Source organism: Rosa chinensis, chromosome 2 (genome assembly GCF_002994745.2).
Source record: "Rosa chinensis cultivar Old Blush chromosome 2, RchiOBHm-V2, whole genome shotgun sequence".
NCBI classification, from domain to species: domain Eukaryota; kingdom Viridiplantae; phylum Streptophyta; class Magnoliopsida; order Rosales; family Rosaceae; genus Rosa; species Rosa chinensis.
In genome coordinates, this window is record NC_037089.1 from 72,104,341 (window position 1) to 72,206,922 (window position 102,582).

The 102,582-nt window shown below is 39.3% G+C and overlaps 9 protein-coding genes across 12 annotated transcripts; 4 read left to right on the forward strand and 5 right to left on the reverse strand.

Annotated features, from left to right (window-relative positions):
- Positions 1–11,272: 11,272 nt before the first annotated feature.
- On the forward strand, positions 11,273–13,873 carry LOC121051331. Its single transcript, XM_040513571.1, has 3 exons — positions 11,273–11,708; positions 11,910–13,465; positions 13,541–13,873. The coding sequence occupies exons 1-3, from the start codon at positions 11,273–11,275 to the stop codon at positions 13,871–13,873; spliced, it is 2,325 nt and encodes a 774-aa protein (XP_040369505.1).
- A 242-nt stretch (positions 13,874–14,115) lies between these two features.
- Positions 14,116–14,646, reverse strand: LOC112184942 (protein WUSCHEL). Its single transcript, XM_024323165.1, has 2 exons — positions 14,323–14,646; positions 14,116–14,220 (listed from the first exon to the last, which is right to left on the reverse strand). Exons 1-2 carry the CDS (start codon positions 14,644–14,646, stop codon positions 14,116–14,118), a joined length of 429 nt encoding a protein of 142 aa, XP_024178933.1.
- Positions 14,647–27,710: 13,064 nt separating this feature from the next.
- Positions 27,711–31,571, reverse strand: LOC112189513 (DEAD-box ATP-dependent RNA helicase 53, mitochondrial). 3 transcript variants are annotated; one of them, XM_024328855.2, is made up of 8 exons: positions 31,074–31,570; positions 30,809–30,936; positions 30,315–30,726; positions 30,109–30,207; positions 29,746–29,970; positions 29,325–29,486; positions 28,349–28,828; positions 27,711–27,894 (listed from the first exon to the last, which is right to left on the reverse strand). In XM_024328855.2, the coding sequence occupies exons 1-7, from the start codon at positions 31,446–31,448 to the stop codon at positions 28,388–28,390; spliced, it is 1,842 nt and encodes a 613-aa protein (XP_024184623.1). In that variant the 5' UTR covers positions 31,449–31,570; the 3' UTR covers positions 27,711–27,894; positions 28,349–28,387. The 3 variants fall into 3 exon arrangements, with proteins under 3 accessions (XP_024184623.1, XP_024184624.1, XP_024184622.1); XM_024328856.2 differs by lacking the exon at positions 27,711–27,894 and adding an exon at positions 27,908–28,202 and having other exon boundaries at positions 30,109–30,189; positions 31,074–31,571; XM_024328854.2 differs by lacking the exon at positions 27,711–27,894 and adding an exon at positions 27,908–28,202.
- Positions 31,572–49,468: 17,897 nt separating this feature from the next.
- Positions 49,469–51,147, forward strand: LOC112190434 (chlorophyll a-b binding protein 8, chloroplastic). Its single transcript, XM_024329865.2, has 3 exons — positions 49,469–49,710; positions 49,810–49,871; positions 50,355–51,147. The coding sequence occupies exons 1-3, from the start codon at positions 49,558–49,560 to the stop codon at positions 50,968–50,970; spliced, it is 831 nt and encodes a 276-aa protein (XP_024185633.1). The 5' UTR covers positions 49,469–49,557; the 3' UTR covers positions 50,971–51,147.
- Positions 51,148–55,268: 4,121 nt separating this feature from the next.
- On the forward strand, positions 55,269–58,231 carry LOC112186554 (transmembrane 9 superfamily member 12). The gene is made up of 2 exons (XM_024325004.2): positions 55,269–55,505; positions 55,848–58,231. Exon 2 carries the CDS (start codon positions 55,921–55,923, stop codon positions 57,892–57,894), a length of 1,974 nt encoding a protein of 657 aa, XP_024180772.1. The 5' UTR covers positions 55,269–55,505; positions 55,848–55,920; the 3' UTR covers positions 57,895–58,231.
- A 322-nt stretch (positions 58,232–58,553) lies between these two features.
- On the reverse strand, positions 58,554–60,078 carry LOC112184943 (myb family transcription factor APL). The gene is made up of 5 exons (XM_024323166.1): positions 59,874–60,078; positions 59,696–59,772; positions 59,521–59,581; positions 59,141–59,232; positions 58,554–59,021 (listed from the first exon to the last, which is right to left on the reverse strand). Exons 1-5 carry the CDS (start codon positions 60,076–60,078, stop codon positions 58,554–58,556), a joined length of 903 nt encoding a protein of 300 aa, XP_024178934.1.
- Positions 60,079–74,217: 14,139 nt separating this feature from the next.
- On the forward strand, positions 74,218–81,783 carry LOC112186163. The gene is made up of 22 exons (XM_024324517.2): positions 74,218–74,485; positions 74,575–75,108; positions 75,288–75,535; positions 75,619–75,702; positions 75,856–75,990; positions 76,088–76,209; positions 76,497–76,661; positions 76,915–77,020; positions 77,240–77,345; positions 77,449–77,559; positions 77,752–77,915; positions 78,066–78,183; positions 78,492–78,716; positions 79,199–79,389; positions 79,529–79,696; positions 79,835–79,940; positions 80,112–80,249; positions 80,348–80,506; positions 80,659–80,868; positions 80,967–81,161; positions 81,245–81,316; positions 81,429–81,783. Exons 1-22 carry the CDS (start codon positions 74,438–74,440, stop codon positions 81,585–81,587), a joined length of 3,564 nt encoding a protein of 1,187 aa, XP_024180285.1. The 5' UTR covers positions 74,218–74,437; the 3' UTR covers positions 81,588–81,783.
- Positions 81,784–82,019: 236 nt separating this feature from the next.
- LOC112186164 (flowering time control protein FPA) lies at positions 82,020–90,508 on the reverse strand. Its single transcript, XM_024324518.2, has 4 exons — positions 90,303–90,508; positions 89,906–90,208; positions 84,175–85,391; positions 82,020–83,448 (listed from the first exon to the last, which is right to left on the reverse strand). Exons 1-4 carry the CDS (start codon positions 90,303–90,305, stop codon positions 82,236–82,238), a joined length of 2,736 nt encoding a protein of 911 aa, XP_024180286.1. The 5' UTR covers positions 90,306–90,508; the 3' UTR covers positions 82,020–82,235.
- Positions 90,509–96,065: 5,557 nt separating this feature from the next.
- Positions 96,066–101,510, reverse strand: LOC112185546 (vacuolar cation/proton exchanger 3). 2 transcript variants are annotated; one of them, XM_040515707.1, is made up of 14 exons: positions 101,096–101,510; positions 100,941–101,012; positions 100,553–100,673; positions 100,218–100,469; positions 100,071–100,138; positions 99,766–99,794; positions 98,967–99,163; positions 98,615–98,827; positions 97,980–98,117; positions 97,713–97,829; positions 97,569–97,622; positions 97,369–97,485; positions 96,946–97,042; positions 96,066–96,543 (listed from the first exon to the last, which is right to left on the reverse strand). In XM_040515707.1, exons 3-14 carry the CDS (start codon positions 100,607–100,609, stop codon positions 96,515–96,517), a joined length of 1,368 nt encoding a protein of 455 aa, XP_040371641.1. In that variant the 5' UTR covers positions 100,610–100,673; positions 100,941–101,012; positions 101,096–101,510; the 3' UTR covers positions 96,066–96,514. The 2 variants fall into 2 exon arrangements, with proteins under 2 accessions (XP_040371641.1, XP_024179572.1); XM_024323804.2 differs by having other exon boundaries at positions 97,980–98,120; positions 101,096–101,508.
- Positions 101,511–102,582: the final 1,072 nt, after the last annotated feature.

Here is a 102,582-nt window from a genome sequence, read left to right on the forward strand (position 1 = left end):
TTCAATAAGCCTTACCTCATATGATAAGGTTAGAAATAATCTCATATGCTCAAATTCATGCACAAAGTAATAGCTAAACAATATAAAGAAATTGACACATTTAACTTTGTATAGTTTAAAACATTGAAAAAATAATCATGGCATACCTAGCCATACACATCAATATCTTTATGTATTGATATGTCTCATATAAGCTTCTTCAAGAGCTTTAAGTTATTCATAACTTTGTGAAAGTTAGAATATGTTGCAACATTATATTCATAATTCGAATTCAATAGTAGTCTCTTCATAGTACTCATTAAGGCAATTTAGATCTCGTTGACTAGAACGAAATGAGTACATATGAGCTAGCTTTAGATTCTTTGATTCCATGAGTGAGCTTCAGGCTCTTTCAACCTTTCATGGACTTGCATTTGAATCATTCATGTATTTGAATCCCTTAAGGATTTGATAAGCAATGCGCTTATAATGACACTTTGTTTTTAGCAATGTGTCTTTAAGATATTCATAATATATGATAACAAGGTGCCATAAATCTCTCGTCAATATAACAACTATATGTAACACTGTACTTATAGAAAATTATCATTCATATAAGGGAAGATATTCATAATCTCATGTCTCTATAAATAGACATTGTGTCATAGTGATTTATCTTCACTTTTGATAAATACCCTTTTGTACCATGTAGGGTTAAAGGTCCAAATATTTCATCACATTTCAAATATTCAATTTCATTGGAATTGCCTCTTTCCAATTTGGCCAATAATATACTTTGTCGACATTCATGGTGAAACGTGGTATAGCATCAATACAGCCCTTAATGATTTTTCTTTGGTAGCTACCATTTGTAAATTATCATTGATGATCGTTAATCATAGATCCCACACATTCTTATGTGCATGCATTAGCTGTTATAAGCTTATGGATTAATTTCAATTTACCCCCCTGAGGTTTGGGGGTGTCATCATTTCACCCCCTCTACTTTTAATTTTGAATTTTTACCCCCTAAACTTTCCAATTTCAATCAACCGTGTCCAATTTCTCCTATTCCGTCCAAAGTCAACGCTAACTTTGACTTTTGAGGGGTAAAATGGTCTTTTCAAGATAAAAAAATATATAAAAAAATAAAAAAATAAATTTTTTCTGTTTTTTTTTTCTTCTGTTTCTTCGTTTTTTTTTTCTTTTTTCTTTCTATTTCTTCATTTTTTTTTGTCTTCAACCTATACACCAAAAGTTATAATAGGTTTATAAAAACAAAGAAAATACTCTAGGTGGTTGAAAGCTGCTTGCTGGTCTACGATATTTGTGATATATCTCCGATAAAGTGAAGAATTTTAGAATATATCCCAAATAAAGTGAAGAAATATCTGTAAAAAATAATTTTACACTTTATCTAGAAATAAATATCTATAAAAAATGATTTTACACACTCGCTGGTCTACGATATTTGTGATATATCTCTGATAAAGTGAAGAAATATCTGTAAAAAATAATTTTACACTATCTGTAAATAAATATCTGTAAAAAATGATTTTACACAGATATTTCTTCACTTTATTGGGGATATACAGATATTTACAGATAAATTCTAAAATCATTTTTACAGATATTGGTTCACTTTATTGGGGATATATCCTAAATTTTTTCACTTTATTGGAGATATATCACAAATATCGTAGACCAAAAATGATTTTACACAGATATTTCTTCACTTTATTGGGAATATACTGATATTTATTTACAGATAAAGTGTAAAATAATTTTTTACAGATATTTCTTCACTTTATTAGGGAATCCTAAAATTCTTCACTTTATCAGAGATATATCAAAAATATCGTAGACCAGCGAGTGTGTAAAATTATTTTTTTACAGATATTTATTTCTAGATAAAGTGTAAAATTATTTTTTACAGATATTTCTTTACTTTATTGGGGATATATCCTAAAATTCTTCACTTTATCGGAGATATATCACAAATATCGTAGACCAGCAAGCGGCTTTCAACACCTAGAATATTTTTTTGTTTTTATAAACCTATTATAACTTTTGGTGTATAGGTTGAAGACAAAAAAAAAAAAAAAAAAAAAAAAAAAAAAAAAAACAGAAAAAAAAAAAAATGAAAAAAAAAATATTTTTTATCTTGAAAATACCATTTTACCCCTCAAAAGTCAAAGTTAACGTTGACTTTGGACGGAATAGGAGAAATTGGACACGGTTGATTGAAATTGGAAAGTTTAGGGGGTAAAAATTCAAAATTGAAAGTAGAGGGGGTGAAATGATGACACCCTCAAACCTCAGGGGGGTAAACTGAAATTAATCCTAAGCTTATTGATATTGGGTACTCATGCCACTTCTGGGGCATATATTGTCACTTCTAGGACAATCATCTCTCATAGATGAGTCATGTAGCGAATGTGGATCTTTTTACTTATAATCTCACATATGAGCATTATAGGGCTTGTATAATCTTTCCTGTTTTGGGAGCTTAAAACTTTAGACCTGGTGGATACATTCCACACAAATTCACGCCATTATTCAAATGACAGTATTCTTTCCTCCTCCTAACGGCGGGAAGACTGTCTTATTATGACCATGAGCAAAAGATGCGTTTAAATATCTATCACTTTCTTTGAAGTGAAGATCTTCATTGGTTGGTGGCAAACCCAAACCAAATTTTAGGTCAAAACATGTTTTGTCCATTAGCATCAACCATATTGATTTATTATTGTATCACTAAAACATCATTTCCTAATGGCGTACCTACACCCTTTGTATGTGTAGCCATATTAGGAGCTGTGATATTGTTTAATGATATTCTCTTCAAGAGAACCATGTCAATTGGATACATTTGCATCCCACAAATCAAATGGAGTTTACATTGTTTGTATTAATATGGTTGGTCTCAAGGACTTTAACCGAAGCAGATGACTTTGCATTTAGCATATAATTTTTGTCACTTTCTTTTATCAATTCACTAGTTTTGATATTTCTCGAAGTCAAAATGAGACGGTGGATAAATATCTCACACTAATTCATATCGTTCTTCAGGAACAATCTTTCTCCCCCTCATGGCAGGAGGATTGTCTCATTAAAGTGACAACTCGCAAATATTTGGTAAATAAATAATTTACTTGTGTGTAAGGTTAACAGTCATCAAAACTTGTAAGTGATTCCACGCAACATGGTAGACAAAACATGATGTAACCAGTCAATCCAAATAGTGTATTTAGTTCAAGGAACTTCAGGTTCATGACATCATATGCCTTAGTTTACTGTAGAAAATTCGATACAGTATATATCTGATGGCATAAAGTCTTCTCCAACCATACAGGAGGTAATTAATGCAATAATACTTCAAATTCGGTAACATGATAGTAGCTCATTTGGAGCCATAGATCAAGATCTACAACTCTTGATATGGTTGTTACCTTAGCTTCAGTAAACATTAATTGTGAAATACTGATAATTGGAATGGACCAACTTCATTTTGAACTGCTGGCCAAAATGATATACTCGAAAATTTCGAGTTAAAGACTACAATCCATAAGAACAAGTAATTTTATCATGTGGAGAACCTCAAGTTCTGTGTCACATATAAATGTGTAGTCATAAAGAGGATGGACTTCAGGCCCTCATATAATTGGAGATCCAAGAAACTTTAGGTTTCGATTTTTTTAATTTATAACAACCTCTTAAGGAACATCAGGTTCCTACATAATCAGATTAAGAAATATTTAGTTTCAATGAGAACTCAAGAGGTTACAATAAATTTGAGGAATAACACAATAGTGCTTTCAACTTTGCTTATTGTAAGCAAAAGACATCAGGCATGTGAGATGAATCTCAATATTTTTACTAGTCAATGCAATTTAATTTGACCAGTGCTCTTTCGAAAGTGGCTTGATAATCATCCACCATATACTGTACCATAGGCGACACACACCTAATTTACAATTTCCTCACATATGTGGATGTTAGGACAATATTTACATTGACTCCTGATTTTTCTCTTGCCATGATCCACTTCTGGTGGCATTTCATGGTATAGCCATGTCAATCGGCTTTCTTACTATACAATGAGATCTATGAGACGGGGAGATTATACATCTCTAGTAATATTGGAGGCACAGAATGCAAAGAGACAATAATGTGTGCTCTTCTAGAGCCATCAATCAGATATGTAAGATCTGATATGATTGTTATATTAGTCTCATAAGCATAAGCTTTAATAATGTTTTCTGGACACCATGCATAAAATTGCATTGCCTGAAAGTCACTCAAAACATAAGTGTTTGGACCCAAAATGAGCATTTTAGCCTGACAAGGCACGTCTTGGAGAAATTGAGCCAATGTTAGTGGCTCAATCTATATATATTGTCGAAAAGTTCGAAATATATATTTAGAGGCTAAATAAAGCCTACTATGGAAACATGAAAAGTCAACTTTAGCACATTTTCCTACTTCGGCTAGGAGAAACCGAGCTAAACAAGGAAGGAGGAGTGGCAGACTAACCAAATTAAATCGAAATGAGCTAAAACTTTCCAGATCAAATCTAGACATCCCAAGGATCATTTCTTATGAAGAGTGCCAGAGATATTTTTGAGTGGAAGGCCTTCAAACAATCAGCCCAATATTTTGCAGAAGCAAAACTGGAAAACTGGACCTGTAAGAGGTCCAGCAGCGTTTCCGGCCCAACCACTATATGAAAAATTCTGAAATTTTACCAGAGTGATCTACACTCATAATGGAACATTTTTTATGAAGAGGTCACGGTCAAAATATGAATGCTTGATGGAGATAAAATTCAAGGAATAAAGGAGCCGAAATTCAACATTCCTTATCTCCTTATCTCCAAAAGTCATCACTCCTTATCTCCTTATCTCCGAAATTCAACATTCTTTACCTCCAATTATGCTTCCTTATCTCCAAAATTCATCATTTCTGATCTCCAATTAATGCCCCACTATCATTTGTTTAATGCTAAATGCTTTGGCATGGTAGCCTATAAATAGAGGTTACAAATTCATCACAAAACACACATTCACAACAACAACATCTCTAAGATGATCTAAGTTCTCTCTAGAGCAACCTCTCTAAGAGCAACTCCTCTCCTTCTCTTTCTCTTACCGGTGATCACACTCCTAGTCCTAGTCTTCCCAGAAGCCGACTTTCAGTGCCACCAAATCCTCTGTCAACGTACTTTGGTCCTAGTCTCCTCGGGGAGCCGACGATAGTGCCGCGACCACAACGGTTACAGAACCAGCCAAGCAAGGGTAACGCCCTAGCAACCCAGCCAAGCTAAAGTCACGCTTTAGCAAGTTCTCCTCACTTCCTAGTGGTTCTCGCTCTGCTCGATCTACAACATCGAGTATCGATTGTGATTTTCAAGAAGCTCAGCAAAAGTCCTCGCCACGAGGCACAAAGAATTCCACGACGAGGTTGGTGCTCTCCTCGTCCACAATCTCTTGAAAGAAGTCAGGTCAAGGGACACCCCCGACGACCGCACCCGATGGTGCTGGCACGCCAGCGCAAGAAAAGAGACTGTTGACCAGCTGCAACAAAATTGGAGCCAAACATTTTGGCACGCCCAGTGGGACTTCTTGTGAGCTGTAAATCACACCACTATTAAGAAATTAAGGTTAGTAAGGGGTTGTGAATCATAACGGAATAGGTGAAGTCTCTTTTGTTAATATTGACCTAAACTCCTTATTGGTGCCTAGTTTAGGTCCCTTAAGGTTAAGGGTGGTTTTTATTAACACTTGTTGAACTGTCTTCACACTTATGATCTTTCTCATCTTAGTAAGCTATAGCCTATGTGAAATGGTGTCTAGAAATGGGACAACGTTCATAACAGGTTATTGAATCCAGAAGTGCGTGCAAATGGGCCTAAACCACTATGTGGGAGTAGTTCATGCCAAAATGGATTCTGCCTCTTTTGTTCGCCCTCCCCCACCTGGCCATTTCAGTAAGGTTGACCAAAGGATTTGAAAGAAAGTTTGTGTCTAGGCGACTATACTTGGGCCGCAAGTCTAAACCTTGATTCACAAAGTCTTATTGAATTTAGCTACTTATACAGTACAGCATACTGCCAGATATTCACCATTGGGAAGTCAGACGATAACCCTTACCAAAAGGTTTACGTCAACTGCCTGAAACATAAGACCCCCAGTTACAGACCGCACACGCGTGCAGACTATCGTGGTCTTTCAGAAGAATTAGTAATTCAAAGATTTTCTCTCCACACGCCATCAACAGAGATGACGACCGAATGAGGAGAAGGTCAACAGCCCGATACTGAGGGCGAGGCAGTTCTCACCGTCCAGTCTAATGAGGCCGGAAGAGCGTTTGATACCACCAGGGTGGCTGAGGACGAGGTGAGAGCGGATATTTTTGTACCCATCCCTATCCCAGAAAACGCCAGCCTGGAAGCACAACTTAACATCATGCGAAAAAACAATAGTACATTCTGGGCAAAGACGGCTAAAAGATTCGAGGAGCAGCGACGGATGTCCAATAATCTGATAACGAAATTCAGGCTGGAGATGGAGCGCAATACAGAGTTGTTGCAAGGGCATATAGACCACATGTCACGACAAGCCCAGGAGCAACATGAACAGCTCGTGACCTTGATAAATGCCCAAGCTGCCCAGACTAAGGTCGTTCTCACAGAAGTCGCGGCTATTCGCAGTGAGGGATCCAATACCGCGATCCAAGTTGCCATGCAAAAAACTGAGATGGATCAAGCAAGAGATGTCCTGAATAAGGTGTTAGGGGACCCCAATGCTATCCTAGGATCCCTCGGCCAGCCTACAGGGTCAGGTAAGTACATACGACCAAATGCTCGAGAAAAAGCAAGCGGCGGCAGTACAGCCACATCCGCTACTGTTGTATCAGTCAGAGGTAAAGAGACTACGCTGGCAACGGATGGGAAGAACAATGCCACGTCATCAGTCACGCAAGGGACCAGGACTTTGAAAATCAATGAAGGGGCCTCTGTTGGTCATAGCCTGTTTCCCCAATATGACAGCGACAGAGTTGAATACGTGCACCACGATCCACCTCCAGCAAGTCATTATGGTATCGACCGGGTTGAAAGTCCTGCGAAGGTCACCGCAGCCACAAAGGGTCAGTCAGCAGTGGGTTTTACGTCGCAGACGTCAACCAGACACAAAACGACCCATGGAGGTGGCATATCTTTGGTTAATCAGGCTTCACAGGCGCCACCGCCGATCTGGCCAGTTGATGATACAGTGGTTCACCCACCTCCTCCTGATCCAAGATATATAAGAAGAGAGGAGGTAGAAGCAATGATCAGGGCCGCAAACCAGAGGCCTAACCTGGAGGAGGCTTACCAAGGGCCCTTCCCACCGCATATTACACAGACACCTTATCCTAGGGGATACAAGAACATTACATTCTCTACTTTCTCGGGAGAGGAAGTCGAAAATGCCGCGGCCCATTTGGTTAGGTTTCGAGTACAGTGTGGCCAGTACCAGAACGACGACAATCTGAAGTGTAACATCTTCGCTACTTCTTTATCGGGGTCTGCCTTCACCTGGTTCACTAAGCTGCAACCAGGATCAGTTGCGAGTTGGCCCGCGATGGAGAAGCTGTTCAAAGAAACCTTCGGGACTATCGAGCCGGAAGTAGATCTAGCTTCACTCACTCAGATGGCTCAGCAGCCAACTGAATCCGCTGTCATGTACCTTCAGCGCTTTCAGATCCAGAAGGGAAAGTTGAACGTGATTCTGCCGGAGAAAGAACTGGTGAAGTTGGCAATCAAAGGCTTAGAGCCCCGCCAACGCAAAAAACAGCATGGAAGCATGTTCAATTCCATGGGGGAACTGATCACAGAAGTAGGAAGTTTCGAGCACTAGCTCAGGGAGATGGACGCTATGAAAAACGCCTCAAAGGGGACATACATCCCAGGGAAACGCCGAATAGTGGCTGCACTCAGCCATCAATCCAGTTCCTTTGATCCTTACTACAAGAGTGAGGAATCTAGTACAGCAGAGGCTGATGAGTCTGAAGAAGATGAAATAGCTGCCTTGGAACTCACCGGGAAAAAGGCTTCAACGTTAAAGCAACTGAAGTTGTGCAAAGAGCCAGTGAAGCTGAAGTCGATGGTTTTCACCAAACCAGAGTTCGCAAGTTATACTTATGACGCAAACAAAGCACATGAAATCTTGGATGAAATGATCGCCGCGAAGATGGTGAAAACCGACTTCGGCCCATTTCCCAAACCAGAGCAGCTAAGGGGGAAGAAATACTGCAAATTCCATAATATGTGGAATCATAATACAACCGATTGTGTTAAGCTGAAGGATCAAATCCAAATCTGGTTAAATAACGGTAGTTTGCAAGTAGAGGCACCGACAACAGCAGCAGCGTTAGTGGACCTAGATCCCTTCCCAGATACCGGCATCAACATGGTGGATGTGGCATGGGGTGAAAAAGATCAGCAGAATCAAAGTTCAGACCATGCGGCTAAGGATTTGAAAAGGGTTGGAGACAAAGTCATGAAGCGGGAATCCAAGACTCGTTTACCCATCATCCTATGCTCGCGGTGCAAGGAAGAATGTGACACTCAAGCCCTAGATGAGGAAACATACCAGACTGTTCGCTTTGGATCTCTACCGCCAATACGGTTAGCATCATCCTCTAGAAACTTCCAACCATGCAGCCCAAGGGTATACAGTGGTTCAGAAACTATTTCTCCAAGGGACTCAAACTTATTCAAAAAGTTGAAAACCGCGAGGGAAGAAGAGCAAGTAGATAAGCAACAAGGGGTTTTGACTAGACCTTACATTCCGCCAGTGTCAACATCCTCCATCAAAGAAGGGAGATGGTATACACAGAAGAAGGGCAAGGCGGTGGAGATGAGCTCTTCAAGGAAGAGAAAACTCCAGCGGAGGTTTGGAGAAGCAAAGCGAACCTTGGAAGTACTAGATCAAGGACTGATCAAACCATCGCAATTACTGAAACCTCCAGAAGAGTATCAGAGACAATTGGAGGCACTGGCCTCCAAGAAATTCGTTTCCCCGCAACTTCAGAAACAACAGCCTAAAGTATGGCACAAAGAGCAAAAGCCACGTGCCCCCAAGAGCAGCGCTCAGGAGAAGTCCCTAGTTCCCGCGAGGCAAGAACCGCCGCCAGCTCGTAAAGTCAATGTTTGGCGGAGAGTATCTCGTGAAGAAAGAAATAGCGAGCCTTCCATCTTTGACAGGCTGGGGGGCAAAAACAATCGGTCCGCAATTGTGAAGAAAGTTCAAAGCTTGGTGGTCGATCTCCCAGAGGAAATGCCAGCAGCAAAACAAATTTTTGAATCACTGAACCAGGTTTCCATGGTACAGGAGCACGAACAAGCCAAGGTGGTGATCCCTGCAGAGGAATCATTGGTTGCTTTCACGGTTAAACGATTCAACGCTGATATCCCAGCAGATGAACCCAAGCTCAATCTTGATGATGACATGGACGAAACAGAAATGGTGGATACCTCTTGCAATCTGGTTTATGTGCTCCCTGCTAAGTATGCCTTACCAGTCGCTGCGCAGGAATGTGTAGAAACTGATGCGATTGGAGAACAGCAGTTGCAGATCACTTCAGCCGCAACAACGCAGGTGAAAGAAGCAGTGTTCCTTGAGACTAAAGATGCTAACAATAAGGGTTTCCTCATGAGTTTCACAAGACCCACACCCGCCATGGTGCAACACATGCGACCTTTGTATATCACAGCAGAAATGAATGGGACTAAGGTCAGCAAGATAATGGTTGATACCGGCGCGGCTGTGAATGTCATTACTACCAGAACCATGCATCTACTAGGGATCAAGAAAGAAAAGATCCAATCCACTTCCCTTATGCTAAAGAACTTCGCAGGGACTGTGACCAAAACATTGGGGTTGATTTTCCTACAAGTCAAGGTGGGTCCAGCAGAAGGGGTTTACACTTTCTTTGTTACAGATTGCTATGTGGCATATAGCGCAATTATGGGCCGCGACTGGATCCACAGGAGTTATTGTGTCCCATCCACCCTTCATCAGGAGCTGATCATATGGGACAAAGTCGCAGACAAGGCAGAAATTGTTAAAGCAGACCCGCGACCTTTTTCGGTGTCCGCCAACTACTTGGACGCAAGGTATTACCTAGAACCAATCTCTCCTTTACAAGTCGTTGGTATTGATGATAAGGGCCGCCCCACAGGGGTGACGACCTCAGAATTGGCACAATGGGGGCTCGCGGTCGCAAAAAACGACCTCGAAAGGCCTGGATATGCGGTGCCATCTCCAAGTGCTAATTAATGGAACATGAACTCATGGAGGAAGAGGTAGAGGCCTTCCATTCTTTGTATGAGAGGCTATCCTCATACTTGGTGGAAACAGAGGCCTATGATCGAGTTGCGACCTTAGAAATTGTTAATGAAGAGTTCACGGATCAAGAAGAGGAGGAAGAAGAGATTCAACTTGCTCCAGCGGCATTGGATGACACACCTCCGAAGGTTAGGGACCCTACTGAAAAGGTCAATCTGGGAACAACTGATGAGCCTATAGAAGTGGCTATCAGCACTTACTTAGAGCCTAGCGAGAAACAGAGGCTCGTTGAATTATTGCTGGAATTCAAGGACTGCTTCGAGGAAAAATACGAGGACATGCCAGGCCTATCACCAGACTTGGTATGCCACCAACTTCCAACGCTGCCTGATAAGAGGCCTGTGAAGCAAGAGCCGCGAAGAATGAACTAGGAGACCCAAGTTCTGGTCAAAGAAGAAGTCGAAAAGATGTACAAGTCAGGCATTATCAGGGTAGCCAAGTACAATAAGTGGTTGTCCAATATAGTGCCTGTTCGCAAAAAGAATGGCAAGATAAGGATCTGTGTAGATTACAGGGACCTTAATTTGGCTACACCTAAAGACGTCTACCCCATGCCGGTAGCGGACATGTTGGTAGACGCAGTTGCAGGGCACGAACTGTTGTCTTTCATAGATGGTACAGCGGGATATCACCAGATTCCTGTCACAGAAGAAGATAGACACAAGACCGCATTCCGCTGCCCTGGGTTTGCAGGAGTTTTTGAATATGTGGTCATGCCTTTTGGACTGAAGAATGCGGGAGCAACATATTAGAGAGCCATGAACCTGATCTTCCACGACATACTTGGGAAGATCTTAGAGGTTTACATTGATGACGTCGTCGTGAAGTCTAAGAAGAGTGGAGATCACTTCACGGATCTCAGAAAAGTTTTCGAGCGCATGCAGCTACACAAACTCAAGATGAATCCCGCCAAGTGCGTTTTTGGAGTTCAGGCAGGAGATTTCCTGGGATTCATGGTCCATCAAAGAGGCATTGAGGTCCCTGAGGATAAAGCAAACGCGGTCATCAATGCATCTCCCCCGCGAACGAAGAAAGAGTTACAGCGACTACTGGGTAGGATCAACTTTTTGCGACGATTCATTTCTAACTCTTCAGGCAAAATCCATCCGTTTTCCCCACTGTTGAAGTTGCAAGGACAGAATGAGTTTGTGTGGGAACCTAAACATCAAGAGGCTTTCGACAAAATCAAGGCCTATCTGGCGAGCCCGCCAGTGCTTGTTCCTTCTAGAGCGGGATTTCCATTAAAGTTGTATGTTTCAGCAGCTGAGGCTTCCATTGGTAGCCTCCTCGCTCAGGATGATGCAAATGGTGTTGAACATTCCATCTTTTACCTCAGTAGGACACTCACAGATTGCGAAACAAGGTACACTCCAATGGAAAAGCTGTGTCTTACATTATACTTCTCAGCATGCAAGTTGCGGCATTACATGTTGTCCTTTACTACTTGCATCATTGCTCAAACCGATCTAGTCAAATATATGCTGTCGCGACCTATCTTGAGAGGCCGTATTGGTAAGTGGGTGCTCGCATTATCAGAATTCTCGCTACAGTATGTGCCACAAAGAGGAGTAAAGGGGCAAGCCATAGCAGACTTTCTGGCACATCACCCTATGCTGGATGTCCCCGCGGTTAGAGAATTAGAGGTCGCTGCCACAACTTTAGATCGCCCAGATTTAGCGTGCTTGCCAGAGTACGCCGCGCTTTATCAAGCCACAGTCTCACTCCAGCCTTGGGTGTTATATTTTGACGGGTCAAGAACAGATACGCTAGCAGGAGCAGGGGTTGTCTTGGAAAACCCGGCCGGCGATCGATTTTCCTACTCTTTCCAGTTGGAGTTCCAGTGTACCAATAACCAAGCAGAGTATGAGGCCCTCATTATAGGCCTAGAAGTACTATTGGAAATGGGAATCGGAGATGTACAAATACTTGGTGACTCTCTCTTGGTTATCAATCAGTTGTGCAACGAGTTCAGATGCAATAGCTTCACGTTGGTTCCTTATTGGAACAGGGCATTAGACCTGTTGGACCAGTTTGATAACATACATCTAGAGTACATTCCTCGCGAGCGAAATTTTGCAGCGAACGAGTTGGCCCAACTGGCAACAAGGGTAACATTGAGATATGGCGTGCGGGAGAGAATCCTTAAAGTCGAGCATCGCACGCTTCCTTCATGGATGGCGAGAAGAGATCCTCCAGATGATACCTCAGTCGCGACCCTGGAACCTATTGACTTAGATTGGCGCATCCCTTTGATCGCTTATCTCAAGCAGCCAGATCCCACTGCCAACAGGAAGATTCGTTTTCTTGCACTAAATTACTTTCTTAGAGGTGACGAGCTGCGACGACGAGGTGAAGATGGCATAGACTTCAGATGTGTTTATGGCTGCGAAGCGAAACAACTCATGCGTGAAGTTCATTCTGGCATTTGCGGTGCTCATCAAGCAGGTCCAAAGATGCGATGGTTGCTCAGACGACATGGATATTTTTTGCCCAGTATCTTGAAGGATTGCATCGCATTCGCAAAAGGTTGTTTGGACTGCCAAGCTCATGGGCCGGTCCAGCATATCCCTAATGTTCCAATGCAACCCATTATTAAGCCTTGGCCCGCAAGAGGATGGGCGCTAGATTTAATTGGGATGATTCACCCACACTCATCACTTCAGCACAAGTTCATCATCGTCGCGACCGATTTCTTTACAAAATGGGTTGAAGCAGAACCTTTGAAAGAAGCATCTGGTGGTACGTTGCGACAATTCCTATTTAGGAACATCATATGCAGATTTGGTATCCCAGAAGTTTTTGTTTCTGACCGGGGGGCAGCTTTCATGGGTGGTGAAGTTGATAAACTGGCAAAGGAATGGGGAATACAGTTCGTCCATTCCAGTCCTTATTATGCTCAGTCTAACGGTCAAGCGGAGGCCAGCAATAAAATCATCATCACTTTGCTGAAGAAAATGTTGGAAGCTAATCCGCGACAATGGCATGAGACCCTTTATGAGACTCTTTGGGCCTACCGCACATCGAAGCGAAATCTCACCGCGACTACACCTTATGCTTTGATGTTTGGCCATGACGCAATCCTGCCTTTGGAAGTCAACGTCCAATCATTACGAGTCCAAGAGCAACATCATCTCATTGGAGAAGACTGCGTTCAGGCTATGTGGCAGGAACATGAAGACCTTAGCGAAAAGCGCTTGGAGGCTTTAGATAGTTTGGTCATGGAAAAGCAACGAGTCGCTCGAGCCTATGACAAGCGAACAAGGGGAAGGAATTACAGCGAAGGAGAGTTGGTTTGGAAAGCAGTCCTCCCGCTTGGCGAAAAATTAGATGGTCGCGGCAAATGGACTCCAAGATGGGAAGGCCCGTACATCATTTATAAAATCTTAGGGAAAGGAGCTTTTCATCTCAAAGACCGGGATGGAGATGTCCATCATAACCCTATCAATGGGAGATATTTGAAGAAATACTTTCTCAATGTCTGGGACTCAGAGGAGTCGTAGATATTTTATTCGCATAAGACATGGGGGACAATTCTAGTGTTCCTACTCTTGCAAAGCCCATTCATGAAGGCCTGTTTTTGAGGCCCATAATCATTTCTTCGCTATGCCTAGAAACACTAGGGGGCAACACTATACAATACTAAGCCCATTTAACATATATAAAAAAAATGATAAAAGGCATAAATACAACTCTTTGGGGGCAATTCTAAGTGTCCCTACACTCGCGAAGCTACTAAGCCGAGTCAGCGGCTCCGGAAACTTTTTCCAGCTTTGCCCTCGCAGGAAAGACTGAGCTCAAGAGAAATGTAAGAGCCACCACCGTGATCACCACCTCCGTCGGAAGTAGTCTTCATGTTGCCAAAGATGTCCTCACCGTGCATGGGAAACAGTGGAAGGGTTTTAATCTCCTGGTGATCTTCTCCTCGTTGTTCCATGATGGATCCACCAACAAGCTCTGATCTTTGCATGGGCACATGAACATCCGAAGTGGATGTCTTCTTCTGCTTCTCCCGAGCCCTTTGGTTCACGAACCAAAAATAGACGTTCTTGAACTCGATCTTGCCGTACCATTTCAGCTGGAGACAGATCCTCTGAATCTGCTCTATAGTTAGGGACCTAACTCCCTTGTTGTAGAAAAGCTCCTTGAGGATTCTTATATGATCTGTAGTGGGAACCCACCTAGTACGGTTCTCCCTGCGAAGCATGTTAGCACTACTCCCGGCTGCTTTGTTACTTCCACCATTCTCGGTTGGATGCCGGTTTTGTGGTTCCATTGGTGATGGATTGAGAGAATGCGAGAATTGAAGAGTGATGATGATGAGTATTTAAGAAAGATTGCTGCTAGAAATATTCGAGTTGATGAAATGATTTTGGGATTGGAAATTTGGGTTTATAATGTGGAGGAAGATATGGGCATGCAAATATCCACCCTTGGATGAAGCTCAATTTCAAAACCGATGTCAGTAAATCGAGATTAGTGATTCCAAATCTGGGGAAAAAAGGGACTAGCAGCATGTGAGGAACAGTTTTCGAGGAGACCGAACGGTTTTCGAGGAGGTAACTGTTCTTTTCACGAGATTATTTTTCACGACTGTTGTTTTTCAACGAGTGATTAATGCCTTAAATCTCGGAAAAGAAGGAGTTATTGGCACTAAGAGTTTTGAGTTGGGAGCCAGCAAGTGGATCCAAAAGATACATATTTTCTCAAAACCCTCGCCGCGAGGCTCTTTTTGATGAGGAGCATATTTTAAAAGTTCATATTATTTTTAATATGCAACTAGGGGGCCTATATTTGGGGCCTTGCGAGACACAATTATTGGCTTCTCACGGATATTTTCAATATCAGGATAAGAAAATATTATTGTATTCATAAAGTGGCTGTGCGGCCAAAAGCAGTACATTCATTACAAAGCCAAAAGTGGCTAGAATACAAAACAGGAATCTTCGGATATCTTTTGAATCTTTTCTCAAGTGGAAGCAGCTATGGAATCCAACGTCGGGTTAAGCCGCGCCATTATCTCAAGGAGGACAGACTTCAGGGTAGGGAAAAGAGGAGTATCGGAGCCCCCTTTACATGGAAACGACAGAGGAATACAACATTGATTTGGCCAACGCCAGTATCCATGAGAAGGGGAGACACCTGTAAAAGAAAATGGAGCCTCCAAGCCCCCTAAATTGGAAGCAGCTATGGAATCCAACATCGGGTTGAGCCGCGCCATTATCTCAAGGAGGGGCAGAGAGTGAAGGAACCAAATATCAGCTTAAGTCTATGCATCCCCTCTAGCCTTGGTAACCACCATTAGCTGGACGTGAAGTACAGGAACAGCCATTTTGTAGCTTGAACCCATTCCTTCAAAGAGTCCATCCCTTCTCATCCCTCCAAGATTCTATCAAGAAGAGAAAGGGGGAGAAGGAGGTGAGAACCAAAGCCCTTTCCATCTGGAGGGCACAATACGGGCCTGGTCCAGAAAGAAGGAAACAGAGGAGGAAAGACGAACCTCAATTTGGCTTCCCTCCCTTCCCCGATTTGCTCCAAGTGGGGGATCCTAATAAACATGATCTCGCATGATCTTGGATCTCACACTCGGAGCCCCCTCGCGTTTCTAAACCAATCTGAAGCCTGGCATTGTTGTTGCAGAACTCCAGAAGGACGAAATAAGGGGTTGCCTAAGATTACTCCATGAGGCCTAACCCAGGCTTAAGATTACGCCATAAAGCCTAAAATTTAGAGGCTAAAGGTCATTTTATGAGGGGAAGATTTGTGAAGAAGGAGAAAAAAAAGCAATGACTGAAAGGCCATTTCTTGAATATTTCAGAAAAGTTGTTGTGAGTATTCCCTTTCCGAAATACAACTATTTATAGGGACTTCAGGCAAATCCCCACCCTTGGATGAAGCTCAATTTCAAAACCGATGTCAGTAAATTGAGATTAGTGATTCCAAATCTCGGGATTAAAGGGACTAATAGCATGTGAGGAGACCGAACGGTTTTCGAGGATGTAACTGTTCTATTCACGAGATTACTTTTTCACGACCGTTGTTTTTCAACGACTGATTAATGCCTTAAATCTCGGAAAAGAAGGGATTAACAGCATGTGAGGAGACCGAACGGTTTTCGAGGGGGCCTACAGAGATTGGCCCGCAAAACTCAATTTCAAACAAAGTTCCTCCACGTTGCGTTTCGCCGCAATGGCACCAGCTTCGGCCTGAGTGGCCCGATCTCTGATATGGGCCAAGTTGAGGCCCATTTCTTCAGAAGCAGCCAAAGGTTCATCGAGTTGAGCTTCTTCTGCAACAATTGCATTCTCAACAAAGGCTAAACGGGCTTGGAGATCCTCGATCTGAAGTTTGAAGTCGGACCTTTGAATTTGTAGTTCCCGCAGGCGGATGGCTCGCTCATTTAAAATATCGCGGGGGATGTCTATTTCTTGGGAAAGGTTATTCAAAGCCTCTCGAGCATTGTGAGCCTGGGCGTTCACGGCTGATTGATGGCGGCGAGCCTTACCGAGTTCATTCAGCAGATCGTCAATAGCACTAAATTGTTGCAGGGTCAATACCTTCTCCTGGCGAAGATACCTTAGAGCTTCTAAGACTCGCGGGAGAATGTCAGTCTCCAATACCTAAGGACCCAGATGTTCGCGAAGCACCATTTTAGCCTCATCCACAGCAGAAGGAGGAGTTACCTCCAACGCCCTCATCAATCTCTCGAATCTGGTAGGAGGGGGAGGTGGCAGAGGTGCCACAGGATCACGAACCACCAATGCAAAAGGGTGGACAGCTTCCTCAGTTTCTTCATCTTCAACAGGTTGGTCTGTCCCTTCAGCCTCAGGGGAATCTGGAAACTCAACTATCGGTTCACCATGGGCATGTGGAGCAGATTCAAGCACAGGGCCCTCGGCTTTGACGGTTGTCTCATTTATTTGCGAGACTTGGGGGGAACCACCACTGTCAGTATCATTTTCCATCTCTGGGGCGACTGTCCCGCCGATAGGACCCTCAGTGTTTGTTACCACCTCCTTGATACAAACAGAATCCTGATCAGGTTCAGAAATGTCAGAAAGCAGGGTTGGATCTAAAGGGAAATGGAAAGTATTGGCCAAACAGTGGCTTACCTCTCGAGCTGTCGGGTCAATATCTGGTACGTGGTCACCAAGGGGAAGAGGCCCCGCCTCATTCACCTCTTGAACCTCTAGTACCGCGAGAATCTCTGTCGTCATCAGTTCCTCATAAATGGCAGAAGTCTCAGAGTGGCTTTCCACGCTTTCATCCTCCGAGGAGTCGTCATCAGATATCGTTATTAGAATGGTAGGACCTTGCAGATGCTCTGTAGTGGGAGATGGGAGAGGTGCCACAGGGTTAGTTGATGCTTAAACTAGCGATAGAATTGGCTCTTCTGCAGTGGCTGAGGGTCTAGCCTCGCTCAGGCGAGAGGGATCAGTGGTCCTTTGACGGACCTGTCAAAAGATACATAGTGAAAATCCTGCCCAGATTTTAAAATTTAAATAGGATAAGACGAGGTCGGAGTTTACCAGTCGCATTTCCAGAGGTTTATCATCTTCAAAACTCTCTTCGATGAATTGAGCTCGATCGCGTTTGCAAGCAAGGACAGCAGTGGCCTGTACGAGAAAAGAGTCATAACTCAAAAGGGAGGGAAGCACCAAATATACAGGTTTGGGATCGTTCTTAACCAAATTACCTCAGCAGGATCTTCATCATGCGAAGACTCTCCCTCAGAAGTCTCCTCTGCTATTGCCTTTTGTTTCCCTGCCTGAACAGAGGCTGTCCTGCTCCGGGTAGTTTGCTGCAAAACACACTCAGGAATAAGAGCGGGAAAATCAACACAAGGAAATGGAATAGTGAAGAAAGACAAAAACTTACTGTTGCCCTAGGCTCGTGGATTTGTATCTCTGGATGCAATGAGCGAGCAGGTAGAATAGGTCGAGGGGGTTGTTCCACAGGTTTGGAGAAGCGCTCAAGAATCTCGCGGTCCTCCGGACCAGGGCTACTCATGCCACAAAAGATTAGGGCGAAGAGTTCGTCATGCGGCAGGTCCCAACAGTTCACTGACACTTCTTTCCACCAATCAACATAATCATTGTCGACATCGTTGAGGGGGTACAACGCTCTGACCCAAGGGGGAATCACTATCAAAGTAAACTGACTCTGAAAGGGGGCAGACCCAGGTGGGGCTAATCTCCGCCAAGAGGTGTAGTAATTGGCAGAATCAACCAGAGGCCAGGGTACCAACTGGGCCAACCCAAATTGGCGAGCAAAGTGGTTAGGGGCGTAGAGCTCGTAACTTACGCGATCAGTGGCAAGACGAATATCCAAGCAGGAGATGGCGCGACGAAAGGCCACGAGGGCTCTTTCACTATGATCCCGTCCACTGGGCAGAAATCCATCATCAAGGGGAGGAGGGAATCGCCTAGAAAGGACTATTTTTGGGTCCGGCATTTCTCCCAGCAAGTACAAGTAAATAAAACACTCGGAGTAGGGTGGAGCTCGATACCTTACGTTGCGGCAAAGCCAGTTCCCCAAAAGGGAATCAACTGGAGGTTCCTTTGGAATATCCCCGCGACGAAAGAGAGTGAAATAAATCTGCAGCCAAAAGGCAAGAATCCAGAAGGGGCCATTAATGTCGGTATCAAATGGGCGCATTACAGCCCTATAAAGGGAGCGATATAACGCACCCAATACAGGTTGCCCAAGGCCAACGCAAATACCATTGTGGAGAGCAGTGGCCAGAGAATTCCAGGGCCCAGTAGGTTTGTTGGAAGAAGTGCAAAAGATAAATTTGCAAAGCCAGAATTCCAGGAATGCGATACCTCCTGTATGGTCATGCTGGGTGCAGTAATAGTCGCGCCAGAATGGGTAGGATTTGCTGTGATGCCCTCGACCAGCCATATCCATTCTCAAAGAAAACTGAATGCCATCAAACTGACCATGCACATAGGGGTCAAAGTCAATGGGCAACCCCGTGATGGTAAGAACATCCAGCAAAGTTATGCTCATCTGCCCAAACCGGAAATCGAATGTATTGCTGGAGGTGTTCCAGAAACAAAGAGCTGCGGCTAGCGGTGCAGGGCTAGTATTATGGGGAAGACAGAAGCATAGATCGATGGTTTGGGTGATACCCACCGCGTCCCATCGGGCCAAATCTCTCGCTCGAACCTCCTGATACCAAACCTTTTCCTCGGGAGTGACGGTAGGCCAGAAGCCCACTTTCCTCCTTGGTCCCCAACTGCTAAAATCACCAGGCACCTGCCGAAGAGCCGCTATGGGACGGCGGATGGGAAGCCCATAATAGGCCATAACATCATCTTGCAAACAATCGCGAGGTGTGGGACCCAGACTCGCTTGACTATCACCGCCACCAAAGCCCATCAGTCGGCTTCTCTCCTCTCCGGTCTGGCATCTACATTGAATACTCATGTTAGTCCGCCAGTTGAATGCGGCTTTCTCAGTGATTTCATCTGCCTGATCGATAACGAATGGTTTCTTGGATGCCATTTCTAGGTCGCAAGGATTACTTCTCCATTACACCTCGATTTATAGCTCAGATATTTTGGAGATTAATTATTAGTTGGGCCAGTGAGTGGCCCTGGTTGATAATTAATGAATCATTATTCCATCTTGAGAATCGCATCTAAGGCGACAGTGAAGATACTTCTCCATTACACCTCGATTTATAGCTCAGATATTCTGGTGATTAATTTATTAGTTGGGCCAGTGAGTGGCCCTGGTTGATAATTAATGAGTCATTATTCCATCTTGAGGATCGCATCTAAGGCGACAGTGAAGATATTCCACCTTTTCTTACCACCGCAGGGCCAGTATAGTGGCCTGATGTTTTTTTTAATTAAAACATGATTAAAACCGGTGCGGTTTTAGATGCTAAAGTTGCAGCAAGTGTGGTGGTTTCACTTGGTCACACGTCATGATGTCGATAGCCATGATCCAATCATCCTCTTCGGCATAAGACTCACGAAGGATTAAATGACAGCAACCAGTTTGCTATTTTGCATCTTATGTCGCCACGTACTATAGGCCTTGATCAAGCAAGGAAAGCGGCTCCAACCCCTACATTTGAGAAAATCAACAGAGAGCCAGCGAACAAGGCAAATACTTGTTGCTATACACATGGCGAAGCAACCACCACGGAAGAGAAGGATCCTCATTCGGGATCAAAAGCAGTCTCCTTCGCATGAGGGGCACGCTAAAGTTCTGATCTCCTACAACTTGTCTAACTTTCATCAATTCACTGCATACCAGACATCAGATCCATGGGGGGGGGGCAATAAAATTGGCAAAGGAAGCATCAATTCATGACAAAGGCAATTCAGTAGTGGCATTCAAGCTTTATGGCCTATTTAGAGGCCTATATGGAAACAGTCAAGCCAATACAAATGGCTTTGGAACGACAACATTATAAGCGTAGTGCTGATTCAAGACCTCTTCAGTCAAGACAAAGACCTTTGACTTTGAGGTCTGGGGGGCAATGTTTGGACCCAAAATGAGCATTTTAGCCTGACAAGGCACGTCTTGGAGAAATTGAGCCAATGTTAGTGGCTCAAGCTATATATATTGTCGAAAAGTTCGAAATATATATTCAGAGGCTAAATAAAGCCTACTATGGAAACATGAAAAGTCAACTTTAGCACATTTTCCTACTTCGGCTAGGAGAAACCGAGCTAAACAAGGAAGGAGGAGTGGCAGACTAACCAAATTAAATCGAAATGAGCTAAAACTTTCCAGATCAAATCTAGACATCCCAAGGATCATTTCTTATGAAGAGTGCCAGAGATATTTTTGAGTGGAAGGCCTTCAAACAATCAGCCCAATATTTTGCAGAAGCAAAACTGGAAAACTGGACCTGTAAGAGGTCCAGCAGCGTTTCCGGCCCAACCACTATATGAAAAATTCTGAAATTTTACCAGAGTGATCTACACTCATAATGGAACATTTTTTATGAAGAGGTCACGGTCAAAATATGAATGCTTGATGGAGATAAAATTCAAGGAATAAAGGAGCCGAAATTCAACATTCCTTATCTCCTTATCTCCAAAAGTCATCACTCATTATCTCCTTATCTCCGAAATTCAACATTCTTTACCTCCAATTATGCTTCCTTATCTCCAAAATTCATCATTTCTGATCTCCAATTAATGCCCCACTATCATTTGTTTAATGCTAAATGCTTTGGCATGGTAGCCTATAAATAGAGGTTACAAATTCATCACAAAACACACATTCACAACAACATCTCTAAGATGATCTAAGTTCTCTCTAGAGCAACCTCTCTAAGAGCAACTCCTCTCCTTCTCTTTCTCTTACCGGTGATCACACTCCTAGTCCTAGTCTTCCCAGAAGCCGACTTTCAGTGCCACCAAATCCTCTGTCAACGTACTTTGGTCCTAGTCTCCTCGGGGAGCCGACGATAGTGCCGCGACCACAACTGTTACAGAACCAGCCAAGCAAGGGTAACGCCCTAGCAACCCAGCCAAGCTAAAGTCACGCTTTAGCAAGTTCTCCTCACTTCCTAGTGGTTCTCGCTCTGCTCGATCTACAACATCAAGTATCGATTGTGATTTTCAAGAAGCTCAGCAAAAGTCCTCGCCACGAGGCACAAAGAATTCCACAACGAGGTTGGTGCTCTCCTCGTCCACAATCTCTTGAAAGAAGTCAGGTCAAGGGACACCCCCGACGACCGCACCCGATGGTGCTGGCACGCCTGCGCAAGAAAAGAGACTGTTGACCAGCTGCAACAAAATTGGAGCCAAACAATAAGTTTGAAGGTGACAGAAATCAAATTTGTAAGAATTGAACGGATTGCATTCCATTCCGGTAATTTATATTTATGGAATTATAGTGGAGCCCACGTAACGTTTTCACACGGACAACATAATCCGTGTGAGATGAGTATTACCCCCCTCCAAACCACATGGTAACTCAATTTGTGCGTGTACCGTGGGTAAAAGCTATCACACACTGAAATCCGTGTGAGAAAGTCTTATTACCCACGGATTAAAATATGTGGGTAATTGTTGTTTTGCTAGTAGTGAACAGTGGATCTCATAGGATATACACGAAGGTTCTGGTCCGTGTTATACAGGTAAAATATGACGTTTAATTATTATATTGTTGTTTGATGTAGATTAACATCAAATGCATTTTGAACTTCTAGCCAAAATAATATACTCGAAATGTCGAGTTCAAACTTCATGACCATAACTTATGAGTGAAGGACTTTAGATGGTCATCTAGTTAGTTTGATCATTGAGAAACTTCAAGTCCTCATGTAATTAAGGATCAAGGAACTACAGGTTCTGATCTCTTTTAATTACAAAATCCACGATCACAAATTTGGGGTATACTCATACTCATTCGTCATAAACCAACAGTTAAATATCTGCTTACTTTTAAATTGGTGTCAATATAATTCCCTCAAAACTTCAGGTTTGAGGTTGACCGAGATTAAAACTCTTCGATAAATTGTCCATATATCCACTCGAAACTTAAGGTTCGAGTTTGCACAATTAGAACTTCTGGTTCTAAGGTGGAATGCTTTAAGCAGACATAAAGAAGAATGTATCAATCGACATATGAAAATTACTTGAAACTTCTAGTTCGAGTTGACATAAAGTCAAATAAACTATGAATGAATTATATGTGTAATCGAAGCTTCAGGTTCGAATATTTTTTCTATGAACTGCAAGTTTTAAGATTTCGTAATTTGAACTTCGGGTTCAAATAAATTTGGTGCTCGAAACTTCAGGCTCGAGGTGACTAAAGTGAATCTTCAAGTTCACTTTTATACTCAAAGCTTCGGGTTTGAGTTTTACTGTTAGAACTTTAGGTTCTACTATGAAATTTTGAACTTCTGGTTCAAAAATATTACATTTGAAATTCATATGTTCGAGGTATAGGACTGCTGGTCCGTATGAGTAACAAAAAAAAAATTTAAGATAAGTACTGTAACGAAAGTACATAACAAAATAGAAAAATTGCAAGGAAGAAAAATAAATTAATTAATTAATTAACAATGGAAACTTCTGGTTCCATGGATGAAGAAAACACAGAACTTTTGGCCTGGTTAACTTTATGTGATACTCTTTTTTCTTACAAACTCACAAGAACAAAAGTATATCTTGTGGTGAACCTCAAATTCTCTTTATACAGAGATGTAGTCACAAGCTTCTGGCTTTGATTAAATTTCCAACTTCGAACTACAGCTTTTGGAGGTGGTTTGAACCCCATTATCGAAAAAAAAATTAGCGGAACTTCAGGCCCTCTTATAATTGGGGATTAAGATGAGTTTATATATTCGATTGTACAGCTCTGAGGATCATCTGGCCCTCGTAATTGTATAAACTCTGGGAAACTTCATATCGCAATATTCACAATATATTCCTTAAGGAGCTTCAGATCCTCTTGTAATCAGATCAAGAGACTTTAGGTCTCGATCAATTTTGATTACCAGAATAAGGTGGTCAGGTCAAACAATAAATCAATAAAATAGAGGCCAAAATAAAAATTACCTTGTTCGATCAGTTAAGTTCACCCATACGGTTTGTAGACTAAAAGAAATCAATTGCTTTGATACAGACCAAACAAATTTATTTCCTCACTGCAAGTCTTGCATATGTGAACGGTGGTCTGGCCGTAACAAAGCATATATCTATGATACAGAAAAAAAAAAAATCAAATCTGTTTCGAATCGGTATCCATATGTATCCATATATATATATATATATATATATATATATATTATCTATAAACAATCAGATCTGTAAAACATGAGCCATGAAATTTCATTAAAAAAATTGGTAAAGCAAGCAACGTAAGTGCTAATACCAGCATCAATATACATTTAAACTATAATTGAATTTGACTGCATATGAAGATCATATTTTATATGATAACGACTCCTGGAGTCAAATAAATAATAAAAGCATTTATTTGATGAAGGTTGCATGGACAGAATCATCGGGTTGATTATACCATGATCCTTTAAATCTGGAGCAATCTGAAATACCTGCGTGTTAATCAATAGATAACAACAAATAAGAGAACCAAATAGCTGATGAAGCTATATAGGTACAAGCAAACGATAATCGTTCGATTGTATTGAAAATCATTTTACTTCAAAAAAATATCATAGTAATGATGATAAATATCAATCAAACAAAACTCATAGATCAAGAGTTATAGTCAAGCAACAACGTTGCACCATAAACTCGTAGATCATCATAGAGTTTTTAACAAAATAGCAGAGCGTGCTGATAACGTGTTATAAAGTAGGGAGAAGATAGAGAGAGAATAGTAGGGAGAAAGTAGAAGTATCTCATTCAGTCTCATTAGCCTCCTTTATATAGAGGTAGGGTTTACATCAAAGTACACAACTAATTGTTTGGCTCCAATTTTGTTTAAGCTGGTCAACAGTCTCTTTTCTGCGCGTGGGAGTGCCAGCACCGTTCGGGTGCGGTCGTCGGGGGTTTCCCTTGACCTGACTTCTTTCAAGAGATTGTGGACGAGGAGAGCACCAACCTCGTCGATCGTGGGATTCTTTGTGCCTCGTGGCGAGGACTTTTGCTGAGCTTCTTGAAAATCACAATCGATACTCAATGTTGTAGATCGAGCAGAGCGAGAACCACCAGGAAGTGAGGAGAACTTGCTAAAGCGTAACTTTAGCTTGGCTGGGTTGCTAGGGCGTTACCCTTGCTTAGCTGGTTCTGTAACCGTTGTGATCGCGGCACTACCGTCGGCTCCCGAGGAGACTAGGATCGAAGTACGTTGACAGAGGGTTTGGTGGCACTAATAGTCGGCTCCTGAGGAGACTAGGACTTAGAGTGTGATCACCGATAAGAGAAAGAGAAGGAGAGGAGTTGCTCTTGGAGAGAACTTAGATCATCTTAGAGATGTTTGTTGTGAATGTATTGATTTTTGGTCGTGGTACTACAATCGGCTCCTGAGGAGACTAGGACCAAAGTACGTTGACAGAGGGTTTGGTGACACTGAAAGTCAGCTTCTGAGAAGACTAGGACTAGGAGTGTGATCACCGATAAGAGAAAGAGAAGGAAAGGAGTTGCTCTTAGAGAGGTTGCTCTAGAGAGAACTTAGATCATCTTAGAGATGTTGTTGTTGAATGAATTGGTTTGTTTGATTGTTGTGGTCGCGGCACTACCGTCGGCTCCCGAGGAGACTAGGACCGAAGTACGTTGACAGAGGGTTTGATGGCACTGAAAGTCGGCTTCTGAGAAGACTAGGACTAGGAGTGTGATCACCGATAAGAGAAAGAGAAGGAAAGGAGTTGCTCTTAGAGAGGTTGCTCTAGAGAAAACTTAGATCATCTTAGAGATGTTGTTGTTGAATGAATTGGTGTCTCTCTTTGTTCTCTTAGCCTCTATATATAGGCTAACAAGCCATAGTGGTTGGCCTTAAACAAATCATGATGGGCTAGGTTTGAGCACTTAAAACACTAATGGAATGTTAGGTTTAAGCACTTAAACACTAATGGATTTGTTAGGTGAGAGCACTTTCTGCTCCTTTTTTGCTGCAGCTATATTTCCATCAAGAACTCAAAATGGGCTTTCGACTTCTTCATATCAAATGATCCAAAATGAGTGTAGATCATTGTGACAAATTTTCAGAGCTTTCTTCCATTTGGTTGGGCCGGAAATGCTGCTGGACCTCTTACAGGTCCAGTTTTTCAGTTTTGCTTCTGCAGAAAATTGGACTGATTGTTTGAAGGCCTTCCACTAAAAACTAGCTTTGGAACTCTTCATAAGAAATGATTCTTAGGCTGTCTAGAATGAATCTGGAAAGTTTCAGCTCATTTCGATTTCATTTGGTTAGTCTGCCGCCCCTCCTTCCTTGTTTAGCTCGGTTTCTCCTAGCCGAAGTAGGAAAATGTGCTAAAGTTGACTTTTCATGCTTCCATAGTAGGCTTTATTTAGCCTCTAAATATATATTTCGAGCTTGTCGAAAATATATTGCTTGAGCCACTGATATTGGCTCAATTTCTCCAAAACGTGCCTTCTCAGGCCAAAATGCTCATTTTGGGCCCAAACACTAATGAGTATTTACGTGGACAACCATATAGATAATAATATTTACAACAGAATATGTATTATAATTCTCAGTTGGCTCTTTTTCAGACCTAATTTACCAAAAAAAAAAAAACACAAATTTTTTATGCGACTATGCCTCTTAAAGCATAATACAAAATCAACTCAAATCAAATACTTCAAGCAAATAAATAACATATCTATCTATACTATTATTAAGAGAAGAGACATTGTAAAATTGAAAATTAACAGATTTAACCCTGAAAGATTAAAAAACTTTGAGAATAAATTAAATCAGAAGGATAAATAAGACAATTATAAAATAGATTTTTATTAAGAAAATTAAAAAGAAATGATTCTACAACCCCCACTTTTCTTTCCCACTATTTTCTCTCTGCAATAACTATCAGTGAATCTACTTCTTCTGCAATAACTACCCACCTTTAAAAAAAAAAACAAACAAACAAACAAAATTCGTACACATGCAGAGCATGTGATTGCAGACTAGTGTATGACTAAAACAAGAAAAGAAATAACATATGGGCTAAGTTTAGAAATTTGAGGTGGGCTAATTTTTAATATTTAATCTGTTAAACCATAATCAAGCTACAAATTTATGTTTTTTTTTTTAATCTAGGGTGGGATGTAGCCCAACGGAGCCCGTGTGTAACTACGCATTTGATCATCAGGGAACTTGACTTCTCTTGAGTCCTTGGATCTCTCCCAAAACCAGCTCACAGGAAATATCTCCAGCAATTTAGCACAACTCAATTTCCTTGCATACTTTAATGTGCCCCATAACCATCTTCAGGGGCCTATACCACATGGCCAACAATTAGACAATTCCAAATGAAGGAAACTCAGGTTTGTCTGGAGGGCCTTTGTCAAAGAAATGTGAAGACACCAAAAGTTCAGTGCCCCTGCGACCTTCAACAATCGAAGAACATCAAGATTCTGAGATATCATGTAATTTAGCTTTTTTAGGTTTTGATCTGGCCTTCCGTTAAGGCCCGATATCATATTCTCCATTCAGAATGGGGTTACTTGAGTTCATAAATTAAGTTCAGTAAATTAACACAAGCTTAGCGATTTATATTGCTAAAATTTGTATAAAGTGCAAACGCTTTCTACAATATATGTACCTTGAATTCTACAGTAGTTGGCTTTAATATTTGAAACTAATCACTCATTTGGAGTCCTGACATTGATTTCAAATACGGTTTCATTTTTCGCTCTTAGTGAAGCAAGCATGAACTCACTTCATCATTGTGACCTAAAAAATTAAATGGGCAAATAGCTGTAATTGATAAAGCATTTAAACGATTATGATCTGTAAGACGGCCAAACAATTTCGGATCTAACTTGCTGCCAAAGAAATTCAGGTGCTTACTGCACATTAATTCTGTAGTCTGAACAATGCAAATCATAGCCCATTCCAGACTCTGAACATCTTTACACTGCAAAAGCACCAAGTAAACTACTATACTCGAGCATTATCTAAGACTTCAAATAAAAGATCAATCGTTAATGTAAACAAATAAGATAAATTACATGAGAGAGCCCTCTTATCCATATGTAGTTCGTTTCATACTGGAATTTATAGATTTAATATCAACAGCAAAATATCAGACTTCTTCAGAATAATTAGAAACTTGCAGAAGCTTGTGCACCACTTTGCGACATGCCCCTCTTATCATTCACTTTGAAATATGAAATGAATTGTTCCTAGCTAATCTTTTTCTTCCTGCCTCCCGTAGCCTCCCAACTGATATTCAAGGCAGACGTGAGAATCTCCAACATCATACAATCGCACGGTGGAACATTTCAACTAAAAGAAACTAAACGACCCAGTAACAAAAGGAACAAAGGTAAAGGACAGAAAGGCAAAAACTAATTAAATTTCAGATTTACCATTCAGTAAAATCAGAAGGCTCTTCTCCCTCGTTTTGATCAAAAATCAGAACTACCAAACCCTCCCGAACCACTTGAACGGTCAGAATTTCCAAACCCTGTGAAACCACCGTCTTTCCCAAAGCTCCCAAACCGGCTAGAATTATTCCCACCAAAGCCCCTAGAACCACCGGAACGATCTCCAAAACCACCTGAACGGCCACTTGAACGATCAGAACTACCAAACCCTCCAAAACCGCTTGAACGGTCTGAACCACCAAAACCGCTTGAACGGTCTGAACCACCAAACCCTCCAAAACCACTGGAGCGGTCAGAGCCACCAAAACCACCAGAACGGCCAAAACCTGAATTACCAAAGTTTCCACCTCGGTTTGCGGGACGACCATATCCAGATCCCCCGGAACCACCAAAATGACCACCGCTACTACCTCTGTCAGAGAACATGCTTGCACTGCTGCTATCAACAGCAATCCGGGGGAGCTGATGAACAGAAAGTAACCAATGCAGTTAGTCTAAGTTGCGACATATATAAAAAAAGTTTATGCTAAGAAAAAACACCAGTCAGACAGCTGTGTACGCATTCAAAACGTTAGGAATCTCCCATACAATACCTAAAGAGGACCATATCAGACCTGCTGCACACTTTGACTCAAACTAAGGGAAAGGCACATAGGCAGAGTGCATGTTCATGAGCGCTCAATTAGTAATTTAGTAGATACAGCTCTTAAATGAGATAATTTTTTTTTTTTTGAAAGTTAAATGTGATCGTGTATTACTTTGGTCAAAGTGCATTAGTAACTATTAATCAAGAAAATTTTAGTACATAAATCCTGATTTTATTAACTTACCATGCCACTTTTTAACCTATTAGTTTTCCCAAAAACACTTGATATCCAAGTCATACTTTTGTTATCTTGACAGACCATTTTCACAACCTTATAGATAAAGGTATAATGTAAATGACATTGATCTTTACCTCTGTGAATCTGCATCCTACATCGCGTTGAATCATTTGGACATTCCTGGCCTGATTTTGTGAGTAAATCAGGATAGCACTTCCTTTCTTCCCAGCACGACCTGTTCGCCCCGACCGATGAACAAATATCTCTGAATTGTTTGGAAGCTCATAGTGTATCACCTAAGCATACAAATAGAAAGCACAATTGATGTTAGTAGAAGTCTTTGTCCCTGATTTAATCCTATAACAACATCGCATCAATAACCATATATGGGCCTATTTAGGTAGCATTTCAAAGCTTTAATCACATCATTACCAATAAAATGGAGGCAATGGACCAAGATGCTCATACACAAAACTAGATTATTTAAGGATGAATTGAACATCTATTGAATAAACATTAAACGCAACGAAAGGAGAACAGCTAAAGAAAGCTCACCAAATCAACATTGGGTACATCAAGCCCACGAGCAGCAACATCTGTTGCAACTAAAACATCGAAACGCCCATCTCGGAAACCTGAAAGTGCCCTTTCCCTCTGCTGTTGTGAAATATCCCCGTGCAAAGCCTCACATTTATGGCTTCTTGACAGGGCATATGCCAAATTATCTGCATCACGTTTTCTCTGAGTAAAAATAATGCACTTCCCTCCTTTTGCATGTTCCTAACAATCAAATATCTTATGGTGAGGATCAACCATATGTTGAAAGACCAAGACCAAGATTCTCAAACCTATGCAAATAAATAAAATAAAAAATCTAGGTTTACAAAAAAACCCAAAACAAGAAAATTATATACTTACTGTTATAAGTGGTCCAAGGATCGATGCTTTTCCATATGATTCTGCAACAATAGAATACAGGGAAATTCCGTCGGCTAATTTCTGATCATTGTCCCCAACCTACAGTACATGCAAGCTGTTAATTTTCTTGCACCATAATCAAACAAAATTGTTTCCTACTAATGACGGCTGAAGTAGAAAAGACCAAAATGAAAATGTATACTTACAAGATCAATAACTGCTGGATTATTTAGGTACTTCTGCGTAAGACTTCTAATGAAAGGCGGCATTGTTGCAGAGAACATCAGGGTCTGACGTTTCTTTGGCAAGCTCTTTAAGATTGTCTCAACAGCCTCCTGAAATCCCACTTTAAGCATCTCATCAGCTTCATCAAGAACAATGAACTGAACTTCGGATAAATTCAACGCACCCCTATCGATTAGATCAATAATACGCCCCGGTGTGCCCACAGCCACATCAGTACCATCGGCAAGCTGCCTGATTTGATTTCCAATGGGCGTACCACCATACACACAAATAGTATCCAAGCTAGGTGCTGCCTCGTGGAACTCCTTGTCAACCTGCTTCGCGAGCTCTCTTGTCGGAGCCATAACCAAGGCCAAAGGATTCCTCCCACGCCTATACAACCAAACATAAATTAAACCAGAAAAAAACTTGCAAGAAATTGGTGACAAATGAGGGTCTAATTGAAGAAACTAACCCGTGTTTGGCATTGAATCTAATAATTTTATCCAAAATGGGAATCCCAAATGCAAGAGTTTTCCCGGTTCCAGTTCTAGCACGACCAATCATATCACGCCCTTGCATTGCTGGTTCCAACACAGCTCTCTACACAACACAAAATCCCCAATACAACACATCAATATTCCGAAAAAAAGTTTCGAAATTTAAACACTTTGTTACTTCCCAATCAATCTTTCATAAACGAAACAGAGCACATAAAATTGGGGAAATGATAAAATTACCTGAATGGGGAAGAGTTTGGTGATCCCCTTCTTGGCCAAAGCAGACACAATCTCCTTATCAATCCCTAGCCTCGAAATCTCAAGCCCATCTTCCGCGCTCGATTTAGACGACTCGTCGTAGTCGTCGTCCAAAGCCACCTGGGCGCCGAACAAAGTCGTCGGCGATGCCCGGAAATTCAACGGCCCAGATTTAACGTGAAAGTCCCGAACTTGAAACCCTGGATTAGCCTCACCGCCGCCGAGATCACCATTTCCCGGAAGTGCGGGTGATGACGTGGCGGGAAATGAGAGGCGGTTGAGCAGTAGGGTTTCGATGGCGGCGACGGCCCGCGTCGCGGATATTGTGGGTGACCTCCGGAGCACGATGCTCATCATTTTGTGTGTAATTTGGGGTTTAGGGTTTAAGGGAGTGGAATCGATAAACCCCGAGAGAGAGGGTTTCGGGTTTAGGGTTTAAGAGAGGCGGAGGAAGAGAGTGACAAAAATCGCAGAGAGGGTTTAAGGCTTTATGGGACAAAAATGAAAGATATTTACGGGTTATGATCAGCTGTGCTCGAGACTATACTCATGGATTTGATTTTTTTTTTTTTTTTTAATGAGTTGGGTTTGATTTTGGGTTTTCAGAATTGTGTTGACTGGGCTCGAGTTGCTAGGCCCAGTTGTTTCTAGTTTGGCATACCAACACTTGGGAGAGAACCTCTCAAAAAAAAAAAAAAAAAACAGTCTTACCATCTATTTTGGTCGAGAGGAAATGGACTTGGAGGTGTCATACTATTTTTCGAAACTCATGTGACTAATTTCTTTTAGGTAATTAGGTCTATACATCTCCACGTTCATTTCCTTTTGCTACATCTTCCTCTCTTTTGGTTGAGCTACTTGGTTCCTAAGTTTTTGAAATGATACATTTTCCTTTCTTTTGGTCGAGTCACTTGGTTCCTAAGTTTTTGAAACGATACATAATAGAATGAAGTTCTTTCGGTCTTAATTAGAAACTAGTAATGCTAAATTACTAAGGCCTTACTTCATTGGTTTTGCCATTTTGGAACCATCAATATATCACTTCTGAAGAGAGAGATCTAAATAATTGTTTGAGTGAATTTTGGGTCATATTGTTAAAAACGTTAAATTGTTTTTCTAGCAAGTTGTGGTGGTAGAAGCGGCATCCTGCCTCACAAGAGTGACCATGTTGCTCATGTCATAACATGTTATGGTCTCATAGAGTGCAAAACTTCTTATATTCCTACTGTATATGATTTGGAGCCTTGGTGGGTATTCTTTGGTATGAATTGTACTGCATCATTTGTTAAGTCCTTCGGGTCAACCTAAATAGTGATAAAGTATGAAATTGAGTTAGGATTCAGTTAAGTTAGAGATAAAAATAGTGAGAAAGTATGAAATTGAGTTAGGATTCAGTTAAGTTAGAGATAAAAATAGTGAGAAAGTATGAAATTGAGTTAGGATTCGGTTAAGTTATAGATAAATTATATTGTAAGATGTTAAAGGAAAAACATATTGTGTGCCTTCGTCAAAGCAACTGACGGATAGGGAATCAAGGAATCAGTGATTACCATCAATCAGTGCAATTACGGATCAATCAGCATTTAGTATCATTAATGTAATCGATATTTCCGTTGTAATTCTATCCCTATATAAAGGGACTATGAAATGAAATGAGTAGATCAATTCCATCTCAATTTTACTTTAACATAAGAGTAATTATATGATTATTTTAGGGAAACGAAATTGAGAGTAAATTGTTGTGTATTCTCATTGATAATAGGGGTCTCTTTATATAGAGGTTTACAATACATGTATCTAGATTCTTCTAATTAAACCCTATTACCACTAGGTCAAGTAACCTAGAGTTTTTGCCAAACACAAATTAGGGTTTTACTTGAACACTCCCCCTTGTGTTGCCCAAACGTAGTGCTTCTCTCATTGCCTCGTAAAAAACCTTGCCGAGTAACAAAAACCCAGTGAGACAAAAATAACCTCGGTCGAAGGGCAAAAAGAGCACAACACATCCTTCACGTTTCGAGGTGAACATGTAGACATCTCCCCTTGATGTTTGCGTCTCCCCTGATGACTACGATCATGGGAGTTCAGATAATTTCCGCAAGCCAATTCTTGCCACATATTTCTCGAACATGAATTTGGGAAATGACTTAGTAAATAAGTTTGCCATATTGTTCTCAGATCGAACCTAGTTCACTGTAGTATTTGAGGAGAGTCTGTTGTTGCTAATTATGCTTGGTGTTGTCGCTTTTGATGTAGCCTTGTTTCATTTGTTCAAAACGAACAGCATTATCCTAAATGCTCGTAGGCTCATCTTGTGGTAAACTTCAAACCACAATTGTTCGAACATGCGTAATTATGGATCTAATCCATAAACATTCACGAACCACTTCATAAAGAACAATAATCTCTGCATGGTTCAAAGATATAGTGACTAAGATCTATTTTGTAGACCTCCAAGATATCACTGTTTTTCCCATGGTGAACACTTCACCAGTTTGGGAATGACCTTTGTATGGGTCAGATGGGTCAGAGAGATACCCAACATCAGCAAAACTTTCCAAAACACTTATGCCATTTTAGGATGGGGATAGAGAACGCAGGCCAGCGTTGGCGGCATTTCTGGTGTGTGATGGGTCTGAATGCATCCTCTGTAGGGATAGAACAAGGCTATATCAATCATACATCTCAAGTACTGAAAGATGTCTTTTACACCAATCAAAATGGCGTCGCGTTGGCGCAGAGCTATACCTTAGCTAACAAGTTCACTGCAAATGAGATGTCTGGTCCTGTGCATTGAGCTAAGTACAATAATGCTCCTATTGTACTCAAGTAAGGCACTTCTGCCTCTAGCACATCTTCATCATCATCCTTCAGACGAAGAGGATCCTTTTCAGGATCAAGACTAAGGACGATCATGGGGGTGCTTGAAGGTTTGACCTTGTCAAAATTCCTAAGCATCTATCAACACGATACTCAAATTCCAAACCGAGACATAATCGTGTTCTCCCAAAATCCTCCATCTCAAACTCGGATTTGAAGTGTTCAACAGTTTCCCTTAACTCTTTAAGGGCTTCTAATGAAGATTATGTCCAACATGATCCGCGATGGAATCCGAAACTTGTTCTGGAAACGCGTGGGCATATCCCTTCCCAATCAAGTAGTCATTTTAGAGAGCGTTTCAACCTCTTTGTAAACGCGCTCCGTGGTCTAGAGCCTTGACTTTGGTAAATGAAGTTCACCATGAACCTTCATGTATACTCCGTATCTAGTTCCCATAGAGATACGTAGTGACCACATTTGTAAGCTGCATGTTCAGTTATTCGGAAACTACCAAACTGACAGGGTAGTGGAGTGCAATGACATCCATTACGAGAGAATATGTCTCATCGTATTCGATTCCAGGGCGTTTTATGAGAAACCTTGCGCCATAAGGCGAGATTACCATATCTTTTTCTCACTACACTTTCTAACTAAGACCCATTAGTCAACAAGTTTTATGTTAGGAGGTGTTGGCATCACTAGCTCGAAAACCTTCCTCTTCGTTAGGGAATCCATCTTAACCTGGATCTCATCTTTCCATTTAAGCAAATTCTCTCTACGTTGGCATTCATTTATCAACAGAGTGTGGTTCGATATCATCGGACTCAACAAACTCATGCGCAACGAAATGCGCAACTACATCAACAATTATGATGAAGTTTCTATCCCACGTCTCATGTACACTAGTGTAATTTTCATAGAGCTCTATATTCTTAGGAATAGGTTCTGATGTTAAGGCGTCCCCCAACGATAACCATAACCCGGAAGATACTCATGAGACGGATTTTGAGTCAAAGTGATGATCAAAGGATTGGAATGTGCCAAAGTATCCTTCTAACCCACGGGCCTCCCAAGCATCCTAGCTGGGGCCATGACCTATAACGCCAGAGTGCCAATTTCTTTGGCGTTGGCTCCATGCCTACCTCCGTTTAGGGTGGCCCTACGTCCTCTCTTAGGGACGTACTTCCTTGCAGGCATATTTGCAAAAGATGTGTGATCTCGTCACTTTAGTAGGGATCGAGATGAGACATAGTGGGGACAGGCCACGACAATTCCTGTCATTCCTGCTGAACATTTGTGTTCTTATCTCCCTCTAACGACTGGAAGACTGTCTCATCCAAGTGACATCTGCAAATCTAACGGTAAGGAGATTGCCTTGCAAGGGCATTAAGTGGCGGACGATTGTTGGAGTCTCAAATCCAACGTAGTTGCTCATTCGTCTGTAAGGACCCATCATAATACGTTGTGGCGGCGCAATTAGCACATAAATGTCTCACTCAAATGTGCGTAAGTACGATACTTGCACCTAGTCACTAGCTATTATGCAGAGGTAGATTGAGTAGCGGTGGGTCGTAGACGAATTAGCATAGCTGCATGCTATATTGCATCACCCTAAGCGGATATAAGGAGGTTGGTGCACATTACCAATGTCCGGACCACCATTGTAGTCGTTTCCGCGAGACCATTTGGGTGTGTTCATGGGAATATGATGTCTAACATCAATCCCATTGCAATAACTATCGAAAGTCTTCGATGTAAACTCTCTAGCATAGTCAAATCCAATTGACTGAATAGGATGATTCGGGAAGTGAGCCTGTGATGACCTGGATTTCTGTTATTTAATTTTGGTAATTAATAATGGACCAGTTATACGAATAATTGTTATTGTGCTTTATTCGTAGGTTGTATGTGAAGTGTAATAGTTTTCGTACATGTAATTATTCAAATTTCATAGTTTAGGGGGTCGTGTGAAGTTTGACTTTTTATATGTTGGGATTCTTGGAAAACTTCTTTCATGAAAGTTGTAGAGCGCGTCAATACGAGTTCGTAGACATGTGGTTCGCGTCAATCGGAGTTCTTATGAGAAAGTTATGACTATCGGAAGAAGTTTTCATTTTAGTATAAATAGAGAAAATCTGAAAATTCATTCATAATTTCATATTTCCATTTCCGGAAATATCTTTTCTCTCTCGGTCGACACCTTCATAATCAAAGTTTTCCGCCTGACCCGACTTTTCTGGCAGTTTTCGGCGATCTCTGGCCGTGAAACTTGGTCAGCTGGTTCGTCTCCTCAGTCTGGTCGTCTCTGTGGCATCCTCTAGCAGCGATATCCACCGTGTATGGCGCAGCAAGGCGGCGCAGTTGGTGTTTTCAGACCCGGCAGGAAAACGCAGCTCCGGCTACTTCGTGGCTTCATGCTTCCATGGTTGAGTTCAGAGAAGGCTCCCTGATCGATCTATGGTGTTTGTTTGGATTGATTTACGTGGAAGTCGGTTCAACTTAGTTTGAGAAATCCAAAGCTTGTGAGGTAGTTTTCGACCCATTATGCTTGTTTTCTGACTTCGAGCTAGTTATGAAAATTCACAAGCATGCTTAGATGAACAACTTTGATGTTGGGAGTTTTGTAATATATTGAGTTTTGGCCGGCGGCGGTGCACCACCTCCTGTGGAGGCGTTCTGGTGGTTTTCCGGCCATGTAGGGAACTATTTTTGGTATTATATATGTTTTACTCGTTGATACGAGCATTTCGATAAATAATATGCAAATTTTGGAATTCGTATGGAATTGTTATGATTTTTACAGTTTCACACCGGTCGATTTATTCGATCCGTGAGGATTCGAGCTTCCGATCGACTTGTGGTTTGGACATATCGATCGTGAAAGTTTTCCGGAGACTTTGGGAGGTCTCGGATGTGGTTTTGCCTCGATTGGCGCCACTTTTGGGATTTTAGTTCAAAACAAGGGTTTCGAACTTAAATCAAATGTGAATCATTACTAAGTTGGAACCGTATGTGATTAGGTACTTGACGAAGTACATTGGACGATTATTTTTGGATTGGCGGCTTTGTGCTATATTGAAGACGCAACGGGAGTTTCAAGGTGAGTAATCTCACAAGGTTCATTATGAACGGAATTACCATTATTGTTTTGGCGTTAATTATTTAATTGCAAACTATAGTTGGTATTAGTAGGCATTCCTGAGTAAATGGCTACGTATATATATATTTTTGTGAAATATATATATATATATATATATATATATATCCTTGTGGATGATTGTGATGAATAATATGCATGATGGTGTTCATATTATTGTTGAATGTGACTTTTCAGGAAACAATATTGTGGAAAAAGATGTTTTCTATTGTTTGAAAAGTATTGAGCTCGATGTTACATTTTGAGTCAAGCGTGACTCATTTTAGATGTATTGGTCTTTGTACCAAGGGTCACAGATGGTGAGCAGGGATTGAGAAAGCCAAAACTAGATGTTTGTAACGTTTTTAGGACGGGTGCGACTTCCTTAACGTTTGACTTTAAGACCAGACATGGTCTAAAAAGATTATATGTCACAGATGGTGACAGGTCGCAGATGGTGACCTTGATGTTTGATTTTGTGACCAAACGGGGTTTGAAGATCAGAGGTTGCAGATGGTGACGTTAATGTTGATTCTAAGACCAGACGAGGTTTGAAGATCACAGGTCGCAGATGGTGACCTTAATGTTGATTCTAAGACCAGACGGGGTTTGAAGATCACAGGTCCCAGATGGTGACCAAGGTAAGAAATAGGTAATCACGTTCGTGGCCAGACGAGTGGTTACGATTTCAATAGAGCTATAGTTTGTCTGCCATTATAGATTATGAGAGTAACGGTCGAGGTTGCTGGAGACTCATAAGTATGTAGTTTAAAGAAGAGTTCCAAGAGTATTCTTCTTTTATTGTCTAGATGAGACTTGAATTGTTTCTTGATGGTTAAGTTAGCAAATAGAACATTGTCATAGCAGTGATTTATGTTGTCCTTTCGATGGAAAGGTTATGGAGTGTTAAAAGGAATCATGGTTGCATGGTTTCCTTAAGCTGATATGTGTGAGTTGTTAATTAATGTTCATGAGTTACTCATACGAGCTTTCATAAGCTTACCGGGTTTTGTTGTGTGGAAACCCGGTGCACCATTCTATGGTGTAGGGGTTAATCCTGCAGGTCAGGGTAATCATGGCTGAAGCTGAGGTAGCTTCTTGGCAGCTGAACGGGTATGAAGAAAATTTTGTTGGCTTTGCCATTGTTATACTTCCGCTATGTAGTAAGCTCTGAGGAGCATTTACGTTTTATTTTGTGATGACAATTTAATTCGTAAGTTTTGTAATATATGACTCTGTAGGGCGGGTCAATATTTGAAATTATGGGTTCAGGGCATCAATATGTACTTGCCGTAAAGGAAAGATGTCTCCATGTATTTTGTATTAATGGCTGAACGATCGCGCATGTATAATTATGGGATTATATATCGATTTTTATTTGTGTTAAAAATCAGGGGCGTGACAAAGCTCGTTGTCATATGATATGTGCTAGGAGTATAGCATAAGCAGCATTATAAGTGGACAATTGCACAACACGTGACTAGCGTGTTTGCTTGTCAACCAACATCATGAGATATTTAAACACCTGCAAGTTGGTTGAACTAGTCCACAGAATCCCTATGGATTCTATGTAAGAACAGAATGAGTATTTTCATATCCTTTGCATAGGACGGTCTCAGTCCTAATGTCCTTAAGGAACGGGCTTTGTAAATCGAGCGATAGACCTTAGAAGTAACCAATGAAGATTGTGGTTGGACCTTTGCGTCTGAAACGCTATTTGAAGCAAGTTGGTGATTGCAGCATCACCTAGGGTGCCATCACCATGATGGACGCCATCCATAGCATTATGGATAGGGACTGCGTCAGCCCTAAGCTGGTGGTGGACGGAGGTGGTGCCCTAGGCAGTTGTGTCGGTCAAACTTAGTCCAGAAATCAACTTTTGATTCATGCTTCGTTTTGCTCGGAATAAATGATGTCCATGTGAAGTCTTTAGTAGACAGATCATCATATCATGACTAGGATGATCTATCCTGTCGTGACAAAGTCAATATGTGTCTAAATCCAAAAGATCTTCTCTCATAACTTTATTAGATTTTATAGCTCGAATAGTGACATAGAGTCTACTAGAGAGACACATAAACTTCTCTAAGATGCGCATTTGTTCACAATCATTAGAGGTATTGCAAAGGAACTCATTTCCGTTCTCTACATGTGTTTTCGCATGGAATCCGTTGGCTATTCCATGTCCTTGAATTAATACTGATGGCCCAGCCATCGTAGTCACAAAAGTCATATGCTCAGAATCAAAATGGAGTCATAAAGAACTCAAAATTTTATTCATAAGCCAACAGAGTTACATCATTGTCTCTTTAACCAAAGAAAATCTAATCCAAAATGCTAGCTAATGCCAAACAATGGTAGTCGTCTAACTTCTTTCGATAATTCCAAAATAAATGTGACCAAGTGAGTAGAGAGATATCGGTGGAGCAAGGCTCGCTTAAGTACCACTATTCTCAGAACCTTCTTAGACATCACACTTATTTTGGGTGAGCCTACTTTGAAGAAAGAATTAAACCATTGGCATTTACTACAAAGTATATGGCAATTGCCTATTACATCTCTTGGAAAAATAAAGACTTAAACAGAATTGGCGATCTATTGATCCCATCTAGATTTGTAGTCTTCAACCCTTCACTCTAGATCATCTTCTTGATCTTCTTATTCCACATAGTGAGCTTCTCTTGCTTCACAATATGCTTTGTAAGTGGTGACAAGTTCTTCACGAGCTCTACAAATATGTGCCCAATGATCAGACACTCCACATCGAGAACATACATCTCTTTGCTCAAACTCCATTGATTGAGGCGTTTTGAAAGAATCATTTAGATGGCTCTTAGTGTTAGTGGCGCCACCAACATGGCTAGAGGCGTTGCCTCCCTCTCTCTTTCTACATTGACCTCTTCGGTTCTGTGTTCACCTATATTGGCGGTTACCTTCCCAAGTAGAGAGATTATATGGACCAGAACGTCCAGAAGTATCCCTAAGGTTAGGGTTTCGCTCTTGGGGCCTTCTCTTAGGGGCTCGACTATAATTGGATTCTGGAATATGGTCTATTTCCACGGATCTCGAATTATAGTTCTTCAAAAGGATGTTGTCATGCTTTTCAGTGACATTCATAGCTCCAATGAGCTCATGTAACCTTGTGATCCTTCCTGCAGCAACATTGATTCAATAGTTCTTAGCAACCATCAATGCAGAGACGGGGAAGGTAGAGAGAGTCTTCTCAATCAACATCGCATCTGTGATCTCTTTACCACAGAATTCCATTAAGGATTTAATGCGAAGTGCTTCCGAGTTGTAGTTAAGAACTGACTTGAAATCATAGAAGCGGAGGCTATGCCATCTCACTTCTAGGGAAGTAGTGAGTCACGGACGTTGCCAAATCTTTCTTCGAGTGAGACCCACAGCTTTCTGGGGTCTTCTTCATTCATACACTCGTGCTGGAGCGAATCATCCATATGACGAGTCATTAGGATGATGGCTTTCGCCTTATTTGCTTCCAAAGATTGAGCTTGCTCAACAGTTAGCACGTCTTGGCTAGGCTCGAGAATCATATATAGGGTTCCCTTGGCCTTGAGATGCTGGTGGACATCACGAACCCACCTGTGATATCCAGAGCCAGTTGTTCCCAATTGAGCAAAGTCCAATTTGTTCAGGTTACTCATCCTGAAAGAGAACAAGAAAAAGGGTTAGTTTCGGAGCATAAAAGGCTACGACGAAAACATATAAAATTTCTGAGCGTAGTCGCTTCCAAGAAATTAGGGATTTCTGAGCGTTGTCGCTTCCAAGAAAATCTGATTCCAAGAGATATTGGATTAGATTGAAACAACGATGTATGTGGTCGATCATTTTCTTCTCAACAAACTCTAAGTTTGGAGGACTCTACAAGCTCCAAGCTTGGAGTGAGCACGAACCCCCACAGTTCGGCTATTAGTCTCCCCTATGAAGAAGAAAAGGGGGATAGAAGAAGGGAGGTTGCAAGTCCCCGAGAAAAAGAAGAGAAATTGAAATAAAAACTTCAAAAACCGGGAACTAAAAATGCCTTGAAAACATACCTAAAAAAAATGTCAAAATTTTGCCGGAAAAATTCCCCAGAAAAGTCACCTGAATTTGGCCACCAGAGGTGGCCGGAAAACTGTGGTCGCTGGCTGGAGCTGCTGTAGGGCTGCTGCGCTGGTACTGTAGAGAGGTGCTGCTGAGGGCCTGTGCTGGTGCTTCCAAGAGGTGCTGTCGAGGGCCTACACTAGATCTGCCAAGTGCTATCAACAAATGTGCGCGAGGGCTGCCGAGAAGCTGTCGACAGATGCGCACGCGGGGCTGCAAAGGCTCTGTTGAGGTCCTGCCGAGGATCTGCGGAGGGTCTGCGCGCAGGTACTATCGAGGGAGCTGGATAAGGCGGTTCAGGGGTCTGCTGCAGTTCCGGTGGCCGATTCAGTTACTTTCCGGCCGGTTCTAGAGGTGAAATTTCTGGTGAAGGATTCCGGAGCTTTGATGCATGTATTGCCCAACTATGAAGGTGGAAGGTGACCTAGAACTATGCGAACCTGTCAGAGATTGTTTTTATTTTCTGGAGACCGGTTCGGAACTTTTCCACCTGTTCCGGTGAATCCACCGTCGGTTCCGGGCTCCTGGGATTGATTTCTTCAAGGTTTGAGGTGGAGGCAGAAAATGCTTCAAGGTTTTGTATTCGGATTCAAGATTTTTAGCTTCTTGAAATAGGGTTTGGCTATTTGTTTCAGGGTTAGGGTTTCGTGCTGATAACGTGTTTTAGGGAAACGGAATTGAGAGTAAATTGCTGTGTATTCTCATTAATAATAGGGGCCTCTTTATATAGAGGTTTACAATACATAAAGTCTAAATCATACAAGGAAATATAATCTCTAGATTCTTTTAATTAAACCATATTACCACTAGGTCAAGTAACCTAGAGTTTAGGTCAAATACAAATTAGGGTTTTACTTGAACAATGATGTAATTATTGAGATTTATGTTGCCTATGTTTTTAGGGTGGTTGTGATAACCTTTTATTAGTAGATAGCGGTTTAATCAAATGGCAGTTTTTGACATTTCATCTTTTGAAATTCAGTTACTTTATCACAAAAACATACAAGTAATTATTAACGTTTAGTTGGGTAACTTTAACAAAAGTAGTAGCAGTAATATTTAGCTTTTCATTTATATTTGTTCACCAAAAAAATATTTAGCTTTTCATTATTTGCTTGTCCAATCGACCTTTTTTACCTAGTAAACTCTGACTTTGAATTGTTAAATGTATTTGCAATATCTTAAACATATTCCATTCCAACCTATACGAATAAAACATACTCTAAATAACAACACATATATATTTTACCTTCATTATTTCTTGTCCAGTTATTAAAAGAGGCTAAAGATCGAAGAAAATTCAATGTTGAACTACGCAAGTTGGATGTGCTCTATACTGTAATATCAGCAACAACATGTAAGAACTAGTTTTATATATTGTGTGTTTTAAGCACTGGTAGCAAGCTTTTCAGAACTCAAGTTTTTGGTACAATGCAGTTAACTTACATTTGTGTGTATATATATATATGTGTGTGTGTGTGTGTGTGTGTGTGTGTGTGTGTGTGTGTGTGTGTGTGTGTGTGTGTGTGTGTATTAATTGATCGAGTTAATACATATATATTTGTGTGTAGGTGTTTATCTGTTAGAAATTAATTCAACAGTATGATGATTAAGACAGATTGGATTAGGACAAGTGGTTAGATTGACAGTTCCTTGATGGAAGGAACTGTCATGTAACTGCACAAGTCAGTTTATAAAACTGAGATGTCCAATGTTTTGATCCCTGCTAGAACACAGCAACCTTCTTATTCATTTTTGTCCCATCAAGCAAATCTGAGAAGATATAGTGTGCATCTAGGAGAAGACAAAATGGATTCCAACTCAAATCAACCAAGTTAGTTTCCAAAACTGCATGTTCATTAATCTACATTTGATCTATTATCTGTGCTAGTTTTCTTTAATTATAAGTTTATGTACTCTATTAATTTTAATAATTGGTATCAGAGCAACTATGCTCAGATTTAGATCAATGTATGTTTATTATGATTAGTAGTATTCTGGGACTCGATATGCATACAAGCATCGATATTATGTCAAGTTATTATTGAATATTACATGCTTACAAATAATTGTTTGTTTTGATAATATCTGGATGTTTATGTTGATAATGCTTAATACAATATCTACTGCATATTTCATTAAAACACATAATGCTACCACAGTAGCCATGTTTGTATTGATGTATGCCATAGATCAAACAATATTCTTTCAAATGTATTCTGCACATATATATTCGATACTAACAAATTAGTTGACGTATATGCATAGACATACATCTCAGAAAGAATTATCAAGAAAACCTGAAAATTTAGAATGAGATTTAACTTCCAAAAGCAGTTAAACGCTTTGAACTAAGTTTTCTGGTTTGACATATATCAGATAATAAACCTTTATGCATTTCATTAGAGATAAGTGTATCACAGATGATACCAACATCTTGAAAATGATATATGCACATTTATCTGCTTATATGACATTCATTAAATGTTTTTCATATGAATTAACATTGGGATATGCATATATATAAATTTTCTGGTATAAAGTGAAACTGGAACTATATGTCTATATGCAAATAAAGATATGAATGACTGACTTAAGTTGAAAACTACATTCCAGCAATTCATTTTCCCATGAGCATCAACCAAATTGAATTGCTCAATGGACTGAATTTCAAGAAGTGGAAAGGAGAAATAGAGCTCAACCTAGGCATTCTGGATTTTGATCATGTGCTTAAGGAAGATCCACCTGCTGAGTTACCTGCAGCAGCATCCAAAGAAGCCAAGGACAGGTATCAACAATGGCATAGGCACAACATAATGGCACTGATTTGTATCAAGAAAAGTATGACTGATGCAGTCAAGGGAGGAATACCAGATTCTGAGTTTGCCAAAGTTTACTTCAAATCAATAGCTGAGAAGTACAAGGTATCTGACAAGGCTGAGATTAGCACACTGATGAATGCACTCACTGGGATGATATACAATGGACATGGAAGCATAAGAGAGTACATTATGAAAGGGATTGACATTGCAGGAAAGCTGAAAGGCCTGAATATGAATATTGATGATCCTTTTCTGGTGCATATGTTGCTGAATTCATTCCCTGATCAATATAGCCATCTGAAAAGCCTCTATAACACACATAAAGAAAAATGGAGTTTTAATGAACTGATTTCCATTTGTGTGCAGGAAGAAAATGAAATGATCAAAAGGGGAAAAGCAGTGAGCATCAACTATATTGCTAAGCCAAAGAATAAGAAAAGCTTTGGCAACAAGAACTTCAAGGCTAGTTCTTCAAAATCTGGTGTGAAGACTGATCTGAATAAAAACAAGTCTCTCAACAAAAATGGTCCAATGAAATGTTTATTTTGCAAGAAAACATGTCATTTCAAGAAGGACTGTGAGGGTTTCAAAAATTGGCTGAACAAGAAAGGTAATTTTTTGTTAAAATCAATTTTCACTTTAGAGTCTCTTGCATCTGTTAGTAAAAATTCATGGTGGTTTGACACTAGTTCACCCATACATATTGTTAATTCTTTGCAGGGATTATCAAGCCAAACAATCCCAAAGAAGAATGAAACAAGGGTATGCACTGCAAGTGGCCAAAGGGTGGCAGTTCAAGCTGTAGGAAATGTCAAATTAATATTTAGGAATAAGTATGTTCTGGTATTAGATAATATGTATTGTATTCCCTCAATAAAGAGAAACCTAATATATGGTTCTCAATTTGTAATGGATGATGCTTTCAGCTTTTCAAGTAATAATAGGGCTATGTATGTCTTTGAAAGTTCATCTTGTTTTGGTGATGCTACTTTGATAGATGGTTACTGGCATGTAAATTGCATAAATGCAGCTATTCAAAATCATCAAGTCTTCAATATTTCAAAAACTGTTGGTGTTAAAAGAAAGCACAAACAGCGTATATCTTCATTTCTTTGGCACAAAAGACTAGGACATATTTCAAAACAAAGGCTGCATGAATTAGTAAAACAAGAAATTTTACCTGCATTAGATTTTAGTAATTTTGAAATCTGTGTGAACTGTTTGAAGGGAAAAATGACAAATCAAAGAAATTTGAGTTCCAAAAAGGCTACAAATTTACTTGAATTAATTCACACAGATGTTTGTGGTCTATTTCCTGTCAATACCATTTGTGGAAATTCATATTTTGTGACCTTCATTGATGATTTTTCAAGATATTGTTTTGTGTATTTAATTTCTGAAAAATCACAAGTGGTTGGTGTTTTCAAAATCTTCAAAACTGAAGTAGAGAGACAAACAGAAAGACTTATTAAAGTCATAAGGTCAGATCGAGGAGGTGAGTACTATGGAAAATATTCAGAAAAATGGCAACATAAATGACCTTTTGCTGCATATCTAGAACAATGCGGCATTGTTGCTCAATATACCACCCCATATACACCACACCAGAATGGTGTATCTGAAAGAAGGAACAAAACACTAATGAACATGGTTAGAAGCATGTTATGCAGATCAGGATTACCAAGGTTCTTATGGGGATAGTCTTTGAAAATAGCAAACTACATTTGCAATAGAATACCTAGCAAGGCAGTCAACAATACCCCATTTGAAAATTGGTGTGGATACAAACCGAGCCTCAATCACTTTCATGTGTGGGGCTGCAAGGCAGAAGCAAGAATTTACAATGGAGAAAATGACAAGCTTGAATCAAAATCAATAAGTGCATACTTTATTGGTTATTCAGAAAAGTCTAAGAGATTCAAGTTTTACGGTCATTCAAGGCACAACAGAATTTTTGAAACACATAGAGCAACATTCTTTGATGAAGTCTTTGATGAAAATGAAGCTGTGGTTGCTGTAGAAAATGAGGATCAGCAATATCATAACATGGAAGAATGGTTTGTATTTCCAGAAATAATGCAGACATAAAATAATTCAAGTGCAGCAGCTATTTTCAAGAGCCAATCATTGAAAATCAAACTCAAGCAGTCAATGTTGCAGATCCAATCATTGAAGATAATCAGCCTCAACAGAATATGGATGTGCAAGAACCAGTTATTCAAGAACAACAAGTCTTGAGGAGATCAGAAAGAGCAAGGAAGTCTGCAATACCAAGTGATTATCACCTATTTTTTTACTGCAGTTGGCTTTGATTTGGGGGAAGAAAATGATCCAACCTCATTAAAAGAGGCTATGCAATCTGATAATAGTCATAAATGGAAGCTTGCTATAGAGGATGAACTCAAAAGCATGTCACAAAATGGGGTTTGGACACTAGTTGACAAAACTGCAGATTTAAAGCCAATTGGATGCAAATGGGTTTACAAGACTAAAAGAGATGCAAATGGCAGAATAGAAAGGTACAAGGCTAGACTAGTGGCAAAAGGGTATAATCAGAAAGAAGGGATAGATTATAATGAGACCTTTTCCCAGTCTCAACAAAGGATGCTTTTAGAGTCATAATGGCATTGGTTGCACATTTTAATCTGGAACTGCATTAAATGGATGTCAAAACTGCCTTTTTGAATGGAGATTTGGAAGAAGACATTTACATGCTTCAACCAGAAGGCTTCATAGAAGATGAGAACAAAATCTGCAAACTTAACAAGTCAATTTATGGACTGAAACAAGCATCTAGGCAATGGTATTTAAAATTTGATGCTATAATTTCAGATTTTGGCTTTGAAGAAAACAAGTTGGATGAGTGTGTATACAACAAGGTTAGTGGGAGTCATTTCATATTTTTAGTTCTATATGTGGATGACATCCTGTTAGCTAGCAATAATATTGCGTTGCTGAAATTAACAAAAGAATTTTTGATGAAGAATTTTGACATGAAAGATATGGGGGAAGCTCATTATGTTCTTGGAATAGAAATCAGCAGAAACAGAAGCCAATGCATGCTGGGATTGTCACAAAAGAATTACATAGACAAAATATTACAAAGGTTTGGTCTAGAGAAATGCAGGTCAGGAAATGCACCTATTTCCAAAGGTGATAAGTTGCATAAAGGGCAATGTCCTCAAAATGTGTTAGAAAGAAAAAGTATGGAGAAGGTACCATATGCTAGATTGGTTGGAAGCCTAATGTATGCATAAGTTTGCACTAGCTTTGCAGTGAATATGTTGTCTTGATATCAATCAAATGCTGGCCATGAGCACTGGGTTGCAGGGAAGAAGGTGTTAAGGTACTTGAAAAATACCAGAGATCACATGATGGTGTACAGAAGGTTGGAAGATCAAGAATTAAAAGTAGAGTGTTATACAAATGCTTCATACAAACAAGATTTGGATGATTTAAAATCAACATCAAGCTACATTTTCATGCTTGCAGGAGGAGCAGTTTCATGGAAAACCAGTAAGCAATCACTGACTGCTACTTCCACATTTCAAACAGAATATATTGCCATATCTGAGGCAACTGCCCATGCTTTGTGGTTAAGGAATTTCATTTCCAGAATGAAAGTAGTAGACTAAATTGAAAGGCCATTGGTGATATACTGTGACAATGCAGTAGCTGTATTTTTCTCCAAGAACAATAGGAGGACTTCTGGCTCAAGGAACATTGATGTGAAATATTTCTCAGTAAGAGAAAGTGTGAGAGACAATGAGATAGAAGTGACTAAAATTGGCACAAGAGATCAACTTGCAGATCCACTAACAAAGGCACTGTCAGTCTCAGTATTTATTGATCATGTAGGAAACATGGGAGTTTTAAGTAGTTTTGGTAATTAAGTATGCAATATGATATGAAACTGTTATGAATTGCAGTAATTTATCAATGCAATTGTTGTTTATATCAGTCATCGTGAAATATATTCATTTAATTTTAAATGAATTGTTTTGCTTAAGAAAGTTACTGCATAATTCATTGTGAATGTACATTTATATGCTGCTGATTTCATATCAGTAAATATGCAGTTTCATTAATTCCATTAGGATCATTTAGGCTTGTAAAAGTCGATTAATACATATAGCAAACATAATCATACTAGTGGTAATCCATGTAATTCAGTTTCCTATATTGTGATTATAAAAGACTAATGATTTATTAATTAATTCATTATACTCTTTTATGATTCAATGTAGAGGAACTTAAGTGACAGGATTTTGAAGACAGATAGTACATTGAGTTCAAGTGCACATTGAAGGAAAAGAATTGCTACAGTTTGCACATTATATATAATCCTAGTTCAGTGGGAGATTGTAATATCAGCAACAACATGTAAGAACTAGTTTTATATATTGTGTGTATTAAGCACTGGTAGCAAGCTTTTCAGAACTCAAGTTTTTGGTACAATGCAGTTAACTTACATTTGTGTATATATATATATATGTGTGTGTGTGTGTGTGTATATATTAATTGATCGAGTTAATACATATATATTTGTGTGTAGGTGTTTATCTGTTAGAAATTAATTCAACAGTATGATGATTAAGAAAGATTGGATTAGGACAAGTGGTTAGATTGACAGTTCCTTCCATCAAGGAACTGTCATGTAACCGCACAAGTCAGTTTATAAAACTGAGATATCCAATGTTTTGATCCCTGCTAGAACACAGCAACCTTCTTATTCATTTTTGTCCCAACAAGCAAATCTAAGAAGATATAGTGTGCATCTAGGAGAAGACAAAATGGATTCCAACTCAAATCAACCAAGTTAGTTTCCAAAACTGCATGTTCATTAATCTACATTTGATCTATTATCTGTGCTAGTTTTCTTTAATTATAAGTTTCTATACTCTATTAATTTTAACATATACTACTTCAGTTACAACTTACAAGTTCCCACTTTGGTTAGATGTATTCACATTCCACTCCAACCATACCGGGTGCCACATACTCTAAACAGTACGTACTGTAAATACATATATCAATCAAGAACTATAAGGGTATGTAACCTTATACTTCTAGGGTTAAGGCACTCACCCTCTAAGTCTTAAGTCATAACTATGACATCAAATTGCTCTCATATCAATGTACCAACTCGGATGAGTTGCTAAGTGCTTCTGTTTGACTTGATCACAGAAACTAGAATACTAGATATTTCCTTCTACTTAGATTGTGGAATCCATTCAAAGTCTGTATTCCTAATTCGTAAATCATGAGTATCCATTGGAAATTCTGCAATATCCCTTATCCAGGTCAAGAGCGCCACGTGTACACCCATTGTTGGGCAGTGAGATCCTAACCTAATCTGAAACCCGGGGCAGCTCCAATGTCCACCAGGAGTTCAATCCCAACAGTGCCCAAAAATCTTGGTGCCCCCTGCCCCACGCTTTCTGTCCTCACCCTCGCTTATCACATTACTTGTACGAGTTTGGGGTACCTGTGGTTCATAAGCTCTCAGACTTTGATACTGATAAAACGTATACGAGTTTCACAGAAGAAGAAGAAGAAGAAGAGAGAGGCATAGAGAAAGAAAATGGCAGCACAAGCCCTAGTGTCGTCTTCGTCGTTAACCGCCTCGAAGGAGGTTGCGAGGAACCTGCTAGGAGGAAGATCAGCTCAGTCTCCATTTGGGGTGAGGAAATCAGCTTCCTTTGTTGTAAAGGCAGCCTCTACTCCCCCTGTTAAGGTACATCTATGCTTTGGCTATAAGCTTAATCATGTATATGGTGAGGTTATTGAGGAACTACTAAGCACTGAATGGTGTGTGGGGTTCTGAATGTTTCAGCAAGGAGCAGACAGACAGTTGTGGTTTGCATCAAAGCAGAGCCTTTCTTACTTGGATGGCAGGTGATTTACTAATCTGTGCTTCTGCTTTTCTATTCCATGATGCTACTGAAGAAACCCTAAACAGAACGAAGAACATGATAGCTAGAAATCAACTTTTGCAATGTTATGGTGGCCAAGAGTCCGATATACAAACTTGTTCTACCTATAAGCATCGACTACATGAATCATATATTCTCATATGCTAGTGTTTTCATCTTGTTATATGTTAAGTTGTCCGTTTATATTTAATAATCCGATATCACGAGGAAAGGAAAAAAAATCTTAAGTGTACAACGCATTACAGTCTCAATTAGTTAATAACTTGCAACTAATTGCAATTGATTAATTTGATTGTCCAGTTGCGAGTTATAAAATTGTCAATTTATAGTGTATGACGCATATAAATAACGTAACAACATAATATGTCATACTTTAGTAATGAAATTTTCTCTGAAATATTTCACTATTGTGAATTCACCGGCTAATAATTATGTGTAATTGTAGTCTTCCAGGTGACTATGGATTCGACCCATTGGGCCTCTCAGACCCAGAAGGCACCGGAGGGTTCATCGAACCAAGATGGTTAGCTTATGGTGAGGTCATCAATGGACGTTATGCCATGTTGGGTGCAATCGGTGCCATTGCACCCGAGATCTTGGGGAAACTTGGCCTGATTCCAGCTGAAACAGCTCTCCCTTGGTTCCAAACCGGTGTGATTCCCCCGGCCGGAACCTACAGCTATTGGGCCGACCCTTACACCCTATTCGTCTTCGAGCTTGCCTTAATGGGCTTTGCCGAGCACAGACGTTTCCAGGATTGGTACAACCCCGGATCCATGAGCAAGCAATACTTCTTGGGCCTTGAGAAGTACTTGGGAGGATCCGATAACCCAGCCTACCCTGGTGGGCCGTTATTTAACCCATTGGGCTTTGGAAAAGATGAGAAGTCACTGAACGAGTTGAAGCTCAAGGAGGTGAAGAACGGGAGGTTGGCTATGTTGGCAATCTTGGGCTACTTTATCCAAGCCCTTGTGACTGGAGTTGGGCCGTACCAAAACCTGTTGGACCATTTGGCTGACCCAGTGAACAACAACATCTTGACCAGCCTCAAGTTCCATTAATGAACAGAGTTGTACAATATTTGAGTGCTGCCCCTTTTGTTGTTTGGAAATTGAAATCTCTCTTCTCAAAACTCTTCTCCTCATTGTAAGATTATGTGAGAAACTTTGATGTTATATTATGTGAATCTGTAAGAAATGACATGTTAAAATAGTTAATTTAAGATTTTAGTTAAGCTACATCTTTTGCCAAACAAAATATAATTGGCATCATGAAATAGGTACGTAGAAGTAGAAAGCATAACATTAGCTACTTTTAACCCACTGATGACATATCCAATTTGGTGTAAATTTTCCAACCTTCATACTCCCCGAAAGTCCTTTCGATGTAGGAAACCACACTGTTGCAAACTAGTTAAACTACTTTAGACCACGATATCGTTGTTGACCACATTTTTTTTTAAGTGAAGAATGTTAGTAATTTTTTTTCACCAACCTTTCTCAAGTTTTAGCTTGAATAGTAAAGTAAGTTTTTGATGTGAAACTATACCAATAAAGAACCATATATGCAAGATTGCAAGAGATAAACTAAATTAGAAGTATAAATGTATCAAATAAACCTACAATTTACGGTAACAATATTTTTTGTTTGAACCGTGCATTGATTAACATATTCCGATGACCAGAAAAGGTCATCAAATAGCTAATTATTTTCATAGATCTTCAATGATAATACAGAGCATGAACTTACTTTCTGATTTGAGCTAAAACATAGGAAAGAGAAAATTGCTATATATATTTTTTTGTAACAATTTATTTATTTATTTGTATAACACATGCAATAAGATCCTCATCAAAACGATTAGCCTTGTATGTATAAATGTTCAAAAATAAAATATATTTTTCCTAACTTGTATGTTGTGGGGGGATGTACACATAACTCTTTCATCGCACCGACATCTTAACTACAATTATCTGAATGGATGACTAAGACCATCTCCAACAGATGGGTCTTTTGCCATCTGGACACCCAACGGGTATTTTTGACCGACCAAACCATTCTCCAACAGATGTGTTATTTACACGTGGATTTGACATCCACCTCTCCTCTGTCAAAAATGACAGAAACCATTGAAGCTGTCTTTTAATTTTTTATTGTTTCTTTCTCTCACTCTCTTTCCCTTTCACGGCTTTCTTCCTCTCCTCTCACCCAGAACTTCAAGCTTCCACTAAAAGATTACCCAGAACTTCAAGCTTCAATCTTCCTCTTCTCAAGATTCTTTTCTCTTCTTAGGATCATGGATCAAAAGAATTCAGCTTCATCTTCAGATGGTGCAGATGAGGAATTTTGGGATCTTGCCAATTCATCATCAGACGAAGACTTGATGAATCTGCAGATTGAAGCTCTACAAGAGAAGGGGAGAAGAAGACGCCGGGCTCAATTCCTGGTCACAAGCTGAATCTGACGGTGGGGATCATCCCGTCCTTGAATGTGGCAGCCGATCTGCTCGGGTTCTTCTTCGTCAAGTCTTGGATCGGGTTCTTGGCCCAATTTGGGTTTCAGGTGAAGCCCTTCACCAGGCAAGAGAACACTGTCATCCAAACTTGCGTCGTCACTTGCTATAGCCTCGCCTTTAGCTGTATAACCCTCAAATCATTAGCTCTTTTAAACTGTGTGTAATTAAATTTGGTTGCATCTTTTTAATACCGGAAAAAATTAAACTTGGGAAATTTTGATGACAGGGGGATTCGGTTCGTATTTGGTTGCAATGGATGAGAGAACATATAAACTCATCGGGGAGGATTACCCTGGTAACAGGGCAGAAGATGTTATTAATCCGAGCTTGTGGTGGATGACTGGTTTCCTCGCAAGGTAACTACTTCCGCTGTGGTTTGTTCAATCTTCCAACAATGTTTTGGGTGTTTCGTTCTTCTATGTTGTAGTTGTTGTGTTCCTATTAATTGCTTGTTAGCTTCCATGGTTTTACTTTTTGCAATGTCTTGTTAGCTTCCATGGTTCTACTTTTTGCAATGTCTTGTTAGCTTCCACTGAATATATATGTACTCTTTTTATTGCAGGAAGCAAGTGCAATGTCTTGGAAAGTATCTAAGCATGAGTTTAATTTGGAGCTGCTTTAAGTGGTTCTTCAGTGGTATTGGAGATTCATGTGGGTTTGACAACTTTCCTAGCCTTGAATTGACACTTTTTAAGAACACTTTTATGGTGAAGTTTGGTTCCTTCATTTTGTTGTGAGCAGCTGTTTGGTTGTTAACAGTCCGATTAGGTGAGAAATTACTCAAATTGCTTTCACTTCCAGCTGTTTGGTTGTGAGAAATTGAGTTGTTAGAATGTGAAATAAGATTTGTGTTCTGGCTTTCCATCCCATATATTACGGCAGGAATTATGCATATGAGTTAAATGCATTTTTTTGTTTTGATTTTTTAGATTTTGTGTTGTTTTCTGTTGTGCAGACTGATAAATGCTACTTGTGTTAATAAATGCAAAAGAGTTAATAGAGTTAGCTACCAAATGTAAATGAAATGTACTTAAGAGATATGGAAGCCTTTTGAGTGCTTTCTCTGTTCATAAAATGGAATAGTTTGTTGTTGTGCATTAAATAGGTTTCAGCTTTCTCTGTTAGCAAAATGGAAAATAAAGCTGTTTGGTTGTGCATTAAATCAGTTTCTATTGCTTTGTCTGTTAGCAAAATGGAAACGACAGTCCGATGTGATTTAAAGCATGTTTCTTTTACTTTCTCTGTGTGCAAAATGGATTCAATAGTTGTTGTGCATTAAATAGGTTTATATTGCTTAAGCTGTATGCAAAATGAAACAGAAAGTTGATGAAATGCAGTTTATTAACTTGATGGTAATAAAAGAATACATGTGTGTTCTGAAACTGCAGGTTGTGTTCTGAAACTGCAGATTGTGTTGCTTTCTCTGTGGCTATTTACTTTCAGTACAAGTTTGATGTCATTAGTAGATGCTGCTGGTTGCTATATGATTTTTTAGTTTGTATGAACAGGCTCCTTGAGTCTTGTAGTTGAGACTGCTTTTTAGTTCTCTAGCACATTTTGGATAGAGTGTGATATTTGGGAGATTGTTGTTTGGGTATTTCTTTCTGATTCTTTCAATTGTGTTGTATATGAAGATTTTGTTGGGTAGATTTGCCCAACTATTTGTGTAAGAATTTGACAGTAAAAGGAAACACAAGTCATGGATTCCAAATCCTTGATTTGTAATTTACAGTGCAAAATATATTTTTGATGTATCATCATTTTTTAGATTTATGAACAGGCTCCTTGAGCCCAAAATATATATAGCCTTGGTGTGACTTTCAGCTTGATATGCAGTATGGATTCATTTGTGACCATGTTTGATGATTGCTTGCTGGGTATTTGAATTTGTCTGGGATATTTTGTCTTTGATGAATTTGATGCTACTAATATGAAGAACGAATCATATGAAATAGTTTCCTACTTTCTGAAGCTCTACTGTTGTTTGAGTCTTTTTGCTCGTCTTTTCCTGTCTTCTGTGCTGCCAAGTTTGTGATGCTTCCTTCGCTTTGGTGTTTGATGGTGGCTTGCCATCGTATATTTGTATTGCTTGTATTTTTGGGATAATTGGGTGATATTTATGATGAAGAAGAAGAGCAGCAGAAACTAGCATTGGAACCATTTGCCTTGTATGGTCTTTGATTTACAAGATACAAAAAGAAAGAAAGGAAAACAACTCTTAAAATAGAATTTTATATGTTAAATAATATTCAAATTTGACATCTCCATTGGAGTTAAAACAAGTCTTCATGTTGCTATGTCAAATTTGCCACCTCATATGTCAAATTCAAATTTGACCAAAGCCAAATAACAAACCCATTGGAGATGCTCTAACAACTTAAGTTTTTGCCATAATGGTCATACAATATTCGTTGAAAACAATGGTTAGTATTGTGTCATAAAGCAAAAGAATAAAATTTCATGATGGACTATTTCTATCAATATTGCCAATTATATCAAGCACATTATGATAGTCAATTTTTAGATCTAATACCATAATCTCCTTCTCATAAATCATGATTTTGATGATAGAACTAATAAACACATTCCTAACAATTACTACAAGCACATCACAACAATGATATCAAAACAAACGTTAAGCACATAATAATATGGTAAAGCATCTCAATCCATTTACCATATATAAGCTCATTACTTTGATGATACGACTAATCCTAATCCCTAACCACCACAACTACATCATCACTTAACTCCCATCAAATCATAATCAATCCCTACTCTCACATCTCAAATTCTCAATCTCATTCACACACACACACACAAAAATAAAAAAATAAAAATGGTCCAAGTTCCAATCTCATGGGCTGCGGCCCAAACCCAAGGTCTGAGAATCAATTCATTTCGCGTGAGAACCCGAATAGAATAATCCCATCCTCCATTTCCACCATCCCTTATATTTTCACTACCACGATTCTACGAAGAAGAAGAAAGCAAGAAGAGTCGGTTCCTTCCTAAACCACAAGGCTTCTTTTCCAAGCAAACCCTCCTCCACCTCCGCTTCACCTTCTCAGATCCATCACGGTTCGTTTCCTCAATCCTTCACATCCTTCACGTCTTTGTTATTACTGCTTATTACTGTTTTATATGTTCGTTTCGATTTTCGTAGATCTGGAATTGAAATTCTTGGATCTGTGCGTGTGTTAGTTTTTGGTTTCGTTGCTAGCTGGATCTTATTGTGTGTGTGTGTGCTTGTTTCTGCTGTGTTGATTAGTGGATCTGGTGTGGTTGAGGAGCAGGATGTTAACCCTAAATTAGCTCAGTGTTGTAATTTGTTTAAAGAAAGTGGTTGTTTTGGTGTATTCCAGCTTAAATTATTGTTTCTTTTTTTTTGGCTGATGTTAGTTTGTTTGGATTTTGATGTAGACATATTGCTGGATGCGTTTTTAAGAGTAGGTGGTTAGATACAGTGGTGGGTGTTCTTTTTGTTTCGATTCAGATGGCTGTGTCGAAATCGAGAATGCCCGCGATCCGATTGCTGGGTTTGGTTCTGTTTGTGCATGTCTGTAATGGGTTTTATCTTCCTGGAAGCTACATGCATACGTATTCCCAAGGGGAACCAATCTTTACCAAAGTGAATTCCTTGACTTCTATTGAGACTGAGCTTCCCTTCAGCTACTATAGTCTGCCGTATTGCAAACCCAAAGATGGTATCAAGAAAATGGCGGAGAATCTTGGGGAACTTCTTATGGGAGATGAGATCGAGAGCTCTGCTTACCGATTCAGAATGAATGTTAACGAGACTGTTTACCTGTGTACTACACACGCTTTGAATGAGCATGAGGTGAAGCTGTTGAAGCAGAGGACCAGGGATCTGTATCAGGTCAATATGATCCTTGATAATTTGCCCGCCATGAGATATGCTTATCAAAATGGGGTGAAGATTCAGTGGACTGGGTTTCCTGTTGGTTACACACCAACCAACAGTAAAGATGATTACATCATCAACCACCTCAAGTTCAGGGTTTTGATTCATGAGTATGGAGGAAGTGGTGTGCAGATAATTGGTACTGGGGAAGAAGGCATGGGTGTCATTTCAGAAGCTGATAAGAAGAAGGCATCTGGGTATGAGATTGTTGGCTTTGAGGTTTACCCTTGTAGTGTTAAATACGACCCTGATACCATGAGTAAAAATGAGATGTATAAACCTATCTCACCTGTGAATTGTCCCTCAGACCTTGACAAGTCTCAAATCATAAGGGAGCAAGAGAGAGTATCATTCACTTATGAGGTTGAATTTGTGAAAAGTGATATAAGATGGCCATCAAGGTGGGATGCTTATTTGAAGATGGAGGGTGCCCGTGTGCACTGGTTCTCTATCCTCAATTCGTTAATGGTGATATTCTTCCTTGCTGGTATCGTTTTTGTCATATTCCTAAGGACCGTGAGGAGGGATTTAACAAGATATGAAGAACTGGACAAAGAAGCTCAAGCTCAGATGAATGAGGAGCTTTCTGGGTGGAAGCTTGTTGTGGGAGATGTGTTCAGAGAGCCAGATCACCCAAAGCTTCTTTGCGTGATGGTTGGTGATGGGGTTCAGATTACAGGAATGTCAGTTGTTACTATCGTTTTTGCAGCATTTGGCTTCATGTCACCTGCTTCACGAGGAATGCTACTGACAGGCATGATCATTCTATATCTTTTCCTTGGAATTATTGCTGGTTATGTTGCTGTCCGAATGTGGAGTACCATAAAGGGAACTTCAGAAGGGTGGAGATCCGTTTCCTGGTTTACAGCATGCTTCTTTCCTGGAATCGTCTTTGTTATTCTTACAATTCTGAATTTCATCCTATGGGGAAGCAATAGTACTGGTGCTATTCCTATTTCCTTGTATTTTGTTCTCTTTTCCCTCTGGTTCTGCATTTCAGTGCCACTCACTCTTCTTGGAGGATTCTTGGGGACACGAGCGGAGGCTATTCAATTTCCTGTTCGAACCAACCAGATTCCTAGAGAAATTCCTGCCCGCAAATATCCATCATGGCTTCTTGTTCTCGGTGCCGGGACACTTCCCTTTGGAACTCTCTTCATTGAACTATTCTTCATCCTTTCAAGCATCTGGCTAGGAAGGTTCTATTATGTCTTTGGTTTCCTGCTTATAGTGCTTCTATTGCTGGTGGTTGTTTGCGCTGAAGTTTCAGTGGTTCTCACATACATGCATCTCTGTGTGGAGGATTGGCGGTGGTGGTGGAAGGCTTTCTTTGCTTCGGGGTCAGTTGCCCTTTATGTGTTCCTGTACTCCATCAACTACCTGGTATTTGATCTGCAGAGTTTGAGTGGCCCTGTGTCGGCTACCCTTTACCTTGGTTATTCATTAATCATGGCAACTGCAATCATGTTGTCAACTGGCACCATCGGATTTCTCACGTCTTTCTACTTTGTTCATTACCTATTTTCATCTGTCAAGATCGATTAGAAGTGTTGGCTGGTATTTTTTATCACACAGTTGGAAATGAGTCTGCTATGTCGGAAGGAGTATTTTTGGTCAAGGTGATTGTGTTGCAGCATATCAAGAGTCATGAAGACTATATTTTCTGTATACTGCCTCGTGTGTAACAAGCCCAGCAGCAGCTTCTCCTTTTGCCTCACATATCACATTTTATTTCTTACCACACCCAGTGTTGCGCATCAATTTGAATTACGTACTTTAGTTTGTTCACGTTCTGCTAGAAAGTTGTAATATCACGGACCTTCAGTCCCTGTACTCTCCAATTTCATATCTGAAATGAAAGTAAATTTGATAATTCTTTGGATTCTCAACAGATTGATTTGTGATGATTAATTGTTTTATTTTTTATTTTTTGTTTTATCTTTGGTTGTTTAAATATGATGCACCTCACTCTCGTGATATTCAAATCAGTTGCGCTGCAATTTTGTTTTAATTAGAAAGCACCCCTTTGTTAATTATATCCATGTCTGCCAGAACAGCAGGGTTGCAATTTGACCAAGTCTATCTTCATTGAAAAATTGAAATTGCTGGCAACAAACAGTATTGTTACAATCCTACCCCAACAAGAAATCTGAAACTAGAAACTGAATAGCAAACAACAATAGGTCGGTTGACAAAATTGGGTTTCAAGACTCGTCACTTCCATTTTCAGCAGTATCCAGAATCAAATAAGTTTCTGCAGGGTCATCATCCAAAATCTCAACCTCGTTATTCCCATCTGTATCGAAAGTTGGGAAATCTTGCACGGATGAATTTCCTGAATGCCCAGCTGAGATCGGGTGGTCTCCGGTTGCAAAATAGGCTTCACACTCAGGCTGAAAGCTACCAAGTTGGTTTCCAAAACTACCAAGTTGGTTGTCAAAACTAGGCTGCATAATCTGAGTCATATGATATGCAGGGTATAGATCTAGATCCTTCTGATGTGGTATTGACCCCATACTTTCTAAACCAGCAGCATTTTGTCCAAACACACCTGCATAATCTGCTGCACAGCCTCCAAGAAATTGATGGGCAAGCTTTTCACATGCATTCTCTACTGCACGACTTAAATATCTGCTTTGGGCTTCTTTACGCAATTGCAAATGCTTCTTAACCTGCAAAATCATAAGCAAACTTGAAAGCTAGCCAATAAAAATTTGATTCTGGACATTAAAATTCTGAAGCCAATTCCATTCTCATCAACAAATGTTTCTTAATACTACTAACAACTTGCCTCATTTCGCAGACGAAGTTTCTCTTGAGCTTCCTTCCGGGCTTTCAGATCCTGACTCAGTTCACAAATCCTATATGTCGAATAGTCGTCAGCTGAGAGAATGTAAATGAAAATGCGAATGAAAACATTTAGATGAAATTAAGGGACAAATGATCATACTCATTCTCATGGGGTTGCAGCAAGCTCAAGGAAGGAGTACTAGTAGTACCACCGTTTTGCCCTTTCAAGACCTCTGAAACTGTGTTCTCTTTCATTTAGAGGCATTGAAAAATCTAGGGTTAGCTCAAACACAAAACTTTACTAACAAGTCACTGACAAGTTAGTTCAACCTTTATATTTATACCCATATGTCATTGTTCAGTAAGATCGATCGGTCATACCTGTTCTGGAACTACTCCCATCTCGCCACTCCTTCACTCCATACTTTCCAAGTCTGTACTTCTGCAATATATTTACACATCAAACACTATTATCAGTGACATTTCTGTTGCACAACTGAGATTTTTTTTCCTCTCTTTGTACATAAGATCAAGTAACGGATCAAAGTTAACAGACCTGGAGGTGGCTCTTCACGTGGAAAAGCGATAGTCCCTTAACATCCATTATTTGCATAATCGACTTTGGAGTTGCCTCTGCAAATTATGTAATGTGTGACATTAGATGACTGAAAAACAAGAGATATATATATCATATACATAACATATAGATATAGTGATGGACGAGTTATACTGACTATGAGGGCCACCAAGCTGATAGACAGCATCAACAAAACTGGCATGAAGGTCAGCACTCCACCTAAGCCGAGATTTGAGCTTATAACTAGAAGGAACGTAAGGAAGAGCTACTGGTTCAATCTGAGAACTACTGTGATCACTTGAGTTCTCTTCCTGTTCTTCTTCCTCCTCCTCTTCTTCACCCTCAACAACACCGCGATCCATATTCGGGGTCAGGGGTCCTTGAAATCCTTGTTCTTCCCCAAAACCAAACATCCTTGCTCCCTCCTGAGAGACCCAGAGAGAAGACACAAAGAAGAAAGCTAAGTGAATGAAAATGTGAAATGCACATGTACTATATACTCCCAACTACCAGATAAAGCCTGGCTGCTTTCTCTCCTCTCTCTGTCATATAGCACTAGTTTTTGAATACAGCCAAGTGAAGAAACCGAGGTCCTCTGTATTAGCTAAGCATGTAGTGCGTTGTAACTCAGAATTGGAGGTTTAATTTCTGTAATTTTGCGAGAGAAGAGATAGAAAGCACCAGCTAGCTTAGTTGTTCTAACTAGTGCATGAAGGGAAACGTGGAAGACTGGAAGCTTTTCTACTGGGTTAGTTGCTGGAAATTGTCTTTATCCTTCTCATAACTCCCAAGAAGTTAATATCACACTGCACTAAAACTCTATCTATTAATCACAGTCTGTTCTTAGCTAGGTTGACCTTCACGTTAGAGTAGCTCTAGCTAGCTTGGTTTTCAATTTGAAATCAGTATTATTCCTAACTGTCCCTAGTTGGTACACACATCAATGGACTCATTTCAACTTGTTGAATAGTATTTATTAACTCCTGTACGTGGTACATCTTCAATTCATTCATGCTAGAGTGATGGTAAAAGGGTTACCGAAGTCTTCAAGTTGGGATCAATAGTTGATCTTAGAGAGAGAAGTGTTTACTTGATCTTGATGAAGCTTCCATTCAGGGTACAATTTGTATATAGACATCTTAATTCACAAGAAAATTTAGAAAATTGCAAATTCTGTAATTTATATTAACCTTCATTCCGATATTTTCTTGTCCAACTCGTGTAAAATGTGGTGTGTGTGTGTGTGTAATAATTTGGTACGGTTTTGGAATGTAGATATTTTGAATGAAATGATTGGCCAAAACAGATGTCTGCTTAATTCAAAGAAATTTATGCAAAAGCGACAACAACAAAATTAGAAAATTGCAACTTTTGTAACTTATATTAACCTTCTTTCCGATCTTTTCTTGTTCAACTCGTGTAAAACGTGGTATGTGTGTGTGTATCATTCTGGTATGGTTTTGGAATGGAGATACTCTGAATCAAATGATTGGCCAAAACGGATGTCTGTTTAATCCAAATAAATTTAAGTGGAAGCGACAACAAGAAAATTTAGAAAGTTGCAACTTCTGTAACTTATATTAACCATCTTTCCGATCTTTTCTTGTCCAACTCATGTACAGTTTTGAAATAGAGATATTCTGAATCAAATGATTGGCCAAAACGGATGTCTGCTTAATCCAAAGAAGTTTATGCGAAAGCGACAACAACGTTATAAACTTTCATCAAAGAATGTACCAAACGTAATGGTAAATGACAAGTATATAACAAAGACAACAACGTTATAGAACTCGATGAGAGATTGAATCGGAACTTATGTAGCACGTACAATACATGTACACAGCAACAACAACACTCAATGAGAGAATGCCTTGAATTTATGTGGCACATGACATTTATATAATAATGACTACAACGTTATGCAACTCAATTGGAGAATAAACTGAATTTATGTGGCACATGGTAGATATTTGAACTAAAAATAGGACATTAAAATGAAGACTAATTGAGAACTTTTTTGTGAGGCTCACTTTTCGTTCAGATTTTCGCAAATCAATCGTTAGATGTTTAGATATTTATGTGTAGATAATTTATGCAATTCTTCAACCAAATTAAAAATCGTTAAGGCATTCATAATCGCGAGTCGTGATTTATCAGTTACGAACATGAACTGTTCATGTTTGACAGATTTGGTTTGTCTATTGATTTGATCTAGGTCAGTACTTTTACGATAGCAATTTGAAAGAAAATTTTCAAAAGTGTTCTACTCATGCATACATAAATATTTAACAGAATATAATCTAAAAGTGGGTCTCCAAAACTATTAATTGGAAAGTCGTTAGTTAGGCCTTAATGGAAGGCTTCCTGGTACGAACATAGTTACAACAAAGTGATCATTTTCCGCATATTGATATTTCTAATATATATATATATATATATATATATATATATAATTTTTTTGTGGCACATGGCACATACATAGTGACAAATGAACTGAATTTATAATGTTATTATATATATACATAATAATGACAAATGGACTGAATTTATGTGGCACATGGCACATACATAGTAACAACAACAAGATGATCATTATTTGCAAATTGCTGTTTCTAAATTACTTTTATGTGTGTGTGAGTGTGTCTATATATATATATATATATATATATTAATTGGGGAAATGATCATTTACCCGATTTTAGGCTAAAAATTATCCACTTGCTCCACCAACTGTTTTTTAACCTCATTTACCCAAAACACTCTAAGGGATTATTTCCCCTTTACCCAATTAATTCTTTTTTCTTTTTTTTTTGAGACTTTTTTTCCATCTCCTTCTTTCTCACTTAGAGAGAGAAGTCACCTTCCACCTTGCTGTGCTCCGGTGACCAGTGGCTGGCGCGGTCTCCGGCAAGTGGCAACCGGACTCCGGCGAACGGTGACCGGATTCCGGCGACCAATTACCGGATTCCGGAAACCGGTAACTGAAATCCGGTGACCGATGACTGGAATCCGGAATCCGGCTATTATTGCCCCCCAGTAATCATATTACTGCCTCCCAGTAATCATATTATTGCCTCCCAAAAATCATATTATTGTCGTCCAGTAAATTGTATGAACTCCCAAAACCAAAATGAATACACTACAGGCACAATTGATCAATTTATAATCATATTATTGGCTCCCAATAATTATATTAGTGCCTTCCAATAATCATATTATTGCCCCCCAATACAAAGTCCAATGTCTCTACTGCCTCCCAATAGACCACCAAAAATGCACCATTTTGTAGGATTCACAGATAATTTGACTTTAATACACTGAAAACAACATGTAACTTATCAAAGCACCACACTATAGTGATCCATATCCCTCGTATCAAAGTCTACTGGGGGCCAATAATGTGTCTACTGCCCCCCAGTAGACCATTAAACAAACCCCACAGTTACATTGCAATCTCAGGATACCGGAAAAAAAAAAAAAAAACCATAACCACAACATAGGCCCAAAGCCAGAGTCCAAAGCTCAAAGGTAGGAGACCCAAACTCTAAACTCTAGATGCAGTCCCACCAAGCCTGCTCGACTCCTGTAGCCCTAAGACCATCCACGCCGGAAAACCGTCGCTGCCAGAATCCTCCATCAACAGAATCGTAGCTTGGCTGCCAGCGCTCAAATCAGCACCCTTAATAGCCGTCCTTGTGAAATCCAAAGCCTTCTTCACCGCGGCTCTTAGCTTGAAGCCGCGCACAGCTTCAACGCTCAACCCATTAGACCCATGGTAGTCCGCTCCTGGCCCGTCGCCGAGTTCCCAACCAGCATCTGCTCCACTGTGGCAAACCCCCCTTCAAGAAGAGGAAGGAAAGGAGGAGGAGGCCGAGTCTAACCCATGACCCCAGAAGGGGATGATGTCAGAACTGGGATTATTCATATTATTGCCACAACGGTGTCAAAGCCCCGACCGGACCAGAACTGTGACTGCCGCGTGGAGCTTCGGATGACGACCGCGGCGGAACATCAAATGTTTTCTTCTCGTGGCAGCGGTGCTTGCAATCGGAGATGTAGTCGAACAGGGGAGGGAAGAGAGAGAGAGTCTGAGAGAGAGAGACATATCAGTGTCATTTATAAATTAAAATGAGGGCAATACTGTTAAATACTGTTTGATTGGGTAAATGGGGTTAAAAAAACTCTTGGTGGAGTAAGTGGGCAATTTTTGGGCTAAAATTGGGTAAGTGGTCACGGCCCCTATAAATATATGGTTTTCATTACAGAACTCAATGATAGAATAAGAATACAATCCTCTCCAGAAGAAGAGGGAATGGAAGAACACAATGGTTCTGTCTCAATGGTGAATATATGGCGCTAGATATAAAGAGGATAAGAAGGATTAATGCGTAATAATTTCCGACAATGAGGGAAGGGATGGTGATCTAGACTCTACATAACTCAGATATCAACAACACATTTCTAGAGAAAGGATCATCAAGAATATGAACCTGAATAAGTCTTACAAATTTACTTATATTACTAGATACAAGGTCACCTTTCAGGGTTTCTGCAATTTCTCCTTCGATGCTCTGTCCTTATCCTTTGGGTTGCTTGGGTGAGTGTTTGGAGAGCAAATTGGCCAGGTTTTGACAAACCTCTGACTAATAGGTGTCTCTTATCTAAATGGAATGCGCCTCACTCGCCTTCCCAATTTGGGGGTTAGGGTTTCTGTAATTTCTCCTTTGATGCTCTGCCCTTATCCTCTGGGTTGCCTGGGTGAGTGTTTGGAGAGAATATTGGCCAGGTTTTGACAAACCTCTGACCGATAGGTGTCTCCTATCTTTCGACTTCCGTTCGATGACTCCCCATGTTGGTGTTCGTCATTTGGGAACTGATCTTTTCGGCGATTTCCATCATTTTGCCCCTACAATCCTCTGTTATGAGAAGTTGATCATTCCCAAGATAAAGCTTTCTTCTTGGTTGCCGCATAGCCGTTTGATTACTTTGCTTTCTCACCACGTTCATAATCGTGCGATTCACTCTGCCCTGTGGGTTCTAGCCTCTCCAATTTTCAAGTTAACAGATTTACAGGGAGATCTCTTTAACCTTTCGAATGCCTTCCTTGTTTTTCCCAGTTGGGCGTCTATTGATTATACTTGCATTGTTATTGGTTTATCTGTTGCATGCTCGTTTCATTCCAACTTCTGGAGCAATTTTCTTTTGCGTGATTTTGTGATAGATTTATATCTCCAAGATGTTTTGCTTCATGATTTCTTTTCTCAGGGCTATAGCTGGGGAACCAAGAAACCTAAGATTATCTTGCGTGATTTTATTGTTTATGACTTTTTGTATGCCCCAAGCACTTCGACTAGTATTTATACTAGATCTTTTAAGGACTTCACTCACACAACTTATTTTCTCTCACGAACAATCTCTACTTCAAGCACCATGGCTTACAGTCCCAATTCCCAGGCTCATGTTTCTAGCCCTAGAAGACTTCCCCAAAATAGGACATACCCTCCCCTTCCCCGAAACACTGATTTCGATCCTATCTAGGTTAACATTGGGGATGAGTCCTATGATGTTGATCGTTTTGCTGCCCAGATAGATTTCCCCCCCCCCCCCAGAGGGTGTCTTCTCTCGTTTCTCTAAGTTTTGCCTGGTTGGTAAAATTTTTGGGAAACAACTTTCTCCAGAGACTATTTTTGATAGGTGTTCTGAACTCTGGGCTAATCTGCAAGGTTCAATAACCATGAACCGGTTGGCCAATAACTAGTTTAGCTTTGAGTTCTCTATTGAGGAGGATGTAGAGTTCATTCTTTTTAGGAGGCCTTGGTTCATCCGTAGTCAGCTATTTTGCCTCCAAAGATGGACTCCAACTTTTGATCCTACCCTAGCTTGCATTGGTAATTAAGATCATAGTCTGGACACGCCTTCCTAATCTGCCAAGGCACCAAGAGCCTGGAATGACAAGTTCACAGGTTATCTCCCTGCCTTGAACTTTAAGCCATCACATTCTGATCCTAGTTTATTTGTCAAGCAAGAGGGGGATGATGTTGTTATTCTACTACTTTATGTAGATGACATTATCATCACAGGGTCTAATGCTGATTTGATTCAAGCTGTTATCTTGGATCTCAGTGAGGTTTTTGATATGAAGGATATGGGAGGATTGACATATTTCTTGGGACTACAGATATCTTACCAATCTAATGGCATTTTCATTAGTAAAAAAAAGTATGCTTCAGACCTCATCTCTAAAGCTGGTATGACATCGTGTAATGCTTCTCCTACACCGCAATTACCTCACTCTCAATTGCTTGAAAATGAAGGTGAGTTACTTCCAGATCCTTCACTATATAGGAGTCTTGTTAGTGTTTTACAATATTTAACCTTTACAAGACCAGATATATCATTTGCTGTTAATCATGCATGTCAATTTCTGCATGCTCCTACCGAGTTACATTTGGCCTCTGTTAAAAGAATAATCAGATATCTGCAAGGAACTTTGGATGTTGGTTTGTCATACACTAGAGGAAACACTGAGATTACTGCATATAGTGATTCAGATTGGGGAGGTGATCCAAATACAAAAAGGTCCACTACTGGATTCATAGTTTTCCTTGGTAAAAACCCAGTTTCTTGGTGTGCAAAGAAGCAAACTGCTGTATCAAGAAGTTCTACGGAGGCAGAATACCGGGCCCTTGCTAATACAGCAGCTGAGATTAGTTGGATACAACAGGTTATGTGTGATTTACATGCTTTTATTCCATCTCCTCCACTGATCCATTGTGATAACATGTCTTCCATTGCCTTGGGATCTAATGCTGTTTTTCATTCAAAAATCAAAAGCCTGGAAACTGATTATCACTTTGTTAGAGAAAGGGTTCAGAAAGGTGGACTTGAGTTACGATACATCCCAACCAAGGAACAAACTGCAGATATTATGACAAAGGGACTTCATGGTCCTCAGTTCAACTCTCACTTTGGCAAACTCAGACTGGGAAAACCCAGCTGCGTTTGAGGGGAGATGTTGAGAGTCAATACTATAACTTAGCAAGGTTCGTTTACCAAGTTTTCTCATCAGATTGCAATGCCACGTGTCACAAATCTGGAGGTTCAGTTAGCAAGGTTGTTAGAAGAAATGTGTAGCTAATCTGGCTTGAGAGATATATAAGGCTCTCTCAAATTCCTGGTCAGGCATCTTGGTCAATTTGTGATGGCAGATGACAATACCATCAAAGGTAAGAAGACCATGTTCGCTAGGATTCTTGTTGAGCTAGATCTGCGCTATCCTCTGAAGCGGACTGTCCTAGTAAATAATGGGAATGAACCTCCCTCTACAGTGCTAGTGTCGTATGAGGTGATATTTGAAGTGTGCTTTCGGTGTGGACAACATTGTACCAGATTCCATTCTTGTCCAAACAGGGTGGTGAATGACAACTTCTTCATGGTGGAGCGGTTCGATAAGGAGCATGTTGTTTACCCTCCTGAAATGGCAGATAATGAGTACATTAAACCTCTCGCTGATGATATCTCTATTATTTTCCCTTAGCCTCTAGTGTCAAACCAATTCCCCATGCCTTATGAAATCCCCTCTGAGAATCAAGATGATGGCTCTTGGAAAATTGTTTCCAGAAAAGGAAAGGGAAAGGATGCTAGGTTCTTAAAGATGGGTTCACTTCCCCACAAGTCGGCAAGTTTCAGCATCTGAAACAATGCTCTTGTTATCTCAGGTCGTTCTTTTAAGGATGCAGCTGCTAGGAGTGATGGACGCCTTGCTATCCCGACAAAAAAGAAGGAAATAATTGTGCTCTCTGATTCATCGCAGGAGGTGGATCAATACTTGGATGCTGAGGAAGCACCTAAGCAGAGAGAGATTAAAGCCATGTTAGCTGTTAAGGATTCAACTATGAATCCCATTACTAATGTTCCTAGCCCTAGTACTTCTTTGTTTCCTGGCCCTAAGAAAAGAAGTAGGCAATTTTGGTAGAAATGATGGAAATGAGTGACAGTAAGAGCCTAGGTTCTATGATCCCTACCGACAAAGTTGTTAATGAGATTGCTAAGCTGGAATAGACAGGGTAGTTCCTGGTCGGGTTTTCTAACCCAAGTTCAACACCTTGTTGTTGGCTTGCGGTTAGATGTTTTGTTTATCCTAGATACTAGGATGCCTGATAGTAATCAGGCTAATAAAATCGTTTCTTTTCTTTCTGGTTATTTTTCTGACTATGCTTTTGTTCCTTTTGCTGGGCAATCTAGTGGTCTTCTTTTACTTTGGAATACTGCTACTGTTCATTTAAATGTTATCCATTCTCACCCCAGATTTTTACACTGCAAAATCACTGACCCTATTTCTGATATTTCTTGGATTACTACTTTCTTGTATGCTTATCCTCATAAGCCCCTACAAGCAAGTCTCTGGAATGAAATAAAGAACTTGAATATTGATGATAATACTCCCTGGAATTTGATTGGTGATTTTAACAACATTGTCTCCCTGGCTGAAAAAATTGGGGGTTGTTCCCCTTTTAACTTGTATATGCATAATTTTATTACTTTCTTAAATGACATTCATATGACTACCATCCCTGCGGAAGGAATTCCTTTTACTTGGACTAATAAGCATAAGGACCACACGGTGATTTTTGAGAGATTGGATAGAGTTGTTGCTAACTCGTTTTGGTTGAATTTGTTCCCTAATTCCACTGTTGAGAATTTACCTATTGTTGGGTCTGATCATAGCCCCATTCTGTTAACTACTTTGCCTTCAAGAAGAATTCAAAAAGCTTCTTTCAAGCTAGAAGCCATTTGGATGAATCATCCTGATTTTTCTCATATTGTTAGAAATTTTTGGACCCAAATCCATGACTCTAACCCTAAAAAAAAAACTTTTTTTTTTTGACTATTTCTGGAGCTTTTGCTCACCACCTTTCTTTATGGAAAAGAGAGGTTTTTGGAAATATTTTTGCTAAACTCAATACCCTTCAAAAGGATCTTCTTTTCTATCAAAATCAGCTTCCCCAGTCTTTGTTCCTACATGATTAAGTTTTGGAACCGTCAGAGAACATCCTTGAGATCCAAAGAAAGGAGGAGCTTTTTTGGGCTCAACGGGCCAAGGCTAATTGGCTTACTCTTGGGGATAAAAACACTAGGATTTTTCAGACTCAAGCTACGATTAGAAAGAAAAATAATAGAATTAGTAAAATAAAAATGATATTCGCTTTTGGTTGTTTGATCAAGCTGACATCAGGGACTATTTTTTGCAGGACTTTATGAATAGGTTCAGGAGCCGTGGACTTCCTGATGGAAACGCGTTGTCAGATTTTATTGGCATTATAGACCCTATAATTCTAAGGCTGATAACAATCTATTACTTCAAACGGTTACTATTGATGAGATTCATTGTGCTGTTCACTCAATTGGTGGCCTAAAAGCTCCTGGACCTGATGGTTTAAATGCTTTATTTTTTTCAGAAACATTGGGAAGTCATAAAGGGAAGTCTCTCAAATTTAGTTTTCAATTTTTTTACAAATGTTTCTTCCTTAAGGTATTTCAATCATACTAATATAGCTTTAATCCCTAAAGTAGATTCTCCTGAACTTGTTTCTCATTTTAGACCTATCAGTCTTTGCAATGTAGCCTATAAGGTTATTTCGAAAATCCTTGTTTCTAGAATTAAACCTCTTTTGAAAAAATGTATCTCTTAGAACCAAGGTGCTTTTGCTCCTGGGAGATCAATTGTTGACAACATCCTTATAGGTCATGAACTCTTTTCCAGTTTTAATAAGTCTAAGGCTAGACAAGGTGCTATGGCCTTAAAGCTGGTTCTTGAAAAAGCATACGACTATCTGGACTGGAATTATGTCCAAAAAGTTCTGTCCAAATTTGGTTTTAGCCCTCGTTGGATTTCCCTAATCATGGAATGCATTTCGTCAGTTTCATTTTCTCTTTTAATTAATGGCAATCAGGAAGGTAATTTTTCCCCTTCTAGGAGAATTCATCAAGGGGATCCTTTATCCCCCTACTTGTTCATTTTATGTATGGAACCTTTGAGCAGACATTTGAATCAGTCTACTATTCATTCTAAAAATCATGTTGGCCTGTTATCTTCCCCTAAAGGGATCAGAGTTTCAAATCTTATGTTTGCTGACGATTGTTTAATTTTTGGCAGGGCTTCTCCTACAGAAGCTAGGAATATAGCGGCTATCCTTCGCAATTTTGCAAATGTGTCAGGCCAAAAGATTAATTTTGTTAAATCCTCTATTTATTTTTCTACTAAAACCCCTTCCAATGTCAAAGTGAATATTTATGCTATTCTTGGGATAAACCATAGATGTTCTATTGGCAGATACTTAGGAATTCAAAATATAGTTTTTTGGAAGGACCCAATGAATGCTAAAGAGCTTCTTATTAGAATTTTCAAGAAGCTTAGTGGCTGGCAAAACAACACTTTGTCTAGAGCTGGAAAACTTACTTTGATTAAATCAAATTTATCCAGTATACCTAACCATATTATGTCTTGTTTCAGGTGTCCTCCCAAGGTGACTAAATCCATTGACAAAGAAATGAGGAACTCTTTTTGGGGAAATGACTCGAGCAGTCCCCCTGTTACTTGGAATCAAGTTTGTTTACCTAAGAATCAGGGTGGTCTCGGTGTTAGGCCCTCTGTTTTTTTTAATAATGTAGCTTTAGCTAAACTTGGTTGGAAGCTCTTAACTGATGAAGATAACTGGTGGGTTCAGGTGGTGAGGAATAAATATTTAAGAAAGCATTCTTCTTCTTTTTTTATCTTAAGAAATAGGCTAATCATTCGATGGCCTAGAAGGACATTCTTGATTCCCGTGAGCTTATCCTCCAGGGAATGAGATGGATAATTGGTTCTGGTAAGGATGTTAAGTTTTGGACCTTTAACTGGGTTTTTGACTTTCCTTTATTTAATCTTTTGGATGATGTTGCTAAGGCTGTTATTGATTTAAATGAATCTGTTAGTGACTATATCACTTTTGGGAACTAGAATGTTCAAAAATTGGCTTTTGTTTTGGATCAGCATATTATTGACCATATTGTTGGCATTCCTATTCCGGTTTCAGAGTTGAAAGACCCCTTTGTTTGGGGTCCTGCAACAAATGGATCTTTCTCCATTAAATCAGCTACTTGTCTCCAATGCAATTCTAATTCTCATAGTCAGAGTTCTATTCTGAACAAAATGTGGAAGCTTAACCTTCCCCCGAAAGTTAAAATTTTTGCTTGGTTGTTTTTTAGGGGAAGACTAAAAACCAGGGCTTACATTGCTCATTATAATCATGCTGTGGAATCTTCTTGTGCTTTTTGTGGAACAGGTTTGGAAGACTGCAACCATCTTTTCCATTCTTGTTCTTTTGCTAGTCAAATCTGGAGTTTGGTGCCCAAGTTACCTTCTCCTACAAGATTTTCCAATCTCTCAGACTGGATTTTACATTTGTTCGATAAAGAGTCTTGTACCACTATTAAAGATTGTATTTTGTTGTGCTGGCAAATTTGAGGGGCAAGGAACAACTTCATTTTCAACAATTCTCTTGCTTCCCCAAATAGCATCACTCTTTCAGCTGCCTCAGTTGGCTACAACTACAGAAGAAACAATTAGCCTGCTTCAAAGACGGCTTCTTCTTCAGCCATTCCTATTATGTGGAAGCCTCCTCCTGTTAGTTTCTTTAAACTAAACTTTGATGGTTCCGTTAAAGCTCATGGCTGGGCTGCTGCGGGATTCATTATCAGGGACTCTAATGGTAGGCCTATCCTGGCGGGTGCCCGTACGCTTGGTGCCACGTCAGTTCTTATTGCAGAAGGTTCTTCTCTCAAATATGGCCTTTTCCAGGCCTTCGTCATAACATCACAAAAATTCAGGTGGAAGGTGACTCGCTTCTTATTATCAACTGCGTTAATAAAGTTTGTGCCACTCCTTGGAGAATCAGATCCTTGATCGCCGACATTACCTGCCTTGCTGCAAAATTTGAGGCTGTTTCCTTCTCTCATGTTTTTCGTCAGGCCAATTTCGTTGCGGATCTTATCACCTCAATGGGTCATGATCTTTCCAATCCCAAGATTTGGTTCAATTCCATTCCGATTGTGGCCTCGACAGCATTGCTTCTGGATTCTGCTAGCCTTGGGAGTCCAAGGGGTTTCATGTTATAGTTCCTTTTCTTCTCAAAAAAAAAATTGATAGAATAAGCTAAACTTATGTGGCACATTACACATATATAATAACAACGATAACATGCATTTTAGAAGTCAATAATATTGAGATTGAGTTGAACTTATGTTGCACATGACACATACATAAGAGCAACAATATTGTTATGGAACTTGATGCAAAAAAAGAAATTTGAACTTCTTCGTTTAATTTCCCACTCCAATACCCTATTATTTTTAGGGAAAATGCTCATTTACCCAATTTTAGGGTTAATTAACCCCACTTACCCAAACACTCTAAGAGATTTGCGGAAAATGATGACTTTGACTGCTAGGTAAAATGAACTTTTTGAAAAAAAGGAACGATCTCCTTAGTGAAAATGGGAAAGTAAGATTTGGCATGTAGGTAAATTAGAATCTTCCTAAAAGTAGGATCCGTTTCGGGCAAAAAGGGCAAGGTAAGAAATCACGTGTAGCGGTGTAGGTAAAACGGAATTCTTGCAGATCGAGCAGGTTTTTATTAGCTAAAACGGTAAAGTGAGATTTCACACTTAGGTGTGGTAGAACTTGTGAAAAATTTCACTCTTTCAGAGCCTTCGCTTCTCACCTCACTACGGTCGAGCACTTCACTGCCACCTTGCCGTCCTCTTCATTTCGTTCCTTGGGTGGAAGACTATTTGAAAAGTGGGATTCTTCGGGGAAGATCCTTTTTTTTATTCGTTTTCAGCCAGACACAATATTTTATATATATATTTTGCCATAATACCCAATTAAGTATTTTTTTATTGCTTTTTTTTTAGGACAATTTTTCCTTCTTCTTCTTTATCACTTAGAGAGAGAAGTCATCGGAGACCTCGCCAGACTCCAGTGACGGGTGGCCAGCCGTAGACTCCAATGACCGAAATCAGCCAATCGGTGACCGGAATCCAGCAACTGGAATCCCAAATCCACCTACTGAATTCCGGCGTTCAATTTTATTGCCCCCTAATCATACCCAGTAATCATATTATTGCTAATCATATTATTGCCTCTCAATAATCATATTATTGACCCCCACTAATCGTATTATTGCCCCCAAATAATCAACGTGCCTTCCCGACGAGGCAATCATTGAGATCTTCCGGCGACTCGACTAGCCAAAACAGCAATGTTAACCTAGACAAACCATGGGCTAGCCAAAGGAGTACCAAGATGTGATGAAATAGTAGACCAATCAATCCCAAAAGAACCGATTCCAAGGCCATCCAAGGCATATGATGTAGTACTAGCTCGTCCACATCGTCCTGACCCACAATGGCATCTCAACGACACCGTTTTTGACTTCCACGCTCAGAAAAGGACAGAGTACGTACTTGACTTCTTTGACTCACACTTCTTCTCTTCCTCTACAACATTTTTCTCATCATTTTTTACTACACCGCCGTCGATTTTATTTATAATTTTCTAACCTTGATCAGTAACAGCCTTCGAATTGAAAGCATAAATCGATACATATCTCCCGTACACTTCATCGAAGAGGTTCAGGAAATCCCAAGCAGAGCTTATCAGAGACGGCGGCGGCGGCAGCAAAATGGGAGGTCAAAACGACGCCACTTGAACTCAAATCGCAGTAGCGGCAAATAGAGCCATCGAGGATGACGCTGCACCGCTTCGACAACGCGTCGAGTAGCTCGATCTGTCACACACAGAGGCCAAGGCAGGGTTGGGCGGGGCGATCAGATCTAGCACGATGGAGCATGTGGGGATTTGGCGAGAAGGGTAAGAAGAAGAAGTGGGCTTCGTCCTCTAGTTCCGGATCTACTATGGCAGAGAGAGAGAGAGAGAGAGAGAGAGAGAGAGATGAGTTTCAGTTTAATGGATAGGGCAAACCGTCAATAAATGTTAAATTGGGTAAATGGGAATAAAAAACTCTTAGTGGAGCAAGTAGATATTTTTTAGGCTCAAATTGTGTAAATGATCATTATCCCTTATTTTTATTTTATAATTTACCCATATTATGGTGCATATTTATTAAGAAACTATTAAATAAAAGGGATATGCATTGTTTATCAACTAAAACCTCTTAGATTCAAAAAAGAAATATCAAACATAAGACCTCAAAATTTTCTTTTGATTAAAAATAAACTAAAATTGAGCTCTTATATTTCATAATAACAAGAAATGAACGGTTAAATTTTGTTTAGATTTGAGAGAGAAAAAAAAAAGGGTAGAAAACAAGGAAAGCCTCCATCTCCAAATGAAAAGGTCCCTTTTAAATTATTATTAAAAGAAATAAAATAAAAGTGTCCCTTTTACGTTTTGCAAAAAGAAATCCAATAAAGGTCAAACTAGCCGTTGCAGACGACATCACCACCACCACTACCTTACAGCTACACACACCACCGACCTACGCTCTCTTCTTCTTCTTCTTCTTCTTCCTCTTCCTCACCTATCTCTCTTTCTCTCTCTCACCTCCATTATCACTTTTTCTCTTCACTCTTCAAATCTTTCAGACCAAATTAACCAAAACCCTTCTTCAATCTCAAACCCTCCAAAACCCAAAACCCCATTCTCTCCTCAAATCCCAAAATGTTCACAGAAGGCCTCGACGAAAACGCAATCAAGTGGATCAAACAGGTACCCAATTCAATTCAACTCTCCCTTTTTGCAAAAACCACACAAAGTTTCCATCTTTGACTCAAATTTCTGCTTTTGATTTCTTGCAGGGATCAGACCTAGACCTACCGGAACAACCACCGCCGCCGCCGCCGCCTCAGATTCGGTCACCGCTCGCCGAGAAGCTCACCTCCGACCGTTTTCCCAAGTCCCCATTACTCTTCAGCTCCAATACCTCCGGCCATGCTCTGCCCCCACTCAAGTTCCACGCCGGTCTGCTCGCGCCTCACAGCTTGGTGGCTCCGTCGTGCCTGAGCAGCGACATGGACGTCGAAGACGACGACGACGAGAGCGTCGATTCGGTCTCCGATGACTATTCCGGTGCTAATTTCTCTGATGAAGAATCGAAAGCGCAGACGGAGTGGTATCAGGAAGAAGAGGAGAGTGTTGGGTATAGTAATAAGGGTAGGTCTGGATTGAATATGGGGTTTTTGAAGGAGGGTTTAAGGGTTGAAGTTCCTGGGAATAATTTCAGAAGGTTTACTGAGAGTGAGGTGGGGTTTAAGCAGAGATTTCCACCCAAAACTTATACACCTTCAACTGCCAATCAGCTTCTGAAAAGGGTTCATCTTCGAAATGTCAATGTAAGAGTTGGTGCTCTCGTTTCATTTGAGAATTGGTTTTATAGATTGGGAAAGTTTTGTTTGTTATTTCGAATATTGTGTTGGTTTGTAGGAGACTAATTGAATGTTGAGTTGATGCTTTTCTTTCATTAAGTTCATTATTTGTGGTTTTGAATTTTGTGTTGGTGGGATTGGTGTAGGCGACTACTCCAAGTGGTGATGAATGTGGGATGGTTAGAGATTCTTCAGACTTGGGAACTCCAAGTGCGCCTCCCATTTTTGAGATTGCAAGTGATGAGAAGGGCTTTGAGGTTGAGAGTGAATCAAGGGAATGTGGAAGTGAAAATTGGACTTGCCCACTAAGGGAAGAAGTGGGACATGGTGAGAGTGTAGAAGGTTTAGCGGATGTCTGTACTAGTACTTTGAAAGCTTCTGAACTTGATGACAGGTATGGAAGCAGTGAATTATCTTCTTTGTTCTGTTTTTGATAGATATAGGGTTATAGAATTGTCTGACATTTATGTTCTGCAGAGTCAACGAAAGCATAGCTGGAGAAACAAAAATCCCTTCTGTGCAAGCCAGCCGATTGGACCACTCATCTTATTATAGTACCAGGTATGCCCAATGTTTAATTTCATATGAAGTCAGATTAGATTAAGGGGCATGTACAATGTAGTAGCACAGAAAAGTAATATTAGTTTTGTTATTATTGAATTTGGTAGATATTCATTTTCATTTTTTTATGGCATCTTAATACAATCATTGCAGTGGTCAATATGCCTGGCAAACGTTGGTTGCACATGAGGCATGTATACGCTTATGCCTGCAAGCATGGGCAAGAGGCTGCACCGAGGCACCCGACTTTCTCCGTGATGAGTGCCTAGCTCTTCGAAATGCCTTTGGGTTAGCTATCTCCTCTTGATGATGGCTATATTTTTAGTTACATGTCTGGTTCTCTGCTTTGAATTGACATTTTGGCTTTACACTCTTACTTTTACAGACTAAACACCTTTTTGCTGCAACCCCGAGGTATGCAACCACTAGAGGCAAAGACTAGTAGGAATGGAGAACAAATTTCCCATCCGAGGGCAAAGAAGGTGGTTGGAAAGATAAGAGTAGAAGGTATGATCTAACTAACTCAATTTATTAGTTAGTTATTACGAATGGACTAAGATATACTGTTCATTTCAAAAGATACATTGCCCCTGTATTTGAACTTCAACATGCCTTTTCTGCTAAATACAATTAACTGATTTAATTGTGACTGTTTTGGAACGCAAAAACTATAACAGAGATTTGTAACTATTTCTTAAAACTAATAGAGGGCTTCTATGTTAGCATTCAGACATTTAAATGTTATAAACCATATATAGTGCATCTGTAATTTAATAGTCTTGGAATGATGGCAGCGAAGAAACTTCGGGTAATACCAAGAAGGAAACTGAAGAGCACGTTTTCACAGCGAGGTTCAATGTACATACACGCAGGGGCTGAATATGTCCGACATGTTTCATCACTAGTAAAAACCAGCATAAGTTCTTTAAAGTCCTCCTCCTTAGCAGTTACAACAGAAGGTGTGTGCTATCATCAAAACTCTCATGTTCTACTTAATTAAAATTGCTCTTACGGCTTAATCTGAAACTTCCATTAGAGTCCTGCAGCTTTATTGTTTTTAATTAAGATAAGTGCAAATGCATATCTTTGTGCTGGGTCTCTTGGTGGATCTTTTCGATCCCTGTCCCTAAATTTTATAATGCGATTAATAAAAAGGTGATACAACCTTCCATGTGTCGATGGAGGTTAACAATTACTGAATTGGGCTTGCAGAGTCACTTTCATGCATATTCCAACTCAATAGCACCACTGAGGACTCTGTAGTGGAGCCAAGTTCAGCAATTTGCTTGCGCCCCGGAAGCGGTGATTACCATGTCTTGTAAGTTTCCTGTGTACATAATGGGAAACGATCTATTTCTATGCCTTTGTTCACTTCATGTTTAAAGAATTTGAAATAGAATGATTGCAATTCTCATATCTCTTCTGGATTAGTACTGGAAGTTCTGTTGCTACCCTAAAATGTAGGTCAGCCCCTTCAGGTTGACAGATCATATTATGTTAAAAGTGGATAATATTGTATATATTCATGTACTTTCAGTTTCCCAGAGAGTCAAATGGACACTCTTCTGGTGGAAGTTCAAGACACGAAAAAATCAGTCCAAGGTCGAACCAGAATTCCTATTTCCTCCTTGATAGATAACACTGTATGCATTCCTCTCCTATCAGCCAATGTCAAATTTCTTGAAAAGAAAACAATATTTTTCTACCATCAACATGTTCTTTGATATGATATTCTTGAATATGCAGAGTGATAAAGTCCGGTGGTGGCCTTTACACCATGATGATCAAGAATGTATTGGGAAGATTCAGCTTTCCGTTGGTAGTACAATAACAAATGATGAAGCTAATCATATAAAGGTTTCATTTCTTCCAACTCAGCTCCATCGAAGCAATCTTTGGTCGCCCATTTCATTTCTTACTGTTTCAGTCCAAGAATATTGATTGGTATTTTAATTTCATCATTAGTGGAATGCATGAAAAAGTGTAGGTAGCCATACCTGTGTGTAAGTTTACCTAGGTTCTCATATGTACTCTTTTGACATATTATAGAGCGGACCAGTTGCAGAGACTCTAGCCTATGATCTATTGTTGGAGGCTGCTATGCGAGCACAAAATTTTCATTCCCGAAACTTGCGGTTGCATGGACCATGGAAGTGGTTGTTGGAGGAATTTGCAGACTATTACGAAGTTTCCAAGTCATACACAAAGCTGAGGTACTAATGTACCTTTTGTCAAAATTTAGTAAATAGCATTATTGATGTGAAAACATTATGGTGCTTCTGACCAGAAACAAAGAAACGGAAAAATTATTCTCCTCTTCAAAGATTGCATAACACATTCACTGCCCTCTATTTTCTTTGTAGATATCTTTCACATGTCATGGATGTGGCAACTCCAACAAAAGATTGCTTAGAGCTTGTGAATGAATTGCTTGTACCTATAATAAAGGCCAGGAGTGAAAAATGTTTGACGAGGCAGGAGGTATGGCTCTACAGCTAACAGGAAACATTTCCATTATTCCTATTTACACCTATTTCTTATTGGGTTATATTGGGTATGTGCTTTTCTTTGTATATCTGCAAGTTGTTATATTGGGTTATGAATGGAAGTCCATTCATAACCCAATCTAATCTTGTTACTTTAAACTGGGACATCTACTTGTTTTCTGTTGCAATAATTTGTTTACTGTGTCCCACACACTATCATTCATTGCTATTCATTTTATGTGAGAACGGATCTTAATCTTTTTTTTTTTTTTTTTTTTGGGATTTGATCTTGGTTTCTTGCAGAAAAGTTTACTGTTGGATTGTGAAACCCAAATTGAAAGTCTTTTGGCAAGTGTTTTTGAAAACTATAAGTCACTAGATGAAGGCTCTCCTTCTGGGTTAGCAGACATGTTTGGTCCAACTCCAGAGTCTGCAGCGCCAGCTCTGGCTCCTGCAGTACAAGTTTACACTCTCCTTCATGATATCCTTACTCTGGATGCCCAGACTATGCTGCGAAACTATTTGCAGGTACATGAAAAATCTATATGATATGTATTATGTACTCATGTTTCTGTAAGGGGGATTGTAAATGTATGAATAGTCAGGATGAATTTGGAAGTCTTAGTTTCCTATCCTCAATATCTATAACATAAACTAGAGAATAATCAGAATATGCACCAACCACGTGAACATTTCAAAATTACTTCATCATGCCTTATAAATTTGGTAAAACTTGGTAGTTTCCCTGATCTTATTTTTGGTGAAATTTGAAATAGAGAAAGGAAACAAGGTTTATTTTTCCACACACAGTGACTTGTTATTACTGAATTCTGTGCATACTCAAATATTTTAGAAGCAACAGTTGAAAACAGGCTTTAGCTTCTTTTCTTCTAGAGTCTAGAATGTAGATGTGACTTTCTGCCAAAACAGGCCTCTTGGGTTACTTTACACTGCATTTTGATTGCCTTCTTGGGGCAAATTGAAGTCTTAACAAATGTATATTTTAACAGATGGCAGCCAAAAAACGATACCGGAAACACATGCTTGAGACTGATGAGTTTGTGTCAAGTAACTCTGAAGGTTTCCTTATGGATTCCATATCCATCTCAACTGCATATTTGAAAATGAAGAATTTGTGTACAAATATACAAAAGGAAATTCAGGCAGACATCAAGATCCACAACGAGAATGTACTCCCCAGGTGCTGACCTTTCTTTTTTGCATCTAATGCAACTCATTCTTCAACATTATAGTTCAATGCGATACTATGAACTTTTTCCCCATCAACTTTTAACTCTAATTATTTCATATATATTCTAACAAAGTTTACCTTTTTCCAGTTCAATTGATCTCTCGAACATCACCGCTGCCATTTACAGCACAGAATTGTGCAACAGGCTTCGAGCATTCCTTGCTGCCTGGCCCCCTTCTGGTCCACAGCCACATGTAAATGAGCTTTTAGTTGTAGTTGCTGATTTTGAAAGGAACCTTGAATCATGGGATATCAGGTCTGTGAATGAAATATGGGTTAGCATACAGTTAAAAACAAATTGCAGCCAGAAAATTATGTTCTTTCCTAGAATGTAAATTGCTTTCTGATTTAGTGGTTTTTTATTTTTTTATTTTTTTTATTTTTTTTACTTCAGTCCAGTGCACGGTGGTGTAGACTCAAAGAATCTGTTTGACAATTATATAATGCTCTGGGTAGAAGATATGCAACTTAACTTACTTGATCTTTGCAAGGCAGAAAAGGTACCCTTTGATTGACATGCATATGATATCCATTTCTTTTGCCACTCATTCCCCATTTTCCCTCTAATCTCACTTGCCTTCATGACCTCAATCAAAGTTGTGGGGAAGGCAAATGCTCTATTCTGGAACTGTGCTAGCGTTAACCAACTAGATGTCTGGATAATGTTGCAGGTGCCATGGTCTGGGGTGTCAACAAATCATTCCACCTCACCATTTGCTGAGGAAATGTATGAAAAAATCAGGGAGAATCTCATTCAGTATGAAGTGGTAATCAATCGATGGCCTCAGTACTCTTTGATTTTGGAACATGTGAGTTCTTATCTCATCCCTACAGAGTTATACTCCTCGAGTTTGGAACGCATTCATCGATGGTAATACTCATGTCTACTTGTATTGGATTGTTTAAGGCTGTTGCAAATGTGGAAAGAGCAATCATTAAAGCACTGGAGAAGCAATACAATGACATCTTGACTCCATTAAAAGATACTATCCAAAAGAGGCTTAATATACAGGTCCAGAAGCTGACAAGAAGACAATCAGTTACGATCTATTCTGTCCCTAATCAGGTAAGTGAAAATATTCCTACAGGAACTAAACATGGTATCAGAATACAATTGGCATGTGATGTAGAATCTACTCCATCCAGTTACACGCACACACAGATACATGTGTCACAATTCCATATCAGTAATATCTTACCCATATACCTATTCACCAGCTTGGGAAATTTTTGAACACGATGAAGAGAATTCTTGATGTCCTACACTGTAAAGTAGAAGATATCTTAAAGTCTTGGGCCTCCTATCTGCCTGTCATGGGAGATAACAAGAAGGCACAGTTCGGTGAGCAGATGAATGGAATCACAGTTCTATTGAGGACAAAATATAAAACCTACCTGCAGGCAACAGTTGGGAAGCTCATTAGCAATGTAAGTGCCACAAACTAGCATCCTTGTTCTTCTTTTGAAGTACTCAAACTTTTGAACAAACTAGTAAACATTCATGACACTCAAAAATATTGTTTCAGCTGCAAGCTAACCGTAATACAAGGCTCCAAAGGATTCTAGAAGAAACAAAGGAAGAAGATGGAGAAGCTGAGGTCCGTGAAAGAATGCATGCACTGAATTCCCAGCTTGTTGACTCCATTTCCAACTTGCATGAGGTCTTTACAAGTCAAATATTTATTGCAATCAGTCGTGGATTCTGGGATAGAATGGGACAGGTTCGTAAGGAGAAGTGATTTACACACAACACTTACTATGTTTAATCTCTTGATCCTGACACGATTCAATTCCTTTATATCAGATTGTTTTGAAATTCCTCGAAGGCAGGAAGGAAAACCGAGTGTGGTACAATGGATCTTATTATGCTCTTGGGGTAAGCATCTTCAGATATTGGGATTCCTATCAGAGCTAAATCCAACCACTACTTTTTTGTACCGCCAGAATGAGTACTGCATTTTTTTCACTTCACTCTGTTTTGTTTGTAGATATTGGACGATACCTTTGCTTCCCAAATGCAGAGATTACAAGGAAATGCTCTGCAAGAAAAAGACATCGAGCCCCCTCGTTCAGTAATTGAAGCTCGATCAATTCTTTGTAGGGATACACCAAATGCTGCAGACGCATCTACCTACTTCTACGTCTAGCAGGATTGGATCATCTGATTTTTCATGCTGATCGTGGACTTAACCAGTATAGAATTTTCATGAAGATATGATAGTATATGTGTATAGTGCACAATTAGTTCTATTCATTCATTCATTCATATTGGTTGTGTAATAAAAAGCAATAAGATAACTTGTAATAATTTCTTCATATATAAAAAGCAAAATTATTTCTCCATTAATTCTTCAGTCGTACGATTAGTTCATTGAATGATTTGCTCAATAAGATACCACATATTTTTTGAAGACTCGTTAAGATACCACATGTTTCTTGAAAACTAATAAAATACCACATGGATTTTGAAGAAAAATAGTGGAATTTTTGAAAATTTTGGACTCTTTGCCTGAGTGCTAACGCTAACCAGGAATCTTGGGGACAACAGTGCAAAAGGGGACAGCAGAAACCAAGTAATCTACGTGCTGGAAGCCAACAAGAAAAAAAGAAAAATATTAATAATATTCACATCTAATTACAAAGTTTATCAGGGAAAAAGAAAATCTATGTGCAAAGAGTACTCTGATTTTAAACCTGAAATTTCCATTGCATTAGCACTACTACTGGACTGTCAAAATCTAATCAGTCACAATCTCCCACAAGATGAGACTCAACACACTAATATCTGGCGCTTGTCAACTTCCTTTCCCTTGTTGGATTTTCTGAAGTAGAGCTGCTGCAAGCTGTAATGTCGCTTGCATGCGATCTGTTTCTCCACCTTCATTTGTATTGATATTTTGCAGATGTTGATTCCCCCGACCCCCTGCTTGAACATCTCTTTGAACCATTTGAGGCACATGTGATATCTGCTGTTGCGGCTGCTGCAACTCTTGAGCTTGACCAAACTGAGATGTCGTGGGCTCAGAAGTCACCTGATTATTCTGCTGCGCAAATTTCTGGTATGTCCTTGGCAGGTTCTCAGTTTCATGTACTGCATTTCTGAGCCTAAAATCTTCTCTGGTGGATGGATTTGGAATGCTCCCAGACTGACTCTGCTGTCCAAGAAGAGATGCCAATTGGGCAAGTTGCTCCGGTTGCAGGGCTGCAAGAGGCGTAGGTAAAGAAACCGAAGGCTGGGTGTCCTGGAAATTGCTGTTTTGAACACGAGGCATTCCACCAGTAGGGATTGCCTCTTGCAGGGGCCTTTGAATGACCGAGGGATGCTCCTGAAGAACTGGATCAACAGTATTATTGGACACTTGGTTGGGTCTATTTCTAGCAACAGAAACTGAATTCTGTGGGTGGTGAGAAGACCAGTTTGGTCCCAACATAGGGCTTTCCTTATGAAGTGGATACTCATGCCTGTTCTCATTGTAAGGTTCATATCCATTTCCAACACCATGAGCTGAACCAGAAAATGAAGCTGGTCGAATTGATGAAAAGTTCCCCAAGGAAGATAGATTGCTAACTCCTGATTTACTTGAATCAGGCAAAGATGTAAACGGAGGAATGGATACTGAAGGTGTTGGCAATTTCGAATATGGTGGGTCGCCAGCAAATGACAATAATCTAGTATCATTTCTTTCATGTTGCTGGTGATAAGATCCAAAGTTGGAACTAGGCTGGTCTAACCTCAAAACAACACCAGAGATGCTGACTTTCCCAGGTACCTTCAGCACTTTCTCTGAGAACTCTGATGGGGGTACAAGAAACAAGGTGGTCCTGTCATCCAATTTAGCAACGGCTGCTCGCTGCTTCTCCCCAAGATAATGCATAAATTCATTGTAGTATCCAATATCAGCATCACTTCCAGGGGAAAAGAACACAACCCAAGCACTGGTTGCTTGATCGTAATGCTTAGAAAGCATATCTAGACCAGTCCTTGCAGTACAATCTAAAAACTCAGGCCTGCAGCATAGCACCAGTGATAACAATGATTTAGATCCAATATCGATCCAATATCAAAACATCTGAACAAATTTACTCTATTTAGAAGAATTGAAGATTGCGCAACTAAGTTTCCACATCAGACAGACTCAAGAACATCAAGAAAAGTTCAAACATGAAGCGAAAACACATATGATTTTGGACCAAGCCAATCAAACAAAATTAGGAAAAGCCTTCTAATTATATAAACATACATACAATTAGAAGCTTTTAAATCAGTTAAGACCAGAGATGATTGTGAAATTTTAATAAATTTGGGTCACCTAATTAACAATGATCCCTCTAGGCTAGAGCATCAGCAACCTACTAGAATACCATTACATGATTAATTAACACTCGGATGCATGGAAAACAGATTAGAATTATTCCATTTGTCGTACTCCTAAATGCACTGTGACATGGAGTAACCAGCTAAACATAAAAAAAATAATGACATACATAGTGGCTAATGCACATTTACTGATGTAAAAGCAAAATAAATAAATAAACAGCATATTACTGAAAATAGTCGAGGCAACAAGGAACAGGTTAACAAAGTGCTCTTTAGACATCCGTGGATCTGTATAGTCTAATCATATCAAGCAGCCATATATGAGGAATACGTGCTTAAACAAGTCACACAAAAAAAAAATTTAATTAATTAATTGAAAGCATCCATATCTGAGGAAAGGAAATTATAGTACTTACAAGTTAATGTCAAGGACCTTCCCCACAGGAAAGCAACGGGCACGACAGACAGGAGTTCCTCCCTTTGCTATAGTCCCTTCCCATTTCCATAGTTCCAAAGACTTCTTTGGTTCAGGAGTGAATCTTTTCCTATCAACAGAACTTAGTAGCTGAGAACCCGCCTGCAAATTACCATAAGATTCTTTCCAAGGGTCACCCCTCTCAACTGGAGGTCGAGATAGATTCATTGGTCGTTCAGGGATTTGTTTGTAACCAAATGGATCAGCCTCAAAGTTTCTATTGGAATTGTCAGCTTGGTGAAAATCAGTGAATAATCTAGGGAAACCATGTTTTTCTTGTTCGTATACAGACATTGGATACTCTGGAAGCTCTTTCTCAGGAATGTAAGACTCTGTCTTCAATTTCTTGGCTCCATGAAAGAAATTAACGTCATCTGGTAAGTCCCATGGTTCTTCATACGGGGGATTTGTTTCAGGAAATCTTTGAGGATAATCATGTAAACGAGCATATTTCTCTCTCGTAGGACTACCCCGATAACCATACATGTCTTGTGAGAGTTCTAGATCAGATACTTCACCGGGCCTCCTCTGTTCAAATGTATTGTTCTCACCTGTCCATAAATTTCCTTTCCTCTTTATACTATAGGGCTCATAACCACCAGAATCCAAAGTTGAGAAATACTGAGGAGATCTGATGCTAAAATCCTCTGTTAAGCTCCCAAAGTTCCTATCTTGTCGAAAGTTCTCAGATGATCCAGAACGACCATTCAACTTCAAATGTGGGGATGGAGTGTCAGTGATTGAATTCCTTCCGCTGTTTGATGAGCTGGTGTCGCTCCTTGCAAAACAAATATGTACACGGGGGTTTCCAAATAATTTTCCTTGAAGAGCCGCTTTCGCTCTGCTAGCTGACATTACACTCCTAAATCGCACAAACGCATAACTACGACCAGGAAAGGCAGTTATCTTCTCAATTTCACCAAATGGTGCAAAAGACTTCCTTAATATAAATTCATCCACCTTCAATAAAGCTGGAAAACCTATCCATAATACTTCACTAGGCTCTGTGTTTTTATCACCCATACTGGATTTTTCTTGATAAAATTGTTCAGGAGTATCTTGGCGTGCTCTAAACTCCCTTTGCAACAAAGGAGATCCTCTTACTGCTGAACGTTGTTGGGAGTAGTCTTCTTCACGTGATGGCACTGATGATTTATCCTGTGATTCAAGATCTCATTAACTTTCTTTTTTGGCTAAAAATATCTCATCAACTTAAGCATATAACAACACGCATATCTTAGGGATATTTAAAATGAGAAAAACAACTGAGCCTAGCTTATGTATTATGCGCAATTAAATCCTGTTTGTCACATGTTCGCGTAAGTTCATATTGAAAGACAAATACAAGTTTAATACAAAGTTACAAACTCTATGACAGGAATCTTCAGAACCCTGAAGTTTTCTCCTACCACTTATTTCAACCGTCTCATGCAACATTAAATCTAAAAGCAGAAACGATCATAGAAGCAGAAATTTTAAACATCCCAAAATATTACTGAAACATTATAATATTCAAGAATAACCAACAGTGAACAATGACCTTAAAATTCTCATACACTACCACTGATCCCCTGGCAGGAAACAAGTCCAACAAGAGTCACAAACCAAGGAAAAGACTCGACAGATAATCTAAACCACTGAATTAAATTGAAAAGAGAAATCAGACATGGGAACAGATAGTGAGGATATCCAAAAAAAAAATTATAGCTTTGCATTGAAATACATCTGATGAATCTATTTTACAGGAAACAAAAGATCAAGTCTTATCAATCCAAACAAAAAATATTTGAACAATGCTCGCCAGATCACGCATATACTTGGTCAATAATTAGCCTCAAGTTAAAAATACAGCACAGTCGTCGAAATGTATGGACAAGACCCCATGCTGCAATCATGTCAAATTGGCAAACTGGAAAACTAACAAGCCCTTTGTGTCAAAATGAGCTAGTGCTGTTTGATGCCAAATCATCCAGATATTCCACAAATTGGACACTTGACTACTATGGCCACATACTTGGTCTACGATTCAATATGCACAATAATAGACAATCACATTTACAGTACAAACAATTAAGCAGAATCTGCCTTCTGTTCAAATTTTTGAAACACTAGTCTTCCCTCCATCAAGTGAAATTATCTAGATGACTCATTAGTCGAAAAGTAACGCTCAAGATACAACAAAACCAGCACACATAATACATATGTATGCCGGACCCATTAAAGTGAAAGCCTGGAGATGCAATTAAGCAGACTGAAAACCAGTAGGGAAAGTCAACAGGCCATGATAATGTAATTAAGATGGCTTCCTTCAAGTACATAAAGTTTGGTTGTAGTGGCAAGAATACCACGTACATAACATGGCAGTTTCTATGCACCAGAATGGATGAAGGAGCAAAAAAGAAAAACTTTTTATTTGTAAACTTCCATTGCTTAACCATTAGGATAAAGACCTGCATTATTTTGACTAAAATTGAATTGGTGAAAACCTATAGACTCGCTGACTGAGGAGCCAAGAAAAAGGGTCTCCAAGCAGAAACTGTAGACCTTGGAAAACATAATGGAACACGATTTAACTGGAGGTGTTGAGAAGTTTCACATTGAAGTAAATTCAAAATATTCCAGCTGTATTGCTGAATGTATGCATCATATTTCAATTCATATTAATCCCTCTTAGATAAACTCTTAATAGATCAAACAATACCTTCTACTGTACCCTGAGAAGTGCATGATATTCAACATCGTGACTAGAATGAAAGATGAATATTGCAGGGTTGAGTCATCTGAAGAATTATGCAAATAGTTGTTGACTTATTATAATGAAATGACTTTCTCATAAGCTTCTTTTTGGTTAAGTTTGAAAAAAAAGATAATGAAGAAGATTTTGTCTATGCTTTTGGTTCTGGAGTCTGAGGTGAACATCTTGCCACAAGTTTGATTGCTTGATTCTATCAATACAAGATTTCTCTTTTTTCACCTCATAGGAATGAAGACTAAATAGACCATTTAATGACGCAATAATCATAAGATTCGACAATGGATACAATTTTAATTTATAAAAGGATTTTTTTTTTTTTTGTCACGATGATAAAATGATGTTTGAAGTGTGAGTATCAGTCAGATTTCTGGTCATTCACATGCAATATGCAGTCATTGGTTGTGCTGCATTTTAATCCAACATACAGAACATACTTCAAGACCAATTAACCCATAATGTTCAACTATGAGTGGTGCATCTCATGGTTTTATATCACAATATTATGCATATGTTATTAATCCAAACTCTACTAGTCGATTGAAGACTTGTATGAACGGGCAACACCAACAATGCACTGTCATCTCAGCTATATTCCAGAGATAAACAGAATTTAGAGGTGCACTGGACCTTGCCTAGACCTTTTATGAACCTTGTAAAAATATCTCGAAACAAGAATCCTCTTCCAAGTCTCTCATGCTTTCGAAAAAAGTAAACCCACCCATGTCTAGCTGCATGCAATCTATAATTGGCCATGCTTGGAGAGATTGCATATGTAAACGTTATTTTCATGCTATTGCATATAAAGGTAACTAGTTATACTGAGTAGCTTGCAGTTCAAGGGATTTTGATGTTTGCCAGTTGTGGAATCATTTTCATGTGATAGACGATATCTAAGATTGGATATGTGATATGAATATTATCGGTCTTGGTGCTAATTGGTCTCCTTTTTTGAAAAGAGATGTACAAAGAAATTTGCATTTGTTAAAAAATATGTTAAGGGCTTGTTACTTATCCAGTATAACAAATATAATATGCCTTTATAGTGAATTATTCCTGTCTCATTTATTCCTTAGGAAAAATACTGGATGTACTGATTCATAGTTTTGATGAACATCCGGCCATACACACACTCTTTTTCTGTTGTATGCTTATTCTTTGTTTATTTCTTTTAGGGGGCTTGTTACTTATCCAGAATAACAAATAAAATATGCCCTTATAGTGAATTATTCCTGTCTCATTTATTCCTTGAGAAAAATACTGGATGTACTGATTCATAGTTTTGATGAACATCCGGCCATACACACACTCTTTTTCTGTTGCATGCTTATTCTTTGTTTATTTCTTTTAGGGAAAGCATCTTTACCTGTTTTTTCTTTACAAAAGGATAAGATATGGAGGCGTATTCAATATTTATTTTCAATTGTTCACAACTATCTTATGGACAGATTCTTTTAAGATTCTATAAAATCTCAAGAAATGCGTTAAGTTGCAAATTAAGACGTAAATGCTTTTAGACAAAGGAGAAGGAATAACAGACAATAGCAAGAAACAAAGTCTGAAGTTAAACTTGCATATGTTGAATTTTAAGGGGTATACATTAATACTGGCCCCATCTAAACAAGCTGTCAAACTAGAGAAGATACATAAAAAGGAATTTTTAAGTACACACATCTCATAATCAAATAACAATTGGTATATCTTGCTCTCTTAAGTGGAAAATAGTTTGACATGAATGTTCAACAAATTCCAGTAATAAAAAGCAATCTCAGGCTTACATAAGCAGAGTTTAAACTCTGGAAAATATAGCTTCACATCTCTTCAAAACTTCATGAATTTAAAGTACGTAGCTAGAAATGCCATTCTCTAAAGGCTCAAACATACAAGCAGTAAAGCAGATCAACTCTTACAATTTTTCCCTAGATGAGACCCTGGTACTACCAACTAGGTAAGATGTTGAAGGATAACAAGTTCTTTGTATTATAGACCCTGGTACTACCTTCTCTTTTCTATGGTAAGTTTGCAAACGGAAGACTACACTCGCAAATTCATCTGTACAATTAATATTCTGGCATTATGTATAAAATGATACCCAATCATTAAGTTCACATGAAGCAGTGTCTTCACAATCACACTTTGAACTTTAGAAGTCCAGCCTGAACCTGGTCTAATTATCAAATCTCCATAACTATACATATGACTATTAAGACCAGCAAAGTTGACATAGAGTAGAGATAACTCCAGTTAGACAAGATCGATAGAGGTGAAATAAAATGGTGTGGTTTGCGCTCCTTTTCAGAATTAATTGAAGGATGGCAGTGGATATGGATATGAATATGGATGGTATTATTCTAGGCACAGTATGTACCACCCCTGCCATTCTTTGGTTCTGCAGTTAAACTTCAATTTGTCCAACTTGTACATGTTTCCAACAATTCTTAAATATAAGGACAGAAAGCGTTGGTTTCCTGTTATTCACCATACTTCTTAGTTAGGCATGTAAAACAGAACATTCTTGTTCACTGCTCAAGTTAAGTCAGTATGTGATTACTGATTAGACATTTGGAAATAAAAAGAAAAGGCAAGAGATTGGCTTGCATTCTATTGCATGACTGACTTTCAATTGCTCCCCCACTTAGCCTTAGAAATGTTGCACACATAAAAGGGGGACTCAAAAGTTTTAGTTATATAAGCCTTCTTATGATGCTGGTTTACAGTATCTGATCGATTTTTAATTCAGCTGAATATGAATGGTAGATTAGTTTATTTGCTGCAGTAACAATTTTCCAAGCTCAGAGATGATGAAACTAGGCTGCTATGGTTGCCTTTAATTTCGACAAAGGAAGTCATATACACACCACATACACAGTGCATAGTTACAAGGCAGAAAGTAAAAAGCATCCAGTAAAAAGTAACTAACCGCCTTGGTAAACTCGACCCTGAGCGGGTTGCCTGCAACAGGAAAGCCCTGAAGAGCCTCCATGGCGGCGATTGCGTCATCCTCCCTGTTAAAATTGATGAAGGCGTAGCTCCGGCCGGGCTGGAACGCCACGCTTTCCAGGTCTCCGAACTGCAAAAAGTGACGTGTCAGGTCGTCCTCGGTGATACTGTGAGAGAGATTCCCGATCCACAAGTGTCTCGACGGCGGCGCCTTGCTGCCGCCCTTGCCGTCAAAACGCCGCGTTCCGCCGCTCAGCCTGTCGCGTCCTCCGCCCCGACCCGCCTGATAACCCGATCAAACACAAAAAGCAAATCCGAATCAAATCAACTTCGAAGTTCCAGAATCGAAAGCAAGCGGCTTCGTTAGAGAAACTTACCATAGTGTTGAGGAATATGTACAATACGAATGGCTTCTCTCTCTCTCTCTGTGAGAGTAAAGAACAAAGGCGTAGAGCGAGGGTGAGAGTGTGACTGTAATCTCGGCCTGCGCAAATTTACGGTTTAGGGTTTGGGTATTGGGGGTTGAGCAACCAAGTGTTTGTATAGGAGAAAGCTCCTGCGCAACGAATTTATATGTTTTTAGTGGACGATTTCGCACGGTACCAATCAGCTTTTTATTTATTTTTTGTTTTTTTCCTTACGCGGATATAAAAAGTCTTTTTATGAGAGGAAGACTAACTTACACCTCCGCGTCACGGCTGGCCTATGAAGTATGAACTTAACCATGACGAACTGATGTGGGACACGTACCAAGTCTCCACAACTCTCAGGTTTGAATTTTTGTAGGAGAATACAGATCGAGTGACCCAATGCAAGATTGCTGGCGGCGGGGATCGAATTTAGATTGAGGCTCAATTACAAATACGCTCATACCACCAACTGAACGAATCCACGTTTGTAATTTGTAAACAAAGAATTTATATGTTCAATGGAGGGTTTGGCACATTACCAATCAGCTTTTTTTATTTTTTATTAGGGGAAATTACTGGTCACTCCCTGTACTTTTAGGGTGTCGACAGTTCAGTCCCTGCTATCCTAATTTCAACAAGTTACTCCTCAAACATTCAAATCTCACACAATTTGGTCCAAAATGACTATTTTGCCCCTCCCTTCCTCTTTTTATTTTTTATTTTTCTCTCCTCTCCCCCCCTTTCTTCTAAAATTCATAATTAATTCATACGAACTCCGATATTTACGTTCCATATATGTACGAGATCGTATCAATGAGCTCTACAACTTTTATGAGGAAAGTTTTTCCAAATTTTGTATTTATAAAAAGTCAATTTCCACGACCCCCTCTAAATAACATTCGTTTCGAAAATCCCCTTTCCTCTAAAACTCATAATTAATTCATACAAACTCTGATTTTTGCTTTCCATATATGCACAAGATTGTATTGACGAGATCTACAACTTTCATGAAGAAAATTTTTCAAATTTTGTATGTATAAAAAGTCAATTTTCACTACCCCCTAAATAACGTTCGTTTCAAAAATTCCCTTTCTTCTAAAATTCATAATTAATTCATACAAACTCTGATTTTTGCGTTCCATACATGCACGAGATCGTATCAATGAGATCTACAACTTTCATGAAGGAAGTTTTTCCAAATTTTGTATGTATAAAAAGTCAATTTTCATGACCCCCCCTAAATAACGTTTGTTTCGAAAATAAAATCGATACAAAACAGAATTTCTCGTACAACTACTTATGAAATAGTCTCAATATTCATAATTCAAATATTCGATATGTCTTGGGTTGAAATGTGCATAGTGAGAGAGAGAGAGTGTGTGTGTGTGTGTGTGTTATTTAGGGGGCGGTCGTGAAAATTGACTGTTTATACATACAAAATTTGGAAAAACTTCCGTCATAAAAGTTGTAGAGTTCATCGATACGATCTCGTGCATATAAGGAACGCAAAAATCGGAGTTCATATGAATTAATTATGAATTTTAGAAGAAATGAGGGGAGAGGAGAGAAAACATAAATAAAAAGAGGAAGTGAGGGGCAAAATAGTCATTTTGGACCAAATTGTGTGAGATTTGAATGTCTGAGGAGTAACTTGTTGAAATTAGGATAGCAGGGACTGAACTGTCGACGCCCTAAAAGTACAGGGAGTGACCAATAATTTCCCCTTTTTATTACCAATAAGCTTTTTTCTTTTCTCTTATAAATCTTTTTTTTTTTAGTATTTTTTGTAATTTTCTTTTTATGATTTAAAATATAATGATGGTCCAAATTTGGGGAAAAGTGAGCGGGACACGGTGTGTACTGTGTAGGCCAAAGAATAAAGGTGGTTTCACTTTGATCTTCATGTTTGCAATCTGGAGAGTGTTCCAACAAGATGGAGGCTTATGGAATGCTAATTCAAATGGACAGTCAACTGTCAAGTCTACTTTTTGCAGCAAGAGGACTATATTGATTTCCCTTGGGCCTTTTTGAGGAAACCATCTATGGGAGTAGTCAAATTCTGCTGGGCCCACAATTAAGGCGATTAACTCCGTAGTTTGTAAGACATTAAATTTCAGTCATGAATGCGGCAATTATTACGACACTAACTACGCACAATGATTACGATTATAAGTGCGCAATGAATGACTATCGTAAATACGCAATGAATGACGGTCGTAAGTACGTAATGATGAAGGAATGATGAACTGTTATTAGTGCAACAATAATTGTCATCATAAGTGTGTAAATAAATGCAGCCATAAAAGCAGAAATAATGGCGGTTTATTCCCCAAGTAAGTCATCGCCTATATAAAGGAGGCTCGACGTCCAGGTAATCCACCTTATTCTGATTCTTGCTACTCCATTACTAAAAAACATACTGACTTAGGTATCGGAGGGTTTTATGTAGGTAACTCCCTCCTCTTCGAGCCGACGGTCAAACTTCGAGTCAACGCACTAAGGAAGCTTCTCGATTGTTCTCGGTCAGCTCCCGCTTCAGTCCGCATTCATTGGTGAGTCAAAATCCTCTACGGAATTTTTCGTCACCAACAAGTGGTGCCTTCTGTGGGAAGCACTTTTCTCTAAAAAGTAATGGCGGGAGCTGCACTATTGGAAATCTCATTTCTGTCACTAAGGACTGGGAGTGATGGAATATAAGCCCCAAAGTAACAAAAGTCTGGGTAACGTAGACTAGCGTTCTTTCCTTTAGTAATCATATTCTGATTTTTCCTTTTATATTTGAAATATATTTGTGGTCAGTGTTGTTGAAAATTGAAATGTATGTGTAAGGCCGGTGACCAAAGTAAATACCCAAGGCCGGCGGCCAAGGACAATAAAATGTTGTTGATCAGATTCAAAGGGAAATGGGGGCAATTCCATGTCCCATGCTGAAAATGAATCTTCACCTTGAGGAAAGAATCGAGGCGGCCATGGCTCTAGGAAAGATTCAGGGCGGCCATGACGTATAGGGCCCGAGGAAAGTTTCGAGGCGGCCAAGACGGCCAGGGCCCGAGGAAAGAATCAGGGCTACCAAGGCCTAAGAAAAGAATTAGGGCGGCCAAGGCTCGAGGAAAGAATCGGGACTGCCAGGGCTCGAGGAAATATTCGAGGCAAGATTCGAAACAGTCAGAGAATGGAAATTTCCTATTAGGACGAGTGTCCAAAGAGAAAATTATTCTGCTGGGCCCATAATTAAGGCGATTAACTCCGTAGTTAGTATGACGTTAAATTTCAGTCATGAATGCTACAATTATTACAACAATAACTATGCACAATGATTACAATTATAAGTGTGCAATGAATGACTATTGTAAATAAGCAATGAGTGACGGTCGTAAGTATGCAATGATTAACTGTTATTAGTGCAGCAATAATTGTCATCATAAGTGTGTAAATAAATGCAGCCATAAAAGCAGAAATAATGGCAAATTATTCCCCAAGTAAGTCATCGCCTAATAAAGGAGGTTCGACGTCCAAGTAATCCACCTTATTCCGATTCTTGCTACTCCATTACTAAAAAACGTACTGACTTAGGTATCGGAGGGTTTTCTGCGGGTAACCCCTTCCTCCTCTAGCTGACGGTCAAACTTTGAGTCAACGCACCAAGGAAGCTTCTTGATCTTTCCCGAACAGCTCCCGCTTCAGTCCGCATTCATTGGTGAGTTAAACTCCTCTATGGAATTTTTCGTCACCAACACCACCTATTCCTCCCAAGTTAAAAACCTTCTTTTGCATGGTTGGTTTGTCAGGGAAGGTTGCAAGGGTTAAGAAGACATTTGACCACTGATTCTACTTGTCCTATATGGTTATATATATATATATATATATATATATATATATATATATATATATATACACATGCCATACTTATCCTACTAAATCGATGCTTCATCTTCTTAGAGATTGTTCCCAGGTCAAGCGTATATGGAATAGTATTATCTGCAATGACTCCATTAATAGAGCTATGCAGCTAGATTGGAGGGGATGGCTGTAAGCAAATACTCACTATAATTTGATTGCTACAATGGTCTTAAATGGTATGTGTTCGATTTTCATCTTTACATGTTGGTACATCTGGAAATGGAGATGTAAGAAAGTCTTTGATGCTAACTTTCAACTTTCAATTCCCCTTTAATCCTATCAATGTGATTTTAGAAACGGTGTACTGCCAATGCAATAACTACCGGTACGTTAGCTAAGAGCTGAAATGGATTAAACCCCCACTGGGATGGTTCAAGCTAAATGTTGATGGTGCCAGGAATAGAAGTGGTCAGATTTGTAGAAATCGAGGGGCTCTTGGATTTCAGATTTTGTTGCTAATAGCTAAAATACTGGAATCTGAAATATGGGGTTTATTGCTTGAGCTTAAGATGGCTATTGATAACCATTGCAACCAACTGATGGTTGAATGTGATTATGCTATTTTGGTGGAAATGGTGAACAATGGCATTGATGATTTACATCCTTTGAAATCTATGATTGATAGATGCATGTATCTTCAAGGTAACTTCTCTGTGTGTGAAATCAAGCATGTGTACAGAGAAGTGAATATTATTGCTGATCATGACATTCTCTCCAAGGCCAATTGGAATTCTGATTTTGGAGTTCAATCTCTGTCGCAACCTCCTCCAGTACCTCCTCCACTTGTCATCGGTGTGTTATTGAATGACTTGTGTGACACTCCTAGATTTAGAGAGGTAGCTATGACTACTTGAGCTTTGTTTTTGTTGTTGTTGTTGTTGTTGTTATATATATATATATATTTTTTTTTTTTTTCTAGGCCGGCCCTCATATATAAAAAAAAGGGCAAAAATGCAAAAGAATTTATGGTGATTCGGAATATTGAAATTTATAGTTCGAAATCGTTAAATTGCAAACTGTTTGCATTTGTGTCTCACCTAATGAGTTAATCCAATGGCTCTAGTATCTAGAGTTTCAATATTTCGGAGCACTATAGAATATAAAATACTTTCGAAGAGTAGAGTGGGATGTGTTGGGGAGGTTTAGGGCAATAAATGCAAAAGAATTTATGGCTCTAGTATAAAATACTTTCAATTACAAGCCTCAGATAGGTAGAGTCATTCCTTTTGCTAGCTTTGGAGTTTAGCTTTTCTTTTAGGATATTGAAATTTGATGGGCGAAGTGTTCTGCAACGCTAATTTGAAGCTCGAGAAAGTTTAGCTCCTAATGGTACCTCCCTGAGGAAACAGAGGTTTACTCTGCCATTTTTAGGTTGTCTTCTATAGGTTGTAGGTATGTATTTCACAATTATAACAAAGTTGCTCACAAGTTTCTTATTTTAGGAGCGCAGTAGCGAAAATAGTTGGAGCGTTTCTTTATTTTTTATTTTAAGCTTCTCCCTATATTTTGTCTAAGGAGCTCAAATAGAAAACTCATTGGAGATGCTCTTACCAAACAACATTCATTTTTTTCACTTGTACTGTGCTAAGGCTCCTGTGAGGTAAATCAGGTAATAGGATCCTGTTTTCTTTTCTCAGGTTCAAGATATCTCAAAACTTGACTCCAATTTTTGAAGTTCCATAACCTATTGAAGAGCCCTCCATTTATGGAGCTCTGCAGTTGGAGGAGAGAAAACACTAACAGTACTCCACTAATGAAGAACAAGTCTAACCATGTACACTGGCATGGATGAGGATCAGCTAACAGTAAAAGTAGCTCATAGCGATCTTGTACCTGCCATAATTGACTGGAAAGAATCGTTTATATAATAAGTCAAATTAAAATTCCACCCACAACTTGGTTTTCCTTCCTTTTCTTTTTTCTAGCAGCACAATATAAGGGCATACATTCCTTTCTAAATCTTACATTTGACTTTACCATTCCTATTTATGAAACAATCATGTGGAACTATATCCTAAATCCAGCCATGTTTTCTCTGCTCCAATGTTGCATTTGACAGAAATGCATTTCCGCTGGCTGCCCAGTCAAAGTGAGAAAATAGCAACACCATTTCCTGGCACCATGGTAGATATTTCAACTTGTAAAGCTATCCAGCATCAATATGATGCCAAATCTTCTAAAACTCCACCTACTCTTGATCACCGAGGTTTCAAGAGGCTACTGGCAAAACCACTTCTACGTTATGTGCCATTGACTTTGAGTATTAGGAATGGATTCATTTACTCTTTTGTTTCCGGGGGCTTGTCCTCTGCAGAAATGTGCATAAAGCAAAAGTAACAAATGTTTATATAAAAAAGACCTCGATGAACATGGACATAGTATTACTTCAGAATGAAAGTAGTATGAAATAATGATGTAAACACTAATGACAAATATATATGCCTGAAAAGTGATTTTCCACAAAAGAACATGCATATAGGAACAAGTAGACAATATGCAAATACCCTGTCTTGTATGATAGATAAAGGTGATTCCAGCATAATGTCTCATAACTGTTTATATGCTTTTAAAAGAACTTGTTGATAGCAATTCAGAGGTGAACATCCTCGTATATTCATAACTAATCAGGCCCAAGGCATTCACAGAAAATCTAAAGACACTTCCAAATCTTATAAAGGGATAAACAGTAAAAAGAGAGGTAATAACTCACGTATTGCAGTAGGGTCTATATGTACAAAGAAACTTGCAGCAACAATAATGTAACAAAGAATGAGCATTATTCCTTTAAAGTAGTTGGAAGTTCCCTCCTGCAAGTTCAAATTCAATTCACATGAGTAAAAACACAAAAATAAATCTCTCTACATGATGGAAACACCACAAACCCAAAGATTGATGGGCTTCTGTGTGTATAGAGTATTCAATGCATGTATTGTTATTGGATGTCATTTTCACAATTTATCTTTAATACTCCCCTACTGACATGAAAGTAAGAAACTCAGTGACTATAAGGTTTCAAAACTGGCCATTCATATCTCAAAGAACTTCCATGTACCCATGCTTATTTCGATCTTTCCTTACACAAGCTGCCATTTACATACAAAAGCGGCAAAGGAAAAGTGGTCAAGGGACTAACCTGTAGCATGAAAGCTACCACCAGAACGGTTATGAAAAGCGTGGCTGTCTCAAACAGTTGGAAATTCAAGTCCATAGGGACCCCCATTATCCACCCAACCATCACACAAAAGGGAATCTAGAGCAATAGCAACAACATTAGTCAACCACGACATCAGAATGTATAGGTTAGTTGCAATCCATATAAGGTTTGGTACTTACTCCAAACATAGATATCTGGGTTGATGAACCTATGGCCACTCCCAAAGTAATATCCTACATGATACGTGGAGTCAAGGTCAACAACAAGAGGATGATCTGTCATATACATGATTGTATGATGATACCAATAGGACAACCACTTACAAGCTTGTCTTTCATGGCAAACATAACAGCACCTGCATGCTCTGCTGCGTTCCCAACAATTGGGAGCAAAATAACACTGATAAATGCTACAGGAATATTCAGTGCAACAGACGCACCCTGAAAAACATTATTGTCCAAAGAGCTTCCTCATTAGAAAAAACCATATAAAAAACTTATCAAAAATATGAACTTGTCATACATCTAAAAGGACTAAAAACAATATCCAAACTCTAGTAGGATAATAATATCTTCTACAGGAAGTATTACCTCTATCGCGTTAACTAAATATTCTGAAAGGATTGAAATCCATGCAGTTAGAATAGTGAGCCAAATTATGGATTCCCACTTAGAGATTTCAGGAACCTCCTCATCATCATCACTGGCGTCACTGTGAATCTCCTCCCCCTGCTTTTATACCAAATTTTACATGATATCAGAACACATGAAGGAGACATTGCACAAATGTTTGGAGAGAGCAGAACAGCCATTTTAATTATTTCATTGCTTATCATTCTTCTGCCACTGCCACTGCCACTGAGCATAAAACCAAACCTCACTTATGTTGAGCCAATAACATATTCATTATGAGACCCAAAAAAAGAGAAAGGCTTTTATTCTCATATGGTATGGTTCACTGGAAGAATGAGTTAAAAGTTGCTCAAGCAAATCATACCAGCAAGAGTCATTCTGTATCCAAAAACAATACATTCTCTAAAGCATTTGCAGTGAGGAGAAGATGAATTTTATGGAATTTCCAATGGTTATGCTTTGTTCATATCCAATTTCATCCCACAGTAGAATATATAAAGTGTAGAAATTAGTAATGTAGTATATAAGGTCCTTCATCGACGGATCCCAAAAAGAAAGAATTAAATAAATAAATGTTTCCGTTTGGAACCAACCTCATCAACTGGGACATATAGACTCCGCTGGCTCTTCAGCTGAAAAAACAGATAGGAAGCATATGCCACAAGCATAATGCAGCTAGTAAACCTTGAAAGGGCTAGTGCAGACTTCCCAAAGTGCAACTCTGTGTGAGTAGTGTGAAGTAAAGCTGGAAGGAGAAGACCCATTACTGCCATCAACAGCAATCCCGAGTTCACGGCAGCAGTTGGCTGGGAATATAGAAAACTGTAGGTTTTAGGTCACAAAAAGGTATAGAAGATAAAGAAAACAGAATAGAAAATAAGACCAACTAAACACAGTTCCCTTTTCTCAAAGATTAACCACACTTGTCCGTAAACAAGAACATACCTTGTTGAACACTTGTGGCCTCTTAGAAAACACAAGTCCACCAGCAAAGAATGCACATCCAAGTACTAGCAACATGTTTGACAAGATTGAGCCCAGTAAAGATTGTTGAACAACGCGAATCATGCCATTTCTCAAAGCATATATTGAGATTATCAATTCTGTGGCATTTCCAAAAGTGGCATTTAGAAGGCCTCCAACTGCAAATTTTCAGGAAGACATAATCAGAGCCATGGGTTTAAATTTTCAGATAAAAAAAAAGGCTGCTAATTCTAAAGTTAGTGCTATCAAATGGCTGAAAATCATCCATTTCTAACTATTATTGAAATTAAGGAAATGTTAAAACCATACTAACAATCATACATTACTTCAACTCTGCATAATGATTTCTGTTTTCTTCATAGGATTTCACATTTTCCATATTGAGTAGGGGTTTTTTTTTTCTTTATTTGAGTTAGGGTTTTTAATGCATAGCAAAATCCTAAGAAATTTTTTAACAGATTTTAAATTACATTATGTCAATTGCTTTTACCAATATGCAAATCAAGAAACAACACATGTGATCCAGATAGGGTATTGGCAGGATGAGCACTTGGTTATATGTTGCTACAAGAATCACAAAAATTTTGTTCTTCATATCCAGTTCAATTTTTACAGGGTTGAGAATGAAGCTTAAAAGTTTTATGAATACTTAAGGAATGTGGATTAACCAGTTGACTCCAAACTTTAAGCTTTCATAGAAGGCAAAGATGGCGTGAAGGGGAAAATAAAACAGCAATATAGAGGATAGCTACACAATTACCTGTAGGTCCTGTGTAGCAAGCCAGCTGCCTGCATTAAAACCAGCCAAACTGTATTAGATACTCATTATTGCACACAGATTGCAAGGTTAGTATGCCAGGCTACAATACTATAAATAATATTGTTACTCAAATGCTGAAGCTGACTGAAAATCTACTCAAGTTAAGGCTGTTGATGATTCCCTTCTGAATTAGATTTTGGGACCTATAATCAGCACTCACACAGCCCAGTCCTATTTTCTGAAGGAAGTCCTGAACATTTTCTTGTGAAATATAGAAATAAAGAAGAGAATGGAAGAAGTCATACTCTGTAGCATATCCTAACCGCTCGGCCAAAGGTATGATGCCCAACAAGCTTAGAAGGAAGACCCAGCCCTGTCATGCACCTAATTAATACATATACAAACATATAATCCAAAACATACATACCCAGAAACTGATTTAGGCAACTCACATGATGGCCAGTCAAAGTCTGAACTAAGATTGCTAATGGGCCAAAAGGCATGAGCAAGTTAAGTCTTGAAGAGAAAACTACAGTTCTGATGCTATGAACCACAGTATTCCTCATGACCTTGCGATTAAAGCTTCCTGAACCACTAGAATATAGAACTTTGAGGGGAGCCTCATCCGAAGATTTTTTCTCAGGAGCTGCAACTAAGCCCTGATCATCATATCCCAATATCGACTTGAGCTCCATCGACCCCATCTGAAGAACCAAAATCTTTGTAAATCATAAATTCTCACTACCAATAGCCAATGCCTAGCTCTAATGATGAATAAGAACCTGACCTCAACTTGCGAATGTAATTTAACTGTGGCTGGATCCTTAACCTTGTCAATTTCCATGGGGTGGTAACACAAAGCTATGCCAATAAATCAACAAGACTCCCATCTCCAAACACGGGCATTACTGTTTCATCACAGTTATCCACAATCAACACATACTACATATATCATGGCACAAATCAAGAATTGGATTCCAAGGACTTGATACATTTTTTATAGCCTACCAAATGGACTATACATACATATGTTCCCTTGCCTGTTTCTAATAAAACCCATACAGATTGGAAACAAAATGAATTACTCAACCCCAATGTAAATTCTTTACCCGATTCTAACACAACCCAGATGAAAATTGGACAACAGTTTCTCAACCCCAGCATACATTCTTTACCTGATTCTACAAATCCCAGATGAAAAATTGGATAGCTGCATCAATCTGTCAACCCAAAATTATGCTCTTCACCTGATATTAATAAAACCCGGATCAAACTTTGGATAACAGCATGATTATCAACCCCAATGAATCTAACAAGAACATGAACTAACCTTGGGCAATCAATGGAGTATATATATGTATAATATACGTGCATGTAACCCAATAAGAGTTTTGTGGGGTTTGGTTTGGGTTACACCAGCAGATTGTCCAAAACTGAACCAAAACAGAAGAGAAAGAGTTTGATGTTTGTGTGGAAAAACAGATCTGAAATCCCTCCCAAGCTAAATAAACAATGGAGGGTTGGTTAGAAGAAGGTAGTTATCAAGTGGTTTTCTGATAAATGGGGAAAATTAAAAACAGTGTGAAAAACAAACATGTGAATGGGTTGGATCCCCAGCCACTCGAAGACCCCGCCATTATCGCCCTAACGATTTCACAAACGCATTGCGTCGATCTATTCCTATTTTCAGACATGCGAAGCACATTACTTTCTTTCTTTCCTCGTTTTCTTTCATTAATTCAATGCTTTTCTAATGGTCGACTGAACCTTTCCCTGTCCATTGGACAAAACACGTTGGGTGTGCTTTACGTAGTTGCCTACCAACGACCATCCCCGCGTTTTTTTTTTTTTTCCTTTTTTTTTTCTTCTTTTTTTCTATTAGTTTTTTTTTTTTTTTTTTTTTTTTTTTAATTTGTTAATCACACGGTGTCCTCAAAAGCTTTATAAATCCAGAGACTAATCCGTGCTCGGAGATCTTGTCAGAACGCTTCTCCCCCCTAGCCACCAAGAATATATTGAGATTTAACTCTAATAAGCGTCGGCGAGATTCGAACCCGGGTGTGGAGGTTCCATTAGTTACTCCAATTAGTCACAAAAATGTGTAATTTCTCATACACAAAGATTTATCTTTTTTTCATAGCTTCATAATAACAAAAGGCAATGTAAATGCGTCTATTAATTTTTCATAAAGCACATGATGTATTAAAAGCGTCCATTCATGTATCCTCTTCTTCGGTTTGGCTAATAATTAATATTCGAGCATTTAAATCTTATGTTGAAAGAGAATGAGATGTCTCCCTTAAAAGCTAAAGGTTTAGCATAAATGGATGGACCAACATCACCTTTTGTTGTATGATTGTATGTGTCCACATTTTTGTTCTTGTAGCTTGATTCATAACCAATTTCTTTCACATCATGTTAAATTTGACAATTCTATTTTTCTTTTGAACCTATAATTTAAATTTTATTTCCTTAAACATCTCCATCTCCAAATAGTTAATCTCTCGATTGTATTTTTTTAATAATCACCTAGTGTAGTAAGTTTGGTCAAGTAGCCTAGATGGAACTCTCGTGTCTAACGTTCGAATCTCAACTCCCACCAATTTGTGGCTAGCAGATTTTAGGGGCGTTTGGATTCGTGCACCTGCGACGAGGGATTAGTATGGCTTTGTTGGGATATCCTCATAGAGCATTGTGGGTGTATTACTAACTTGTTAACGTAACCGAAGTGACTTGCTACCTCACCTTGATAAGAAAAAAAAAATAAAAATTGAACACCTAATTTTACTCTAATCATTGGTGTTCACTTGATCAGTA

Coding starts and splice junctions, on each gene's coding strand:
- LOC121051331 (XM_040513571.1), top strand. CDS start 11,273: ATGAATCCCGCCAAGTGCGTTTTTGGAGTTCAGGCAGGAGATTTCCTG. Junction 11,709..11,909: donor ACATTCCATCTTTTACCTCA/GTAGGACACTCA, acceptor TCGCATTATCAG/AATTCTCGCTACAGTATGTG. Junction 13,466..13,540: donor ACGCAATCCTGCCTTTGGAA/GTCAACGTCCAA, acceptor GCTATGTGGCAG/GAACATGAAGACCTTAGCGA.
- LOC112184942 (XM_024323165.1), bottom strand. CDS start 14,646: ATGGAACCACAAAACCGGCATCCAACCGAGAATGGTGGAAGTAACAAA. Junction 14,221..14,322: donor CCATGCAAAGATCAGAGCTT/GTTGGTGGATCC, acceptor GGCAACATGAAG/ACTACTTCCGACGGAGGTGG.
- LOC112189513 (XM_024328855.2), bottom strand. CDS start 31,448: ATGATGAGCATCGTGCTCCGGAGGTCACCCACAATATCCGCGACGCGG. Junction 30,937..31,073: donor CCAAACTCTTCCCCATTCAG/GTAATTTTATCA, acceptor TGTGTTGTGTAG/AGAGCTGTGTTGGAACCAGC. Junction 28,829..29,324: donor TAGGATGCAGATTCACAGAG/GTAAAGATCAAT, acceptor TCTGTTCATCAG/CTCCCCCGGATTGCTGTTGA.
- LOC112190434 (XM_024329865.2), top strand. CDS start 49,558: ATGGCAGCACAAGCCCTAGTGTCGTCTTCGTCGTTAACCGCCTCGAAG. Junction 49,711..49,809: donor CCTCTACTCCCCCTGTTAAG/GTACATCTATGC, acceptor TGAATGTTTCAG/CAAGGAGCAGACAGACAGTT. Junction 49,872..50,354: donor CTTTCTTACTTGGATGGCAG/GTGATTTACTAA, acceptor GTGTAATTGTAG/TCTTCCAGGTGACTATGGAT.
- LOC112186554 (XM_024325004.2), top strand. CDS start 55,921: ATGGCTGTGTCGAAATCGAGAATGCCCGCGATCCGATTGCTGGGTTTG.
- LOC112184943 (XM_024323166.1), bottom strand. CDS start 60,078: ATGGATCGCGGTGTTGTTGAGGGTGAAGAAGAGGAGGAGGAAGAAGAA. Junction 59,773..59,873: donor TCAGCTTGGTGGCCCTCATA/GTCAGTATAACT, acceptor CATAATTTGCAG/AGGCAACTCCAAAGTCGATT. Junction 59,582..59,695: donor ACGTGAAGAGCCACCTCCAG/GTCTGTTAACTT, acceptor AATATATTGCAG/AAGTACAGACTTGGAAAGTA.
- LOC112186163 (XM_024324517.2), top strand. CDS start 74,438: ATGTTCACAGAAGGCCTCGACGAAAACGCAATCAAGTGGATCAAACAG. Junction 80,507..80,658: donor TCTATTCTGTCCCTAATCAG/GTAAGTGAAAAT, acceptor CCTATTCACCAG/CTTGGGAAATTTTTGAACAC. Junction 81,162..81,244: donor TCTGGGATAGAATGGGACAG/GTTCGTAAGGAG, acceptor CCTTTATATCAG/ATTGTTTTGAAATTCCTCGA.
- LOC112186164 (XM_024324518.2), bottom strand. Junction 85,392..89,905: donor GGGTCGAGTTTACCAAGGCG/GTTAGTTACTTT, acceptor CTTGAATCACAG/GATAAATCATCAGTGCCATC. Junction 83,449..84,174: donor AAGGTCCTTGACATTAACTT/GTAAGTACTATA, acceptor GCTATGCTGCAG/GCCTGAGTTTTTAGATTGTA.
- LOC112185546 (XM_024323804.2), bottom strand. CDS start 100,609: ATGGAAATTGACAAGGTTAAGGATCCAGCCACAGTTAAATTACATTCG. Junction 99,164..99,765: donor TTGCTACACAGGACCTACAG/GTAATTGTGTAG, acceptor GAAAATTTGCAG/TTGGAGGCCTTCTAAATGCC. Junction 97,830..97,979: donor ATTTAGTTAACGCGATAGAG/GTAATACTTCCT, acceptor AATGTTTTTCAG/GGTGCGTCTGTTGCACTGAA.